Raw genomic sequence first — 141510 nt, 5'->3', positions numbered from 1 at the left:
GCTGAGGATGGGGATTATTTTTTTTTTGGTACGGAATTGGTACTGGGATTGGGCCAAAAGATGAGGAGGATGCTACCGTTGCCAACAACGACGCCAACGCCAATGCAAACGATGGCCCGAAGACCAGAAGACATGACCCAAAACAATGCACACAGCCCAAAGAGATCCCATATACCGGCCCAGAAGCAAAGTCAGCAGCCTCTGGAGAACCAACAAAATACTTTACTCATACTTTATGCCCAAAATGCTGGAGAGCCCGCGGGTTGACCAGATCAATGCAATTGTTTGCCCCTTTTTAGTCAAGTTGTGCGCACTTCATAAGCAAATACAACAAATCCAAACAACAACACACACACACAGCCAAAGAAAAGGGCCAAAAGAGCAAACAATGGAAATAACCTGGCTTTGAGTGCGGTGCTGCGTTTATTTTTGTTGGGTTTTTGGATTGTATATTTGGTAGAAAAGAGGAACGGAAAAGGAGTCAAGTCAAGAAGGTAGTTTGGCACTTTGATTGGAACTACCGAAAAGTGCAGGAGAGAACCACATTCTTGACGGACATCGAAGCCTTTGAATGCCCTACAACATATCAATTTGAAAGATTATATATTTTAGCTTTATTAATTAACTATCGAAACGGTGAAAGGTAAAGTCAAAGAAGTTGGTAGAACGAATTGAAAGATTAACACAATAAATCATACCCAAAGAATGCAGATGCTTTTGCTTTTCACATTTTCAATGCTGATCTGGAATTAAGAGCACAAAGTTATACCTTTATTGCCTTAGCGAAACTTCTTCTGCTAGTTAAACGTAACTCAGTCGCAATTTGACATACTGACGTGTTTATAAACCTGGCAAAAAAAGAAAAAAACAAACAGGGGACAAACTAAACGAAACTGAATCGCAGACAGTAACTAAACTCTTTTTGACCTTGAAGACCAAGCTGGGATGTGTCTTCAAGTATTTTATCATCATTTCCGACGAAGATTCATTCTTAAACGTGCACACAGCGACAAGCCAGCCCAAAAAAAAAGTAAAACTAAAAAACAAAAAACAAAACCAGAGAGGAAACAAGCCAAGATGCAACAATGAAATGCGGCGACAAAAAGCCAGAAGACCTGCCCCCAACTCGCCCCAAACCTGAACATATATCCCTATATCATACCCGCTAGCGGTACCGTTTTGTGCGCATGCGTTGCGAATGGCGGACGCGGCTCAAAGTGGATGCCGCCGCAGAACCTTCCACCGAAGTTGGCAAAATTGGGGGGAGCTTAAAGGGGGCCTTCCAGGGGGCTACTAAAATTTACGCGTGTGCTAAACACGAGACTTCCACGAACCCGAAAAAAAGAGCCCTTTATGTGGCGTGGCCAAAGGCTGAAGTTGTCGTCTGCCTCCTTATTGTTTCTAAAATGAAAAACGAAATTCCTCAAGAAACGAAAAAAAAGGAGTAACATTTCATTGCTTGAAGGATTTCTATTGTTCGTTCGTCAAGAAAGTAAGATGAAATTCTTTTCACTCTCCTCTGGAAGGCCAAACTCAATTTGATTTCATGCACAGTCAAAAAAAGATAGTGTTAGTAAAATAAAAAAAAAAAAGTAGTACATTTTCTTACTTTAATGTGGCTATAAGGATCTTACCTTCATTTATGGTTATTAGCTGTACGAGGTCTAAAATTTCTCTCTGTGCACCCATTTCGGAAAACAAACAAGCGAGTTGAGCTGCAACCGCTCGGACATCAGATCATGATCATTAAAATCCGGCCAAAGACATTCCACATCGCGGTGGGTTTATGGCCAGCGATCGATTACAACGCGAAGGTCGCGCCATCGATCGATCCGTCGCTCATTAGATGCCAAATAAAATGCGGTATAAAAACATCAACCGAATTGGCTGCGAGACATTTGCGTGTGAAGCGGACAGAAAACAGTTTTGTTATCTGCGCCACAAGCTTTTCTATCGAGTGTTGGCACGTTCTATGGCCCACAGCCACTTGACCCAACTGGCGCCACTAACTGAAAAACCTGGAGCTTTTACAGCTGAAAAATAAAGAAAAACTGATGGTTCGGAACACTATAAATCATGGGGCAACCAAAATAAAAGAAGAGAAGAAACTACGAATCTGCTGAAGAGCAGAAGATTTCATGCAGACAAAGACGCAGTCGATTGGTTCAATAAGCAAGAAGCAGCGGAAGATGAAGCTTCGATCGCTTTGAACGCCCCAAGCAAAGGGTACTAAAAGCTAACAGAAATGTATAAAAATGATAAAGTGATCTACCGATAAAATGAAATTCAGTTTGAATGCTACAACGCAGTTCTTAAGAAAATGTATTAATTTTTTAGAAATCAGAACTCTGTTTGAAGTTTGAAAAAGTTGAAGTAAAAAATCAATTTGCACCTCGAATTTATTTCGACCCAGTTTCCCTTTTAGTCAGTGCCCACTGTCCCCTGTATCAGTATCGCCTAATGTCCACCGCCTGTGTGTGTTTATAAATCTTCTTTTAATTTGTGACAAGATCAACAAGTTCAAAGTTGTTTCAATCAATTGACCTCGCGGCTCCCAGGGGCTACAAATATTGTAACAGATCAGCCAAGAAACGAAAACAAAGCCAGTGGAGGCAATAAAGATGGAGAGGAGCATAAAAACCGAGACGACCAGCGGTGATGTAGTAGTAGTATCAAATTCCAGCGAAATTTGCGCAACAATCAGCGAATTGTGCACGTGCAGCGGTCTCGGGCATTTAATTCACTCACATGCCGCAGATCGTTGCAAGTTGACCTGCATTTTGCTGGCAGAGATTTGCAGTCGGCTTATTATTCAATTAAACTGAACGTAGCGCGACACAGAATGTGCGTGCGTTCGAGTGCCGATTGCAGTGAAAGGCCGTTGCGTATACGCCGCGTGTGTCGGCCGCCAGTGCGTCATGCCGTGTAACCTGTCCTCAGCCAAAACAGACCCATTAACCCAGTTACCCAGCCCCCGTTTCCCTGCCGATGATACCGCATACTACTGCCACTACTTTTGCCTTTGTTTGACTCAATTTAAAGTTCAATTTCATTGGCCCTGGTCTCGCGGCTCTCAAATTGATGTGACAACTTTGAAGACGAAACGTGTGGGTCAATGAGCTCAATGCTCTCACTTCTTCATCTTTCTGCGGTCAAATGACGCCAAAGTTATCAGCGAATATTATGGAAAATATGCCTAAAAGGTATTTGATTGCACTGATGATGATCTTCACTTAATACTTCACTTTCTTATTAACCAAAACATCTGAGAAGCCAGCCATTTGTTTCAACTATGCCAGAAAGATGTAGATTCTTTTGATAAGCTATGCAAATTAATAAATTCAGTTGACCTTGAGAAAATAATGTTTTTGCTTTTATAAGAATTACAGCAATTGGACTACATGATTTATGGAACCCCATGAGCAGCCTTGGGTTGGCCTCATTAATCAGGCAACTTCACCAAAAAAGTGCATCACGCAATGGCCACAACGGCATGCTATGCACCACCCACTTTTAGCACCATTTTCCACCCGGCGCCATTTTTCCAGGCAGCTTCAAAATGGCGCCCAAAAGCACACAACAAGAAATATTTTATGCATTCAGGCAGCCTCCTTTCGCCAAACACAGGAAAAACGAGAGAGAGAGAGAGAGAAAGTGAGTGGCGACCATAAAGTTTAATGCATAAAATATTGAATTTTTGCAGACGGATTAACCTTGACTTTCACTTTCGCCGGAGAAAAGCTGCCATAGCTGTAGCAGTAGCTGTTGCTGCTGCACTGCGTCCTGTCAAAGGATATAACTTTGAGTGGCGCGACAGCTCGCAATACAAATGTAACCGCAAATGTAACCAGACCAGAACCAGACCCAGACTCAGACTGAAACTCAGACTCAGGACATTTGTATGCGACACATTCAGAGGGGGCATGGCGGTGCAGAAAGGGGGTCACATGGACGCAAAAGGGGGAAGTCATACACTTACAGCCACATGTGGCAGTAGCATTCTCGCTCTAACTGGCTAAATCGAAAGCACCGCTGGCCTCTTTTGTATGGCGCGCAGCGTTTCAAAATATTCGTCCTTGGCGGCGACGAAAAATTGTTTACCCCCTTTTCTAGATTTTTTTTGTGCTGTTGTTGCTTCTTTTTTGAATAATTCATATCGCCACTCGCTAGCAGGACATTCAAAACACACACGCGATGCGATGCAATCTGAATGCCAAACAAGCCAAGGCGAAGGTGTGTGCTGTTGGGTGGTGTTTTTGGCATGGAAAGTCCCGGATTTTGTATCCTGGCAAAATAGCCAGCCACATGTTGCTCAGTTGTCAAATTGAGACGCATTTGTGGGCAATTAAAAAATGTACAGCGCACTTTGTCTCGACTTTGAAATAGTTGCGTAACTTTATTGATAAAGACAGAAAGGATATAGAGCGCAGTGGGTGGTGCGGAGAGAGGGGCTTTCCCGGCTGGAATTTCCGGTAGCTATTTGGTATGCAGGATGCGTTCCCCACACACAGACACATGGAGACAGAGCAGCCAACGACCTCGTTACGAAACTGGAGCGAGCGAGGCAGCAAAAAAAAAGGATACACGAGAGGGACAATTCAGGACGAAAGAGAGATTTGTATGGGGTACAGTGGAGAGAGAGTGAGCGAGTGAGAGAGAGTCCTCGAGTCCTGTTTTATTTTTCCCCCTTTTTTTATATTGCACTGTCTCGTCCTTGTTTGTTATCCTGTGTAGGTGTTGCGTGTTTGTGCATTTGAGCATATGATTAAACTACATTTCAGACGGGTTTCCAAAAGAAAAAAGGGGTTAACGACACTTGCCACAGATCCTAATGACGCAGGCCGTGAGAGAGACACCTGCATCGTGTTGCACCCATCGAGATATGAATCTCGAGGGTTTCGAACGACAGGTCAAAGGGCACAGCAGGCAACAAGGCACAACAGCACAGCCCGAGAAGCTGAAGTGTCGCTGCGCCTCAAATGGAAATTCTCACGCAGTCAAGTGGGAATGTTTTGCAATACCGTTGCATAATTGCAAGAAAAGTAGGTAACAATAACCTGAATCCTTTACCGTTGCAGGATTGAATAGTAGATAAGTTGGAGTACAGTTATAAGTGTCATTTAATAATGGAAAAACCTGCGCATGATACTCTTGTGAAGCTGGAAAATCAAGGTTTCCCTAGAATTGTTGCTGCTGTAATGAAAAAAGAGTTGATGGGAAACTTATGAATATCTAGAAAAGTATTTTTTATTATCATGTGCAAAATTCCCAGGCTACCTTTTCGGTATCCGTTAGATCGTCAATTAGTTGTGCCCCAATTGGATTTCCACATCCGCCTTTAAAAAGTATCTTCCGACTAAAGGACCCAAGATTCGTTGTAATCTTATTCGGTTTCGGGGCCTCAGTGGATTACCTCATCCCATAAATGGCTTTGTTTTTTTGGCCAACTTGTGACGCACATTCCACTAATCAAAGCTCTATTGCCCCGACCAAACCTCGGACTCGTATCAAATGTTACCCGGTTAGATATATACGCTTAAATCGAACCATAGAGAGCTCTTTTTTTCGGTTGCCTTGCCCATCCCTGATATCATGGACGCTTTGTAATTTATGACATTTTTGTGCGTCTTTTGTGTCGCGCTTGTATTAAATTTACAGCAACAGCTAAGAAAAAAAAAACCCGGACAAGTCCAAGTCCAAGTCCAATACCAAACTCAAAGTCGAAGAGTCTGAGCCACTTTTGCCTGATTTTCACTGCAGAGGGCGAGACGAAATCGAAGACGAACCAAAATTTAAAACGCACGCACAAAAGTCTAAGACCCAGCTGAAAAATTTCGGGAAGAGAAGGGGGTAGCACAGATCATTTTGATTTTTCGGCTTTGGTTTTGGCTTGGGTATCGATTTGGGTTTGGGGCCCTTTGCGAGTGGAAATAATAATAATAATAATAAAAATAATGATAAGGTTGACCTGTTGTTAAAAGGCATTGAATGCCCTTTGGGTAATAATTTATTTGTGGGACACCATCGTGCTTAGATTCGTTTTTAGTTTTTGGGTCTTTTCTTTACCACCAAAATTCAAAACAGAAAAAAAAAACTTGTTTTAAGTTATTGGATTGGGACTAGCTCACTGATATCGCAGAGTGCTTGTGTTCGATTTACCTTCTTGGGGCTGGAGTGAAAGTTTGGAGCATCTTAAGTTAAGACGATATCTGACTGATATATAGCCTGCTTACAGGTTGCCCAATCAGCTGCAAAAGTGTGGGGGTGGGGGTGGGGAGCTAGATCGTAGATCGTGTGACAAAGTCGAGGAATCGATTACCCCATTGATCGAGGGATCGCTTAATTGACGGCTGGCCAGCTCGAGCTAGTTGTACAAATCTCAATGATTAGATGCAATTAGACAAAAGCGTTTAAATCGCAATCAGTTGTGCCACTAGCAAAGCAAACAAACACATATACACAATTAAAAAAAAAAACTAAAATAGAAAAATATCAACAATGGCAAGCTCATAAAAAATGATTTGTTATGAGGCTGGACTGGCTAATTGCAGGTGCAAAACACCGGCAGGTAAAAACAACAACGGCAGCGGCGAAACGTCAAGCGTTTGGACACCGTCTAAGTGGAATTAAGTACGTGACATAAACTGTAATTGGATCTATTAGAGAGACTGTTTACTGGGCTTTCAGTTGATGGAATTTTAAGTGTTTATAGTCGCCAAGGGGTTGGTCTTCTAATTGCGCCCAAAGATAGTAAGGTTGCTATACAAAATTCTTATCTAACTTATAGATTTACTTATTTTTTAACTCTCCAATTATAGCTAATGCATATAGTACAAGTCAGAAAACCAAAAACCCATTAACCTTTTCATCATTTACAAAAACTCAACAAATTGCTACTTTATCTGTACACCAAGTCAAACATTAATTAACCACCAAATAAGCGAAGAACAATTAAAGATTAAATACAATAAGTCACAGCTACAAATCGAAAAAATACATATGTAAATATTAAAAAAAAAGTCGCAAAATAGAGACGGAAAATTTGTCAATCTAAAAGTGAGATAAAACAGTAAAACAACACCCCAAAAATCCATGATAATTATTCACTTGCTCTCGCCGACTCTCGCAGCTCTTGAACCGAGAAATCATTCATTAAACAACAGAAAATACAATTTTTAAAACAAACAAACAAGCAGCAAACATGTGTAGACGCCGTATGGAACGGAACTCAAAAATCAAACAAATACCAAATAAAAAATAAAATATACAAGAGACGCGCGCCACAAATGCTGCGTGTATCGCTTAAATAATTAATATTTTAACACTTTGGCAAAAATTTTAATTTTTCACAAGCTCCAAAAAAAAAAAAAGAACGGCGCAAACAAACGACTGCATTGTATTTTACATTTATTATAATAAATTAACGCAAATAAGGCATAATTGCTTTGAATTGGATTAGGCAGGCAGATGTTGTCGCGCTTGTCGATGGAACGGGCTCTCAAATTGATTGAAATGCTAAACTGTCGGCCACTGTAGTGGCCAGAAAAGATAATCCCAAATATATAGTGTCACAGAGGAGGTTCTTCACACGATTTGAGTAGCTGATTGATCAGGAAGTTCAGCAATGCGAATAGGAATAGACAAAGTGAACTTGGATGGGCAGAGGTCTAGACATAATTTTGAACCTCTTCAACTATATATTTTCAACTATCCGCGGCATATGCATATTTTCGTTTGCCCAACGGAAATGAGCTTCATTACCAAAACAAACAGAGAGCCCCGAGAAGCTGCCTTCCGTCTGTCCAAGAGGCCAAGAGATGACGGACTTTGACTGACTGACTAATGTGTGTAGAATGGGCTGGTTGAAATGGAAATTGAATACCTGTTTGCTTGTTTAATTATTTCGTTTGCGTATTTTTTCCCCTCTTTTTTTGACTGATTGTCATTAATTAATTTTCTGTATAAGCCGCTGCTCCATCTTGGCGGTGGTGTGTGCGTGTGTTTTGAGTGAGTGTTTTTTGGCCAAGCCTAAACTGATTTGCGGTTCATTCATAAATCGCCCGGCCCCGGCAATGGCAAATTGAATTGTTTTTTAAGTGCAATTGGAGGAAGCATTCCTCCATTAAGCCGAGCACGCGCCGAGCCCAAAGCGAGGATCGCAGACATCCGATGATTGCGCAAATTGCACCTACACAGGCGGCAAAAAGTGCGTGGTACTTGCCAACATTCATCACAGATCAGCGAGGTAAGAAGTGCACTGAGCCAAATATATGATAGAATGTCCTACATTTTTACACAAAATTATACCAATTTTCAAGATATTTAAAAGATGTTCTCAAATATTAAGGTACCATAAGGTGTACATAAGACTTTTAACACTTTGGTGTCTAATCTTTGTTTTTTCTCTGATCAAATACTTATCCTTTCTCTTCCTAAGTGTGCAACTGAGACAAGACCAAGACGAATGTGAAAAAGAATCCGGCACAGACAAAAGACAGTCAATTTTTCTGCACCAAACACACACAGGAAAATTAGTTGCTAGGTCCGCTGAGTCTCAGCTCCAGCCGGAGTCTGAGTCTGAGTCTAAGTCTCAGTTTCGGTCTGAGTCTGAGTCTGGATCCCAGTTTCAGTTGGCATCTCGGCTTGGGTTTTGAGCCTTGCCTTGCCTGTGGCATAAATCACTTGACAGGAAGCGTTGCAAGCCTTGTTGCGCCCACAACAACAGCAACCACAAGCCACTTCTCTATGTGGCCATTAAAAGACATTTGTTTGTTTGTTCGTCATCCAGGCAGTCAGTCAGCCAGTCGGTCGGTTGGTCGCTTGGTTTTGGCTTTTTGCATTCCATGTACGATGAAGCGCAGCCATTGCAAATTGAAATCGAAATCAGTTGCCAAAGGAGCCGGGACAGCTCGTCATCGTCATCGGAGCTGGAGGAGCAGCTCCATCATCCGCCACGGCATCCGCATCATGGCTCTGGGGCATGGTTAAAGCCGGCACTGCGTAAGTGCCCTGGTTGACCACCGTGCCACAGCGCAAATATGTTGTGCCGCGGACCACACTGAGATTAAAGTTCGATACCAAAAATTCAATCTCGAAAATTTTGGTTTAAAAAATCATAGCTGTTTTTTCTATTCATATATCACTATTAAAATACAGTTTAAAGTATGGTTAAAATAAAAACTAATCGGCTTTTTATAACATTTTATTTATCACAATTTTTTATCAGTGCACTGATTTTTTTCGGATTTGTATTCTTCCCATCCTGCGACGGTTCGCTTTCTGTCTGCACTTTGACTGGGGTCCTGAAGGGCAAAAACTGGACGAAAGGACCTCGGCAGGGAGGTTCGCGGTCGCCCCCAAGAGACTGGCAGAGAAATGCCGCAGAAATAATTATTTCTGTTTGCCATATCTCTGTACCCAGTTTTGGGTTTGGCATTCGCTGGGATCGGAGTGTAGGAGGCGGTCATATATGTGGGTAGATGTAGGAAGTGAATCAGAGCTTACAAAGTGAAAATCAGAGTGATAAATTACAGGAACAACTTCGAATTATAATGGGAAATCAAGGTCAATGGAAAAACTCTCTTAATGAGTTCAATTAATATGATATAATATAATTGTTGAAGAAGATTAGCTAACAATGAGTGGGAATCGGAGAAAAAAGCCAATCCGACTTTTAGAAAGTGCGGTCGCAATTAATTTAATAAATTACTTGAAATAATTTTCTATTAATAAATGGGAAATACAAAAACAGCAGATGGGGCACTCCTCAATTATATATGTATATAGTCACAGTCCAAGGTAATTCCACATTATGATCAAATATCTATCCAGATTGTAGATCATTGTCAACGATACCCTCCTGGTCGGGGGAAATGAGAAGCTTTGCCCGACCTATCGTCGGGTTTTTCCAGTCAATTAGTCGCTTGATTAATTAGCACAACATTTAGCACTTATAGCCCTATAACTAGTTAGTACCCATATCGGTAAAAATTATATATAGAAAACCAGCTGAACCGCAGAATATTACCGCATGCAAAATGTTAAGTATACGACATGTTTGAACCACAGTTCAGCAGCATCGAAAATCAAGCGGGAAGATAATTTCAAGCGTTTTATACACTTTATGTGACAGCTACAAGATTCGATATCATTAAACTGTTTCGAATCGATTATGGATATTGGAGAATCGGGTGCGCTGCGCACGCGCCTTCGATTACGTGGCAATTCGTTTTTCGCTCCTTCGTTTAAATTGAAAATACCCACGCTGCCGCTTTTTCGACTCACGAGGGGGTGTCGGCAGCATCATTAGGCCAGGCAAATCAAACTTGGCCACAATCAATCAAAGCCAAACAACGGCTGGAGTGGCTCGGAGTTGTTGTGACTGGGTCTGAAACAAATATGCCACTAATTACAGTCAGAGTCGGCGATTGCGGTTAAGAATGCCAAGACATCGTGTGCATTATGTGCATTATGCAACTGCAACCCAACCTATGCGCAATAATTTCGTGGCTGCCATCCACCATTGTTTGCCGTGACTCGCCGCAGCGTCTCTGTGAATCGCCTTTTTATACACAATTACATTATTTATCGTTTAATTAACTCAACCCGCAATTATTTCAATTAAAAATGCTGCTCAGCCGCCCGGTCGGCTGAGTAATGCACACACTGTTCCAACTCAACTCACAGTTGCAATTGCCGCCAAATGGCAACCTGTAGGGTCTCTGATTGTGATTGTGAGATCCATAGCCATATAGCCATATCTCTGTCTGAAAATGGGCGTGGCCCCGCCTCTGAGTCAGCCTCGTCGTCGTCTGGCTGGGCAGCGCGTCAACCTCAATGCCTCGGCACCAGCTGCTTAAGTTTTTCCCACAACAAATTTGATCGGCAATAAAAAATGAGCCGAGCAATAATCAAAATGGAAAAGTTTCTGGTTAACTGGATGGGAGAAGTGGGAATACTCTATGGTAAAATATATCACAAGGTTAAATCCAAAACCCAAGTAATTAATTTTTATCTTAGCAAGAAGAACTCATTACCCAAGCAATTGTTTAAGTGTTTAAAATATTTTTAAAATTATCCACCTGTTCACTTAAGTAGGTGCCAGCCATGTACTTGTTTTGGAAAATCAGAAAGATTAGGACCAAAATTCTTAATAATATCCATAGTGTCCATATACAAGTCACTTGATAGGCCATATGAAACTTACCGGTATAGTAAACGACAATAAAAACTAAAACAAGCGCCAAATTAAAACTCACAAATGCATAGAGGAAGATGGAACCCCGGCAAAGTCGATCAATTCCACCGATAAGCGATCGTGGCTAATCAAAGAGCCGCCACGACACTTGTTACCAAAGGGAGAGCTGTAGATATTTGTTCCGAGCCATCGACGCCTTATCGAGGGTCTGTAATTAAGCCAGCGAAGATGGGGCCAAGCTCCAAAGCGGGCTCAAAACATTTTCAGATCGAAGTCTCTAGCAGCGTGGATTTTAGTTTCAATCTTTTACATGTGGGCTAAGACGGAAATTTATGGCAGATAGCTACCCCGAAGTTTCAGAGTCGGTTGGTCATGGCGTTGATTAGCCCAAAAATGAAAATGAAAAAAAAAAAATACAAAAATGCCGGGGAAAAAATACAAATAAATAAACGGGGAGAAAAAGTCAAGTTAGTCCGGGGCACAAGTGACACAGCATGGCGCAGTCGCAATCGCTGGGAGATGGAACCCAAAAAATAGTCGGAGGCGATGGGGCCTTTGTGTCCAAATACCATTTGCCGCCATTTGGCTGAGACTGAGCTCGGTTTCAGCTTTTCGTTTTGGCCTTTCTGTAAATTTATGTCTCATCGAGTTGACAACCTAAAGAATGGGCTACCTACAACAACGTCGTCGGGCCCAGAAATCTATGCGTTGTTGGATTTCAATAAAAAGGCGTACCGCTAAATTCGAAAGTTACATTTTTGGAAATTGGAAGAGGAGCCGTCAGGTTTCTTTCTCATTAAACTCTGGTCTTCGTTCAGCTGGCCGTTTTTTTTTTAATTTAATACATTTTTGGCTTTACGATGATAGCCGAATGAGATATATATATATTTATATCTGTTTAAATGAACTAGAAGTCAAGTTCTTTTTTGGCGCTCCTCGAAATGTTGCATAAATTTGCAATTCATTAAAGCCAAAATGTTGCCTAATTTTTTCCACCGATTTCGTCGGTCTTGTATTTTTGCTGGCAATCACATAATTTATGCGACAAGTTCTACATTTTATTTACGTGATTGTGATTAAACTTTAATGGGTTCATTGATTGGCTCGATTCGAAATGCTATACACGTGGCCAAGAACCAAAGTCAAGTCGAGAAATTCATCAATGGTGAAGCTTTGCTATATCTTCGGTTTATAGAAGGGTTCATAAAACAAATACCCATGCAGGGTGCTTAATAAATGTGCTTAGCTAATTTTCTTAAATGCAATAAATTTCAATGAAAACGTACTAAAAACAAATCAATGTAAGGCGGGAGGAAAATAGATTGCCCGTGTGATACCCTGCAAAACGAAAGCAAAGAAATTCATTATCAGAATTCGATTTGATTGATACAAGAAATTGCTTACTAAAACCTGCAATATGGTTTCTGATTTCATAAAATGTGCTTGCAGAGTGTTATAAAATTGCAACATTTAATGATGATGCATATTGATTTCATATATCTTAGGTTGTATCCCTAACTTTCTGTAGGGCAGCACATCCGTCGAGCTGCGTTCTGGACGACCACTCCTCACTTGTTTTATATTTTGTTGTTTCCGAACAACATGTGTAGCAATAAAAGCACTGACCAAACAAAAAATTCTACAAAACCAAAACCGAAATATACAGCCGAGCCAATAAAAACCAACACTGTAAGAGGAAAAAAACAACACAACAACACACAAGACAACACACAGCTCGACACAACAAGAGCAAACAGCAAACATCAAACACGATTTGTTCAAATGTACGCAATTATTTATCGGACCCGGACCCGTAACAAACTATCGAAGACCAGGGCACTTGAGATGAGTTTAGTCAGTTCAGTTCAGTTGAGTTCAGTTCAGTTAGGTTGAGTCGAACAGGGCCAAAAAGTCGAAGGAGCTGGGCGAGATTTATGCACTTGGCCAGGACCCTTTTGTCCGGTTGGTGGGGCTCCAGAGACTCAAGCTGCTGCTGCTGCTGCTGCAATTGAGTAGTAAAAAATAATTTCGCCTTATATGAGATTTATGTGGCTTGTTTGCACATTTGATGTACCCAACACCAACACCTCGGAAATGGAGAGGGATTCGCGGCGGAAGATCGAAACGCCGTGGCATATAAATTGCACTCAAATATAGAGTTGGTCGGAAAGGTTTCGAAGGGAGGCAGCTCGGCCACGCCCTACTTTCTATCTCTAAACGGTTTTTTATTTCAAATGAAACGCCAAACTTTCACCCAAAATTGTCATCGATTTTAATTTTAGTGCCCCCCCAGCTGAGCTCATTTACCTATCAGCTTTTTTTTCGAGCGAACTGAGATCTACTTAGAGCGTGTGCCGCTTGGAAAATTAGTATCGACTAATGGATCCATAAAAACTACTAAAAACAATTCGTGCAATTGCACAAATAGCAGTTATAAAACCGAAATCGAGTCGCAACAATGGTAAAATAGAAACTAATAAAAAACGCTTTAATGAGCTATAAAAAGTGGAGCACTGTACAGAGTAAATGCAAATTGTTACTAGGCACTCTCTTATTGTCTATTATATTTCTTGGAAAAAAAACCATTGAAGCCGTGTAGATCAACAAATGAAAGGTGTTAAACCGAAGATTATAATTACGTTGTCCGATCATTAAACAAATTAGTTACAAACTATTTTTAATCGAAATGGTTGAGTAACACATACAAATGTTTATCTAGATTATTATTATTTAAACTACTCTTAATGGTTAGTATCATTATAAGTTAATGTAATAAGTTAAATATAAATATAATTAAGTGAAGGAAACAGTTTTAACCCAGCTGGCGTATTTTGACCAACTTTTGACACCAAAATGTTTCTCATTATCTTTTAAAATATTTCCCAACTAATCCCAGTTTTAACATTTTAACTTTAAATCAAAAACAAACCAACATTAGCCCCTATAAACTGGACATCATATATTTTAATCGATTTTAAAATGTCCGTAAAAATAAAAGCTAAAACTCACACATGGGACCAATATTGTCATGCTGTTTGGTTTCTTGGCAACTGAAATAAAATTTGACTTTTTATGTCGTCGTTGACCTTCGTCTAATAAGAGGAGCAGCAAAAACAACAACAACAAAAGCAGCAGCGGCCAAACAAGAAAACTTAAACTTTAACTAATGAAAGAAAACAAATTTATAGGCATCATAATTATGCGAAATTTCAACGGGCCAAAATGTTATCGAAACCCCAAAAAAAATCGTATAAAATTTAAGTTAATTTTTTTCTCTTTTTTTTCTGGCTAATAAGAGGTACAAAAATCCGTCCATAGATGATTGCCGTTTGGCCAATCAATTTCTGGTTAATAAATTTGGCGCAAAATTGTCAATGGCCAGAAGACAAGGTATTTATGACGATGTGGCTGCTGTTGTTGTAGTGAAATTGTTGTCTCCGCCAAGTTGTTGTTTTTGGTCTTAGCCGTTTAGCTTGTTGTTTGTGTAGTGAGGCGTTTCAGATTTTTGTGGTTTTATTTTGAATTTTTTGTTAACGTTTTTTTGGAGTACGGGTATTTCGAAAACGGCACGTGCGCCTGTGTCAGGTTTTTTACGAGCGGCTAATTTTGTGGCCCGGTAGGTTTTGGTCTTTAACTCTTGGCCAGAAAGACACTCCGACGATCTGGGGACTTAGTTTCCTTTGTAGAAATTAAGTGACTATGACTATTGGGGATATAAGCTTATGGCGGAATCGATAACGTTGCTCAAAGCCAAATCCATAAAAACTAATACAACAGCGAGTCTATAAAGTTTTTTGTGGAGTCTAGTTTGAATTGTTTATGCTAAAATATCTGATGGATTGATTTGTCGAACTTGTGATTGAGTCGTTTGGCCATTGACAAAGGGGAGTTAAGAATGGCCAAACAAAATCGAAGATTGAATTCTCTAGGGAAAAAGTTTCACTAAAATTAATAATCATTCATTGGTAGAACAATTTTGAGAAACTCTATAAATAATAAAATAATATTCTATTAACCTGAGATATTAAAAGTGTTTTTGTTACTTATTAATGTATCCAAATAGCCATTACATACAATATTTTTAAGATCTTCCCCACTCTTAAAATCCTGGACACTTCTCAAGCTGAGATACCCCAACTACTTCAAAAACTATGGAAAAATCGAACACTCCCTCTCGTATTTCAGTTAAATTGCTAGTGCCAAATAATCTGATGGATTGATTTGTCTTCACTACGAATTAACTCGTTTTGTGGCCAGAGCTGATGATGATGTGACTTCCTATTGATTTACAAGCTGACAGAGCCCAGACATAAGCAAACAAACACACTAGCACACGAAGACAGTCCAGTCACTTAGCAAATCCTTTTTTATCTTTATGGCTCTGCGTTCGAATGAGTCGAGTCGTCGTCGTCGTCTGCCGGCAGAGATTCGATTCAGCTTCAGTTTCCAACTGGGCTCCATTCATTCATTCATGCAAACTGGTAGCCAATTGCCTGCTGCCGAAGACCCATAAAATTGGCCAACGATCGCTCCATTAGGCCAGAATGCCCTCCTCTCCAACCCACCCCACCCCTCAACCAGCTCTCATTCGTTGTGTAATTGTCAACTGGCACGATCAGCAGCATCAACAGCTCATCAGGCAGATCCTCCGGCCGCAGCTCCTCGGACAACTCAATAAACGAGGCTTGGGACTTACACCTGACCACAAAAAAAAAAAAATAAATCCCCACTGCCAGGGTCAGTTCCCTCCGCTCCCTTCCCGCAATCCTTGCAAGCCTGTTTGATTTCATTTCATTTCGTTTGCTGCGGCTGTTTTGCATGCTTATTGCCAGTTTTGATTGCAGGCGCTACACAGCCACATCCACATCCACATCCCAGATTCCCAGTTCCCAGTTCGCAACTCAACTCAACACAACACAACTCCGGTGCACTGCCTGCTGGCCTGTTAAGAAGGCGTTAAATGCATGATTTGTGGCCACAGTTGGTTAATGGTAATGAAGCTGATGGTCAGTAAGCCAAATAAGCGACGACCGGCCTACCAAGCGGCCAGCACTTCGGAATCGCCTCTTTTTGTTGATTTTTTTACTTTTTGATTTCAATTAAGCAGCTTTGTGTGAATTGCTGAAATGTTTATGCCTTGGTTAGGGTATGAGTGGTCCGAATCGATAACAGCTCGGTTTCCCATGAATTCTACAAAGTTACTGAAAGGCGCAATGTTTTGAAGTAATATTATTAATTGTTGGTAAGATATTGGATAATACTTTAATGTTTATTTAAAGATTATTATATTTATTATTTATTTTTTGCATTTGCTACCCCTTACTGCTTTTTAAATATTTTAGAACATTTCAAGAGAGAGTATTCAATGAATTGCAGCAAGAGCCAACTGGGTATAAACCAGGCCATTAAAGGGCGTCGTTCATGTATTTATTGTCTTTTTAATGAAGGGCATTTAGAGCTCGCGCTATATCCTTGCTCCATTAATACACTCATTTCTCTGATTTTTACGAGCTCATTTATGCAGCAGACTACTCCTTTTCAACTTGGGTTTATACTATTATTTAGCTGAGCTATCCATCTAGTTGCGAGCTGTGACGTCACCGTTTGTCAAAGGGAAATAAATACATACATATATATATGCAGGGCGGTCAGAAAAGAGGCCAAAATCGGCGATGTAAAGAACGCAAGTCTGCGGTACGCCCAGGGCGCCATAATCACAGACGACGCGGCTTTTTGTAGGTCAAGTCTGGCCGGGCTTATGGCTTACGGCTTATGGCCGCTCTTGCCTGACTTTGGAGTCTTGGAGCCGCGTGTGGGTGTTGGTGTCAGTGGCGCTGCATAAAAGTTTTCGCAGCCGTCAACCTTGTGCAACTTTTCAGACGGCCAAAGAAACTACGAGTACGACTGCAAAATGCAAAAATTTAACTGCGACGGTGGCGCGACAACTACAACAATTGCATTGGCCTGTTGGCTTTTGGGTTTGGGCCTGGTCGAATGGCCAAATGGCCAAATGGCCAACTTAGCTGCCAATGCGACTCGACTCGGCATCATAAAATTTAATTTCCTGCGCTTTAAGTTGGCCCAAATATGTATGTATGTATGCTGACCGCCGCACTCCCTCTTGAATTTCCCCTCAAAAACGCTGGAAGCCCGTTTTAATTGCGCTTTCATTAACGCGACTTTGATTTATGGCTACCGCGTTGGCCAAAGGTTGTTCTTGTTGTTGTTTAACTTTTATACCTATATTTTTGCCTCTTTATTTTACCAGCTTCAGCGATTTCTTTTGCAAATATTTAAGCTTTTATTTTTTCCAATCTTTTCGCTGGCCGGGCTGTTTGTATTGATTTTCAGCCATGCTGAGGGGCTTTTTGTTTAATACTTTTCAGTAGTCAAATTGCCGCCGACACTAACAACATTTGGCCAACAACAAGAGCAACACCACCAGCAACAAAAAGCCAATGCGTTTACGAAACTTAACTTCTTCTTTTTTTTTACTTTGTTTGCCGCTCTTGTTGTTGCCGACGATTGCTGGCTTACAGCTGAATCAAAGCGTTTTTGTTTGGGATTTTTCTGTTGATGATGATCTGTCAGATTTTGAAAGTCTAGACAGGCCGACGACAATACTCATCGCTGGGAGGTATTTTCAGCTTATACGGTTTTATTTTTGTTACCAAAGATTTGCATGTGATCAATGTGTAACGATGGCGGAGCTGCCGGCTATAAGACTTGAATTCTAAATAAGTTAAAAATCAAGTTAATATAATGCAATGCTTATATTCGGCAGAACTGGAACTGCTAACTCCATTTTTATATGGTGCTAGAAGCAGAGTCTTTCTGCAACGTGGTCATTGGGAAATGGCGAAGCGGCGCCTCGGCATTTTCCACCTCTGCCATTTCCACGCCGCCCCGAGCAGCCGATGCGGCGTCTACTCGCGTTGCATTGCAAATGCGAAAAATGCTAGGAAAATTAGAAATGCAAATGCAGTCGATGCTGGCGCTTTGATGAGTCGTCGTCCGTCCGTCTGCTGCTCCGTTGTTTGCCTTTTGATGATGCGCATGCGCAGCGTTGGCCGAGTGCAAAAACGTGCGGCCACGGAAAACGTCGACTGCGTGGCATCGACATCTCTCCTCCTGAAAAAGCATTAAGGCAGGCAGCACGTGCGCGCATGCGCAGCAAATAACTCGCCCATCTTCCACATTTACTCCTCTGCTCGAACTGAAACTCCTACTGCATCATGGTTGCTGAAGCTAAGGTTGGAGCTGCAGTCGGAGTTGGATTCTTCATCCCCCATTGAGCAGGGGGAATGCCAACATGCTCGGCTACTTTGTTTATTAATTCTTTTGCGCATTTTTTCGCGCTTGACTCCCGGGATGTGCTGTTCAGTTCAGTTCAGCTCAGCTCAGCTCGGTTCGCTGTGCAGTTCGCTTCAGTTTGGTTTTGGCCGGCGGCAAAAAGATTATTGCCGGTTTTCATTAAGAGATTTATGGCTCCCAGCGAGCAGACTGCATTGCATCGTTTTGCGGCATCGGCGTCAGCATCAGCTGCTCCCCATGCACTTGACCGCCGCTGGATGCCGATGGCATTCGTTCACGGCCTTTTGCCGGTTTCAAATTCAAATTCTCAAATTCTATACTGCACCTGAGATGCACTGGAAGAAACTACTTGACTCTTTGCACCACAACTTCGAGGGATTTATAAGTATTGTAAGCGCATATGCTTAGCAATTTATTGTGTGAAATTATGTTAGTATCTACTACATTTTCCTGCTATAGTAACCACCAACAGAGAGAGATAACAGCCCCATTTCTCCCAGTGCATGCGCCTCCTATTTGCTTTTAGATAGCTATCTTGAGCGCTGGGCGACCTTGTTGCCGGTTTTGGCCGACAGACGTTTGGCCAAATGTCAAGCAACGTCTGCGACTGTCTGCAAATTGTGTGTGAGAACATAGTTTTTTTCCCATATCGTTTTTATAGTTCGAATTGGATTTGAGACCCGGGCCAGGGTGGCCCAGAGTTTGACTTTATCTGCGCGCCAGCCACCCCACCCATTAGCCTTTTTATTTATACGTTAAAAATGTGCGCAAACAGCAGCGAAAAGAGCAGCAGCATATTGCCAATAACAGCGGCAAAAAAAATAAATAAAAAAATAAACTAAAACACATCGCAAAGTGGTTGGCTTTGACACTGCGCAGCACGATCGCGGGGGTCTTGGTATCGCGGACTCCGGATTGGACTTCTCTTAGCCAACAACTGAACTAGTGGCTAATGCCGCTGCCAATTTGCTTGCCAAATGCCGCCCCGCAGGTGCGGATCGAGGTGTAGCAACGGCAGCAGCTTATAAAGCCATTAATAACCCGCGCATTTTCAACAGTTTTGGCCAACAGTGCGACTGCACACACGAGACGTAAATGGCGATCCGCGGCGACCGCAGATCGGCGACAATGTCATGGTTCAGCCATCAATTGCGTTTGCTTATTAGAGAGATGTTTGTTTGTCTGTTTGTCATCGATGATGACTGCGAGGTTTGACCAAAGAGTTAGCGAAGTTTCAAGGATTCCAAATGCTATGGCTTGAAGTTTCAAGTAGTGCAAACCGTACCAAATAAAATAGCTACTTAACAATGTAAGAACAGAACCGTAAAATACAGTTGGAATTCATTGTACAAAAATGCTTTTCAATTTACACTGTTTGTCTTTAACTTTTATGTACTTTCAACAATTATCACTTAACACTATAGAAACAAGTGGCTACATTTTAGTTGGGCAGCTCTGCTTTGTAGAAAAGTAAATACAAATTAACATATTGAAAATGCTTTTAGAACGTTTCCTTTCACTAGTTAAATATTTTGATAGAGAGCTAACTAATAGATTGCCCAATAAATCTGCCCATTTCTTCCAAGCTTTTCAAACGTCCCCTTGATGCTCCCTGATGCTAACTTATATGAATGTCTATCTATCACTATGATCGTCCATATATAGCCTGCCCGCATTATTTGTCTAGGTGTCTAGCTGATCCAGCGCTGTAGGTGCTCCACAGTCGAAGGTGTCGAATGGCAATTGCTGCCCCCGCACCACAGAACCACCTTCAGCACCACCACCAACCACCGCCACCACCTTCACCTGCCTCATCCCAATTTGTGGCTTGTTTCGCCTGCACTTTACACACAGTCACAGCTTAATTCGCTGGTGGGAGTATCTCCCATTCTACATATACATACATACATACATCTCATTTTTTGTGGGTAGTTAAAAAGAATTTCCAACGCTCTTGACTTACGTTTTCGAGGGCTCCGTTAAGAGGCAATAAATTTTGTAATTAGCGCAAGGTTTTACAATACCAAACGCACTGATTTGGCTCGGAACGAAACAAGAATAGCCAAGTACACCTATATAACTTTATATACGCAGTACGTAGTACTTCCCATCCGGATAGTGCTGTTCATTCGTCTTTTCTTTTGTTTTCCTTAGCACAAATGTCGCACACGAACGCACACGGCCAGAACACTGAAAAAACATAAAAAAAAAAACAGAGGAGCGCGGAAAAAGAAAATGAAAATTCCCAAAGGAAGCATAGATAATGAGCACAGAGTCCCCGACACTCCGAATGGCAGTGGAAAAGTCGCCCAGCCGGAGCCAAAAGCCAAAGTCGCACAGACGGAAAGTGCGGCCCAATCACAGGGCCGGATTTGAGAAGTTTGAAGCTTTGGGGGCTGAAAAGAATCTATTTCAATAGTTTAGAAATGGAATATGTTTTCGAATGTATTACAACATATAAAATCCTGAGGTAAATAAAGCTTACCAGGCTATTATGTATTATTAAGTTATTAAGTAAACAATGTTTGTGGATATACTTTAATATAGTATATAAATTGGCAAGCATACTAATCTAATATAAATTATAGTTGCAGATTTTTAATTGAACATTTTTAAATTGTAAATTGTAATTTAATGTTTGGATGTTGTAATTTCGGTAGTTTTCAAATTTTAAGCCCGAACCAAAACCCCTAGATAATCCGCTCCTGTGGGATGGTCAGTCGGCCAGTTCGTCAGTTCTCGCTTTCGGGTGACGTTGACTAGAGTCAGCCATTTTGCCGGAGTGGCGGCAGTACTGCCACAATGGCAATATGCCCGAGACCATTGTGGCCCGATTCTCCGTTACCAACTTCTGCTGCCGGTTCACCAGCTTCAGTGTCTCTCAGCTGCTGCCGCTGTAGCTTTTGTTTTAGCCATTGTTAGTGGAACGCTGGTGCTTCTGCGTCTGCTGCTGCTGCCGCTGCCGCTTCTGCTGCCTTTGCAACATTTGAATGATTCTCGTTGGTCGTGTCAGTCCCACGGGTAATTATTGACACGGTTGTATGCACGCAGCCCAAAAAGCACACACAGTGAAATGTACAAAAGCAGGCGGCGTGTTGCTTTGCCACGCGAAATAATAAAAAACCAACCAACTCCACTCGAAATAATAATGAAAATGTCGGTATTTTTGCCTCGAGGAGGGGTTTCTCTCTATAGATATGGTCGGGGTATATATATATATATTCGTACGTACATATGGGGGAGGGTGTGTAGGGGGTGTTGCCACCGCTGTCGCACTTTGCACGCACGGCAACATTAAAACCAATGAAAACTACAATTTGCCCTCGTAGATTAGTGGCTTTTCTTTATCATCGAATAATGTGGAATGTGCTTTTCAACTATGGAGTGACTATAAAATGGTAGTATAATTTTCATTAGACAGAGGAGAAAATAAAGATATACGCATATTCAAATAGGCCATTAAGTAGCTCTATAATAAGTCTAAAACTAGTGTTAGATAAGAAGTAAATAAGTAAAGATATCAAATTTATATAATATGTAATAAGTAGCAATATGAAAATACCTCATATTACCTCACATTTAAATACAGCAAATCCATTAGCCATGATTAATCAGTCAGGAATTTCCCCCCAATATCTTTAGGACAATCCTCCGAAAATCCCATAAATTCTTAAAGCGCATTTCAACTAGCACATGACCATTAAAAAACCTGTCCTTTCCGTTTTCCATATAAAAGTTTATATAGCCCGAGGGGCAGGTTTCATCTACACGAGTGGGTGTGTGTGTTTTGTGTGCGTGTGTGTGTGTTCAACTACCCCAAAATGGCAGGTGGCAATAGATAAACGTATAAATAGGCTTGTGGGCAGCCATGTTGTTTCCCCATTAAATTTCATTTCATTTCGCCGTCTATTATTTCTTTTTTTTTTTTTTTGTTAGAAAATAATTAAGAGAGCATAGAGAATAATTATATGGGTGGATAATATAATACTGTCGATATTATATTGTTCAAGTGCATGAAGCGCATCGCGTGGGTGTTTTTGCTTAGTTTGGTGCGGAAAATATAATTTTCATTTTTATTTTCCATTTTCCGTACGCTTTATTGAAACATTATAAACCACGCGCGCCAAGAGTTCAATTTCAACAAAAATAACAACCGATATTTTCGTTTTGTTTAAACGGCATTATTGCCGTCGCATAAATAAAAATCATTGCACTTGCGCTTCTGTACAATATATATTATTGTTATTATTTGTTATTTGTTACTGTTATTGTTTTTGGGCCAGTTGTTGTTTATATATTTAAGCCTAAAACTGGCTTTCAATTATGCGAATTTATTTCGCACACAAAAGCGAGTGAGGAGGGCTCGGGTTATACGAGTATGTATTTTTTGGGCTGATGCAATTTTTATGCAGAATTACTAACCAATATAATTTCGGCACAAAATTGTTAATCAGCATCCAACGAAATATGCATTTAAATTATGAATTAAATGTTAAAAGCGTGCGGTACATTAGATGACAATGAGGTGGCCAGGGGGCAATGTGCAAGTGGAATTTAATGATATTTCATGAATTTGTTTTCCATTTTTTGGAAACAACTTAAATCATTGAAAAATGCTACTAATACCTTGACGAATTGTAAAGTTTTGAATGATTTCTGTAAACGAAAAATACATCCAAACTTATTTCGTAAATTAAATTGACCGCGTAAATCTGGCAAATTGTCACTTTAATCGCCAGTCGATTGACGTCGGTGTTTTTATTTTTTTTTTTTGTTCAACGATTGTGCATTGACCAGGGACAAACAGAGATCCATCAGGTGCTTCCAGCGGCACTTAAGGCCTTATAAAAGGGTAATTTCACGAAATGCCACGCTTTTTAATGGCAACTTTCATTAACGAGCGGTATAACTCGATCTGCGAGGGGTGTTGTTAGTTAATTGCCAATTGCTCGCTCTCTGACGTAGGCAATCACATTATAATATGCTCACTTAATTATTTAATGGCTTTCCGAACACTTTAAGCAAACAAACGAAATTAATAATACACGCAATTATCGCGATTTCATCGATATAAACGCCCTATCGTAACCAGCATCTGCAAAAGGTGGCCGTAAAACTCCTGTAAAACTGTCAAAACCAACGACTCATAAACTTCGCAACCAAAAAGCGGACGAAAGTAAATGCAAATAAATGATGCCGCTAATTAAATAATAATAAAAGGACGGAGCGTTTTTTTTTCGAATAATATTCTTTTTTATTTGTTTTTTAAGAGTTTTTTTTTGCTTTTCAGTTTTTTCTTCTTGGTTTTCCTCGGTGTGGATGTGTGTGTTTTTGTGTGTGTGGGTGGAAATGCACCGCTTTCTTGACTTTGCTGTTGCATATATATGTACGTCTATATAATTTATTATACAGTTGAGGGCATGGCTTAATCTTAAATATTCGGCTTCGCTTCTCTCGCTCTTACAGTATAGTTTTCAACATACCAAAACAAAGTACACTAAACAAAAATTTCGTTAGATTCTATAATATATAAAGTTACACCAAAGGATAAGGTTTGATTTTCATTTTAGTTTTTTGTATAAGAAAATAGAAAAAGTAGACTAAAATGTAAACGTATATCAAAAAACACAAAGAGGATTTTTTTTTACACAATTTTCGTTTATTTTTGTTGTTGAAATAATTTCAAGTTTGTCGTTTAGCATTTAGTTTGCCTTTTGTTTTAATGTACATCAATTAATATATTACAATTTAGCATTTGTGGTATTTGATTATTATTGGTTTGTTTAAATTTTAAGATTTAGCTATATTCTTTTTTGTTTTCCATTCGATTTCCTTTTGCTTATATAGAAAGTACAGTACTAAGTAACTAAACTTCACGTGCCTATTCATTAAAAATTACCGCCTAAAAATTAAAATTTATATTTTGTAAATGTTGTTTATTTTTTTTTCGCTTGTGGTTGTATTTTTAATGATTTTTCGCTTAGGGGGCTTATTAAAAAATCTACAATTGCATTTAAAGCTAAAAAATATGACTTAACTGTAAGTTTTTTATTTACAGATGTTTTGGGGTTTTCTCATATTTTACTTAATCCTTCCTTCATCTCGTATTTTTGTTTACTTCGCCGCGCGTTAAATTCTACGTTTTTCTTTTTCTGTTCGTTTATAGATGTTTTAGAGTACAATCTACTGGCTATATATATATAATATATATAAACACGGCTTTCTTAAGAACCTAAACCCTATCTAGAACCCACCGAGTTCTCCTACCGCTGCCTTCATTTTCATTGAGCCTTCTTTACTTGATCTAAACGGCGACAAAGTGTTGAACGAAAAAGTATTTTGTGGACTTTTGGGCATGGAAACATTTACCTTGCTTATGGAGAGCAGCTGAGGAATTTGTTTTCTTTGCTTGTCTTTTTTGGTTTCTTTAACACTTGGGTCGCACTTTTAACTAGTTTCTCTGTTTTTTTGTTTTCATTTAGTTTAATTTTTTAGCATTTAGTTTTTAGGTTAAAACAACATCACTTGGTTTCACGTTTGATTTGAATTGCGTGTTTCTTTCGCTTTTTTACAAAGGAAATGTTTCGTTTACATTTTAATTTAGTTAATTTGATTTAATTTAAGCAAGTTTTTCAAACTTTAAAACAAACTAAAATGGTGGATGGCAGCCTCCCCATCTTCTCCACCTCCTCCACTCCCTGCTCCTATTTAAGCTGAAGTTTAACACAGATTAATGCACTGGTAAAAAAGATGATTTCTCAACCTCATCGACGGACCTCATCTTATTTCTATTCTTTAAAGATCTGCATACAGTCGAGCTTGTCTAACTTGGAACTCAAAATGGTTCGTATTGTTTAAATATATATGTTTAAAATAATGTTTTTCCGCCTCTATTTAATAACAGATTTTAAGAACACTGTGAAATGCTATTTCGAAATTTTAAAAAACCTCAAAACACCGCAGAAATAAAATATTGAAAAATTTCAAAAATATTCATATGACTTACGAAATATTCTAAAATTTTCACAGCTAGTTAAATTTTATCGAATCAAACCAACTGAGTTCGCGTTAGAGAAGTTCGACTGTACGATTCTAGGGCTGCTCCCGCTTGAAATGCGGCCACCCATTCGACGCCGAATCCTAGGAGGACTCATAGCCGAACCAGGCGGCCGACGAATGCTATTCGCCACCCGCTCCGCCCGCCCCGCCAAAGCTGTTGAAGTGCCGTACCGCTCCCGGTGCCGCCGCCGCTCCAAACTGCAGACTCAGCTCGAAGAGGCGGCGGGCGTGGAGCTGCTGCTGCTGCTGCTGGTGGTGGTGGTGCTGCTGGTGATGGTGGTGCTGATAGTGGTGGTGCTGGTGCAGCGGATTCAGATTGAGATGGCCACCGAGCACCGAGGATGCGGATCCGGCCGGCGAGGCGGAGCTGGGCGGCTGGAGTGGCAGGCCACTGTTGCTGCCGGCACCCGGTGACAATTGGGAATTGCTGCTGGTGCCGCCGACGGTCTGCTGCTGCGAGTGCTGCAACTGATCGCTCGTGTGGAACAGGTGCGGATGGTGGGCGGGATTCAGGTGCGGATGCTGGTGCGGATGCGGATGCGGGTGGTGCGGATGCTGGTAGCGCATGGGATCCATGTACATGGCGGCTGCTGCAGCGGCTGCTATGCTGGATGCCTGCTGTTGTTGCTGTTGCTGCTGGTGGTGTTTAACTTGCTCCTCGTTGTTGTTGTTATTATTATTGTTATTGTTGGTGCTGCTATTGTTGTTGTTATTATTATTATTGTTGTTAGCCTGATTGCCAGCGGAGGAGCTGCCCAGCGGACTCTGCGGCGACATCACCTGGCTGGTCATCGTAGCCGATGATCCCGCACTGGAGGATGGTGTATTCGGTGTGTGCTGCTGCTGATGTTGCTGCTGTTGCTGGTGTTGCTGCTGCTGTTGTTGCTGCTGCTGTTGCTGCTGGCTTAGACTATTGAGGGATGCAGGAGTGGACGCAGCTGCAGCTGAGTTCGACTCCTGGATTTCTGATTGCTAGTGGGCCGCCAACTGATGCGCCGCTACCGCCGAGGATTGCATATTCTGTGGGCTCAGCATGGGCGGACTGTGCGAGTGGGAGTGTGTGCCCATCGGACTGCCGTGCATATCGTGATGCGGATGATAGCCACCATGATGCATATGGCCCGGCGGCATGCCGTCCATCATGTCGCCGCCGAGCGTATTTGGTGGCGTCATGCGCTTCTCCTTCTGCCGCCGATTACAGAACCACACGCGCACCACCTCCTTCTCCAGCTGCAAGGAGTCGGCCAACGAGGTTATCTCCTGGGCGGATGGCTTCGGCTGCTTGTGGAAGTGCTGCTCCAGTGCCCCCTTCACGCTCACCTCGATGCTGGTGCGTTTCTTGCGCTTACGCCCCTGAGCGGCGATCTTGTCAATGGACGTGGGTGAGCCCGTTGTGGAGTCCGCCTCCTCCAGCCACTTCTGCAGCAGCGGCTTCAGCTTGCACATGTTCTTGAAGCTCAGCTGCAGTGCCTCAAATCTGCAGATGGTCGTCTGCGAGAACACATTGCCATAGAGAGTGCCCAGTGCCAGGCCCACATCGGCCTGGGTGAAGCCCAGCTTGATTCGGCGCTGCTTGAACTGCTTGGCAAAGGCCTCCAGATCATCGGACGTGGGAGTGTCCTCCTCGCCGCCGCTTATGGCATCCCGATCACCGCCGCCCATGTGATGGTGTATGTGCAGCTGTGGCGATTCCCCGCGCAGCGTATGATGCAGTGGCGCCACACTCTGATGATGGGCCGCTGCAACCGCATGGGCCGGATGATGGAGCATTCCGTTCATGGCATGATGGTACTGCAACGGTGAGCCGCCCGTGGGCGCATAGTGTCCCGCATGGGGAGCATGCCAGGCGGCATGGGGCGAGGCCATGCCCTGTTGGATGCGCGTCTGCTGCGAGAGATGCGACATCTCCTGCTTGACGGTATCGGCTGCCGAGGCAACGGCAGCGGCGGCGGGCAGATGGTGCGTATGATGGGTTTGCATCCACGGATCCGGATGGAGGGCACTCCATGAGCCCAACCCGGAACCGGAACCCAATCCAAGTCCGCCACCATTGCCCTGGCCATTGGGCGATGGCGACGAGGGCAACTGATGGTGGGCAGCTGCCGCGGCGGCGGCATGATGATGATGATGGTGCTGCATGTACTTCATCTCACCGGCATCCGCCGCCGAGCGCGGCGACGAGGTGTGATATCCACCGCCTCCGAGGGCCATGTCCAGATCACCGCTCGGCGGCGTCATGTACGAAGTCGCGGCCATCCCCACCGCTCTGGGGCTGTTCAGGCCCTCCACGCTGGCGGGGTAGGGCTCCAAGTTGGGGCTCAGTTTAACGACTTTGTACACCGATCGATCGAAAGGAAGACCAGGGTCCCTATGCTCATTCCACTCGAACCGTGAGGCAACCGTCTTGACGTCTTTTACGGGCAACGTGGCAGGCGCAAAAATTCTATTTCGCTTATTTTGTTTTTTCGTTTTTTGTTTTTGGGCTCGACGGTTTTTTCCGTTTGCTTTTTTGGGGGCGTGGCCCTCGAGCGCGTTCAACAAGTTTATTTCAGCTTTGGGTTAAGTTAAAAATCCGACGGCAATTTGCTTGGGGTTTCACGTTTATTTAGCTTGACTAGCGTGTTGGGCTAACTGCGTTTTATTTGGTTATTTATTTAGATTTTTTATTTTCGAATTTCATTTAGCACTTCTAACACTTGGCACTTTTTGTGGCGATTTTTCGCAACGATTTAAATCATCGATAGAACTCAGTGGTCAGAACGCAGAACTCTGATATTCAGATACAGATTGAGATTTCGAATGTGTGTTTCTACTGGGTTGCTTGACCGATTCGATGCCGATTGAGATGTGAGATTGTGTGTTGTGAGATTTGAGCAGTCAAGACAGCCGAGAGCCCAGGGAAAATTCACGTGCAGACTCGTAGAGCTATCGAAGTGAACTAACGTCATGTCTCGCACCGCAGCTCTACGTTGAGCGCTCTCGACGCTCGGCGGTACGTCGCACAGATACGATTACGCACACCGACGAGCGCAGTACGCACACACACCCCGGCGAGCGAAACCAGTTTGTCCGCTGGCCTTCCAGCGTTCCATGGGTGCGAGCAGCACCGCCATTGGTGCGGCAAGCGAGATAGACGCTCAACCGAGCAACTGGAAGGGAGACTTGCGCTCTATTGGGCTCACCGTATTCCAGCGTTACGCCCCCAAAACCAGCAAAAACAAAAAATATATGAGCTGAAAAAATAATACCAGAGCCGGCTCTACGAAGTTCCCTCAATGCATTCCCATGCAGAGTGACATTTTTAATTGCCCAGTGCCCAGTGCGAGCGAGAGAGGGCGAGAGATGATACGAACGGCGACGGCGCATCTCTCGATTTCTTCGAGTGCCAGCTATCGGGAACACAGGGATTACACGTAGTGCCATCTCCCAGTTGGAGCTTTTGCGTCCAGGACTTCTCTCTCCCGTTCGGGGAGCTTTGTTTCAGTTCCTTGCAGCTCCTTGGCCAGACAACTTTTCCCTTAGCTTTGTGAGTGTGTGTGTTTGTTTGGGAAGGGGGGAAATCTGGAGTGGTTGCCATTGCGATTTGGAGAACATATTACTAACGTATCGTAGAAAAGGAATTAAACAAATAAACAGTTCAAATATTTAACTATTTATCGTTGTGCTTTTAACAATACTATTGAAGGCAACCGTTTTTCTCGTTCGTTCAAAAGTGTGAATAGTAATAATACATAATCTTTATAGAACAAATAATATTTGATTATCATAAATCTGCACAATCCAATTTTCGCTGAATTCTGTTGAAAATATTTTTATATAGACTGTTTCCCATTAAATATTTAACCAATGTGTTAATAAGAAACACTTATTTTTATGTTTTTAGTTTCTAATATGTGTGAGTGACGCTTAAATAAATTAAAGAAAGTAAATTCTATCAGTTTATTGATTATTTTGAAATAGTATTTAAAATTTTTGTTTGAAAAAGTAACCATATTATGGTTGAATATTTTATCGTTTCTTTTTCATATGCATATAAGTTTTATTTGGCTGCCTACATAAAATATACCTTTCTTTTGCACCTTGATATCTTTCTTTTGGTCATTGTGTTTTGTGACTGTGTTTTGACTGCTTTACAGTTAAATTATGTTTCACTGACAAAAGATATTGATTCACTTCATCCGTCAGTTTCATTGATTCTATGACCAGTTTGCGAAATTAATGCGAAACTAGCGATCCATTTGCATAGCTAAAGGAATTGCCATTGTTAAAGTTATCATTGGAATACTGACTTTTGTTTCTGGCTGTGCAGTTTTTAAAGTTTTTTGATTTAGTGGAGCGTTAGCAGACAATGGGAAGAATCGAATGAAAAGTATCCGTAAGAGTTTATGTTTCCTAAAACAATGAATGAATGAAACTCTGGACACAATCTCCTTTAAAGCCAATTATAGCTTATTTAACCAAATTTGCCTTTCTAAAATAAAGGAAAATTACTTAATCTTCTCCCACTATTTCCCTTAAATATGTCAACATGTATTCAGAATTTTCCCACTTACAAAAAATATTTAATTAATGCACAAAATGTTCAGAGCTACCCTGTCATATATTTTATCATTTAATAAATCCTGGCACACATAATATGCCCAAGAATCCCATAAACACCCACCACAAGATACTTAGCATAGTTGTAGACGATCCCTTTGAGGCAGGTCAAGAGCTCAATCAAAAAATTATGCAAACTAAGGTCATCCAGCCGAGCAGACGCAAGCCAGACAAGTTCGAGCGTATTTGCATGAAATTTGTTTACGTTTTTTTTCCATGACCATATCCTTTGGCCACGCACTTGGGCATAATTAATAAGCCAAGCGTTTCCAACCCAAAAACCCCAGTGACAAAATAAAGTCACAGTCATTGTTGGTCCTTAGACAAAAATTTACATGATAATTAGGTGGCGGCGCTAAATAACAACAGCGAGTGAGTAAAAAACAAAAAAAACGCTGGTATTTAAATTTCAAATGTCGAAGCGAAGGAAGAAATCCTGTTTCTGCTGGCCATCCTCCCTCCTCGGTGATTCTGTCACTTTTTTCTGCTTTTCGTTTTTTGTCCATATGCTAAATGCGCACGCGCCGCGTTTTTGGTTTTTGTGGCCAGCAAAGGACTTGTTGCATAATTATGCGCCGCATGCGAGTAAATAAAAAACGATACGATGGTAAAAAATGAGCAGGAAAATATACATATATACAACTAAGCGCTGCGTTTATGAATGGAAGATATCTCGTGGCAGCCGCGTCCACGGCGCCGTTGATTTGGATGATAATGAGCTCGATTAGCATTTCGGCTGCATTTTTATATGGCCATCTACCATCTACCCGTCTCCCTCTCCAGTCGGCTGTCTCTATCTCACACCTCGTTTTCGGGCCGCACTTGTTTATAATTATTAGCATAATTTTCTTTCTTATTTTGCATTAATTTGCCATCCCGACCGGCAAACGAGTGCGAGTGCGAGCGAGAGCCGAAAACCTCAATGTCTGCTTTGGTAATTAAAGTGCCATAATTTCCGAATCAAGACATATAAACTGGTCTGCTTTTGATCGCTTTGTTTATCGCGCAATACAATTAATGCACACTCACACATACGATAAGTATGCGAATCTCTATATTTGTGGGGGAAATAAAACACGTCGACTAATTTGTGGCAAATGCAAAGTAATTTTATCGGTTTAAGCTGTATTTAATGCCATTGAACAGGATTTTCGGCATGAAGAGCATTATTTTATTGCATGTGCCACTCCGCTGAGTGGGTGTATATTTTTAAGTGTTAGTCGTAACTCTAATTTAAATAAGGCAAATTAATAAAAAGATATAAACAATTAAAGAAGCTTTAGCTTGGGCACTCGTTAAAGTGTTTTAAAATTAATATGTACAGAAAATCCAAAAGCCATCTAAGCATTAGAAACGTGATTCCCTTTAACCATTAACAGATAATATGATCTCCTTTTTAAGCGTAACCTTTAGAACCCCAGTTGATTTGATAGGTAACCCAAGGAGAATCGATTAAAACTCTCGCATTCAATTAATCCTTACCTTGTCCTACCTACATCATCTTCAATATAAATCTCATGCAAATAATCCCACCATCATCCTCCCAACCCTTTCCATCCTTCAACCTTCACCCCAACCCCATTTCCGGATCTATCTATATTGCTCATTTGCAAACAAACGTTTCATTAGAGAGACACATCGAAGGCATCATCATCAGCTGCAATCCATTTGCGTATAAAGAAGAAGCCTCGGACAACTCGTTACCATATGCCCAGCTCTCGATTATTTTTTGCGCGCCAAAAAAAAAGTGGAGAGACAAGCACTTAAGAAAACAACAGGATGGTGAGGAAGTCCTGAAGACGAGGCCGCCGAAGAAGACAACCCTTGAGCAACCCTTTATTACGCTTTTCGGCAAGGTCAACTATCTATCCGTGTAGGCAAATTGCATATAGGCAAATCCGAATCTCCCGTGGATGCAACCCAACCATTTATCATTTTCTTTCTGTTCTCTTTTTCGTGTGGCCCTCCTGCAATTTCAATTTTTGCAATTTTGCATGCAGCGGCCGTTAAAAAAGTCTCTGGTATGCAATCAGGGCGCTTATCCTTTGGGTCTTCGGCCCGAATCCTTTCACTTTCGCTACCTACGAACCGAGACAAGCTGGCAGGGCAATTCGGAAGTAGAGTTTGCCAAAATTCCAGCACACACACGCACATCCTTGCTGTCATATGCAAATTAGCACAGCCAAAATAGAAAATTTCTGCGTCCCGCCAAAAAACACAGACCAGCAGCAACCAAAAAAATAAAGTAAAAATGCGAACGGAGCACAAAATGGCAATTGTTGTCGAAAAGGGTAGAAGAACGACCCATCGCCCCGTTTTCGGTTTAAATGCATTTTTGGTGCGCCTCATTGGCTTTTGGCATTGAGGCCCGACGCCCAACTGTCAATGAGACCGCGCAAAGGGCAAATATGCAAATTAGTTAGCATTTTTTCCCTTTTATTTATTAACTAATTTATCTCTGCGGCGCTGTGACACGTCCCATAGGCAGAGCGAACCCGTCAGGGTCGTGAATTATTGGCGAATGACATAGAGGAGGTACGAAAAAGCGTTGCAACACCTGGACACAATTTTTTTTACAACTTTTTTTTTGCCTTTATGTGGGGTAAGCGTCGCTTTCAACGCTCGTTAAGTAGTTAAGTAGGTTATGATAAAGCCGATTGTAGAAGAATAGTTCAAAATGTCCTTAAATCTACTGGGGTAAATTTAAGAGCTATGAACATGAACATGTATAAATGTAAACTTAGATAATAATATCCAAAACTCGCTGAAAATTATATAAATAAGTTAGAAACAATTTTACCCATCAGATAAACAATATATGTTTGGAACATAAAATCAGATCAATTTTCGTTTTAAAGGCCAAAACTTGCATCTGCTTAACTCACTTTCGAGATTTGAGTTTAATAGTTTGGATTTTGGTTTCATTATTTGGGAAAACTCCAGATAAAGAGAAAATCTAGAAAAATAAATAATTCATTAAGGCGTTAAATCTCCATAAACTTCACTTTTGTGTGCTGTCCTCTCACTTTCAATCGGCTCGAAATGCAAACCAAAGCACTCAGTCACTGAAAACCCAACCCAAGAATGATGGCTGGAAAATGGAAAATGTATGAAAATTAAAACTCTGTTCACACCCACCGAAGTGGCGACAGGAAATTCAACGAAATACATACAAGCCGGGCGGCAAAGGGAAAAACATATGTCAATAAAAATCTCTTTTCATGGAACATTTGCATAATGCAGTCAAAAGGGCAACGCGTTCTCCGACTCTTCCTTTTCCTGTGCCCAGGTGACTGGGACTTCAAACAGAGCCCAAACTTGCAAACTATGGCACAACTACGGCACGCATGTTGGTTGGTTTCCTTCGAAAAACAGAAAAACTGAAAAAAACGATTGCGTCAAACGATATCCATCGCATTTCGAGGGGTCGTGGCCTTTTAGGCCCAGGGGTGCATATCATTAGCGACAAAAACAGTGGCACACATTTTCCGACTGACACTTTTTTCCTGGCACACCAAATGCCTCCTGGCACATCAAAGGCCAATCAACTCGTCCAATTGTTTTTATGCCCCGAGTTCTTAGTGTTTTCGGTTCTTATAGGAAGCGGAAGTGAACCCTTCTAACCCCTGACTTAGCCTTTCCACGAACCATCTGCCCAAGGGGTGGGTTTTTCGACAGTCCGTGGTGAGTTTTCTCTGACCTTGCCATAAAAATTGCAAATTGGAAAGTTTCGCTTAACCAAATGAAAGATTGTTTAGACTTTATATTTTATTATATTTCAATAATGTATGATTTTGATGAAAAACAACATCAGTTTTACTTTTATATTTTTAGTCTACCAGGTAGGTAGGATTTAAATAATAGAAACATCACAACTTCCTTCATTATTGCATAATTTCTGTTTTTATTTACAAGTCTGGTTAAATGAATTTTAATTGAACCATAAACGCCATTTTTATTGCGTAAGTCGCACGCGCCACGCCGAACCAAATTGCGCAGAAATTGCAAATCGCCCATAAGGCATAAATGAAATTTTTATAATCGAAACGATTGCCGAAAAACGCCCGAAAGTTGCGCATGCGCCGAATTTTGTGTTTTTGCCGCTGCCACTGAAATTGCTTATACTGTTACTGTTATTGTTATTAACTTTAGCTGACAGTGACAGGAGCGAAAAACTCAAAATAAAAAACTTTGTGCCGACAAAGACTTGACGCCCTGACGTGACATGGTCAACTTTAATATTTTTTTTGGTCGGGAGATGTGGTCAGGAGTTCTTTGATCTGCGGGCGGCTGACGGAGGTGGATATAGCACGTGCAGAAAGCCTCAGACGGCGATGGTATCTACTGAACCACTATCCTCCAGAGATGTGGCGAAAATCAAAAGACTTCGGACACAAACGCGTTTTCATTGAAACCGCTTTGAGCGCGATGCTTTACACCTGATAACCGACCAAAAAAGTAAGGCGAAATAAAACGCGAAAAAAATGGAGTAGTCTTTCCATTGAGACCGCCACAGGACTGTGATGTAATCAGACTCTCAACCCCCCGCGCTCCTGCGATTTGCCGTACGTGATATTGTTAAAAGCTTTTAATTGAAGTCATCTTCTTGCTCAAAACAGGTAGCTGCCCCCAAAGAGTTGTCTTCTTCTGCTGCCATCGATGTCGAGCATTTTTATGATTAAACTAATTTTTCTTTCCCCCATATAGCAGGTGATGGTTCCCCGAGCTCTCCCGATATCCCGCCATTCCTGTGCGTCCCTCTAGCCAAGTTATTTTAATAAACTGCGCGACGTGCCGAGCATTCTGAAATGCGATCAGTTTCAATTTTATTATTGCCGCTGCTGCGGTTGCTTCTGCTTTTCAGCATTTCTGCTTTTAGATTATGTAGTTCCAGCACTTGTAAGTGTTGTTAGAAGCCAGCCCCGAAGAGGAGTGCCCCGGACACGGCTGACCAGGCCCAACGTGCTCATTTAACAGTAGCCAGCAAACGTTCACATTTCCCTGTTGTTTGTACCTCTTTGTATAATAATTTAAAGCGGCGTAAAAATATTTTAATGATAAGATATAATGGCCGTTCAGCTGGCGGAGGCGCTTCGCTTTTGGCCAAGTCAAACAAGGCGTTTAGAAGGGCCTTTTAAGTTGAAGACCGGCGCGGGCTAGGAATTTTAACTTTGGTTTGGCTAATAACATAATAAAAACCCTTTGAAACGATGCGATAGATATGATTCGACAATTGTATAACATGATTTGAATTATTCAAATTTCTTGCATACCTCACGGTGCACTAAAGTTATGAAAGTATGTTGCAGTTATTGGCATTCCTACAAATAGATTTTTAGCACGCTTCTCAAAGAATTAAAAATTGGAAAGTTTTATATTTTTGGTTCCTATCATGACTTATTTGTGCTATTTTTCTTGTAAACTTCCTCTTTAGAAACACCATCTATTATGCCCCTTTTTAAAAAATGTTTGCAGTGATTGTAGGCAACCTGTACACGAAGCTTATTTATTTTCCAATCCTTACCCCCTGAAATAATTTATGCGCTGCAATGACACTTGCTCATGACCTTATCGACGTCGTCATCGTCATTGCAGTTGGGCCCGGACTTTGGCAACAACTTTGGCCAGCGGCATACATATTTTTTTGGTTTTTGTTTTTGCTGTGGCCAGACCTAAGCGAAAAACCAATAACAACAATTAAGCACATATACACGACCATGCACAACAACAAAGAGCACAGTTTTGCCATGAATTGTATTGTTGCCATTTTTCTTTATGGTTTTATGCGTTTTGGCATAGAGTTCCAGCCAGAGTCGAAGGATAGTTGGATATTGAGCAAATAAATCAATTTATTTCAATTATAATTATAGGCCCGAGTGCAGGCCGAAGCAGAGAGACTCCACTTCTCACTGCATCCTTCTGCAGTTTTTTATTTTTTCGTTCGCCTGCGGGTAATGTTTTTTTCCCCCCTCTTTTTTACTGGGAGCGCGCGTGGCCAACTGCTCATTACTTTTGTGGCAGCACACGCCCCGTTTTGGTTATTGAGGCGTAGTTTTGGCCAATTGTTGAAAAATGAAATGGTCTGGCACATAGTTATGCCCCGATATCGGATCGGCATCTCCCTCGCTTCTGGCTAGGCATTCGTATGTTACATGGAGATGTAAGAATTCCATTTTTGATTTTAATCAATAGAATCGCCGGTTATTTATACGCCAGCGCTACTTCACAACTTTATTTGAATGCCCCAGGGTTTGCTCTTTGAGCCCTCGATTCGGTGGGTTTTTTCCTTATTCGGCAAGGTTGCAAATTATATGCATTACGCATACGCAGCGGGGAAGTCCTCCTGCTTCCAACTGCAGTGGCTTACGTTTTGTAAATTAACTTATAAGTGAAGCTCAGAAAAACAGGCTGCACCGATGAGTGCGATAAGTAAGCGGAATTACCGATGGATTTAAACAACTTGTTATAAGGTAGGCTCAAAAATGAATAAAAAAGAGTTTATAAACAAATATTTATTGTTTAAAAACTATTTAAGCTATTTAAATAAAACCATATTAATTCAAACATTATTTTATAATCATAATCAATAATCAAATATGTAATTGGGTGACAAATACTTTTCTTAGGTGAACAAATAACTTAAAATCATATATGTATCTAGCCTTTACCTTCTGACATTCAGTAACCTTTAAGAAAAAGTCAAAGGCAATCTGGAATCTTAATCTGGAAACTGTACTGCACCTGCTATCCGCCAGTTGTCAACGCCAGTAGCTCGGGACCCAGTCTTCAGAAATAGTTGTGGCCGTTCCATATCTAAATATACAAACGTACAGATACCGGCTGCGATGCCTTGCCAACCTGTCTCACATTTCAAAATACATAATTAAGTATGCACAGCGAGTTTGTTAGATAAAAATCTTAAAAACCCTTAAAAAGCTTTAAGCGCCTAAGACACACACACTGGAAATTATTCACTTGTATGGGGCGGGCAAAAGAGACAAACCGAGGAGGCAATACTTGATGGATAACTTGATAGGTATCAGAAGAGTTTTTCTCTTTCTGTTGGCGACTTTTTGGTCTTTTTTTCGTATCAGAGCACAAAACAAGCTAGAAATACAACAACTATCACGTATGCGATGTATGATACAAAAACACTTTGGCGACAATCATGGGAACGATTTTTTTTTTTTTGGATTTGTGTGCGTCGCTAGCTGCGACCATTAAAATGACCAAACCCAAAGAAGAGGTCAGACCGATAACGAGCGAAAGCTAAAAAGGCAGTTAAGACGGTCTGGCACCTGATGGTCGTTTTAGCCGATTTGTAACAGAAAGCTTTCACATGTGTCTCCAAAAAAAAACTGAAAACCAAACCCAGCCGATGCCCGGCGACTAATCAACGACTGAAATCGATAAAGTTTCCCAATGCCAGGGAGACACTGAAGAAACTTAATTAAAAGGTCTCTGTTAATGCTGTTAATTTGAAAATATTGTCGAAGGAAACGACCTGACATACCAGCACACAGACACACACACTAGATGAGGCTCTCGAAATCAGACAAAAGATGCTACGTTATAAAATCGTAGAAGAAACGCCATAAAAAACGGCAGCCAACAGCATCAACTAATTTTATGGCCCCCGCATTTTGTGTCTGCGTTGACAGACATCTCGGCGGGATCGTATCCCCTCCGGTTTACCACCTGGTTAATCAGGCCCCAAACGCAGTTGATCAACAATTTCAGCCTGATGACAAACAAGTTCGTTGCCCAACGCATTTGCTCTAAATATTCGGCTAGCAGCAGCACAAACATCAAAAACCTTTTTCAATAACAAGTTCGTTGCCTAAGTCTTTTGTTTTAATTTTTACTCGTGTTCAGTCAAATGAAGCAGAATATTTGTTTTTCTCAACAAATTTTATAACTTGCTAAAGAAATGCTACGTTGCTTTTTATAATAAACAATTTCAAAGAAATGTATTAATAATATAGTTTTGGGACATTTTTTTGCATAATTTCTTGGTAAGTACTTAAAAGACAAAATTTATTTAAATTACATAGTAAATAGCTACCCGTCAAATGTGAGTAGCTCATGTTTTTTCCTTTCCCACTTCAATTAAAGCCTAAATATATGAGAGCGACCACCGCTCTGCAAATGCAACCATCGCATACAAATGACGCCCATTTGGCCTTAACCAAAACGAAAATTTCACTGAATTTTCAATGCGACAACCGATTTCCTCAATCAAAACGAAGGCATTGAAAATTAAGTCCCCCGCCCACGACCGCCTCCCCTCAATAATGTTAATAATCAGGCATATAGACGAAGTTAAAGAGTTGCACCAGCAACGAACAACAACGAAAATGCACCGTGATGCAGGTGGTTTTGGGGCGGGTGAACGGATGGGTGTAAGTGGATGGGGCCAATTGCGATTGCTGCGTGGCCTCCGTTTCATTTTTATATATATGTGTATGCATAAATATATGTGTGTATACAATTTTTGTTGGTACGCCCGAATGGCGTTGCACGCACACATGAAGAGATGGATACACACGCACTAGCAATGTAACTTCAACCTTCAATTGTTGTTGGCGGTTGTCACGAAACGTTATTCGTGCGGCGGCCATGCGAGTTCACTGCCTCCCCGCACTGCGCGTGTGTGAGTAGCTTTTGGTGCTTTTCACATACAGTGAAGCCTCGGAAGGGAAACCAATAGATTGGATGTTAGCTACGTTAGCTCAGAAACTTATAGTTTACACAACGATTAAAATGTAGTTTACATTTAATTGTTCTACAACTATTTTGGAACCTAATTTGGAAGCATACAAGCTCCCACTAGTCAGAAATTTAATGTTATAAGGCTTCCTAATTTGTCCACATAAACGTCTAAATAAAAAGTTCCTTCTTCTTCGCATTGACTGTACATACACACATTGTATAATGTTGTTGGCCATTTGCCGTTCGCTTTGTTTTTATTGCTCTTCGCCGCATTCGTGGCTATAACAAATAACAACAGCAACAATCACAGTGGGCTCCTCACCATGGCGGCCATATTAACATGGCTTAGAGTACAGTTTGCACCTGCAGCTAAGGCGGGACGGACTGAAAAAAACAAAATATCGTTAACTGCTCAAAAGTTTTACGACAGAGAATCTATTGTTGAGTACTGCACGTGATTGAATCGAATCGGAGAAGGAAAACCACAAACAAAAACACTAGAAAAATTGCGTTGGTTTTTTCGGGGGCAAATTAGAAAACCCGCTCACGATCAAAGCCAACTACAAGAACACATCCAGCAACAAGCTAACAAGCACAACTGGGCGAATCGCAGAATTGTAGTAAAAATTTCCAAGCCTCGGGCCTGCTAATTGGCCAAGTCAATAATAACAATAAATGTATTGATTTTTCTTTATTTTTTTGGCAATTTGTCGGCTGTCAACACTCAATCATATCAGCAAATATTTATGGTCGGCTCTTCTTATATCGCAACTTTTGAACAATAAATACTTTGCATTCCTTTTAATTTGTTCAACTTCTTGTAATGCTTGCCAACTTAAAATATAGTAATTAACAGGAGGTAAACTAAAAAAAGAGAGAAGCTTCCATTGCTGTTTAATTGCCAAGGCACATGCAAGTGTAGGAGGAGGGGGAGTGGACTCATCACGGTGAGAAAACCCATCAACTTGGCTAGCTGACATGCAATTATAATTTCTTTATATATATTTTTGTGTTTGTGTGGATTAATCCAAAACAATGCGGGGCTCACACAATAAATTCATTAGTTATTGTCTAATTGGCGCATATAACGAAGGCAATTTCGAATGCTCAATGGGCACAGGGGGAATTACATTTGGGGTGTCTGCTGTTATATACAAAAAGCAGGTTGAAGGAACTTTCGTTAACAGATTAAGGCACTTTTTTCCTTTACTCTAGTATATTTTACTTGATTTTGTGAATGTTACCCACATAATTGATTCATTACTTCCTTTAGTGATCCGTTTTTTGTTGGTTTGATTTCATGACAATAACCCACACACGGCAATTAATTTGGGGAGAGCTTGTTGCCATTTTACGATCGTCATTAAACCCAGAGAGGCTTCCTCTATAAGTCGCTGTATTCCCGCCCTAATCCAACAACAAAATTTAACGACTGCCATCAAACTCCCAACATTTGACGCTGATTCTGTGATTATACCCAAATCAGGAAATTAACATCAGGCTGATAAAGAATTAAGTCGGTGGTTAGTCGGCAGTCGAATGGCTTATCGCAGAAGATTGCACTTAGATAAGATTTAACTGCCAGCCCCATTTTCCGCTCTTTTAAAGTGTTAATGTCCTGCCTAATGTGCGAAAAGAGTGAAAACATTGTACGTTGAAATTTAGCGAAATTCATTTGTACAGCGGCTTAATGATTGCCCTCCCACCGATAAATATTCATGAACTTATGTGTTGTTTTCATGAACAAATCTCGCGTTTGGTTGAAAAGAGTTCTTATGATCATCTTCCTCCTGCGGCGTTGGCATTGGGCGTGACTCGCTTAGAAGTCAATTAAAAAGCGGAAGTTTTTGTGTTTCATTTGAGATAGCAAATGTCCACGCCCTTGACAGACATTCCAGCTGCATAAATCAGAGCTCCGCGATCCAAGCTGGCTAATAACAGCAATTGTTGTCAATTTGCCACAAAAGCAGGCGCGAAAAATGCAGACATAATTCCGTTGTTGCTGTCGTTAAGCTTCGAACACACCCTGACAATTGGCTGAATTTAAATTGTTTATAAAAATAGAATATGTCCCAAAACACGCGTCACATACTCACACTCGCGCGCACAGCCGAAAAATGCAGCTCACCCTGGCTGGCTGGCTGGCAAGTTCGTGCCTTAAGTCTTTCGTTTTGGCCACGGTGACAATGAAAGCCTAGGATAGCCGCCTGCATTTTCTGTTCCGTCGCTGTCTCGCCCCGAGCATGCAAAATGCCATTAACAATTTGCGCACATAATGCCAAGGCAGCCACACAACAACAAAAATCTGTTCCACGCACAACTCAAAAGACCAAAAATAAAGCCGCAAAAAAAACTGTCTACAAGAGTTTTGAATTTATTTATGTCAGCAATTATTTTATTTATATTGTCATTGCACACATGCACACACTGTCGCTTTACATTGTCCGCTTCGCCATTCTGATTTCGCAGTCAAAATATGTTTGCAACTCATGATGTGCTACCAGTTTTCAGCGTTTCTGCCGCTTCTGCTGTTGCGGTTGCCTGTGGGGCTACTGGTTTTCTGGCGGCTGCCGTTGCAGATGGGCAGATGCAGAAACGCACGTTTTCTTTCAGATCTAGATATTAAAACCAAATACTTTTATTATAATACTTAGTAAAGTCTAATTCCGACATTAAATAATTGAAACTTTTGTTGACGCCTCCAAAGAACTTATTGAAAAAAAACTCAGAGACGTCAGCGAAGACGACGCCACACCAAATAATACCAATTCTCCACCGTCACCTCTTTTGGCAGCCTCAATTCCTGGGACCAAAGCAAACAGCAGTAGCCCCCAGTACACGGCAGTCCGTCAATTGTTGGCGACAAATAAATTTTTGAAGCGAAACACCAAAATATAAAAATAAACACACAAGACCAAACTAAAACGCAACCACAAAAATCGCATTTCAAATTCAAAACGCGATTTTTGCCGAGGTTAAACTATTTTATCATTGTCACAAACGGAATTTTTCACCAGCGATCGGATCGTTTTGGACGCCTGTTCCTCGCCCTTGCTGCCACGCCCACCGACGACCCTCTTTCACCGCAGCCCCCATTTCAGCCAGTGCGTGCGAAAACGCAGCTAAAAAATTGAGCAACAAAAAAACACACACTGATTGTACGTTTTAGGGCGTTTTCTGGCCACGGTTTTCATTCTTTTCTTGGCCCTCTTTTATTTTCCTTATGGCCTCCTCATAAGTTTTGCGTACGCATCAGGACGGCCGCGGGGGGCTGAACTTGGTTTATATCTCTTCATTTGAGCGGACCGGCCAGTTATTTATTGTATTTTATGTGCTTGCTGTTGTTGCTGTTTAATTGAAGGCCAAGAGCTGCCGCATTGCTGCATGCATGGCAAACATGTCCTGGTTGCTGCTTTTGCTGCGGTTGCTACTGCAGTTGCTGCTGCTGCGATTGCTGCTGTTGCTGCTGCGTTGCTGTTGTCGCCCCTCCGCAGCTGATGGCCACTGGCCAGACATGCCCTCCAGTGCATAAATTATATATGCCAACAGCACAAATTTTTCGCTAAATACCCTTGATATTTGGTTACGGCTGGCTGCATTGTTTGTTTCCAAGATCGATTTTGAGCTCTGAATAAGTTTTCAAATGTGTAAAAAATTGATTTCCGTTTGTGCCATATTTAAATAAATATCTAAATTCTAGAATTCCGAAACTGTAACTCCCAAAATGAATGCTTTTACGGAAGCGGATAAGTCAGATTTTTACATATTGCCCTTCAAAACTGAATTGAATTCTCATACTACCTGCAAAGGATTGTATGTTTAATAAATGCGATCTTTATTCAGCGAATCTGTTTCACTGGCAGCAAAATCAAAATCGACGACAAGGGCATTCCTTCTTCGGTACCTTGATGGAAACCTTCTCCCACCGCCGACAACGCAACTCGATTTTCATTTTGGCATTGGCTGTTTTTGATTTGGGACTGACTGACTGACAGTTTCTGTTGTTTTCTGATGTATGTAAGCGCGGTACAGAAACAATTTGGTTTCTACATATTTTATATATATATGTATACACGAGTGCTCCTCAACGGGGAAAAGGAGGACTTGCGCAACTTGGGGCGAACCACTTAGAATATTGTAGCAATTGTATTTGACATCCATAAAACATGCGATCGATTGGCCTCTTTAGGCGGGTAGCTCGCAGATCATGCAAATCGCTTGGGTCGAGATCAATTATAAATGCAACAGCCGCCGTTGATAAACATAACTCGGACGCGGCGGTGCCAAATACAGTGGAGATCCCCAAAGACAGACAGACACCGGAGCGGGTATAGTCGATAAGAATCTTGGGTCTGGCCCAGAGCGTTTATATAAGCAGCCAGCCAGCATCCGTAGAACGCGATCGAAGTGACAGACATCGATCAACGAGGCGACCAGCGACATTAACGCTGCATAAATTGCCATAAATTACATCAAACAGACTGTGCGAGTTGAGATAGAAACCGAAACCGAAACCAAAACCAAAAATGAAACCCCAACCCAATCCCGCTCTCAGATCCAATCCCAAATCCCAGGACCGAAACTCCACGCATTGTGTGGGTATGATCGTAACAGAGATATGCGCTCTGCTGTTTTGTAATGCGATAAAACCCGAAAAAGTCAGCATTTAAACCAAAAATAGGTTTTTTTCGCCACTCCGGCTGATGGAACACCCCAAAGACAGATCCAACACATCGGGCACATCCCAGAGCGCTAACCAGATACGCATCATCGTTTGGCTAAATGCCTACCCAGTTTGGGCTTATCCCAATCCCCTCCAAGTACCCCTTTTCTCTACCCAGAAAAAAACGTAGATCGATATGTTAAAAATCGCGATTAAATGCGTCGAGCTGAGACATTGTGAAAAAAAAACTTTGATTGACACGGCCTTTGTGCTCCAATTGGATTGTAGAAGAGACACGCCGAGTGACAAAGGTACTGGTGGGAGTTCTCAAATGGCTATTGTTAGGGGAACGATCCTTAAGGATGATGGCAGGATACGATGGAATGTTACTTGGGTTAATGAACTTACCACCTGCAAAGGAGCAAAAGATTTCGATATCATCACATCCTTCAATGTTATAATGTATCGCCAAAAAACCCCAATGTTTGCCTTGACCATTGAATTTGTTTCTATAACCAAATCTTAGCATAGCCCAAAATGGAATAATCGCATCATAAACGCTTCATAAACATGTGCAGATATTTGAATTGTAATGCAAATGACACAAGGCACAGCTCGCTGCGCGGAAAATCAAAATCAAGTCGAGAAACAAAAGCGGACTTGGCAGGCAACAGGCATAAAAGTCGTGATACTAACAAATTTCATTAATGTACAACAGCGGCAACAAGTTGCGGCAGGCAGGCAGGCAAACTCGCTCGATGATCCGATCCTCAACCGAATTGGAAGCCCCATCTTCATCCGCATCCACGGCCACATCCCCGAACTGCGAAATCTGCAGGCGATTCCATCCATTCATAAAACGAAGCGCACTCAGCTCCGCAGACAGACAACAAACACTAAGCGCATTGCATGATTTTGCATAATTTTATGCAAATTTACGCTGCGAGACGATCGGCGGTGCGCAGGCCCCCCCTCCCCATCCATTTTTTTTCAGTTTTTTAACATTTTGAGCGGGCGTTGGGGCGTGGCAATCGCCATGTCTACGACAACATGATATATGCCACATGATGTGGCCCACGATGCGGCGAACAGTAGCAATTGCTTTTGTTGTACAAGGACACGATTATGGAACGTCCAGGATACGAATTCAGTGGGCTTTTATATTCTTTAAAAAGCTACGATCTTCACACAATTTATGCAAAGTGCAAAACGTGGCAGCCAAAAGTAGATTTCTGCATTTTTCTTTTGTCTTCCTTCAGTGTTTTGTTTTCTTTTTATAAACATTTTTTTGGCCAAAAAGCATGGACAAAATCACTGACCGTTCCGTTTCAAGGCAAGTTGAATCTTAGAGTTGACAATGAAATTCAATTTATGGCTTTAAAAATATTGTTTAAAGCATAACCACTAACGGAAGTGTACTTTTTCTGAGGCAGCAGTAGGTTTTAAGTTCTCGGTAAAAGAAGCCAGCAACCCCCACACAAAAATTTTAGCCAAGTGCACAGTGGAGCTATAGTTAATGTAATAATACATCTAATGCTCTATTAATGTTGTTAAATAATCAAATCCATTTCTAATAGAGGTTTAGTTTCTAAAAGACATAGCAAATAAATGCTGATATCACGAAATAAAATTTAATATTGAGTTGAGATATTTATTCCATAAAGCACCACTGTACATAATGGAGGATCCCTCGTTGTCTGTTCCTGCGAATTGGGCCTCCGGTGGCTCGGTGGTGCCATGGTGGTGCTGTGGTGGTGCAGTGGTTGTGTGGAGGCCGCCCGTCATCCAACGTCAAGTTGGAGCGATGGACGGACGAGGACGAAGAGGGAGGACGAGCTGACTTCTGGCTCTAATCAGATTCAGATGTCGTCGAAAAATGCGCGACGCGCTGGCCATTTTAGCCAGCATCGCGTAACACGGTAGTTGGGCCAACTTAGGGCTCCTCGGCTGCCCTCCGTTTCTGTTTCAGTTTCTGATTCTGATTCCAGTGGCATGCAGCTGAAGCTGAAACTTGAGCTGAAGAAGAATGACGAAGTCATAGCCGAGATGCGTCAATTTTAGATTCAACAAAAATGATTGCAATGCATGTTGGGCCCGGATTCCGTCCTGGATGGATTCAGGATTGAGGAGACGAGCTGAGACGAGACGAGCAACCAGTTTGGTGGCACAGACCGACCGTCTGTCAGGGGCAACTTGTGAAATGCCAATTTATTCGTTAGCAAATATTGCATCTGATAGAACGGACCCCGAATGAAGGCTGGCTGGCTTTGGCTCTGGTTGTGGTTCTGGGTCTGGGTCTGGGTCTTACTGGGTCTTTTCGGGCCTGAACCCGAACTCCAGGCCTCTGATTTCGATTTCGAGTGGCAGTGCAACATATGCAGACATGACTGCCAGGATCTCGGGACTCTCGGGTCTTCTTGGCTACTGAATCATGTGTAAAAATCTTAAGTGCAAACAATTGTACGCGTTTATCGTGTCTCTGGGGCGACGACCACCATTGAAGCTCCATCGGAATCGAAGGTAGCCCCATCGGAAAACACAGGAGTCGAACAGAAAGGGCAGTGGAGTTGGTCTTTTTTTGGCGGACAGCGGAAGAGCCCAGGAAGAGATTCCGTTTAATTAAGCTTGCTGATTCTTTAGGCGGTTTTTGTTCTCTCGTCGTTTTATTTTTATATATTTTTTTTTTAAGTAAAAATTGGTTTAAGCATTTTTTGGAAAGCCCTTAAGGTGGTACATCGATCCGATCGATCGGCTCAGTTTTGCCAAAAATATCCATCAAATTGATCAATGCTCATAAATCAAATGCGGATGCCATGGCGAGTATTATAAAAGTTTGACTCGCTTTTACTGGAAATTGCCCGCAAGAGGGCCTGGCTGTCTGAAATTAGTTTTGCCCTTGCCTTTTTTCGTTTGCCTGATGCGTCCGTTATGACGACGCACGCTGACCCAATAATTACGACCCCCTCCTCAATCTACACCTAACCAGCCATCCAGCGAACCATCGGTCCATTTCGGCATCCATCCATCCGACCATCATCCATCCATCCATCCTCCAGAGAAATTGAGAGTGAAACTCAAGCGCAGACATTCTATGCGATACATTTATGTTGGTATTTTCGGAAAGCCCGCGGCGAGTTGAACATTTTTGCTTATCAGTTAGATACAGCCTTAGGTTTTCCATGTTACCGGATACTCTGCAAACAGCTTTGGGGGATTTGCATTTTATCGAGATATATAACATAAAAATTTAAATAAAAATGTATTTTATTCTACAAATCAGTTCATAAAGCTAAGGAAAATATCTAAGTGACTTTATTATTAAATATGTTATGATCATTAGAAATAAATCCATATATTTGTGTCAATAAAATGCAATCATTAAACAAATAAATCACAGTTTGTGTACTATATTATCTCTTTCTAAGAGTATCAAACAAATACTTTTTTACCTTTTACTCTTAACTAATGTTCCAAATGACTGGCTAAAATATAATTTTGTGATTGCTGGCTATATAGCACGCGTCACACACGCAGCTAAAATTATAAAGCCGCTTAAAGTGGTTGCGTTAGTTATATTGGAAGATTTTGGGAGAAGTTTGGACCGCGGGCGAATGTCACACCACGCGATAAGCAGGGGGTTTCGTAGAGTCTAGACGTCTTCTAGAGGCTGGGATTAGAGATTGGTATTAGGAATTTGGTGTTTTGGCGTTTTGGATTTTTCGATTTCTGATTTCGGTTTCAGCCTGACTGGGCTAATCAATTTTAAATGTGTTTTTGCGTGTCAATCGCTTGTTTGCGTGCGCGACTTTTATTGATATGCTTTTTGGTCTTTTGATTGTTGCCAAGGCATTTTGGTTAATAATTATTGCCTGACTTGACTTGGCTTGCCTTGAAGTCACTCCTCTATCTCCTCGCTGATAGTTTCTCGGTTTCTCGATTGTTTTTCTGAGTGAAATTCATTTGATTTATTGCACAAATTATGGAGACAGCGAGCTGGCTAGCTGGCCAGGTCTATTGGCCATTATGCAAGACAACAACCTGAAGCGGTGGCAAGCGACAACTATAACTATGTATAACCACGATGAGCTGGAGCTGCCTTTACACTTGTCTCTGTCTCTTTGGCGCATTTTTACAAATTTGGCACGCCTGCCCATAAAAATTGGTTCGAATAAAAAAGTGTGAAACTGCAAATGGCGTCGCCTTGGTTAGACGAGTTCTTGACTCGATTTGGCATACCAACGATTAGCATAGTTTGCTGTCCAGCCAGATAGATATAAGTATATACACTCTATACAGCTACTACATTGTATCTAACGATAGATATATCAACTGCAATTCGGGGCGGCCAGGGGGGCGTGGCCCAGCCGCACGCGTTGCAACGGAAGTCCAGCTCATTTGGCCAGCGAAAGAAATCGAAAAACGCGGCGCGAGCGGAAGGGATTTCTTTTTTAAACGCATCCTGGACACACGTTCGAGGACAACTTCATTGATATATGGTTTGTTTTTCCTCCTTTTTTTAGACCCATCCAAACTTCCTGTGTGCAGCCTTTTGTTTGCCAGCAAACGGCCACCGAAAAAGTGTAATAAATATTCTCGAATTTTATTCCGGCAAATGGTGGGGTTTCGTTTTATGAACTCGTCCAACCATTTTCGAGCACGCCCAGCTACCAGCCATTAAAAATATATAAGAAGTATTTTCAATAATTAAAAACGAGTTGCTTTTTATCGACTTACAACCCCCCAAACAAATAATAAATAAGACCAATAAAACCCTACAAGGAACTACGAAAAGCTGTTAAATATTATGAATCAGGTCTGATTCGTTGAGAGCCCCACGCAGCGCCACCCATGAAAAGCAAAGAAAAAAGTCTGTAAAATTCCATTGATTGGTTAATTTCTTTCATAGTTTTCTCGATTTTTATGAGCCCACAAAATGTCTTTTGTGGAATATGCTCCTTCAATGGCGAAGCGAATATGTTGACAATAAACAATAGATTGCCAGTGAAGTGGATGACTGTTGAAAGTTTGATGAGGTGAGATCGCATAGCCCGATATTGGAATAGTATTGCTCATAAGACGAGAGGGGTGAGCCATTAAATACCAATTTGTAGGCAATCGTAAAGTCATAAGAGGATAAATCACAAGAGTGGAGGTTGAAAAGCTGGCGAATAGCAAGAAATTTTTCTATGAATATGGGATTTGATGATGATTGGCTTAGAAACTTCCGGCTGTTGTAAGAAATTGGGCTGTAAAAGTTAAATAAAATTATAAATAAGTTACAGAACTATTTATTGTGATTAACCATATCAATCAATCTTAATCTAAAATAAAAAAACAACACCTCCGTTAAACCTTTGTAACTGTAAAAGTGCTCCTTCTGGCTTAAAGTGTTGAACCCTTTAGAATTTTCTTAACCCGCTACGTGACCAAATTTCCGAGTCCCGGTCACGCGCATCCTTAACACTTGTTCCCGATAAAGTCGCAACAGGAAGAGCGATTTCCACACCTTACGGATCGCTTCCAGGGAAAACGGAAGTCATCCTCCAATTGCCTTGTAGTGTGGCCACAACAGATTATCCTCAGCTAATAAAGATCTTCGGATTTTTAACAGGATGTCAGGATTTCCAGGTGTCCTTGGAAATTTTCTGGCTAATTGAGTTATGAGGCAAAACAAGCCAGCACCCAAAAGATCGATTACGATCGACGCCCAAAAACAATGTTGTTTACAATTTTTCTAGGTAAAATCGGAGAGTTTTGCACGTGTGTAACAGGTAAATTCCGTTGAAATCTGTCTGGAAAGTGAAGAGAAAGGAGAGTGAAAGTGTGCCCAGCAGGAAGATCTTTATCCTGCAACCTTATCCTTATCATATTGTTATTATCCTTGAAACGGGAGAAGGCTGATACAGGTGGCGCCTAACGGTTGTTCGAGTCATAACATCCCTATTTTATTTATGTGTGTGTGAAAAGGTGAAACTTTTATCGCAAGCAGAGATAAAGCAAACTACCAGGTGAACAAATTTTACTTTAAAATCCTATTTTAACTGCTTTGTATTTTAAATTCTTGATTCTAACGCTTCTAATCACCAGACTCTAATCATCTGCATATTTATTGCCCAAAGTGGGAATCACAACCCTGTCAGAGCAACTTCACAGCATGTAATTGAAAAATTGCGGCTTTTGCAACTGCATTTCATTTTCCAACTGACAGACAAACAAAAAATCTCAGCTGCAGCCAATGAAGTTTGTTATTTTTTTTGCCTTTTCCCGTTGGAAAGGGTAAGAAACTATTCCTCGCTCGAGAGGGCGACTCAATTATGAGGAATGGTTCTTGGTTTCGGGCTCCTAAGCCCGAGCCCTGCCGCAAACATTCGCATCAATTATGCATACGCCAACGCACACAAAGGACTCGGACTCGGCGCAGCTCCCGAAATCCTTGCTGCCCCCAGGATTTGAAACTTGCCTCAGTTCAGTTCAGCTTACCGCATGGCAAATTCGACGAATTTCCTGCGGTTTTCAAGCATTTCACTTGGCCTGAAAACGTAGGGCCAAGCCTCCTCCTCCTCCTTCTCGACCGCAAACAGCATTGGTCGAATTCAATTTATTGTAAATGTGCAAAAGGATTTGTTGCGGATCGGGCAGCCCGAGAATGCGAACCCCAAATGCAGCTGTACTCGAGGCGAAAAATGGGGGAACAGTTGTCCTTCTCGTTAACATGGCACATCCGCATGTCAAAAATGTCGCACAAAAATCAATCGGACGGCCATTCTGGGGTCCACTGGGGGTCCAAAAGGGAGGGTCAAGCGTACCAGGAACCCTGGTTGAAAAAAGAAAAAAAAAAAAAACAAAATACAACAAAAATTTAAACAGAAATAAAAACAAAAAGCAGGCAAAAGGCAAACCCAAGCCAACTGAAAAGCAAATTAGCAATTCCGATGCGACCATTTATATTGTTCATTCTCATTGTTGTTGACGATCGTCTGATCGCGTTTTTATTTTTATTTCATTTTCTATTTCCCCCTTAAGTGTGTATCAGTGTGTAAGGTAACAAAAAGAAGCTCGCTCGGTTTTTTTTTTAAATTATTCCGCCGTGTAGTTGAAAGCGATCGGTTGGAAGCAAACGGATTTAGCTGTTATCAAGTCGCCAGCGAAAATGCAAATCAGACGCACAAAAGTCAACCGAATGGCGAAATGTTAGGGGCGGCAATGTCTAATGTCTGACTAAAACTAACTAAAACCAACAAAAACGACATTTTCACTTACCTCGCACATTTGTCAGGCGAAGAACGACGAGGAAGTTAAAGAGCCATTTATGCTCCAAATGTCAGCAATCAATAATACTTGGAAATATTTCAGTCATGCAAGCTTGTATCCCCGAAAAAGCTACAAAAATGTTTGCGTGTTTTGCATTTCATATATATGGGGCTTGTCATTAAGAGAAAAATGGTTATATTTATTTTAATTTGGCTGAGTTTGTTTATCGGTTAAGGTTTGGAGAGGGCCACCATGTAGATTATCGACAGAAATATTACCTAGCAATTTAAGACAGTCCTATACCCATGATTTACTTTCTTTAACTCCTTCATATATGGCATGCAATTAATCATCAATCAGTTTTGTTTTAACGTTACTACAAGTACTCTGTATTTGATTTATTTATAAATTTTATTACCATAATCCAGTTTTATTTACATATGCACGATAAATCATATTAATAAAAAAATAATATTTAATAAAGCAGTAATCAATTAAATTTAAAAAAACTCGCTTTATTTGATATATTTACAGTCGAATAATTAGCATATTTTTACTTTATTGTTAAGATCTAGTTTTCCTTAATTTGTTTGAAATGACTAATGTGGTGAATCTAGGCCACTCAATATTTTCCAGATTACGCTTACATTTATTTTCACAGATTTACCCATAACTATTTTATGATCCTGTTGGCGCCACAGTCGCACATAAATAACTCATAAAAAAGTGCCCACAACAGCAGCCCGCAGATAATTCAACAATTGTGTCTGCCGAATGTTTTTTACGATCCGCAACCGTTAGGAACCCAAAGATCACTTTCCCCTCGACAAGCGGTAATAAATTAATCAAATCTCGAGCTGGACGTAATTTTTCCTGGGAAAATTGCAGCTCACACCTACACAGTAAAATGGATAGTATCTTGAGGAATATCGAGGATCCGCTGTAAATGATTTGTTTGACAAGAAGCCAACAAACTCAGTGGGATGCATTTACCCGGTGACTTCGCAGAATCCGCACCGTATCTGAGCAAATGATCGGGAAATTGCTGGACAAGATCTCAGTCGCCAGTTGTCGCCTGTGTGGCCATCATTAACCTTTGACCTCACTAAATGGCCAGAGGACCACAGCGAATGTCAAACGTCATGGCCACTTATCGAGTGCGGACTGTTGTCCCTGTGATCTTATTAGGCATTTTCGGGGTTTTCAAGGGGTTCGCTTCGGACGCAATTATCACCCCCGCATAAAGCGAAACGTCATCGTTGACAGCCACGTCATTGTTGTCCTGTCCGAAGACCAAAGTCCTTCGAACTATTTGTTAATGAAAAGGCAACACTATACAAAAGATTCTGTGTAACTCGAACAGAAAAACTGGGGTTAATTCAAATGACAAACGTTCGATAGTCCGAGATATGATATGCCTTGAAAACCTAATTAAATGACACGTTCCAGGGAAATTCGATTCAGGCGTGGCTACATCGAAACGTTTTAACTGATTGCAAGCGATTTAACTTCTGCAGTGATAAATTGTTTGGAAAATTCAAAGTCATTCTAATTTTAAGGAATTAGTGAGATTTTTTGATGTCTTCAAATAGACCAAAAATGTAATTTATCCACAAACTTACCACTAATCGATAATAACAATTGTGAAATAAATTTGTTTATATACTTTTTTCTTTGTTTCTGTAATCTATTTAATAAAAGCCAAAAAATGTAAAACACTGAAAGCGTTACAAACTGCTTGCAATTCAAGTTTGTGTTTACTGCTTGCTGAGAAAGTAAGACAAAGTATACAAATGTAGAATGTAAATTTTACTGTAAAAAATAATATTGACATTGCTTGTGTAGAATGTAATGTATAAAATTTATTTATTTTGCTTAAGACTTGTAAAATGTGTTAACCCCTTTAACCATTAATGAATAATTTTAAAAATAGTGAAATTGAGATAATACAAAATAAATCATAAATAATTATTTTTTTGCAATCCTGCTTAAATTGAACGATGCGCTTAAAGTGTCATTTAAAAATCTATCTAAGAATCTAAATCCTGAACAGCAGCTGCATCTGCAGAATGCATGTGATGTAGTTAGAATAATAATTGAGGGATAATAATATGAATATATTGGTAATTGGTCAAGTCCAGCTAAAAGCTAATAAAGCTCCTTAGAGAAAGTTTCTTTGCATTAGTTGCTCCTTGCTAGGGAGATATAAAAATAGATTACTCATACTGAAAGATAGTTAGTAGTGAATAATATATGGGAAAGTGTAGTGACCGTTCTCTAAGCGAAAGTTGGAAGAAAAAATTGCAGGAAATATTCAAATCTGAATGTCTCGATAGACTTTCAACCCAAAAAACGTACAAAATCTATCGAGTGTTTATACGAATGAACTGCATTGCCAAAAACCCATCCCCACACAGCAACAGTTTAACAATGCCGACTTTCAATTTCCATGACAACTGAGGAAATTCCGCCGTCGTTGTTTATTTTGGATACAAATTTTAGATAACACTACAATAAATCTAAATACTTAAAATATAGAAATAAAAACATAAAACAAAGAACTCCTGTGAATATGTGTCATCTAAATAAATCAATTTTGTACACATAAATTTGGCAACGGTAGACCTTAACCCGATATATATTCTAATTTTCTATAAACCTCAAAAACGCAACATAGCAATAGTTAGCAATGCCGACGATCCCGAAAAGGGAATACAAGCCCAATGGTGGTGGTAAAAGTTCAGGAATGGATTTTCTCAGTTCCGGCATTAAGGGAACCGAGGTCACCGAGATGCAGCTCAAATGGCACGAGAATCCTTGTCCAGCGCCACCATGCAAACAGGCATTTTGGTGGGCCAGCCATCCGAAGCCGATCAAAATCAAAGGTTGCCCCAAGTGAGTATCAAACAGAAACCACCCAAAGAATTTCCCATGCTTACCCTGTAACTTAAGTCAGACAAGTAGGGTATATTGTATACCTCACTCTTTGGAAAAGTTAGTAACTTTAATAGAATAATCTATATTGATTTAATTTATGTAAACTAACTTTCATAGATAAGAAGTTAAGAAATCAACTCTATATATAAGTATGTTTTAAGTCATGTATGTAGGTACACCTAAGGCATGTATGTAGGTACACCTAATCTAATGAGTATCTTATAGTTGCAAAACCATTGCCTTTTGTAACGCCTTGGATGGGAATTTTCTACATGTCTACCCACTGGGGTCAATGGAACCCAAGACCAAAAACGAAAGTCATAAATTGCGTAAATAAATTATTAAACGCTGGCCGTGTTCGGCTGATGGTCAATACAATGGCCCGACTAAAGGACACGCAAACTCGGTACGATTTTGAATAGAAACATTCGTGTCCTGAAGGGAAACAATAGAAGGAGGAAATTATTAGGAGTGTGGAAGTCGTTGAGTGCTTAAAACTAGAAATTGACGCACTACTATCATAAAAATATACAAATATATCTGACTACCGATAATGACGGGGGCTGGACTTGGGTCGGATTAAGGTCAACCAGGGAATAAGGATGATCCCAAAATATGATAAAAACACAATAAACTATAGTGTATCTATATCCGGTTGTAGTAAAGTGCAGTGTGGTATATCTTAAATGTTATCATATTTTGGATATATTAGTACGTAAATTCTGGATGGGATATGTTCAAATTAGGATAAGAATACAGTGTTTTAATGTCTTCCCGTAAAGTTGTAAGGTCAACCAACGAATTTAATCATATATAAAGTATGATTGAGTGAAAGAAAACAACCTTTCTTAACCACAGGCTTTTGGACTTCTGATACATTCTTGGCAATTCCAGTTACAATAATCTTTCATCTATTCACTGACCTTTCTTCGTTGCCAGTAAAAAAGAGTGACTCCTTGGAGTGCCCAGAAATCTACTTAATTATGCTTAGTTCCCTGTTGAATTCCGCTTATCAGGCAGTCCAAGCAATTGACCTTGGCCATTGACATTAGCTGGGAGGTGTTCCAAGTAATAGAGAGCCACCCACCTCCGATTTCAATGTCAGGCAGGGAAATGCGTGAAGTCATCTCCAACAATGTGACAGGAAATGTGGACACCATCGAAACAAATTCAAGGTCCTCCGCCGGGCAAAACCTTTAATTCGAGACCCCAACGAAACTACTTGGGTAGAAAAAAAGTTCTTATGCAAAGTAGAATTCCTGGGAACGTGGATTTGGCCATGCCAATGCCACCGACTGTTAACAGTTCGCATTATTATTGCAACACCTGCCCATCAAGTGCCTCAAACTGCGACGCAAGCCTCGCGATACACTCAGGAAAACTTGAAAAATATATTGTTACTTAAACTTATGAAACAGCAACATAAATATTTTAAAAATGCAATATTCTATATAAACCAATTGCATGACTTTAAGGCACATTTTTACTAAAAATGTCCTTTGAAGTAACAGCTCAATTCTTCGAAAGCTTTACGAAACCAAGTCGTCGGGGGCAGTTGGAAACTATATGTTCGACATATTTTTCCAACTGCACGACGACTGCTGACCACGGGCCGAATCCAAAGTCGAAACCGGGTCCGAGCGCGAGTCCCACGAGTCCTGCGAGTCCTTTGGTCATTTGGCGTTTGCCATTCGAGCCGTGCGGTACGTGTTCCGCGACGAAATCAAGCAATCAACCATCGAACGCAACACCTGAGCGGCGGACAAAAGGGAAAAATATAGGAAAAGTATTGATTAAGTTTTTCGGTGCGGCGGGTGAGAGAACCGTGTGGTGGCTATTTATAATGAACGAGGTGACCGGCGGCCGGGAGCAGGGATAACCGAGACGGTAGCGGAGACCATGCCAGAGACGGAGCAGCAGCAGCACCCAGCACACTCACATCCTGAACTTAAGCCAGATCCACAGCCAGTGCCAGAACTGGAGCACTTCACCGACAATAGACCGAATCGCGTGCAGAACTTCTCCTTCGCCAGCAGCTATCCCTACGCACCAGGACGCGTCTCGTCCAGCTCCAATTCCAACACGAACTACAGCTCCTCCAACTACAACGCCGGCGGCTTCAACGTCCAGCGCTATCAAAGTCCCTACAATTTCCAGCACGTGGTGACCAACGCATTCTCGGTGCTGCGCCACCAGCCCTCCGAGGAGCCCGAGTTCGATTCCTATCCAACGCGACCCCAACAGGCCATCGTGCGTCCTATTAGACGTGAGGCGGGCATAGCGGATAACCGGGACAACCATGTAGCCGAGCCAGCTGGGAATCCTCCACAGCGATCGCACTTCTCGCGCAGCAACCAGGAGGTGCGCAGCTTCGCCGATGAGCTGAGCCAGAAGCTGCGCTTCCTGGCGCCGGAGGAGCAGAACTACGGCGGTCGCCAGAGCGCCAATTCCGGCGCCTGGATGGATCCAGCGATGTCGCAGCGACCACGATTCGAGACCACAGTGCCGCAGGGCATCTTCCTGCCGCCACCGCATGAGGTCCAGATGATACCGGCCACCATGCTGAGGAGGCATGTCTACGCCTACTCCTCATATCCCATGATCCTCCAAGGGTATCTCACCAAGGAACCCGGCACTGAGAGCAAGGAGCAGAAGGTGACCGCCACCCGGCTGAACGGAGTGCGTGCCACGGCGGCAGTGGCAGCGGCCACAGCTGCGGCCTCCAAATCCTCGCGTAACGATTCGCAATCCCTCGCCGGTGGACTCCACATCACCAAGGCTCAGTTCCAACAACAACTGCAACAGCGTCGCTCCACCAGCAACAACAACAACAGCAGCGACAAGAGGTAATAAAAAGACCAACCCCCAAAATGGTATGGGTGCTAAACTTGGAAGTAAAAAAAAAAGGTGGGAAGTGGAAAAGGTCCGACAACTGACCAAGGCAAAGTGGGCCAAAATATATTACCATAAATTCAAATGAGTAATACGTACGTACCTTCACTGCCATTCCGCAATGGAACCAGAACTCAGCTCCCCACTTCGGTTCCTACTGCCTTTATCGATTGACATCCATCCAAACAATTCAATTACAAATAGGTTTTGTGGTTTAAAGAGGCGAATTGAATCCTTTAAGGATCTAGGTGTTATCTAAACTGATATAGATTCAAGTTGATACCTTATTGATCTTTTTTAAACTTTACTAGGACACGCAAATAGAATGGAAGGCTCTTGATCAGCCAAGTTACACAATTAACTCTTTAACAATTCAATTAGAAATGCTATTTCAATAACATTCGGACATTGTAAATTCCCTGAACGGTTTGATTAATTTATTTAGCGCATTCTCGAATGGGAAAACTCGTTTGGCTTGCATAAAAGAACATGCGAGCAAATGGACAAACGGACAAAGGGACAAAGGACCCTCGAATGTGTCGTGCCAGCGGAGAGTATCCCATATTCCCAGCTCGGTGCTTAAATAATTTAAATCAAGATTTCGTAAACAACAACAATATGCACCCATTGTACCACAGCACAAATGGAGGGATATTAAGTTCAATTACCACACCAGAGAGGAAGGACACCTATGGCACAATAGAAAACCAAAAAACGGGTCCTGCCGGTCGTTTTTTACCCAAATGGGATGTTGTTCGGCCAAATGGGCTATATTTTTTATGGGTTACGGAATATGAAATATCACACTCAACGTTTAAATAAAGGAGCTATTAGGGAGATAACTAAGCGGTTCTCACTATTTTATAACTAAAAAAGGATACACTTCACTTAGATTTTCGTTCAGGCCATATATCCCTTATAAGGACATCGCACCAAGGGTTCCCCCGTTCCATTTGCTGATGACTGTGGTCTGTGCAGACCCAGACCCAGAGAAATGTTGTTAGACATTCGCCAGCAACTTCAATGTGACTTCCTGTTTGTGGGCCAAAAGTAGCTGCGAATTTGCATAGGTCACGAGTTCAGGTGCCAAGTTCTCCTAGTGCAATGTCTGACTACGTTATATACTACTTGTAGTTAGTATGTGTGTATCAGCCATAGGTAAAAATGTAAGAAATGTTTGTTTCCCCATTTACTTGCCGGTGCAATACATATAAATTAGCAAGTCATAAATTACTCAGCCACCGCGGACTGGACTCGAGCCACTTTAAGGTGGCTTTAAACTCTGACCCAAAAGTGTACTGAACTTTGGCGAAATTGATTCGAATCGGAGATGACCTGACAAGCGGCCTGCGAGGGCGTTGGGAAATGCACAAATTTGATGTTTATCGCCTTGATAGTGCAACAGATTTGGGTCTTGGCAAATGCAGCAAAGTGCACTGAAAATGCAGCAAATCAAAGCTAAATAAACGAAATATTTAAACTTTAATAGGAATAAATTAATAAATCTATAGATAAATCTTTCTCTTACACTTTTAATTTGATTTTCTAGCAGCAATTACAATATTTTACCCATCAACTTAAAACATAGGTATCATATTTATTAGATAACTTAAAACATAAATATCATATTTATTAGAGAACTTAAAACATAAATATCATATTTATTAGAGAACTTAAAACATAGATATAATATTTACTAGAGAACTTAACCATTTATGCAGTAATCCTTTTAAGTTGCACATTTAAGAACCTTTCAAAAAGTGTGCAGCTTTTTTTTTGCTGCATGAGCAGTTTGTTGAACTGGGTCGAGGCTTACTAATTGGTGGCTCCCACCTGGGCAACTCCATGTTCGCTCCTCCTCTTTGCTCCTCTTTCAGACCCGTCGTCCCGCCGCCGGAACCATATAAGAACGTCATGTACGACCGTCGCGTCATAAAGGGCAGCAACTTCGGTAACGCCTCACTGGTGGTAAGTCCCATCAGCTCAGCCCAGCTCAGCTCAGTGCCCTGGCAGCCCTGACCTGCGACTAATCCACTTTTTGTTTCCTATCCAGACGGATGTGGATCCCTTCGACAAGGCCGCCGAATTGAGGCGCCGCAATATGTTGCGCAAACGAACGATGCAGTGCCGCAATCAGAGAAATGTCCTGGGCACTCCGCCGCCGGTCAAGGGTCGGAAGCACGAAACCATACAGACGGAGAAGTATCTGGAGAAGTTGGTGCAGCGTCCGCCGGAGTTCACCATCGACACGCAGACGGACCTGTTCCTCGAGAAGCCGCCGACGCCTCCGTTCATACCGGCCAAGGTGGGCGTGGATGTGAGCACCGAGATCGGTGAGGGCGAACTCTTCCACTTCGATGCCGAGGCGCAGCCGATCATCGATGTCCTGGTGGACGCCTGCATCGAACAGAGCATGCTGGAGGTGGCCCACGAGATGGAACTGACCAGTCTGCGACGCAAACAGGAAGAGTACGTATAAATCTATGTTAAGTAATCTTCAGATTGCTATAATGGCGTATTGTGTTACCCACAGATTCCTGGCCCAGAGGGAGGCGGAACTGGCCGAGCTGCGCCGCTTGGAGGCTGAGGAGCTGCGCTTGCAGGCGGAGAAGGAGCGTCGCCTGCGCCAGGATGCGATTGCCAAGGAGCTGGACGCTGAGATGCAGAAGAGCGTGACGGCGGCCAAGTTGCTCCAGGGACACATTGCCAGTCTGGTGCCGGAGGTACTGGAGAACATTGAGCCGGCCAGCGATGCCGTCAAGAAGGAGCAGCTCATGAAGAGCGTCTGTCCGTGGTTGTCCGCCGAGGTGGCCGAGGAAGTGGGCCATATTGTGGACTCGCGCGAGATCCTTACCGCCATCATTCAGGAGATTATCAAGCAGCGTGCCGAGATCTATGCCGGCTACAAGGAACCTGAATCGGAACCATCCGGACCGGATGCGGGAATTTGTGAGGAGGAGGGCTGTGCCATCGATGAGATGGAGGCGTGTCCCTGCGAGTCGGAAACGGAAATGGAGGAGTGCCCCGAACCGCCGCCACCGCCTCCTCATCTCTAAGTGATTGCGTTCGAGTTTTAGTTCATACACAAACTCACTCACATGTAACACTAACACACACACCTGCTATTAAATCAAGGTTGGCTGCAACTTTGTTGTTGTGTCTGGTGAAGAACAAAATTCGCCGCAGGATTCGAATCGAGCCTGGGCGCCAAACACAATTGCATAGCGGCGGCGGCGAAATGGCATCGAAAAAATGGAATGGCTAATTGTAAACTGGATAATTGTTAAAGGTTTTTGTGTTACCGGAAATTCAACCAATAAAGCTCAACAAAATAAGACGAACAAAATATGTTAAATGTTTGTTAAATTAAATTAAAACATTAATAGAGCCAACCAATTTGAAATTTCAGTGTTACCCTTCTGCTGTGGCTTGGTATTTAAGGGGTCTGCAAGTACGGTCACACTGCACGTGACGTCACATTGTTTTTTCCCTGCTAAATTAATGAATCACCACTAAACGAATTTCCTTGTTTTCACAACTAAATCGGCAGCCCAGGGTGAAGTGAAAATGTTTTCCAGCGGCCCCAACTACAATAAACTGAAGACCAATCTTCGATTGGCTCTCAATCGCCTGAAATTGCTGGAGAAGAAGAAGGCGGAGCTGACGCAAAAGTCCAGGAAGGAAATAGCCGACTATTTGGCCACGGGAAAAACGGAGAGAGCGAGGATTCGCGTGGAGCACATTATCAGGTGGGTGCAAGAATATATGAGCCATTGATATCCCTCCATATATCGTATATATCTTACATCATAGGGAGGACTACTTGGTGGAGGCGATGGAAATGGTGGAGATGTACTGCGACCTGTTGCTCGCCAGATTTGGCCTGATCACCCAGATGAAGGAGCTGGACACAGGGATCGCCGAGCCGGTGGCCAGCTTGGTTTGGGTGTGTCCCCGCCTACAGAGCGATATAGCCGAGCTGAAGATCATATCGGACATATTTGTGACCAAATACGGTCCACAGTTCGCCGAGCAATCGAGAACCGCCACTGGGGAGCACTATGTGTCCGAGAAACTCATGCACAAGCTGACGCTGCAGGCACCACCCAAGCTTTTGGTGGAGAATTACCTAATTGCCATTGCCAAGAACTACAACATCGAGTACGAACCGGATCCACAGGTTATGCAGGAGGATCAGCCACAGCAGCCGCATCTGATTGACCTCTCCGATCGGAACAACTTGAGCGGAGGCGGAGGTGCTGGCGGCGGTGGTGCTGCGCCGCCACAAATGGGCTTCATTGGCTATCCGGCCATGCCAGCACTGCCCGACATGCCGATGCCACCGAGCGCAAAGCCCTTCAATTACCCACCCTTCGGTGGAGGTAGTGGTGGCGGCGGCGGAGGAGGAGGTGGAGCTCCAGCCGGGGCATATGCTCTACCCCATCCCGTGCAGGCACCGCCGCCGTTCGCCTACAACATACCGCCCAATCAGCCGCCACCGCATGCAATCCTGCCAGCCAAATGTGCCGAGGAGAAGGATCTGAACACCAACTTTATCGATGTAAGTATACTTGTCTAATTGTCTTATTGCAACACAGATGGAAAGGGGATATTTATAGTTTATGCAGTTGCAATCACATTAGTTATAAATTAGTTTGAAACGCTGTATTAGTAAATATTCGAGTATAAGCTAGTTATTGCTCCACCATATAAATCGCTTTAAAGACAGTTTTAACTAACATCTTAATCTATTGGCCTCATTAAGTGACACTTTCGATTGCAACTGCAGTAAAGGTATACATATATCCTTTATGAAAACTAGTTAATAGTTAAGCTTTGGCATGTTTTGCATGAATCTTGGGCTGTTGCAGCGTGAAGCGAACAACACGGATGGCTCGGGCAGTCCGGATGAGAATATTTTGGTAGGTTATCTCTGTGTAGAATGCTGGTAAAGCCAACAACTAACTCGCTTATCGTTCTGCTATCGTCACTAAACAAACGAAAAACGCTTCCGTGGGCTCTCCTCTACCGCTCTTGTCTATTCTCTGTGTAAGTCCAGTCATCCAAGTGATTCATAGTTTGCTGTCCACTGTTATCATTTTGCTCGTCTCGATGTTCCCTATTGATTTGTTATGCCAGTGTTTTTATTTTTTATTTGCCTTATATTTTCTTTAATTTTGCCTAACAGCGCCCCAAACCCGAAAATGATCCGCCGCCGCGTTACACCTCCATTAATCCCGTAAATCTCCAGGTCAGGACATTGGATTTGATCAAAACCAAGCACTTACTTTATTATTACTTTTAAAGTATCAAACCTAAGTTTTCTGAACATTTTCAAAAATTGAAATTGAAATATGATTTGGGAAAACTATTGTAAGAAACCCCAATTAACACAAAATCTTGCAATTTAAATTTTATTTACTTAATTAATTTCAAATGGCTATCAAGCATCAGAAAATTAGGTTTCTTTAAGTTTTTAAATATCAATAAATTTATTAATTTGCTTACTTACTTCAACCTTCGCAGAACGCCAACAAACCGAAACCACAACCCCGATCCAAGCTGCCACCGGGTAATCCCACGCTACCAAGTGCTCCTCCGGCGTTGGACTTCACCTCGCTACCCAACGTTCCTAACGATCTGCCTGATATTCCGGGCGCAGGTGCCGAGAAGAAGGACGACGAGGATGAGATTGATTTCGATGACCTGTCACGTCGCTTCGAAAACCTCAAGAAGCGAAAGTGAAGCTGGGCAGCAGATAACCTTTTTAAGTCTAAAGTATATTTGTTATAATCTCTGTCCTGTTCTACATTAATAATCACGTATATGTATAAGGAACTATTGATCATTTGGTTTTTTGGATTAAGTAGTTGGCCAGTTGAAACTCTCAACCTTGGTTCTCATAATCGCAATCTTGATTCTTTTAAAAACAGCCTTAAGATTAAAATAAAAACAGATATAATTCCGTGTACTATCAGCTTTATGTTTCACATAAATATCAAGAAGATTACAAAGAAAAACAGAAGATTTGAAAGGGATTCTATTGCCTAGAAGAGTTCCTCGCTCTCCACAACTTCCTTCAGCTCGAGCAGCTCCAGCAGTCCCTTGCCCTTCGTTTCGTTCCTCACCAGCTCATCGATGACACGATATTGGCCAGGATCTATGAGCAAGGTTAAGTGCAAGGTGGCCTCGTCCCATTCCTCGTGTTCCACTGCGTTGGCCAACTTGACCACCGATTCCTTGAGCTTGCCGCCCCCCTCCTTTCCAGCAAAGCTAACACGCAGCTTCATGCGCGACCTCTCGATGGGCATATGGTCCTTGAGAATCTTGATGGCCTCCAGTGTGTTTTGCTTGGTGTTCCTGTTCATCTTAACGGAGAAGTGGGCATCCTTCAAGGATTTCTCGATGATGGAGGCGGGATATGGACGACGCGTCTCTGGATTTACACACAAGGCAGCCACGGAGTTAACTATACTATTTAGCTGCGTGTCCAGACAACTTTGGCGCTCCTTTTCCGACACCTGCAGTTCTCCTTTGCTCAGGATCTCCTTGCAAATCTCAGTCTCGTCTGTTTTATTAAAGGCCTTTTGCAGCTCGTCCTTTTTGGCCGCCTGTCCTTTTGAGACATTGGTGAACACGGTATGGGTTTGCAGGACCTCATCGATATCCTTTTCGCTAAACATATACAATAAAGCAATTAGATATAGGTAAAGCGTATTTCACAATGTGCACGTGTTGCATTTAGCGACTGTTACCTGTTGCTCCTCCACGAAAGGACCTTATTTTTATAGCAGGCTATCTCAAATCGCTTGCCTCCTTTTTTTAGCCTCACAATGGCGACATTTGTGAGGCGTATTTGATTTGTGGGCGTGAATATTTTGGACATTGTTGTTAATATAAAAGCTGCGGAATTAGCGATGTGCAACGAAACCAAAACACTTTCGATCGAACAATGCGATAAATGGCAAAAAACCAAACATTTATATATCACGTAGTTGTGAAATCATTGAAATTTCCTTAGAGTTACAATTTTATGCAAGTTTTTGTCACAAACAAAACGGCATAATACCTTTCTATTACAAATATACTTACAATGAATATACTTAGATAGATTTTATTTATTTTTATATATTTCATTTGTTGAAATTTTTTTCACTGCCACCCACAATTTTCCTAGCTATCGAGTTTTTCTGCCTATCGACGATTTGCCATCACAACAACGGTGTTGTTGTTCCCTCGCCTCTCTTCTTCTTCTTCTTCCTCACCCAATTCGCCAGAGCGCGCAGCAAACAACAAAACACATAGTGCTCAAAACCGCGATATCAACGGTCGCTAAAAATCGTTATCAATCGCGTTTCGCTAAATAACAGCAAAATGTGGATCAAAATCATGGAAATCACCGAAACAGCGCGTTCAGTGCGAAAAACTAAAGATTTTAAGAAAACTCCAGTGGCCCGACCGTTTAGTGGTCCCTTTAAACTAGCTACATGCCAAACAGAGGTACCTCTAAACATTAGGCGAAGAGGACGGCACAAGGCAGACATCGATAAATCAGCGGCCCAAAGCAACTCTGCAAAATGTTTATAAACAGCTGATGAGGCCGCCAGGTGGCGCTCGCGTTCCGGCATTGCCAGATGGAATAAATACCAAATGCTGCCTTTAATGGTGAACGCCATTTTTATTGCAAGAAAGAAAGCCACGGGTTTCGAGCAAAAACGCGAAAAATTAACTTGTGTTTATTGTAAAAAGACGGCGCGATTATGATCTAATCAAAGAACAACTGTATCGAGCCGAGGGCACAGCGATTGGCTCCAAAAAGTTGCCATTCTCGTAAGATTAACGGAGGTGTGTAGGTTGAGAATGCCAACAAAAAAAAATGAGGCTCAAAAAATTACCAGTAATTGTATAATAAATGGACCTTAAAAAAGTTAAATATATTGCAAAATTGCCAAGGAATTAGTTTATTCAATAGGTCAACCGCATATTATTCAAGTTTCTGCTCGCAAAACGATATAAATCGCATTTTTCAACTGCGATTTTGTGTGTGTGTTCTTGAGGGCTGTGTAAAAAAGTCTCAAAAATGCAACGCCTGCAAAAGAGCAGAAATTCGTATATTTGCATGTTTAAATGCCACAAAAGTAACAAGACTTGTTTGCACTTTTATTTAATTTTGTACTTTATCACTTATATTTCTTATCGACGTTCTATTGGAATAAATGTAAAGGAATTTGCCAAGTCCTCATACTGAGACGCAAAAATATAACCTTAAAGAGTACACAAAATGTTTAAGTATCTTAATTATGCTACATACGGTGCAAAGTTTAACAAGTTAACGTTTACTTTATCTCAGGCATAGGTGCATTGTTGTTGAAATGTAATTTAATTACAATATTCAATACGACTTGTAAAAAATTGCACATAATAAAAAAAAAAATAGCCCAAAAAGAACTAAAGAAAATTGTATTAAAAATATGATCATATTAATTAAACTTTAAAAGTCTTTCCAGCTGCCTTGAAATGGAGCAGTATATTGTGCCCCTGGAGGAGCCCGTCTACTCCGATTTGCAGGTAGTGCAGGTGCCCCAAGATGAGGTGGGGGTGAGTAGTATCCTAAGCCCTCGGTGAACAGCAAGCTAATTCTCTGTTCCTTTCAGTCGCTGGTCCTACAGGATGACCAGCAGCTGGTGTTCAATGACCAGCAGCAAGTTGTCTACCAAACGACTGCTCCAGCACAATATCAACAGCCCCAGCAGTCTGCGGCGCCCACATACCACATAATCGGTGGCGATGATCTTGCCCATCAGCAGCAACAGCACCAACAGCAGCAGCAGCAGCAACAACAGCAGCAGCAGCAACAACAACAACCGCAGCAGCAGCACCAGCAACAACAAGTTGTAATGCATCATCAGCAGCATCAGGTGCAGCAAGTGCAGCAGGTTCACTATCAGCAGCAGCAACAGGAGCCCCAGCAGCAGCAGCAACAACTGCACATGGAGCAACAGCAGCAGCAGCAGCAATATGTGCAGCATCAGCCGCAGCAACCCGCCATCCAGCATACGCAGCAGATTTACTACACTTCCGAGCAAGTCCTGCAACCAAATGCCATAGTGCAGCATATGCAGCAGCAGAAGAAGCAGCAGCAAGTGCTGCAGCAACAACAGCAGCAGCAGCAACAACAACAGTATCAGCAACACGCACCCGCCTACCAAGTGCAGTCGTCTCCCCAAGGGCAAGCCCAATTACTTCAGAGTTCCCAGCAGCAGCATCAGCAAGCGCAGCAGCCACAAACGTTGCAGCTGCAGACGTCGCCACCCCAACAGCAACCGCAGCAGCACCAGCAGATCGTCTACCGCATGACCACCACACAGCAGCAACAAAGGCCCTTAGGGGTAAGTTAGGTGTTCCACATAGCCCTATACTTATCTGTCACTTCAAACATAATATTGATATACTTTTCAAATCCTAGATGCTCAACAACACGCACGTTATTGTCCAGCAGCAACCAGTATTGATCCAGGGTCCGCAACATCAGGAGCTGATTATGCGACAGGCCATACATCCGTACAACAATCGTGTAGTTTATGCCACTTCACCGCAACAGCAGCAGCAGCAACAACACGTCATCCAGCAGCACGTACAGCAGCAGCAGGTGCAGCAGCATCAGCAAGTCCAGCAGCAACAACAGATGCAACTGCAGCCCACGACTCAAACAGCCCATTTGGTGCAGGCTCGTGTGGTGCCACAGCAGACCCAAAATGTTGTCTACCAGCAGTTGCAGGTGCAAAAGGTGCAGCCGCAGCAACAGCAGCAGGCGCCACAGCAGCAGCAGCAGCAACCGCAGTTGGTGGCTCAGCAGCAGCCGCAGCTTGTAGCCACCTCTGCTGCCGGTGGCACTCAACTAGTACGCGCCTCGTTCAGGAAATCCCCCCGAGGTGGAGCTGTGCTGGCCAGGCCAGGCACACTAATTACCACCAGGCCTACACTGACGCCCACAACAATTGTGCGGCAAGTTCGACCGCGAGGAGGAGCAGTTCCCGGCGGACTGGTTAGGAATATGCGACCTGCGGGCGTACGACCCACTCGAGCTCAGTTGGTGGTGCAGACTAGCGCCAGCGGCGAGGGTCAGACCATGCTAGTGACTCAGGGCCAAATGAAGCACATTACCATCAGCACGAATCTCGGCCAGCCGCAACAACAGCAGCAGCAGCAGGCACAGCAGATGCAGCAGCAGCCGCGCCACATCTACCGCACTCACATGGTAACCGATGGAAATCCTCAGCAGCAGACGCCGCAACAGCAGCCGCAGCAGCACCAGCAAATGCTAATGATGCGCCATAGTCCTGTTCGTTACAGAGCTCCGGTGAGCTCAGCTGTCGCAGCGCCAGTTCAAGCGCCTGCTCCTGCGGCTGCAGGTGGTGGGGTCCAAACTAGTAATATAGGCATGGATTTGGAAGAGCGCATCCAGGCGGCAGTGCTGAAGAAGGAGCAGCAGAAGCCCCAGCCACAGGCTCAGCCGGTGGCCCCCAATCAACTACAGCCCATGCAGATAGGAACGGGGACTACACTGACCACTTTCTATCCAGCAGGAGCTGCCTCGCAAGAAGAGGAGCAACAGCAGCAACAACAGCAGCAGCAGCAGCAACAACAGCAGCAAGTGGTGCAGAATCAGGCACAGGGAATACGACCACCCAGTGGAGCAAGCATGACTTTGGCGGAGTACAAGAAGAGGCAAACCCTGTCGGCATCACCGGCTCCAGTTCCGCCTCCAAGTCCAGGACTTGCGGCAATGAGAGCCACTGCACCTGGAACCATGGTTCGCCCAACGGCTAAAATAACACCCACGCAACATGCTGGCGCCTTGCCCCCTGGCACTAGGATCATGCAGCCACAGAGGCAAGTACCAGCCGCAGTGGCGGCTCCACTTCCAGCGCCAGCGGCGGTTCCGCAAGGATCATCCGTGATGAAGACATCGCACAATAACTACGAGATTCACTCACAGCATGTTCTGAATAACCGAGCCGGTCAGGAAATCGCCGAGCGCGATAAGAATAGTGCCAAGATGCTGGTGATCCTGGCCAGCGGAGAGCAACGTCTGATTACCTTTACGCTTCCACGGGAGTCCTGCACCGTGCAGGATCTCCTTGAGCAGGTCGGCGTGCCCTTTGACCACAACACCACCATCCAGTGCGTCGAGCATCGCGGTGCCAATGTGGACTTTGTGGTCACCGTCGGATTTACGGTGCACGAGTCGGCCAGCGAACTGATTTCACGGGCGGAGGAGAGTCTGCAAATGAACCGTTCGCAGGAGAATCAAGCTGCCGCCGCCGGAGCAGCAGCAGCAGCCAATCCCAATCCTGCCACAACGAGTGCCTCGCCTGCCTATGCCCAAGCGAATGCCGCTGCCGAGCAGGCGAAACGCGAGGCGGCCAGTTCGGCTAGTGGGAACACAGCTGTTGGGGCAGTTTCCTCCGCCGGTTCCGCTGGAGCCACTCCGTCAGAGGGCAGGAAGCTGATCGACGGTTTTCTGGCCGTCTGCCAGCTGTGTGGATTCACTGGCGTGGATCACGCCCGCTGCGAACGGTGCAAACGCGTCTTCCCGGAGCCGCCAAAACGCAAATCCTACATGCCCAAGAACAGTGCTGCATCCTCGCCAGCCTCGTCGTCCTCCAGCGAACCCGTGTCTGCTGCCCCAACGGCTGCGGACAAGAAACGAGAGTTGGCGGCAGCTAGATTCAACAATAAAATGGCTGGAGCTAACTACGCAGTCGGAGTTGGAGCTCGCGGACGCGGATCCATGGCCATGCGAGGTGGCAGAGCCAGGGGAGGCAGACGGGTGCCCGAAGTGGATCCCGTGGTGCTGCTGAGCAGCGAGGATGAGGCCGACGGAGGCGAGGGCACCTCGGACTCGAGCAATGTAAGTCACTCCTGTCAATTGCTTTCTATGACTTGCATTTATTTATTATTTCGTTATCCCTTGCAGCAAGCAACAAGCAACTCCAAGCTGAACTCCAATGGAAATCTCCACGAACTTTCCGCCGCCTTTCCCTGCGAGCCAAATCTGCCAGAGATCGATGAGGAGCCCTTGTACAAAGGTAGGATCTAATTATACCATTCAAAAATCATATTCGAATCCCCAAAGTGTATAAATCAAACCAGAACTTGGTTTAATGCTTTTTATTTTCTGAAAATCTATCAATTTCCTTAGATAGATAGTTCACATATGAAAATGCGTTACAATATTCATACAAATTTTAATTTATGAGATACAAGACTAATGTAGTCAGGTATAATGTATCTTCTAAATCTGATAATTACATTTCTGAGATACATTTTTGACTAAGAAAAGAAAACATACAAAGAATCTCTAAGATACGAAAACCTCTTAAGATCGATATACATTTTATTAGGATTTCAGATACAAATAGTGTTACAGTATGCCCGTATATTAAATTATTTTAAAGATAATTGAAATTTATTTTCAAATCATATTGAAGTGTCAGAAATTTGAGAAATTTTAATAGTTTACCAAAAATGCACATAAAACATTTAGCTATTTTTTGCAAATCTATTTATTTTTGAGCTAGATCTAGCCGTTTCTTAGCTAGTAGCACCACTAATGTATAGCAATGTTGTGTGTGCAGTTATTTTGTGTTGGCAATGCCGCAGGCCAAGAGTTACCACGTTTTCCCCGCCAGGTGGAGCTCCGACCAGCAAGAGCACGCCATTTTTACGCTCGCCGAAGAAGAAGCAGACAAGCAAAGCGAATGCGTGAAAACACATCGTTTTCCTCATTCTTTTGCAATTTTCTCAGAGTAGCTAGGTTTTTAGTACTCTATATTTAATTACTTAACGACACAGAGTAGACGAAGCATTCTACCGCAATGAACGATGAAGGTAAATGTTGGGCGAAATCGAAAACTCGCGGGTGAATGAAAAATGTGACTAGTGGCCACGAGGAAAATGGTACAATTAAATAACTACTACGAAAATTTTCCAACCATTGCAGATTTCTCCCGTGGCGATGTTAGGGACTTGTCGGATGTACCCGAAGCGGAGCAGTTTTCCGCCTCCTTGAAATGCAGCTGCGTGCGTCTGGTGCCCTACAGATTCGAGATTACCGAGCCGGTAAGTATTCAGTCACCCCCTCTACCAGCACCCCTGCCCTTGAAATGTGTATAATACAATGGACGACTAATTGTTTATTTGTAATCCCACAGGTATGCTTCACCACGAAGGGCGTTCGCATCGCTGGCATCCTGAAGGACAAGGACGAGAAGTTCGAGCTGAACATCCACAAGCAGGAGGTGATCAAGGTGATAGCCCACTTCGGCAACGTTGAGCCCGCCCAGCCACTGGTCACTTTATATCTCCTCAAGACGTGCGCCGAATACGTAAAGAACCAGCTCAAGCTGCCCGACGATCAGCATCACGAGCGTGAGTTTCCGTCCATTAACAAGCACCCAATACTACATTGTTTCATTCATCGATTTGCTCACCAGTACGGTACTTAACTAATCAATGGTAATTAATTCTTGCAATTGTAGAAACCGGCTTCAAGACGCACACCTATCACACTCGCCGTCTGATCCTGTTGTTCGACAGCATATCCGTGTCCGCCCGTGGTAATATCAAGTCGATGTTCAGCTGTGTGGACGAGATATCCTCGACAGATGCCGCCGAAATTCTCGAGAGGATCGCTGACTACGATCGCAAGACGCAGGACAAGAGCTCGCAGCCACCGCCGCGCCAACTGAGAGCAGACGAGCAGGTTAGCCTGCTGATGTATCCGCCGAAAGGAACGGGAGGCCTGTGCATACGCATGGAGGACTTCGTGTGCCTCACAAAGGAGTCCTACCTCAACGACATCATCATTGACTTCTATCTGCTCTGGCTGAGGAACACGCTGATTCCGGAGCCTCAACGCGAGAGGACGCATATCTTCAGTACATTCTTCTACAAGAGACTCACAACGCTAACGCGACCCGCGGACATGAAGCAGACGGCAGCACAGAAACGTCACGCCAGGGTGCAGAAGTGGACCAAGGGAGTGGACATCTTCGATAAGGATTTCATTATAGTGCCCATCAACGAGCAGTCGCATTGGTTCCTCGCCATCATTTGCTACCCGAACTTAAAAGGACCCGTCACGTTCGATACGAACCAGCCTGTGGAGCCGCAGCAGTTGAAGCGCCCCCGAGGCAAAAAGGTGGCCCTGCAGATTGGCAACACCACCATAACCCCGCTGACGAAAAGGGCAGAGGGAGGGCAGCTTCCAGCAGCTCTGACAGCGGAAAACGTGTGCCGGATAGCAGACGATGAGAGCGAACGGGATGAGGCCGAAGGCGATGAGAGCGACATGGCCTCGGAAGACAGTGAAAACTCGAACTCGGCCAAGGAACCAGCGTCCACGCCCACCTCCACGACAGCCAGCACGCCCAGTCTACCCAGTTCGCAGCCCACAGCCACCGGACCAGCGAGGAATATTGCATCCGATGATGTGCCCGCCGTAAAGCAACCTCTGATCCTAATCTTTGATTCCCTGGCGGGCGCATCGCGTAGCCGCGTGGTGGCCACACTGCGAGATTATCTCACATGCGAGTACCGGGTAAAGAAGCCGGATGCGCAGGCGCACGTCTTCAACAAGGACAATATGCCGGGCCACTGCGTCAAGGTGCCGCAGCAGAACAACTTCACCGATTGCGGCCTGTATCTGCTGCAGTATGTGGAGCAATTCTTCGCCGAGCCAATCAGAGACTACAGACTGCCCATCAAGCAGCTGACCAACTGGTTTGACTTCCTCACAGTAACGAAAAAGCGCGAGGACATTGCCAATCTCATACAGCAGCTGATGGACGAGGGCAATCAGCAGCAACGCCTCATTCTGCCAGTGATCGAGTTTCCCACGCTGAATGGCCAGTTGGTGGAGTATCCAGAGGACACGGAGAGTGCCGAGTTCGAGGAGGAGGAGGGTCACGACGACGAGGATCCAGCTAGTGAATTGGTAAGTCCCTAAAAGATTTATAGCTGCCGCATCACGATCGCTAACTATAATATTTCCCTCAGCACGATGAAAACAATGCCGGCACCGACATGGAAGTGGACCCCGTGAACGAGGAGCCAGCGCTGGCAGGGAAAGCCGCCGCAGTAGCACCTGCGCCCACGACTGCGGCAACGCCCACGGGTAAAAGATTCGTGCTGAAGCGGCGCCTGCACAACGGAGCCATCTCAACTCCGAGCAATGGAAACGGCGAGGCTAGCAGTAATGGCGGTACACTAATACCCCAACTGGTGAGCACGGCGACGGCGACGACGACGGGCGTTTCCTCCGGAGTTACTCATTTGGCGCCGCGTGGGCCCAGCGGTGGACTGAAGATCCGAAAGATAGAGCCGTAGCACCAAACAATTCTCGCCCTGCGAGCTCGCGATCCGGATGCGCATATGCCCCACCTGCCTGCGCTGCTCCAGCTGCCACAGCTGCGGCACCACCTGTAAATACGCCATTAAATTACATCGGTTATTCAATTCTATGTATCTAAAAATTTGCCTCTTAAACTACACTAAACTAAAACTATAAATAAAGACTAAAATACTATGTATGAAATACAAGAAACTGGTATTTGAGCTTTTTAAGCGACAAGTATTGATGGGAATGTCATTGGGACTGAAAATTAATTCTATGTTAATTCACATTAATTTGGATTAATTTCTGAAATTTCAATGAATTTACAATTTCAATTAACTTTGAATAACTTATTAATTTCGAAAAGCTATATTTAAATGTATAAAAAATAAGGGTTTCAATATATTACAGTAGTGCGTTACTTGTTTGTTGTTGGGGAGGCTTTCCAGCACCACTATATTTTACAACAAATTTCGTGGTCGCCCTTGCCCAAACCAGTTTCGCATGCCTCGCCATGTAGGCTAGAATCGCCATGTAGATGGCACCTACATGGTGGGACTCCCCGAGGCACGTTTATGAACAAAATGCAATTTCGGCAGAAATGCGCTTAAATTAGCTGCAGACTTTTGCAAACATTGAATTGCGCGCTCAACTAGAATTGCAGCTTTAGATGGTTTTGCATAATTTTGGTTAATCTTTAATTGATAGCCCCCCACCCGCGATTTATGCCATGTAGTTACTTTAGAACATACATGACGACCTACATGGTGACTGGCACGCACACATCCGCACTCGTGCGTGTGAAGCAACAACACACACTAGCACGCCGCCATGTAGTTAACGGGCCGAAAAGTTAGGTTAGACTCACAGCTGCTCACGCGAAGGAGGGGTGGGAAGGCAGGAAAAAAAGATTGTTGGGGGAGGGGTGCGGGAGGCGAATGGCAAGCGAAAAGCGACCGGAAGAAAGAAATCGATCTATCGATAGAATCGCGGAATGTTGTAAATGCATACAAACTTCTCATGTAAACAAAAACAATAATTTAAAAAAGTTTAATATCTGCAGAATTGTGTGTATGTGGAAAAGCAAGCGTATTAAAAATAAAAATGTATTAGTCTGATTTTCATAAAGTTTCATTTTAAATATGTTCTAAAATCCTTATTTTTGAAAAAAAAATCATTTACCAGTCATTAATCTTAAAGTTACTAGGAATCGTTCAGCTCCTTTAGAACTTAACCTAATGCGTAGCTTTAAAGATAATATTATGGATATTGTTCCTTATGTACCGTGGATATATTAAGCTATCTTACGTGTTAGGAGTTCATGGGTATTCTCTTCAGACGTCGGAGGGAAATAGGGTCGACAAGATCATTCGCCAACGTGTTCGGGTATGTCGCCATATCGGCTGCTGTGGAAGTTTATTTCGTTTAAAAACTTTATATGTAAGACAAAAATACACAACTGAAAAATATTAAATCTTAAAATGAAAGGTAAACCATTGTGATGAATTAAAGTCGATTTACCAATTTAAATCCAAGATGTTCATTTTAACTATCGTTTAGAGCTACTTTGCCCCGAGTGACGCATCTCTTGTGAGCCATCGATGGCTGGCGTGTTGACGAATTTCAAACCACCACTAGTTATCGAAAGCCACGATAATTTCTTCGCCGCGTTTGCTGCTCGCTGAAGAAAAATAAAATTAACCAGGAGCGCAAAAAACGCGAATCGCGTATTGTCTGCGCAGCTAGCCAGATTAACGGAATCGAAACGGGTAGGCATGCTGTTCAATCAATCGATCGCAGCGAACGGTTTAGTGCGTGCTGCTATTGTTGTGAAATAATTAATAATATTTTATGGCAGATGGAGCCCCTCTGCGTACGACTATGTTGTGTGTGTGTGCCCTGGCATCCGAGTGTGTGCGTGCGTGTGTGTGAAAAAAGAAATTGAGGGGGAAAAAGCAGAAAGAAAGGATCGCTGGGAAATGGGCGTCTCAAAAGTTAAATGACATTTTCACACGTAACTGAAAAATATATATACGTGTATTAATAAAAATAAATACACACTGGCCAGCAGGCAAAAAACGGAGGCGGAGAAAAGCCGTCGGTCGTCAGCCGCCGCGCGCATGCTCCACAAAATTGGAAGTTAAATAAACTGCTATGTACGCCAACTTAATCTGCGCACCATAACCTTTCATCGCGTGCGATTTGCGGTGAAAAGCGGAAAAAATCCAACTGCCCAAGAGCCGTGTAAATTGCACATTATAATTGCAAAATAATCGAGTGCAGTGTAGTCAAAATAGTAGTGCCCATTCGCGGGAGCAGGACGGCAGGCAAACGTGAAAAAGTGAGCGGTTCGGCTATTGGCTCAATGCACTGGTGCCGTCCCGCTTAGACGCACGCCTTGGCCGCTTGTCGGCTGTCTGTTTTGATTTTCTCTTCGTGAAAATAAGCGCGCGTACTTTCTTTTGACCTACCACCCACTCGACCCTTCCCACTCCATCCCCATCCCCTGCGCTGCCCAAACCCTTGCGTGCATCGGAATGTTTGATAAGTGATAAAGCCAGATGTTTGTGTATATATTGCCGCCAAGTGTCCGAACTCACACACACACACACACACATGTTGCACACATTTTTTTGTCTGAATTCTGTGCTCGCTCTTTTTGCCGCCTTTTGACTTTCGGCCGTGTAATTTGAGCCTAATTCGTTACCGCCTGACCACGTTATATATACATATATATTATATACGCAGCCCGACTTCCACACCAGAGAGCTACCAAAGAGGCCCAGGAATTGTTCTTACATCTCTAAAATCCCGCAGAGGAGCAACGTTTCCAATAAGCAAGCATACATAAATGGTTTCTACTTTCATTGGACTATTAGGTGAGCAATAATTCTGCTTAAAGAGTTCCCATTTAACAAAATCAATATAAAACTAAAATCCAATTTCCACTTATAAAAAGTTTTCTTAAATAGTGGAAAACTTTAAATTAAATACGGTTTCCCAACCCACTTTTCTATTCTTGTTTATGTATGTAATATACAACACAAGTCGCAAGTTACCTACAAATTAGCTAAATCATTTTTTTTCTTTTCGCAGACATTCAATCATGGTGGGAGATACCGTGTATTTCGCATTTCTGTTCATTGTTTAGTTCCGCCTTTGATCTGCCCGACATCGACATCGAGGTGAGTATCTGATAAAAACCTTCTATCAAGCATCAATCTTTAAAAACGCACTGCATCCACAGGACCTCGAATCGGCGCTGCTCTCCGATGGTACCAGCGATGAGGATCAGGTCGCCCTAGTGCCCGAGTTAATTGTGCGCCTGCTTAAGGGCTGCGATGCGCTACAGACGGTAGCCAAGGAAATCACACACAGCAACTATCAGATGTTCTTGCGTCGCTTCCTGCGCCAACAGTGTCGCCTGCACCAGACCGAGAACCACTTCGACACGGACATTGACTTCCAGTCGCTGCCCGTGCGCAAGCGCCTGCACATCCTGCACGATCTGTGCCACTTTCGCCTGGACTCCGTCGATGTGCAGGTCATCCTCAGCAATCTAGAGGCGGACAGTCTGCGCGTGGAGCCTCTGGGCTACGACGCCAAGAATTCCGGCTACTGGTACTTCTACGGCACGCGTCTATATCGGGAGGACAAAGCCACCGGTGGAGCGGCCTCCTCCAGTTCGGGTTCGGGATCAGGTGGCGCCGGAGCCTCAACTGGCGGAGCATCCAACAGCAAGGGCATCGGCAGCAACGGCACAGTTTGGCAAGTCATCTGCTTCACGGAAGAGGACTGGCAAAACTTGGCTGCCAAGTTTAAGACCTCGACGAACGCCAAGGAGCGCGAACTCTTTAACATACTCGATGACAACTTTCTGCCCAAGCTGCCGCAGCTTTTCCGCGAGCGTGAGCGTTTGAGGCGTAGGAAGTGAGTGAAATACCTTAGATTTCTCCAAAAGATACATATCTTATAAATCAACATTGCTAATGAAATACTATTTTACTTACCCAGACTTTTGCAAGTGCGCAACTCTAGTCGCATTCGCAACATCGCGGAGTTGAAGGCGCGCCAGGAAGAGGAGCGCCAGCGTCGTGAGCGGGAGAATCTCTACCAGGACCGGCAAAACGCACACTGGTTGGCACCGCCGCAGCAACAGCAACAACAGCAGCAGCAGCAACAACAACAACAGCAGCAGCAACAATCGCAGCAGCGCACACGCAGACGGTTAGCACGCCAATGTTCCTAGGAAGGCTGGCGGAAATCCTACTCACAGAGCGGGAACCAGACACAAAACAGATACATTGAACTCACTTGCATACCAAAAGCATCTTTGATTTATGTTTTCAATTGATCTTTTGAGTTGCCGTAATTTTATAATTTGTTGAGCCAAAATACTCTTCGCTTACAATTTGTGTTGCTGCAGTTGAAAAGCCAAATCGCCATCATCAACATCGTCGATAAACCCTGGATCAGCATAGACGGAACAAGGATCAGAACTTAATTTCAGTTTTGCCCATCATTTAATTTTGTATATGGAAGAATTGGTTGGATTTCGTTTTCAAAAACAATCTGTAAGCATGCTTTTTGATCTATTTCTATTCGATATATGCATTGTCTTATGCTTTAAGTTTATTTTAAAGTCAACATCTCAGTTTCATCCCATTCAAGAGACACAGACATTGACATCCGATTCTCAAATCGTAAAAACGCGTATTCAATTTTAACTTATTTGAATTCATCAAAAATTAACATTAATTCATCAAAATTAATATGTCACGTTGGCTTCCAATTAAAACAATATAATAATGTTGAAATGCATTGAATACAATTTTAGTAATACATTCACATATCTTAAAATCCATTTGTACTACGAAATTTAACTGCATTATTACAAAATCATATGGATAGTTAATTAATTACATTTTTGTGTTTTTCTTAAATGCTTGTATTTTAGATCCCAGTCTACGTCGACAGCTAGTGGTATTTCAACCTACGCAAGCTCCCTGAGACGTACAACCACAACTAATTCGAGCGAATTTCTGTGCCACAGGGAAACCTTCTGCCTCTCGCCAGAAAACGACGAAGACGACGACGACGACGAGGCCCTCGACACGGAGCAGCAGTCCGATCAGCCAGAGCAGCAGCGGCGGCAACAAGAAGAGCAGCCGCCAGAAGAGGAGCAGCGGCAGGAACCAGAGGAACTATTAGCAGTCTCAGCAACTGACGACGATTTTCGCTCTCCAGAAGCCCCGAAATCGCAAACGCCGGCGGAATTGAAGAGCAAGAGTAGTCACCACCACCATCATCATCACCACAAGAAGAAAAAGTCGGGCAAGAAGCAGAAGAAGCGACATCATCGTGATAAAGATCGTGAGCGGGACCGCGAGCATCATCATCATCATCGGCGGCGACACAAGCATGCTTCAGAGGCAGACGAAGGCGAGGACGACAACAATAACCACAACAGCAACAGCAATAGCAACAGCAACACCAATAGCACCAGCAGCAACAATAGTATCCAGCCAAAGCGAAGACGTAGTGGTCAGCAGCAACATCAGCAGCAGGCAGAGACTGCCGAGCCCAGCACTTCTCTAAGTCCCGAGGACAAAGAGAACTTTTGCAGGCAGCTACAACTTCTGGACACCAATTCGGCGGCCATTGCAGTAGCCACAAGTATTGCCGATCTCAGTCTGCCCTCGCCGGTGGCACATGAGAGCGAAACCGAGCAGGACGAGCAGGTCGATCAGCCGGCAGTAGTGGAAGCACAGCAACCAGCAGTAACTTCTGCAATGGCGCCAGCGGCGAATGTCAAGTTGCCTGGCAGGCAGACAAACAATTCGCTGAGTTCGCTGACTGGAAACATTTTCATACCGTCGGGAAGTGTCCAACAGCAGCAGCAGCAATCCCAGGAGCCGCCGAGCAGCAGTAGCAGCAGCCAGAGTGGCACCACCACGACAGCCAGCACTGTGCGCTCCAAGAAGCAGAAGGCCGTGCTCAACAGCAGCGGGAGCAGCAGCACCAGCAAAGTGGCTGACAAGGCGGATCGCAACTTGAGCAAGACGGAGACGACGGGCAAGTCCAAGAAGTCGGCCGCGGGCTCATCGGCGTCATCGACCTCCAGCAAGGCGGAGCGCATCAGCGGTGCCTACTCGGACAAGAGTGGCGATGAGTAAGTGAGGGTGGACAGTTTCGATCCCCAGACACAACACAATCGTACTATCCATTTGCTCTTGGCATATTCTTTAATCATACCTTATGCTTCTGCTTGCTGTTGGATGTGTGGGCATCATAGATTTCCATCTTGATGAAGCTTCAATTAAATCGCCATCTTTTACTCTAAAAGCTACGCATATCATTTAATTTATTTAATTATTTTGTGGAGAAAGTGAAGACTAAATCAAGATATAATTTAATATATATGTTGCATAAGCATTCATGATGCTCCACTCTGGTATTGTTGTTGATTTTGATTATTGAGTTTGGGCCCTGTGCTGCGGTCTTGGTTTCTTTTCTGTAACATTTTCTCCTACCTTGATTGAACATTTTCATAATCCTTTCTTGAGTTCCCTTCTAATCTATAAGGCATAGCATGTTGTCGGCTCATTTCATCCGATCACCCATCAAATTGTATATAATATGATCAATTGATTAACATATTTATCATTGTTATTGTAAACTTTTGTACCCACCCGCAAAAAAACAAACGATAAAAAACATTCCGACTGTTGATCATCACAAAACCCGAAAACCCCGATAAAATGTAGCCATGTAAATAGTAGCAACCGTAGCACCACCAACAACAACAGCAGCCTTAACAACAACAACCATAAGCACGCGTCGCACCACAGTCACAACAACAACAACAGCCATTCAACGACGACATCGGCTACAACAACAGCAACAACGACAACGTCGCAGGGATATCATTATAATTCGAATCATAATCATAATCAGAACAACCAAAACTCCCACTCACACCACACCCACCACCTCCATCATCATCACCACCATACCACTAATAATCACAGTAACAAACATAAAACCAAATCGCACCACTCCCTTGCCCACAACAACAACAACAACAATAATCACACAACAAACCCAACAAGCACATCACTACTCCACCCAGTAACCACAAACAACAATTCAACGTACAACTCCTCCAATCATGCGAATATTCTTAGCTTCACCGAAACGGAGGAGGTCCTGCAAATCGGGATGCACAAGGTGCTCGTCTACGTGAAGAACCATCGCGATGCCTGGCCATTTGTGGATCCCGTGGAGGAGGATATAGCGCCGCGCTATTACTCCATCATCAGGAGGTGCGTACACTTAGCCAAATCCGACTGCCCTATGTAATCTCTAAAACCGCTTTCCAGACCCATGGACCTGCTGAAAATGGAGGACAAACTGGACAGCGGGGAATACCACAAGTTCAGCGAATTCCGCAACGACTTCCGCTTGATTGTCAACAACTGCAGATTGTACAATGGGCACAATAATGGTACTCATCCACTTTAATGTAAATATTGAATAACTATTGAAATATACTTATATTCTTTTGCAGAATACACCGAGATGGTTAACAATCTGCAGGATGCTTTCGAGAAGGCCACCAAAAAGTACTTTGATAATCTCTCCGATGACGAAGATGATGATCCCAATCTGAGCTATCCCGCCGCCGACTCCAAGATGAACGTGTTCCGCGAGAAGTATTTCAGCAAGAAGGCGAAGGAGGAGACGGAGAAGGATGCGCCAGGTCGGCCGGCGAGCAGCGCCGAGGAGGATCTCAGCGAGATCGAAGCGGAGGCACCTCAAAAAGCACAAAAACGCAAGCGTAAGGAGAAAGACAAAAGACGTAAAAAGAAAATCAAGAGTAAGGTGGATGTGGAAACGGATGATGAAGATATGGAGGCCGAAAGGGAACCAACGCCACCACCTCCACCGCCAACAAGCAAGAAGAGCAAAACGAGCAAGACAGGAAAGGAAAAGGAAAAAGATAAGGAGAAGGAAAAAGACAAAGAGAAGGACAAGGAAACTTCTTCATTCAAGAAAGGACGAAAAACTAAGAGCGATAAAGCCGCGTCCAAATCCAGCAAAAAGACCAAAAAGGGGGCCAAGAAGTCTTCGGCCGATTCGGATCCTGAGTCCGATCCGAGCGACAGTCGCGAGAGCGAGGATTACAGTGATGATGACCACATTTCGTTGGCCAAAACTAAATCCCTGGCTAAACCCACAGCTCGCACGATAGCGGCCCAAAAGAAGAAATCTGTTCCCGCTGAATCCAAAGTTAAGATGCCTACTCCAGTCAAGCGACAGGTGAAAGGCAAAGGCAAGGGCGGGCGCAAGGCCAAGGACGACTCCTTGGATAGCGACCAGTCCGATGTGAATGTTAAGAAGCAGCTGCCACCAACGGCAGCTGCCGCTCTTGCCGAATCCGCCGCCGAGCTGGAAGAAGATCCGGATGATCCGCCGCATGATGAAGACGAAGATGAGGATAGCTCGCGGTCGCGAAGCATGTCACCCTTCAAGGTTGATCTCCACAAGAAATACTCAAAAAGTGCCCTTAACGATGATCTCTCCGAGCTGCTGACCACCGTGAAAAAGGTTCCCACCGCGGAAACCACAAAGCTGAGTGCCCGGCACCAGGATGAAGCGGATGAGGAGCGATCTTCCCGAGAGTCTGACGGGGACTTTAAATCCTTAAGCAACAGCAGGGCCACCTCCGAAGAGCGTCCGCCGGTGGCAAAGAAAGCAAAGAAGGCAGAAAGCTCGAAAAAGGAGAAAGAAAAGAAAGGCAGGGATAAGGATCGAGATAGGGACAAGGAGAAAGACAAAGATAAGGACAAGTCCCGAAGCGCAAAGGATAAGAAGACTAAAGACGAATCCCCCGTTCCAGCGGCCGCTGCTGATGTAGCAGCAGTAGTGCAGGCCGAACTGGATATGCTGTTGCCTTTCATGGACAAGTACGATGTGATCAAGTATCGACGTAGTCGTGCCGCCTTCAGCAGTTCCAGTGCATCTAATTCGTTGGCTCCCTCCGAAGATTCCAAGTCAGCCAGCACGAAAAGCAATAGGGAGAATAAAAAAGCTTCTGCGAAGCGAGAAAAGTCACCTGAAGCTGTGGAAAACAAGCGCGGGCGGAAGAGCAAAGACCAAAAGCGATCAAAGGAGTCGGATAAAGCGGAAAAATCTGATAAAGCTTCGAAGGCCGACGCCGAGAAACACTCGGAAAAGTCGAAGAAAAAGGAGGAGCCACAAAAAGTAGTGGATAAGGCGCCAAGAGAAAAATCTCCGGCGCCGGTATCAGCTTTAGAAACTATAAAGGAACCTCCTGCTCCAGCTCCAATAGCCACATCAGCGTCCGGCAAGGTGAAAGAAGCACCAGCTAAAAAGGAACCTAAGAAAAGACCCGACAAACAAATGCCGCCTCCTCCGAAACCGGCCGATAAATCGAGTGAAAAAGGATCAGGTAAGAAGACTTCGAGCAAAAAGGCTGCCCAAAAAGCGGGACAACCGCAGACCAACAATAACACAAATCTCGAAGCATTGGATGTGGAAACGGAACAGACCCTCAAGGACATTAATCGCTGGTTGGAACACACGCCCCGCTTCACAGAGTTCAGTTCGGCCAGTAATTCACCATCCCGATACAATCTTTTGGATGATTTCGACTCGGGAATCGGTAGTAAACTGGATGCGGCCGATTTTCGACGACCAGTAGCATTGGCTGCTCCAAAAGCGGAATTGGTACCAACCAAATTGGCTGAGGCACTCAACGAACTGGTGAGCGAGCCAAAAGAGACAGTTAGCAAATCGGAATCCGAGTCAGTGGCTCCAACGCCGAGCAGTGTGAGCAGCAGCTGTGGTACTCCTCCGCATTCGATGCACTCAGGGAATTCCATTGGAAGCACATCCGCCACTGCTGCTTCCAGTTCAAATTGCTCCAATAACTCGATGCCCACGCCCCAACCCGTGGCGGTAACTCCCACGCCAACGCCCGCGCCTCCGCCACTTCTTTCGATTCCGAAGCCAAAAGAGCCCAGCACTACGCAACTGATCCTCAATCCACCACCGCCGCCTCACATTAAACAGCAGCTGGCGAAGGAGGCCAAACGCAAGTCCCTGAAAGAAAAGCAGGCGGCTCAAGCTGCACAGGCTCAGCAGGTGAAAGCCAAGGCAAATGTTATGAGAACCATCGATAGGCTTCAGCCAGGCAAAGCGAAGGGCAATCTTTTGCAGAATGTAGTCGCCGGAAAATCAACGGAGGAAGGCGGAGATTCTCATGCAGGTGTAAATCCAGTTACCACCAAAGTTAAGGAGCTGAAGAACGCTCTTATCACGGAAACATGCGAGGGAGCACCCAAACTGAGCTTGGGCACGGTTCTAAAGACACAGGACTTTTCGTTGGGCAAATCACTTGAGGAAATGTCCGGAAAAAAGGACGCAAATGAAGATGACCTTCCAAATAAGGAGACCAAACCGGAGAATGTTTCAACACCGACAACACCGAGCACAGAGGCTCCAAAGCCATTTGAGGCTCTTCACGAACTGAGTAAAAAAGGCAAATCCTCAGAGTCATCGAAATCGGAGGCTAGTCAAAAGGAGAAGCCCAATCTCAGCGCCTGGATAAAAGCGTTTGGTGGCCCAAAGGTTAGCAAGAAGTCCGAGGACGAGGAAAAGCAGCAGACGGCTGTGCAAGATCTTCAAGGTGATTCCAAGGTTGCTCCGCCAGCTCACTCGCCGGCTGGGGATAACTTCTCCCTACCAACAGTAATGCGCCAAAGGAAACCAAGCACTGGCAGCACAAACTCAGAGCGAAGTTCCTTTAGCCAGGATCCGGATTCACCAAGAATTGCCATCGATGAGCGTTATGGATCTTATGCGGCTGGTTCTTATACCTCTCCGATCGGGGCGTCACCCATTGGCGCATCCCCCATTATGGTTTCTCCTAAGCCCAATGACGATATGGGTAAACCAGCCTCGCCATATCCTCTAAATGGTGCTATCAAGGTGGGCTTCTACCAGGACACCACGACCAAAAGCAGTCCGGACAAGAGCTGCAGTCCCAGAGAGATGAACTCTCCGTATCCCCAGTACTCCCAGCATATTTACTCCTCCGCCTCGTCGCCTAATGTGTCCACTCCGGATATGAGTGGAACGTCCCCTTATGGAGGAGGAAACAGCTACAATCCTTCGGGCTCTGAGGCTTCTAAGACTCCAGCGTATTCTTCCACATCCCCGCTTCCGATCTATGATCAATACAAGCAGCCGCGCTCCCAGGAATCGGACTACAACTCTTCCATGAGTCCGAGCACACCGAACCCACATTCGCCTTATCAACAGCCCCAAAGTTCTCCGTACACCACCCCGCAGCAGTCGCAACACCCGTCACCGTACCATGGCCAGTCGCCGTACCACCAGCAGCAGCACTCACCATATCATCCACCCGCGGCTCAGCAGCAACAGCAATCCTCACAGCCTTCACATAGTCCGGCAGCCCATCAGCAGGCTCTCAGTCCTATGCACAGTGTGGAATCGCCTGCGTCCTCGGCAGCAACGCAACCGCCCACACCGTTGGCTCAGTCGCCGGCGGAGCAGCAGCACTCGCCGTATCAGCAGCCCGTGCTGTCACCTTATCAGCAACCGCAACAACAGGTGCAGCCGCCGGTGGTACCGCCAGTTCAACCATCCGCTCAGGCAACAACAGGTAAGAATTGATTTTATTTAACAATTCAAACCATGTTCTAATACATCTCTTTGTTTCAGCTCTGGGCAACAATGGTTATGCGCCCACGCACGATAGCTACCAGCAGCTTCAGCAACAACAGCGTTCCTTGTATAACCCCGCCACTTTGATTAATCCTCTGTCGACCGCTGCGTCCTCAACTGCTTCCATAACCAAGCCTAACAATGACTGGAGTCTAAATCGCAGCTTGCTGCCGCCAAGTATTACGAATACTGTGAATCAGGCAGCACAGCAGCAGCAACAACAGCAGCAGCAGCAGCAAGCTGGACAGTTGCAACAGCAGCCACAAATGCAAGCTGCGCAACAGCAGTTACAGTCAACACCCCAGCAGCAACAGCAGCCACTACAGGCCACGCCTCAGCAGCAGCAGTTGCAAGGATCCCAGCAGCAGCAGCAACAACAGCAGCAGCAGCAGCAACAGTTGCAGACTTCTCAGCAACAGCAGCAACAGGTGCTGGGCCATCAGCAGCAACACAAACCGAAATATCCAACCTATGCGCAATATCAGTCTACTAATGCCGCAGCAAATGCTGCTGCCGCAGCAGACGCCGTGGATAATTTGCAGCAACAGCAGCAGCAGAAAATCGCGCCACCAACTTATGGCAGCGATATGGCCACATTTATGCAGCATCAAATGCAGCAGCCGCCCAAAACTGATACACTAATAAATCCTCTTAAGCGACCTGGAGAGGAAATCGGTATGGATTACAGTGGAAATGCGGCCAATAAAATGCAGAAAAGAGAAGAGACTCCGGCGCAGCAGCAACAACAGCAGCAGCAGCAGCAGCCAACCCAAAACCAGACGCAATCCCTGCTTAACAAGCAGCAGCAAATGTTTAACAGTTTCCTGGGCTCCATGGCATTCGGCAAACCTATTGGCAACATAGCACCGGACAAAGCATTTGAGATGTATAACCGGGCGGCGGCCATGGGTTTCCCCAAGGACTTCGCAAAGGACAATAGTTGTCAGCTGCAGCAGCAGCAACAGCAACAGCAGTCGCCCCAGGTGACAACAAACAAGCAACAGGCGAACCAACAAACGCAGCAACAACCGCAGCAGCAGCAGTCCCAGCAATCGCAGCCACATCTCACTCAGCTTCAGACGGCACTCAGTCAAAACTACCAGCAACAGCAGCAGCAGCAAACGCAGGCGCAAAAATTGCCGCAGCAACAACAACAGCAACCGCCGCAACAACTAAACTACCAGCAACAGCAGGCACAACTTAACCATAACTATACCGCCCAGCAACAGGCAACTGCAGTGCCGGACAAACCTCCTGCAGCGCAGTCGACGGTTGCTGCTGCGGTAAGTGAATCGAGCACCAACATGATGAACCTGCCCTCTACGGCGCACCAGCATCATCTAAGCCAGACGCATCACCTGGCCGCCTACAACAAGCCAACGCCACCGCCTCCGCAAACCTACAGCAATCCTCTGATGCAATCGATGTTGGGCTATGCCGGAAACTATTTCGACAAGGCCATGCCGCCGGCAGCCCATATGTACAGCGCTTCGAGCTCAGCGGCTTCGGCTTATGGGAATCCGGCGCAGCAACTGCCGGGTAATTATGTTCCCGGCAACAACAATCCCGCTCACCAGCAACAGCAGCAGCCACAACAACAGCAGCAGCAGCAAGCTCCTGTCGTTCCGCCGGCAGAAGTCAAAGCTCCAGCGAAAAGGGGACGGAAAAAGAAGGCAGCAACAATTGCAGCAGAAGCTGCGGCTGCAGCTGCCAAGCAGCAGCAACAACAACAGCAGCAGCAGCAACAACAGGCGCAACAGCAGCAACAGGTGGCCGCTCAGCAGCAGCATCAGCAGCAACAAGTCTCTGCCCAGCAGCAGCAGCAACAACATCAACAGGTGGCCGCCCAACAGCAGCAGCACCAAGCCATGCCGCAGTACAATATGCCGCAATCAATGGCTTCCGCGGCCGCAGCCACCAATAATCAGCTTCAGGCGCATGCGCAGGCGCTGCAGCAAGGCTTCCAATTGTATGCGGGCCTGAAATCAGGAGGTGTATCCTCGCCCGTGGGCGGTTCAGCAGCAACGCCGGTGAACAGTGGTTCCACCACCAATCAGACAGCGGCCGATGCGGCAGCCATTTCCCTGAAAACATCGACAGGTGGAATGGTGCCCGGAAGTGCCTTCAACTTTGCGCCAACTCCAGGAACGCTGGGCTTGTACGGAGACCAGGCCGCAGCAGCTAGTAGCTATTTGGATCAATTCAGAGATGCACCCAATCACTACTACATGCCTCCGGCGCCGGCACACAGTGGGGCAGCTGCGAATCCGACTGGAAATGCCGCGGACAAAGGTCAAAACCCATTGAACACGGCAGCCGGATCGTATCCCTTCCTGGCGGCGGCACATCCATCCTCGCGAGCTGCGGCTGCTGCAGCTGCTTATCCCTTTGCGGATCCCAACTCGCAGTTGTACCAGCAGTATCTAAGGCGCGATGACTTCCACACGCGGATGATCTTCAACCAGAGTCTGCTGGGCGGACCAGCAGCGGCGGCGGCAGCAGCCGGATATGGTCAACCGCCGCCGCCTCCATCCGCCTATCAACGCGCTGCACTGGGCATGCCCAAGCCGTATGACATTAACCGACAGTCATGGTTTTAGCAGTACGCCAGTGCCGCCAACGTGGACCTCCAAGGAGACGACCTGACGGGGGCGGCAACTGGAACAGCATCGGGACCAGCAGCAGCTTCATCTTCGACAGCAGCTACACAGCGATGAGATCGGAAGAGTGGGCAGGTTTAGAACGGTTTCAAATCCACATGCAAATTGGTTCCAAAAAGGTTAACGTTTCATTTTTGATCTTATATATATGCAGGAGTTTCAGTAGGTGTTTAATTTTTTTAAATTGGCTTTTTATCTTGTATATTTTTTATTCATGCTAAGAAGAAAATCATACAAATCGTTTAGTAACTATATATATATATTTATTTTCGTGAACGAAAAAGATAACCATCTTGAATTTCTGCAAGAAGCAAAGTTTGCGTTGTGTGTAAAAGTGAAGTTAAATATTTGAGGCGTCATTGTTTTGTACTGCTATTTGATATTCATTTGCGAGACTCGAATTCCACTGCCCGCATCCTCAGACTCATTTTTGTAATCAATGACCATTTTCATTTGTGCAATGTTTCCTTTTGACTGCAGTTGCGCCCTGGACTTTGGCCACGCCTAAATGGCAAGTTTGTTGGTCTTTAGTTTGTAAACTTTCAGTAGTCTGTAGGTTTCAAGCCTTTTGTTAATGACAATTAATTTTAATAGCTTTAGCTAATTAGGCCTCTAATCTAATTTAATTGAACTTAATTTGTTTTAAATGCTTAACAAAAGAAACTAAGCAGAAAAGCGAAAGAGAAATAATGCAAAAAATTCAAAGAATTACTCTCAAGCCCCCCTGACTATAATTAGATTTTAGTTTTTTCCAGAACCTAACTCGTAACTATAGAACTCGTGTAAATTAACTACGATTATTAGTTTTATTACTATTGATTATGTACTACGACTATTATAACTATTATCGATTCGTGCTGCGGGCGATTTGTTGAAATATTTATTAATTCAAGTAAACAAAGAGATTCGCAACACACAACTAAAGCTAGATACAAAATCTAAGTGAGGGAAACCCTTTTAGTTCGTAGACCGCCAAGAAGATGTATAAATTTTTGTTAAATATGCTAAGTAAGCGTGCGGTTTAAGCAGTAAGCCTCCCTTCAATTCAAATAAAACCATTGTAAACCCACACACAGCTCACATATGTGCAACATTCCGCCTCAGATCCTCATCCCCTCCCAACTTTCATTAAGGAAATCCATTTGGTGTACATACAAGAGGGAAAACAGACAAGTAAAAACTTTGCTCGTTTTTACGCATCTCAAATTGTAGCTTTAAAGTTTGAACCATGTAAAAATCGATCTAGATTTGACGAAAAGCAAAACAATTGAAATTTATGAAATATGAATGAAAAAGTGTCTTAGTCGCTATTGAAGGCGAACGGAGCCGATGAATCGAGAAAGAAACGCATTAACCGAGCGCCCATAATATTATTAATGGCAAAAAAAAGATATATATATTAAATAGTGAAAACAATAAACACGAGAAACCGTATTTAATTAAGTTGTTAAAGCTTTCGTTTTGCAAACGTAAATTTTAATTAATTTCACTACGATAACATAGTTGATAGAACACAAATGAGAAAAGAGAAGCGATGCGAAATTGCGAAGAGACGGTACCTAGAGCATAAATGAGCAGCAACAAACATATTTAAAGAACCACAAGCTAAATATTATATTAATAATGAATATATATACATAAATTATATATATATATACAAACATATATATTATATGCAGTAAGTGCAGCCAGTGCACATTATACATAAATCTGTATGTATAGGCAACAGCAGCAACAAGAGTAAATTACAATAAAGAATTCTATGGCATATTGTACGACAACAAAAATGAACATAAAAATCCAAAAGAACCCATGTTTCGAATCAAGGTGATAATTTCGCCGAGCAATTATTATGCAATTTGAGCCTCTCGACACGGCACGCGTTCATTTGCATACAATTGCAGTCCGGATTGCGACTACGGCTGCCCTTCACCAGCTGGTGTGTTCTGCCGTTCTGGTGTTCCCAGTTTCCAATTCCCAGCCAGCAATTGCAGACAGCTGTGCCAGCTGGATCGTTGATCGCCGATCGAGCGGCTATATGCTATATGCTATAGGCACCAGCAGCTCCATCGATCATCATGGCTCTCCCAGAGCGGCACGAAGTCGGGAAGCGTGTTGCTAATGCGCCTCCGGACAACGAAAAACTTTCGAATGGAATTGCTGAGAGCAAGTGATCAGATGTAATTATCAGCGCCAAAGCGATTACAGCATTATCTTTGAGTGAAGTGCACTGAATGGAATTGGAGTGACATGTGGCGCAGGTTATGTCTGGAATCTTGACTTCTCGAGAGGGCAGACATTCCGTTCCCTGGGTGAGAGGTCAAAATTCCGGCGATGACGTGTTGCAAAGCAGGTTAAGGAAAAACACCCAATTACCCCGAACATGCTGCTAATTAAATATATATATAGTATATATAAAAATCTTAACCCAAGCGCGGTGCGTGACTAACGCTGCCTGATCCAATGCCCTCTTCTGGTCCGCCTGGGTTTATCCGGCAATTAGCGGACTTACATTGGTTTTCAACACCCATTAGAGGACGTCGTAATCTATATCGCAGATAGCCTTTGAGTCACGTTTCTATATATAAATTCTATAACGTTCTTGTGATTAATGATCTGCACCACTTGTTGGTTTTTGCCGGTGGTAGGCGAAATTTTCATCCGGTTGGAACCAGTTGCTTTTGATTATAACTTATAATAATTGGTGTGCATGTTAATTGGTTTATTCACCAGCAATCGAAGCGGTTTGAAAATGTATGAAAATGTATTGAAATATTCAAGTCAAACCGGCGCGCTCAAACATTTAAAAATATAATGAAATGCAAGCGTGCATAATAAATTCGAGAATATTTAAATTGCAATTTGGTTATTAAATGCCGGCAGTTGCGTAACGATTGTTATAAATTTGTGCGCGAAATTCTTTCGATGTTATTGACACGCAATCCACTTGGCTCTGCCTTCGCCGATTAACCTGAGAATTTCAGATATTCTCGGGCGATTTGAGGAGTATTCTAATTGGTCGAAAATAGGCGTGGCAATCTGTACTGCAATCCGTACATGGGGCCGTCATTGTGGTTTAGTCACGCAGCGATTTTCACCTGCCGGCAAGTGGAGGCATTCTAAAATAGCCTCCGGCTCGAGATTTATGTGATGCTGTATTGCATAATTTAAGAGCTCGGCGCTGAAGTTGAAAACTAAACAATTAATACATAATAATCATGTTGGAAGAGTGCAATAAAAAAAAATACAACATTATTAATACAATATTGTGCGTCGTCGTTACGTTGCTGACCAAAAAGGTCATTCATTCAATTCGTATTTATGCAGTCTGGTAACTGGTAATTGTTGCTATGGAAGTTAAGCCACCTTATTCCATTCTATAAGTTGGGTATATAGTTCTCAGCTCAGTGGTGACTAATTGGGTATATTAGCTGGTCGAAGGAGGTTGAGGAATTTATATAAAAATTTACAATTGAAAATATATCTTTGCCTATTTTTAATTCCTTAGTCAATTTAAATATAAATTCGCAAAATATTGCTTTTATCGCCTAGCTAATTACAAATAATTAGGATATTGTGAATATCAATCACGAGTGATTGTATAATATGATTTTCTATTTTTCTTCTTTTTCCGAGCATTACGTTTTGGAGAATACAGCCAATCAAAATATAATTAAATAACATTTCACGATCGCCTCTTTAGGGCATTGTATAATCACCGTCACAAATGGTTCTTGGCTATATGTAATTATTACATTACACTTGTAATGGGTACGTTAAAATTGACTTTTATTGATTTCGTGTGCAGTTGGCGGCGGTGTAAATCAAGGAAAATGTGCAAATAACATGCAATCAGTTTGGCGAGTCGTCGCTTAGTCAGCCCAGTGTATTCAGTAAATAGTGTTCGGCATTTGCTTATCCCGCCACATAAAGCGCCTTTTACTTTCTAAATTTAAATTACAAGCCTTGCTGTGATTATTATCCACCAAGAAGCTCCTTGGTCGGTTAGTCAGTGCAATCCGATCGGGGACTTCCGTTTGTGAATCAACTGGGAGAAAGATATCCGCCCAATTAATGCGAACAAATCAAATTAAATCGAACTTAAAAATAGCGTTCCCTTGGACGCCGTTCATTGAACCTGTGCTTCTGGATTTTTTCTCTTTTTTTCGGAGCCGCCGGCCTTAGTTGTCAATACGGATTGTGGTTTGCCATTAAGACAATGCTTTATAGAGGGTGCGGTTTGAACTTGGCCTTTGTATGGTCGATTAGACAAATGGTTTGTGTATTTGCCTATGCTATATAGTCGATAGTTAGTTGCTAATGTAATTCAGATCTTGCCCCGTCATTGCTGATATTAGATAATCGCTGATCGGATCACAACATTGTTTGGCCACACTTTGTTGATTAATGGGTCATTAGAAGAGGATTATGTCGTTGTTGCTCCGGAGATCACGTAGTCACTGGCATTTACATTGCCGTTTACAAGATAATGCCAGCGGCGCACATTAACTCATATTTAAGCGTTTCCGACATAATCAAAAGACTTAAGCGACGAACGCGACTTCCTGCACAGGTGGAAACCAAAAACCAACGCCAAATTCAAAAACCAACCACCAACCAGCCCAGCATTCAAGTTCAATGGAATTTTCGTGCACGCGCCGTGCAAATGAAGCGAGAAATTTAAATTTAAATTTAGAATGCAATGGCAGCTGATTAAATATTGCATTACATAAAATGCAAAGCAAACGAATGAGCTCACCCCGCCGGCGACTCATGACACTTGAAGCTAATTAGTCGCCACTTTTCACCCTCGTTTAAGCATTAAAAGTATCTAAGTGTCTTGGGTGCAAAAACATCATCGCAGCTGGTCTAATGAAATTGTTACCAGTTGTTTTTCCGCAGGCAGCTGCTCGATTGAATCCGTAATTTATGTTAATATACAGGAGCCCACTAACTAACACCTCCGATTGCGATACAAAAAGGTCTTAGAAAGTGCATAGCCTTCAAGCAATTGGCTTAAATTTTCGTATTGTTGGCCTTGACAACTTGGCGCAAGAATTTTGTGGCCGACTTCAAACGGTAGCTAAACAAAACTGGGCCTTAAGTGGAACATATTTGGCGAATTATGCTAAACAGAACATTGGGCGAAAACCGGTTCAATGGCGTGAAACCCATCCGCAACAAAAGTTGTCAAATCATTCGATTAGCGATTGCTTACCATTGTGAAAACACTCGTAAATAGAACGTTTCCTAGGAAATAACCCGGCGAAGAATTATGCAAATCCCCCAGAAAACCCAGATCAAAAGATGATATCTCTTCCTTGCTAGATCGACCGCAGCATTTCCGATGTAGCATTTAGCACAAAAAAGTGCCAGAACCAAAACAGAATACTGATCTCGAGCAAAAAACCCATTGTAACTGGGAAAAATAACCACCTTTCGAAAGTATCAACTGACACTCATGACCATGACTCAGATAGCCGTAGTATAAACAGCAGCAGCAGCCACATTCGGTCTTGACGCAAGTGCGTTGGGGAAGACCAAGTCGAGTCAGCTAACTGGATTTTGTGGCACAGACAGAGCCATCAATTAGCATGTGACTCCTTTTCGGCTTAATTGCCGCACCTGGCATCTGAGGGAATCCACCTCTTTAAACAGAACTTTGTGTGATTTACATATGTGCAAGCGAATCAGGCGAATCAAAACCAGAGACAGGCACTTGTGAAATGAAAAGGCTGTGGAGGTGGGCTTCCGATTTCGGTTTTTGTTCGAGTCTCAACTGTCATCAACAGGTGTCTATTGATTTTTGAGCCGATCCACCCCCTTGGCTAAGCGGGTCAAGAGTGTTTGGCTGATGGGAGAAGAAAAAACAACATTTTCAAGTGGCCAAAAGGGCTTGTCATTGGCACCATTTCATCGGCACCACCATACATGGTTATATATATTAAATTAAATTCCTATATATCCATGAGTAAACGAGTGCAAAATCTTCCGTGCTCCTTTGGCTTTAATTTTAACTTTCTTTGTGTGGTATAGTTGACAAGGTGCAACAAACTGGTTTAGTTTGAACACAGCGCTTTGTTCAACTTTAGCCGAATTTTTTACGACAATGTGATAATAATGAAAATATACTCGTACATACCTGAGAAAAGCTACTTTTTACCGATTATTTTTGGGGGCTCGTTCCGATACACATGGTGATTAAGTTGGTGTTTATTTCTGCTCCACTGCGTGAACACGCCTTGGAAATGTTTTGGAACACATTCACGGTTAAGTAAGGCAAAGTCGTTAAAATCAACGGCGATAAGCTAAATATAAAGCTGTGATTGGCAGCAGGGAACACGAGCTGCAGTCCTGGCCAGAATTCGTAACTTCCCTCGACCATTCGAGAGGCCTTCTCTCGCACTCGTCCGGAAAACAGAATTCATCATCAATTTGCAGTACTGCTAAATGACTTATTTAATTTAATGAGTAGTTTAGCATTCCAGACTCATCGAGATAATTTTGTAAAGCGCACTCAATCTGCCATAATAATTTGTAAAAATTCCCATTCACCTGTATAGTTTCCATTCCCGCGAATTCTACAATCAGTATCAATTATCAGAGCAATTTGTTTACTGGCACACTCATCAGCATATCCTTTCAAAAACAAAATCCCCCCAACTTAAGTTGCGTTATGCTGCATTGACTCTGGGATTTTTTTGAGCATGTTTTTGGTTTGCCGCACGTGACGCAAAATAAACTGAAAAACAAACAAAAAAACTGGCATAAAACAAACCAAAACAAACAAAATACGAAATGCGAACGAGGCGCGCGGCTATTTTGCATATTCAACAATTTTACTGCTAAATGCGGGCAATAAAAACACAGCATCAGTTAGCCGGCGTCATCTTTGGCCCAAAGTGTGATTCAGCCCCAAACGAGTTGATCTTAGAAAGCGGAGGAGCGGAGATTCCCCCGCCGGCGATCTTCGGTTTCCACAGCACGTGATTGATATATTATCGCCAAGTGGTGGATGTGGACTCCCCCTTTCGACAGCTCATCGCCGTGGAATAATACTAGCCGACTTCGATTTGGGAAAGCAAAACCTCAATATTATACAATAATTAGCAACAAAAATGATTGCCATTCGTAATTAATGCACATAATTGCCGCGCCAGATTGCTGCCGTAGAATGTAGCTCGCTAGAATGGAGTAAAAAATACAACAACAAAAAATAAATAAAAACAGAATTGAGAATTTTCGAAATGGACTCTTAATTGTATTTATTAATTGCGCTTAATTGAATTATGAATAATATTTATTTGCCCCCCTAGGAAGTGCCGGGTACAGTCCTACCACAGATTCGTATTCTCGGAAGTCCCCAGCAAGGGCATCCGACGAGGGCTGGGAAATTGCCAGTTCCAAGTGGATCGACCAAGGCTGCAAGATCGTGCGATCCGATCCGATTCGATACGATATGATCCGATCCGGAGAAGGGGAAGTGAAGTGATCCAGAGCGGAAGGTTGGGAAAAACTAAGCTATTGGCTTCTGGTTTCTACTTGGATTTTTACAAATACATTTATTTAGTTTTTATTCCCATCTTTCCCTTAATATTTATTATAATGTCATATCAAATATAAAATCATATCAAATATAAAACTATATATGTGGTATATATCTGTCAAAAACTTTTTATAAGTAAATTTGTAAAGTATTTTGTTATTTATGTAAAATATGGCTTAAGTATTGTTAAAAAAATAGTATAAATAATTAAAGCATATTGATTTTTTTTTTGTTGTTTTTAAGTTTTTGTTCAAGTTTCAGTAAACAAACTTTTGGTTAAAATAAATCCCCCTGTTTACCAAATTTTAACTACTTTATGTTTTATTCAAAAAATCACTATAAAACTATCTAATTAACATAACTACAATGGGAATGTTTTTTGCTTTCTATTCTTGTTCTCAACTTCAAACAAATGGCCAACAGGAACTGCTTTCCCCGGATTTTTGAAAATTTTTTAGCATTTCATGCTGCCATTAATGATTGATGGCATGGATACAAAAAGAAACTGTACTTCGATATTCCCATTTTGGGCAAAAAAGTGGACTACGTGACCGAGGCAAACATAAACACATTATTTTTCTTTTTTTTTAATAGAACAATGAATTTGTGTGGCACAGTAAAAACCCAATAAAGTCCGAAAAGGTCGTTTCCAGCAATTGCCGCCTGTGAAATTTTTAATTATAGAATCTAATTTGTTTGAACGCTCTTTTATCTTGATGATTGATCATTAGGTCTAAGAAAAAAATCAAATATACATAAAACAAACGCAAAGAAAAAAGTAAATCCGTCTTATGTAACAAAACTAAAAAATTGCAAAAGCCAAAATCATCGACCTTCAATCGCGAGCCAAACTCAGTTCTCAAAGGAGCCATTTCGAAAATGTTTTGTGGCAAACAATTAAACATTGTTTAATGGCAGGGAGATAGAAACGCCCGTGTAGAGTGTTTTTAACTGATTATGGCTTGATCATGAGACTTCAATAAAACAAGCAGTCCGGTTGACCCATAAAGGGGTCGGGCATGGAGGGAAGCTTTAGATGGGGAGATCGCTTAGGAGCTAGTCAACCGTTAAAAGGTTCACGGCCAAGGACAAGGAAATCCCAGTGAACGGCTACCGCCTCCATGAATCACGACTTGAAGCTCACACTCCGTGTATCTGAAACAATTTTGTGACTTCTGGAACCTTGGGCATGTATATTCGTTTTGCATATTGTTCGCCGTCTCATATCTAATACCTTTAGAATACGCTTGTATGCGGCGTGCACAATTATATTTAAATATTTTAATACAACAAGTAGGAGAATTAAACAGCGAAAATAGAGGCTGTGCCTTAATCATGCAGCCCGGCTCATAGAACAATAGTAGAAATCTTAAGTCGGAAGAAAAGTTTTGACCCAGCCGTGAAGGCATTTGAACATGTGAGAGGTTGAGATATATATATGTATATATATGCTGGCTTTAATCTGTAGGCACTTAAACCATAACAACATTTAGCTGAAATTATAATTTGATTGACTTCCAAAAATATTGCACGAAAATCGGAAGTAAATGTTTAGCCGAATGTGAATGGTATTAAGGCTAATGTGGGAACTTTTTTGCAAGTGACTAATGGGTAATATAGTACGCAGTTTATTGCGAGTACTATTTTATTTTTTAAATAATTTACGTTATTCTCAGTAAGTGCTTATATTTACTTATAATTTTCCTCAATATTCTAAGTAAAAAGCATTTCGATGTTGTCAAATGTACTTCCTAGCTCCCACGAACTTATTAATTCAGCAATCCCACTCTATCGATCCAATTTGTATAATGGATCTATCAGATCGATAATTATGTTTTTGCTACTCCAGATGCTTTAATAACTTAATGCGGATCGAAGCAAATAGACGTATATGTGATGTGTTAGCTCATTATCGGGCTCGTTAGCTCAATCAAACGATTCGATCTACTAATTTGAACGGTCCGCACTAACATCGGCATTAGTTAGTTAGTTAGTTGCTAGATGCAGGCTGCAAGGATGACCGGATTGTTGGCAAGTACAAGTGCACATATGTAGATCAATGGCAAATTGCGCCGATCTCGAGATCGCCGCTAACTGAATTTGGTTAAAAGCTAACACGATCGAAAATATCGCTGCCACTGCCACTGCCACTGAAAATGTCATTCGAATTGGCGGCCCGCGTCCAATTTGAGAAGCGGCGGCAGCCTTGCCAGCGTTATCAGCTTACAGGACAGGAATATATATATATAATTATTTATATAGATTGCTATATGGTCTCGTAATCCGTCAGCTGCCATATGCAAATCCCAGTCGCCAGATGTTTTGACGGGGCTTTCAATTATGCCATAGATATTGTAATGTGCCTGTACTTATCGCCCGGGCTTAGTTTAATGTGCTACATTTACGCATGCAAATTAGTTGTTAAATGTGCTTTTAAAATTTAATCGATATGGCTGGGTGCCACCTACTTACATCTCGGGCACGCACGCAGCCATGTGATCCGTACTTCCTGTTTACCATTACTTTGTTTTCCAGCTCACTTTCACTTGGTCCCTATTCGATCCGCTTCTGCATCCGCTCTAGTTCTGACGCGATTCGATTGAGTCATTCAGGATCTAATGGGAATTGCTGGGTTCTAAAACTGACAGAGATATTTGATCTGATGTTGTTACACCTAGAAAAATAGAACGTATCATAAATACATTCTTAAAAACTTGAAAATAGTAAACTAAAATTGTTCAATATAAACTTGATATTTTTTAAAATCATTCTTGTGGTTAAAAATATTTCCTTCAACTAACTTACAGAGTAAGCATATCATATTTTCATTATTTTGCTCCGTGCACACACGGCGTATGCTTAATATTTGGCATGGACTAGCTTCGCTTTGTTTGGATTTGTTTTGGTTTTTTCTGTATGACCTGTTGAGGCTTTTCAAATGACTCCCGTTCGACCGACAGAATGCTTTTGGGGTATTCTACCACCATTCCGATTGACGCGCACGCGCTAATGGTTAACCCCGCTTTTTAGCCAAGCTACAAGAGCAACAAAAACATGGCCAATGCGACGTTCTAGCCTGTTGCCGCACTTGAACTTGGTCGACCAAGTTGAGTCGAGTCAGGCCCCGCGATTCTCGACCCACTCAGCTGGCTGGCTAGCTGGTTAGCTGGCTGGTGAGAGGAAACCCCACGGCATCGGCATCTTGGCTTTAACCCAGCTCCAGCTGGGCAACTACGTCACAGTCGCGTCATGCGAAAACCAGTCATCGTCGTTTGGTGAAGCAAACAATCGTCGGCAATCGGCCGAAACGTTCGTTAACTTGGCCGTCGGAATCGGAATCTGGGGGTATTTAAGCGGCGGCAACTCGACATGAAGCATGCATTGATTCGCTATCATTCGCCCTAAAGACTTGTGCCCAGCCTCAAGTAGTTTGCTGACTCTGTTTGTTGTAATACAATTTAGCTGACAAGGATAATATACATCACCACATCAGTTTCGAGTTCGCGAAAGGATCCAGCTAAAGTTCAACCGATCAACCATCTATATATCCCGCCGTGAATTCGAGAGTCGAGAGTTCTTGTCCAGCTCAATTCTAGACGCAAACAGTTCAGTACCAGGAGCGATTTTCTTGAAAAACAAAACCACCCAGCCAGATCGCCAATAAGCAGTGAAAGTGTCAACACATTTCGAGTGCTTATTGCAAATCAAACAAGAAAAGCGTAACCAAGCATATAAGCAAATAGTATTCTAAGTGTTTTTGCCAACACTTTGCGTAAATTTTTGTTGTTCACCCCAAACGAAAACAACCCAAACACACAAAACAAAATGATGGCCGTTGCAGCAGCCCAAAAGAACCGCGAGATGTTCGCCATCAAGAAATCCTACAGTATTGAGGTGAGTCGAAAATCCAGCAAAACATACAATTTCCAAATCGAATTTAAAAAAAAAAAACAAGCAAATTAGTGACTAGATATGGTCTACGTGACTATCTAAAGGTTTTGTGTTTTCAAAAAAACCAGTTAACCGGCCAGTAGTCGAGCCCATTTTTGTGATCCCGCATTTCTTTTTCGCCAATTCAATTTGACCAAACGCAATCCTCGGTTGGCCATTAAGTCACACCTCTAAGAACAGGCGGCCCAAATCGAAAGGCCCAAATCGCCAACGGACACAACGGGTTGTGTGTTAAGTTATTATTTAACAAATAAGTGAAAGTGGCTGCCTTTTGGGCCCCATGCACTTAGCCTGGCCGAAACAGTCGCGCCTCATTGTTGTTGACTCGTCTCTGTTTATGTTTATGCTGCGTCCGAGCAAAACAAAAAATATGAAATCAATATAAATGATTCAATGAGTTGGGCATCTTTCATCAGCCAAAAGCGGTGGCCCAAAAAAACCGAAGAAAACAAACAAAAAAACGAGCTGACAGTGAAAACTGCAAGTGATGGAAACCTTTTTCCCCCATCAAGAAAAAGAAAGAAAAAAAACCTTTAACGATCGCCAGTTGCATTTTTTCCCCGCCAGAATCGCATGGGGATTTTCGATTTCTCAGTCACATATCATTTATCTTCGCACCTGCCCGTTCGCAGCGGTGACATCGCATTAAATTACCATTCGTGGCTTTGAATCACAATCAATACAGTTCCATGAATAGCCAGCTCTATTCAAAAGAAAAGATCTGAAGACGGCTTTCACACACCTTTTTATATAATATTTTTTGAAAATTGCGCAATACTCTGCTCAAAGTCACCACCCAAGCGTGGAGCCGAAGAAAGCCACCCTGGCTTGAAGGTCAAGGCAATCGTCTAATTTCCGCTCCGCATCCTGCCAGTGTCACTAACACGAACTTCAATCTCTTCGCTTTCGTTTCCAGAATGGCTATCCATCCCGCCGTCGCAGCCTGGTGGATGATGCCCGTTTCGAGACCCTGGTGGTCAAGCAGACCAAACAAACCGTCCTCGAGGAGGCCCGCAGCAAGGCAAATGGTAAGTGGATAGAGTCCAACAAGTGGGTCACTAAAATAGCTCCAAAGGGGGTTTCAATTTGGGATGAAAACGGAAGATAGGTCTTTACCTGTTGATTAAAAACTTAAAAAGTTGCAATTTTTATTTCATTTTATTCGCTTTAACTTAGATTTGCGTTTATTATTTATTTCCACCCTTTATTTATTATTTGCCTTCGTTCTTATTTTTATGATTTTAAAGACGATTCTCTGGAGGATTGCATTGTGCAGGCTCAGGAGCACATTCCCTCCGAGCAAGATGTGGAGCTCCAGGACGAGCATGCCAATCTGGAGAACCTGCCCTTGGAGGAATATGTTCCAGGTTAATATCCATTTCCATTTCGATTCCCATGCCACTTTTTCCTCTTTCTGAGCCTATTATCTTTGATTTGATTTTGATTATGATTTTCATGGGCTTTATTTTTATTTTTATTTCATTCGCTTTTAGTTGAGGAGGATGTTGAGTTTGAGAGCGTTGAACAGGAGCAGTCGCAGTCGCAGTCGCAGGAGCCAGAAGGCAACCAACAGCCGACCAAGAACGGTGAGCAGGGGGTTCTAGAATCCAGCAGCCAACCATAAGTAGTACTTAACTTCTGAGGGGCTTTTGAAAAGCGTGCGACATTGATTTAAGTGCTTAATATGATAAAGTGCCAGGGCAGAGGAAAAGCACTCAGCCACACGGACAATTGTGTGTGGGCGCGCTCGCTCGCTCTTCTCTCTCTCTGTGGAAATGTCGCATTTCCCTTTTTCATTTGTTACGCTCGACTTAATACAAGTACGAAATGCGTTTGCCTGGCAACCATCTCACTGCCACGTAGCTCGCTTATCGTTTACGTGACCCTAAGCCTGGGAAGATTGCATCCTTAACCATCATATAATCCCCGCTTCTTTTGGCCCTTTTGCAGATTACGGTCTCACCGAGGACGAGATTTTGCTGGCCAATGCCGCCTCCGAATCCTCGGAAGCCGAGGCTGCCATGCAGAGTGCCGCTTTGGTGGTCCGCCTCAAGGAGGGCATCTCCTCCTTGGGTCGCATCCTCAAGGCCATCGAGACCTTCCACGGCACCGTCCAGCATGTGGAGTCCCGCCAGTCGCGCATGGAGGGCGTGGACCACGATGTCCTCATCAAGTTGGACATGACCCGTGGCAATCTGCTGCAGCTGATCCGTTCCCTCAGGCAGTCGGGCTCCTTCAGCAGCATGAATCTGATGGCCGACAACAACCTGAATGTCAAGGCTCCGTGGTTCCCCAAGCACGCCTCCGAGTTGGACAACTGCAACCATCTGATGACCAAGTACGAGCCCGATTTGGACATGAACCACCCCGGATTCGCCGACAAGGTTTACCGCCAGCGTCGCAAGGAGATCGCCGAGATCGCCTTCGCCTACAAGTACGGAGACCCGATCCCATTCATCGACTACTCCGATGTGGAGGTCAAGACCTGGCGCTCGGTCTTCAAGACCGTTCAGGATCTGGCTCCCAAGCACGCCTGTGCCGAGTACCGGGCCGCCTTCCAGAAGCTCCAGGATGAGCAGATCTTCGTGGAGACCCGTCTGCCCCAGTTGCAGGAAATGTCCGACTTTCTGCGCAAGAACACCGGATTCTCTCTGCGTCCTGCCGCCGGTCTTTTGACTGCCCGGGACTTCCTCGCCTCCTTGGCCTTCCGCATCTTCCAGAGCACCCAGTATGTGCGCCACGTCAACTCACCATACCACACCCCCGAGCCGTAAGTATCTATCATCCTATTTTACCAGGGGGTTAAAATCACTTCAAAAAGGGGAGAAAAAGGCTTTTTGTCCTAGCCTAATTGCATTTGCCTGCCGCCTGCCTCTGTGTGTGTGTGGGTGGCTGGTTTTCCTTTTCCGCTTTTCCCAAGCAACTTTTGTCGCCTGGAACACAGGCAAATTGGCTACAGGAACTGCGGCAGGCTGCCCAGCTCATTTAACCAGGCTAATTGCCTTATGCCAGCACATTTTCCACACTTTTAACAAGCATTATTCTCTGCCATTACAGCGACTCCATTCACGAGCTGCTGGGTCACATGCCCCTGCTGGCCGATCCCAGCTTCGCCCAGTTCTCGCAGGAGATTGGACTGGCCTCGCTGGGTGCCTCCGACGAAGAAATCGAGAAGCTGTCCACGGTGAGTGGATTTTCTAATTGAGTTGCAACGTAACGACCTTAGACTCAAGTGCAGCTATGACGCAGCTGGTTTTTTTTCGCAACCAAGATCATTGTTTAGTCACTGTCAAAGTCGAACGGGAAAAGTGAACTTCAATGCCTGAATATTTTTTTCTTTTTGTTCATATAGTTTAAAGATAAAATTTTATGCATTTCAAACCACTTAATACTGTTTTAAAATTTAAAATAATTTTTTAAGCTTAGAAAACCTTGATCTTAAAAGTTTTTAACTTCCTGCCTTATTTGCCCTTGCTTTTATTTTCTTTATTATTTACTCATTGGTTCCTTGTCCATCCATTTCTCCAGGTATACTGGTTCACTGTTGAGTTCGGTCTCTGCAAGGAACACGGTCAGATCAAGGCCTACGGTGCTGGACTCCTGAGCTCCTACGGTGAGCTGCTCCATGCCATCAGCGACAAGTGCGAGCACCGCGCCTTCGAGCCCGCCTCCACCGCCGTGCAGCCGTACCAGGATCAGGAGTACCAGCCCATCTACTATGTGGCCGAGAGCTTCGAGGATGCCAAGGACAAGTTCCGTCGCTGGGTGAGCACCATGTCGCGTCCATTCGAGGTGCGTTTCAACCCGCACACCGAGCGCGTCGAGGTGCTGGACTCCGTGGACAAGCTGGAGACTTTGGTGCACCAGATGAACACGGAGATTTTGCATCTGACCAACGCCATCTCCAAGTTGCGACGCCCGTTCTAAGTGGATGGGGGGAGATATATGTATGATATATAGAAGCACCCAAAACACCGCCCAAAAAACACCAGCCACCCCCACCACCCCAAACATACACATACAGGTGCAACGGTCTCATTTATACAAATTAATTTTAAATTGACATACCGCACAATCCCTCGTACACGTAATCCTTAAACCAAAATTAAGGCATCGCGCATTATTTTTATTTTTTGTTTATTGTTTTTTGTTTAATTTTTATTTAATTGTCATCGAAAAGTTGTAATTGTCGAATCGCGCACATGGTAAAAACACAAAAATCAAGCATATTTATTTGTTGATCACCCGATACACCACCCAACCTGCATATTTATCACCGCAACTATTATTGGACCAAAAAATCTTTAGACGTTTAAGTGATGTGAAAACAAAGCCAAGCCAAGCCAAGCAAAGCAAAGCGAATTAAGTGAAGTGAAAAGCTGGGAAAGCAAAGTTCAGATACATCCGCACTTAGTAGGCAAAGTACCACACAAAACCGATTGTATACTCAGACAAAAATTGTTTTTGTATTATTATTATCTTCATTTTGCCTCTCACAATATTTACCTAGACTATATAGACACGCGATATAGTATTCCCGGTATAGGAAGCTTCATTTAAAGAGAGTATTTCTAAACAAAAATGATATAGATACAACAATCGAGCAAGGAACAAATGGAAAACAAACAAAAAAACGGAAAAGATCAAAATGAAATGGACAACAAAATAGAATTTTCTTACATTGTACAATAACTGTAAACGACAATATTACTATTGTGTACTATTATTATTATTATCTATTATTATGCTTATGACTATTACGTATTGTATTGTAGGTATGTAGAGTTTAAACATTATTATTTTATTTAAGTTTTGTGTATTAATAAAATTAAAAATGCAATTGAAAAATAATTACTCTTTGGTTTCTTCATTTGATTATCTTCTTTGGCAATTCGAAACTCTAAAGTCTGAATCTGTTTAGGGAACATTTTATGACATACATAAAAGTGGAATATTTATTTAAAATTAATGCATAGAAATGAAGAATATGATGAATATATTTATGGGTGAGAAGAAGTGAATCACATGTGAACAGAAATCGAGCTATATAGAAAGTAATTCACAAATTTGATGAAATTATATAAAATATTCAAAAACCTTGGACCAATACATATATATTATTATAAAGTAATTAAAATCAAAATATTTCAAAGTAAACAAAGTAAGCATTGGGATCAAGAATATTACATATTAAAAGTTAATGTAGCATGGAATTTTATTGTTATTGTTCGATGTAGTTGCAATTGGATCGAAAGCCAACCAAGTGTTAACATTTCTGCAAGCAATTAGCCAAACTAATTACTAATTATATTCGCAAATAAATCTATATATATATAATCAAGTTAGAGCGCAGTTGGTCCCCAAGCCAGGCTTCGTTGTTTCTGAAAAATCCAATAAAAGTATATGTATGAATGAAGCACAAAACGTGCAGATATCGTAAATATATATATATATTCTCTATATGTACATTTAATCGCTATTATATGAATAAAGTTGAAATCGTTTAAACTTGAAAACGAACTAAAATTCTGGGAGGGGCTGGGGCACTTCAAAAACGCCCCCAGCAATTTACAATGGTTTTTTATTTTTTATTTGCACACCTTGACTTGAGAGATCCTGAAGTCATGATTAACAATTGGAAAGGGGCCTGCGATGGAAATATTTTATTCTATTCTCAACCTGTGCCAATTTATTTTAATTAGCAGGCTCCACTAATTAGTCTTAATTGCACACGAACATGCTGTAATTACAGCAGTGGAGCTTTCCTACCCAAACTATTTTTCATCTGCCCAATTTTCGGTGATCAAGATGTTGATTTATATTTATCAAGCATGTATTTTAATATTTTTTTTACCGATTATCAAAAGCGACAGCTGTTTTAGAAACATGACCTACCTCAGCATATTAATTGTGGTAAGGAAAAAAATCTGATAAATAAATAACACCTGAGCGGATTTATCATATGCCAATTATAATACGTGAACGAGTACGGGTTTATTGTGATATAATAATTGGCTGTGTGAATTGAAACTGAATGTGCTAATAGTCTCGAGTAGCAACGGCGATCGGATGTAGGCGATATGGAGTGGACTCGTGGGAACGCCCACGTTGTCGTCCAATTATAATGATATTAATATCAAATCAGAACGATAAGGGACAGATGTATCGAATCTGAAATGCCCTCGCAGGTGTGCCGATCATCAAAAGGGTTGTTGCTGGGCATAAAAACCAGGGGTTTTCCAATAACTGAATTGCTTAAGGTAGTAATACCTATAATCTTTCGCAGGTGTGCTTCTCAGACTGAAGAAATGCTGTTATTCTTATTTCGAGATAGAAGAATCGTTTGTATTAATTAATTGATACATATCAATCTCAATGCTTCATTAGTCCCTCATTTCACACTTGGCTTAAGCTAATTTATAAAGCAAGTCTTGGGAATTCCCATGGGCTAATATCATCAAGTTAATGTGGGATATATGGGCTAATATATAATTCAAATGACAATGAACAAATACGGCAACAGGTGCTCGAAATTGAAGGTCACTTTACAAGTTTATAAGAACACAATTTGGTTATGGTTTTACGAATTAAACTTGATTTAAGATTTTATGTACCAACATTCCCATAAGCTGGGCGTGTTCTACAATTAACTCTCAGTTTATTAGGTTAAGTGAGTAAAATTGATTAGAACCTTAAAAAATAGCATGTATTGCCAAATGAACGGCTGCTTCGATATACCCATTTAGCACTTGGTATTTAATAGTTAATGACAATTGCTGATATATCTCCATTATGGCATTACATGATAATAAAAATATGAATTGGCGGGGAAGTTCAGCTGGAGCTAAGGCTGGGCATTTATCAACTTAGTTGGCCACAATCGGTTAATTGTCCGACTGATTTGGGTCAGGTTTAAAAGGCTGGCTCTGGCTCTGGCTAAATACTGAGCGCACATTCAGTTTGGTATGGGCAAACATTTGCACTTGATTCGATTGCCAAGACGAAGTCCGGCGGACTACGTGCCGCTTGGTCAGTTGGAGCTGGTGGGACTGTTTAGTATATGTATGTATGCATGCCCAGTGGCATAAGGTTCTTATGGTGCTATCGTGTTATGGTCTTCTGTCAAGGCCACTGAGCAAATGGGTTAGGGTTGCAGGAAACGCGAGGCTGGCACGGGTTTGTTGAACCGACAACGGCGAGCTAATTGCCGGAAGCCCAATGCACTTTGCAATTAAACACTTTTCATTAATTGTTTAGGTTTTTGTTTTTACACTGCCCCAACTGGCAAAAAGAAAATAAAATTCAAAACAAGAATAAAGGCAGTGGCGTTGGCAGTAGCAGTCGGACGAGCTCCAAGCGAAACACGTCTCATTTACAGCCGCCGCCAACATTTCGAATTTGGCTAATTAAAAGCGCATAAAAACCACGACGAAAAAACCCGAAAAATACAAAAGCCAAGGTTAGCTGGAGTTTGGCTTTGACAGTAGAAGTAGCCAAAGGAATTAACTAGAACATGTCTACGGCTCTTATTGCTATTACCAGTATTTTGGTATTTGGTTTTGGTCTATGATATTTGGCTTTGGCCAACTTCGAATATCAAAGTCAATGACTTACAGCTGGCATGGCCAAATTCTGCATTTGGCTTTGGCATTCTGGCCGCCATTTCGTGCCAATTAATTGCAGTCGAAACGCGAGTCTTGAACTTTTCAGAGATACTAAATCTAGTCGCATACTTAGCTGCTACCTCGATTTTATAATATATATATATATATGTACCTGCTGGAGGTGTGAATATCTGCAGCCAAACCGTTAGCCACTTCACTACCAACTGCACGGGGCTTTGGCCCGAGGCGCACCTGTTGGCCGGTTCTAATTTAAATGATCGAGCATTTATTATCGCAATAGCTCTCGGGCTAATTAGAGTATGAACAGGTTTCCATCCCGCCAATCTCGAGGGGATGTGGTGGCTCCAGGGGTTGGGCTATGGAGTGGGTCGTAGAACCCCTCATTTGCATTTGGATGCTGGAACAGCTGGTCTTATGAATATTGAGGAACGTGAGAGATGGATCCATAAAATACTCAGATATTTATAGATAACATATTCGTAGTGTTAAATAAATTTTCCCAGGCTGGGATTTATTATAATACAGGGAGGATCCCGACATACTGATATTCTATTTATAGGTTTTTAGGTGGTGATTCATCTAACTAATCCTTATAATTAAGACTGGTAACTATTATCGAATATTCCTGTTTTGTTGCATTTTTTTTTGTAAATATTTTAAAGGCACTACTAAACTACATTCCACTATGTTTCTCTGGGCCATGCTAAGTAGTGTCACGCGGTCCATAATTATAAACTATTACAGCACCAATTGGCTAGACAATTACATCCACGTTGACCAGCTGCGCGATCACTAAATAGTTCAGACCACTCCGGAATACGGAATACGACACCTGGCCCAGATAAGTACTGCCGCCGGTAGCTAAGGGCCCAGATACCAAGACCACTTTCGATCATAAATTAAAATTAGAATTTTAAATGCAAAGCTAATTAAGCAAAACTGCAAACGGCCAAAGGCAGAGATAATAAGTTTTAGAGGTAAGTGGAGAAAACCTGTGAGAGTTCATGCCAGAAGCCGTCAATGTTGTTAAATAATTGCAAGAAAATCGTGCATAAAATTTCCCATTAGCAGTTGCCAAGCAGCAGCCACCCTGTCTGGCTTGTGAGCCAGGTGGACGACGGGGCGTATGAGCGATAATGGATGCACACACTAGACATTGGCACGCGATTGAATCAATGGATTGACTTGGCTTGGGCCTGATTCTGCGCATCAGTGCTCCCATTGACGGGTCGGTCAATATTATGGTTTTAGCTGGTCAAACAAAGCGGGTAACAGTCCGGTACGCAGAAAGAGAGCTGACGCAATGTCAACAATTGGACAAAGTGATCTGTTTGTCATCGCCGATCACCGTCCCATCTTCGAGAGCGTGAGCTGGAGCTGCATGTATAGAGTCTGGAGCCGAAAGTCTTAAGTGGGCTTACACGCTTCACTGGGCCACTTGTTGACTCTGGCTAATTAAAAGTCGTGCACACGCGCTCTCAAAGCGGAAGTTTGCCTAGAGTTGGGGAAGAATCCAAAGGTTGGCAGTGGGTTAGGGAATTTACCTGTTAAGTGATTGAATACTTAATTCTTTAATAATGGGTTTGAAGTTGTTAAATTACGGCTAAAGGCACAGTATGCATATTTGACAATAAAATGCTAACAGCTGTAAGTTTTTTCCTTTGTTAATATTGAATGAAAATATTCAGAATGCCTAATCGATCGACAATTGGGATAAAACATATTAACTTGGTGCTAATAGATACGCCCCCTCGAGCCTCTAATACAAAGTGTATCATCAGTTTCGTCCTTGAAGCATAAAAACACTATATGTATGTGAAGTGATCTCTCCCATCATTAAGCACAAGGAACTAAACATCCTTTTGTTCTTCCTTAAGTTATAAAACTGGCTTAAAACAAATAATATTTGCCAAAACTGAAAATCAGGGCCAGTTTTGTATTTTACAATTATTTTACAACTTGATTTTACCACAAGTATACAAGTGGCGCCACCAATTTAATTCAAAAGCTGCTAAAAAAGCTTTCGTGTTGCTGAAGTCTCTCGTAAGCTGAAAGTTGCGAAACTCATTTCCGTGAAGAGAGTAAATAATAATAACAATGTTCGAATTATACATTTTAATTTTATATGTATCTATTAGATACGCATGAGATATTTTTTGTAATTACTAAGTTATAATATACTTCGCATAATATAATAATATAATCGCATAACAATGATAGGATAAAGAAAAACTCGAATTGTTCCGTTTGATTTATAGAAAAATGTACATTTATTTACATAAAAATCCCATCACCGCTATCAGTCTTTTGGCAAATTGCTGTCGCTCTTCCCTCGGCTGTAGGGTCGTGCTCCGCCGAGCATCCTTTCCAGCAGACTCTGCTTGGACTTGCGCTTAGAGGCCAGCACCTCCTTGCACAGCTCGTTGAAAACCTCGGCCACCTGGTCGACGTGGTCGGCGGCGGAGACCTCGCTGAACTTGCACTCAAAGTCCTTGGCCAGGATTTCGCCCTCGTCGCGGCTCACCTGGCGCAGGTGCACCATGTCCACTTTATTGGCACAAAGTTGGACGGGTGTATCGGACTGAAGATCGGATTTGGCACGGCGTATATAGTTGAAACTCTTGCGATCTGTTATCGAGTAGACCAGCAGTAGGCCATCGGCCCACTGAACGAGCTCAGCTGCATTGGGGTATTCGTCTTCAGCCTGGAAATATGCGAAATTAATCTATAATCTATATTATTTTTATTAGATTCTCATAACCCACCTTGGGACATGTGTCTAGTATTTCGAAGAGCACCGGTTCGCCATCCACCATTGCCTCGTGCTTGTAGCGATTTTCAGTCTGATGATCGTACTCCCCGATGTAACGCTTTGTCAAGAAACGCACAATTAGGGCTGCAATCAAATTAAATAACCAAAACCATTTACGTAACATGAATTTAATTTATTGTCGTCTGCGCTATCAGCGGGATCAGGTGTAAACCAGGGTAACGCCCTCTAAAACCCAACAACCCTCATTTCGGATATGGGTCAGGACTTAAGCGAGCGTAAAGTATGAGTAGTTCCATAGTCCTGCCAAAATGAATTGCAGGGACCAATGCAGAAGAAACTGCCACCGGGGCAGGTGGATATTGTGAAAAGTGTGTCTTGTGGGGTTAATAAACCCGATTCGGCTGCCCGGCAACAAAACGCTGAGCCCTAAAGTTGCGTGTCTCGGGCCAACAAACGTCGTCCTTCGTAGGCCTCGTGTCCTGCCGAGGGGGTGAAGTTCGTCCTGGCCTGCTACCTGGTCATTTCCTATGCAAGTCCTTTGAACTCACGTCTAAGCAAAGTGAGACAACAACAATAGTAACACTGGGAACTGAAACCTCAGGCGCCACTTCAAGCGAGGATGACAACTTCTAGGAAGCAGTGAAGCTTCAAGTTGTGCGAATTTTACTTTATATGATCCATTTCCCTAGGTAAACAAGCAAATTTGTTATATTTGTTTACTATCCAAAAAATTATTTTTTGTGGTTTATGTGGTTACGCGTTTTTATATTTGACAATGGACTAACTAAAATGTATTAATATATATTTTTAATATAATTGTAGTGAATACCAACTGTATTTAAGGCTTTTTGCGCTCGCGTGTGTGCGTTTTTTGTGTGGCTAGTGGTTGCCTTGGTTGCCTCGCGACTTTTTAATGACATTTTCATCATTTATTTTCCCAACACCGCATACATAAGACCAGTGCTTTTCCCTCAAAATTTATGTTATCCGAATTTTCTTTTATACTTTCCGCGAGGTCAACGTTTAAATTCTTCGACGCGCGACGCCGGAATGGCAATGGGGATGGCGCTTCTCCGCCCGCTGGGCACTGATCTCGTCTAGGCCCATATGTCTATATGGCTATATGTCTATGTGGCCAAGTGCGTGTGTGCACGGTGAATTTTTCCGGCGAGCGGTGGGCGGTGGGCGTGGAGGTGGATGTGGGCGATTTAATTGCTCCACCGCATCCACAGACATAGACACACAGTTGAATTAAATATTTTCCCGGTTTTTGGTCGCTGATGGTGGCGGAGTGACAATAAAATATGTGGCAATAAATTTATTAAACATATATAATATGTTGCTTTTGGGATAGGAATTCCATTTGCTTAAGGGTGTTTTGTTTTTGTGAACCAGAAGAGTGTATGAATTTTTACCATTTAGCTAGTTTTAAGTTAAGTTAAGATCCCTACTAGTATTATAATTATAATAAATTTTTCTGTGTGACTACTTCAATTAAATATTTTACAATCCACTGACTCTATTACTTCATTCTCGCCATAAAATGAGAAGGCGTAGCTTATTCTCTGTCACAAATGCCACACCCAGTCGTATACTGCCTGCCATTCCATTTATTTTCTTGGTTTTTCATTCACATTATATTTATTAGTGGCACATATTTTCTAGTCATATTTCATATGGCTCCACTGTCCACGATCTTCTGCCGGTCCCGGCAGTTTTTCTTTTCTATTTACACCCAAAATTAGTTGTGACCGGGACATATTGTGCGCAGGTGTAAGCCAAAGTTGACATCTCATGACTGGGGGCCTCACACAATTTCGGGATTTCTACATTAGTTTTAAAGTCACACAAGATTTAATTCGTTAAATGGTCAAATATAAGATTACTTTTCAAAAGAGAAAAGGTCAAGTGAAGCTGTTGCTTTATTCCTTAAAACTTTGGGGTAGCAGGAAAGTATTTTCAGCTTATACTGATCAAGAAATAATATAAAACTGGGGTAAAATGTGACACTGGGAACATTTATAACGCAGGGGTAAACTTAAGTTGACAGAGGCGGGAATAAATTTCCCGGCCAAAGCCATCATCATCATTAGTATCGTCCTATGGATGGGGGTTCCCAACAAAGTGTTACAAATTAAATATATTTCGGGGATGCCCGGCATACGTGATGGCTGACAGGGAACATCAATTTATGCTAAGTCGTTCGCATCGAAGAAATATGCAACGTCTCAGCTGACAATGATCTGTGATCTCGTGAGCAGCTAACTATATATACGAGCTGAACCCGTGCACTCAAAGAAATATTTTTAAAATGTTAAATAAAAGTTGTTGAACCAACAAATATTTCAACTGTTGTGATAGGAATAGTAAGTATATTGCTTTAACTTGTGTGCTTCTCTATTTGGGATTGATAGAATGTACTTCCACTAATATTTTCTTCAGTGCAGTATGCGATGTGCTCATGGGTCGTCGTAAATTAGAGCATGGCCTGGTCTTTTGGCCAGAGCCGCTTGTCAAATCAAACGGTGGAAAGCGATTAAGGCGGCAGGCAATGCCAAAGTGCCAGCAGCCGCCACACTCACACACCCAGACACGGAGAGGCACAGATACTCCCAGTTGCAAGAGTGTGTTGGTGTGTGTATTGGGGGGATATCTGCAATCGTATATGTATGCTGCCACTTTATAAACAAAACAAACAAAAGTCTAAATATACACGAATCGGCGATTGCTCAACTAATTTGCTGTTGTTGCTCGGCATCCATGCTACAATGCTGCCCAAGTATCTATTGGATACGTCTGCTATTGCTCGGATTGTTTTCGAGTTGTTATTGCGGAGGCACTTGGCATCGCGGTATTTCGAATCTTACCGCTTTTGCCAACACTGGGCGCTCCGATCACGGCGATTTTCAACTCCGTCAATGTGGACTTCTTGCGCCGAATTCCACGCGTGGTCATCTTATCGCAATCCCTGAGTTCTCCAAGCTCCTTGATTTAGTTAGATAGATTTGTTTTTGTAACTTAAATTTTTGTTTTCACGGCAGGTGTATATCCGTTGGCGTGGGTTTTCTCCGTTTCAATTATCCGATTGTTATTGTTGTTTCATTTCAATGTCAAAACAAGCGCAAGAAATGCGTTTAAAATTACAGCCGCACACCGAATTTCGCATCCGTGAGATACGTTCATTTGTTTGATTTTTTGTTTTGGGTGAAATTTGGAAAATTAATGAGTTTTTTGCTGCCGCTGGCTGCAGGTTATATTCGAAATATTTTTTCGGATTTTTGTCTTATGCTTTTGGGCATTATTATTGTGGATACTGATACAGAAATCGCGCACTGCACTTTCGACGCGCACCGAAAACTCATTTATTTATTTATTTAAACCATCAATTTTGCGTATATCTCAGTCCGCCACGATTCGATCTGATTTGGAGTATGTCTTTTCCACCTTTTCTCTTTCTCTCTGACTGATCTCTGCTTATTTTCCTTTTTTTTTTTTTGTTGGGATTGTATCTCTTGGATTTTAGCCCGCCCGCATCCGTGCGATTTGCGCGGCCAACTGATTTCTACTGAAAAGAAAGAGCGGCGGAATCTGTGCTACGCCGGAGTGTAAGTGTAGATCGGGGATCTTCCGATCGACCCGATGTCTATAGCTTTTCGCGAGTGTGCGAGCGAGCATCAACCAAAAATAGACAGTACGAGGAGCGGAGCGGAGCAATTCCAATCCCCCATTCCGATCCCCAATTCCCAGACACGCGCCCTGCAAAGGGTTAAAGTTAAAAGTTGCTCAGTCGGCCAATAGGCTAATCGGTGCCATCGAAAATAGCCCCATCGATGTGCCACATCCGATCGCTATATCTGCGGCTATTTAGGATCGTTTCGAGGGAGCCAACCGCCATCATCATCATCGTTCTTGTGGGCCAAGACAAATGCAACTGCGAGCGGCGAACGGCAAATGTCGCCTTAAATTAAATTTAATTGACACTCTGGGTCTGGGAGAAGCAGCTGTGGGGTGACAACTGTTTCTGGATGTGTGGTTATCCTACTTCTATTATCGAAAAGCCCCTTAAATTGCAGCTGTTATGACGGGCGGTTAAAGTTTGTTTGGTTATTCAAAGTAATTGCACCTGGCGTAGGAATTAATTATTAAGCGTTTGGGGGAGGTTAGTTCAGGGAAGTAAGGATTATGAATATACAGGTACATATTATGCTTTCCAACTATAAAATATTGATTAAATTAGAAAGTAAGAAGTTTTAAGCAAAACCAAATGTTTTCTCCTTTTGGGAAAATATAAGTATCAAATAACTATCAGATAGTAAAAGTCAATTAAAATCCACCAAATGCAAACATAAACATAATATTATTATTTATTTAGCGTTTCCGCCCCATGTTGACAACGAATTAAGGACCTTTTAGTTATGCATATTAGGTCAATATTTTCTAGTTCATTAAGGAAATGGTCTGTAGCCATGTCCCATATGCATATCAGCCAGACTAAAACACCCTCAGCAACAATGCACGTGTGTCTATCCGCATTGTGCCGCCGAGGATTTCCCATTGCGGGGGTGTTTCCGTGCGAATGTGAGCAGCCCTAAGGGTTGAAAATTCCAGACGGCCGAAAAAAGCGGAAAGCATTTCGTTAGACGGGAAAATCTTGGCAAGAGCCAAACAGAAATCGTAACACAAATATAGGGGTAATCATTGGCGCCGACCGCTGAAAAGTATGCAACGCTATTTTTCCAACGACTCTTAAGCCACAGTCGCATCCCCGCACATTGGGAAATTGGGAAGGGTAGCCGAAACAGCTGGCTGCGAATGTTTTCCGGTTTTTTGCCGCTGTTGCCCGTTTAGTTTTCTTTCGAACGGCGAGGCGTTTGGACGCGCACGCGGATTACCAGTTGGGAAAATATATCGAAACGGTGTCTCGAAACTCACCCACGCCGGGAGCTTCTTTGACTTCTGGCAGCTGCCGCCAAAATACAAAAAATACATATCGAATAAAAACAAAGTAGTTTTTATTCGAGGCAACCGCGCGACGCGCACTTTTCGGTGTGTTTTCCTCTATTAGCTACTTATACATAACATAATAGTGTGTTTCCATCTGCTTCTTTGGCTTATTCGAAAAACTTATTTTCGTAGTCTCGACTCGTTTTTAGAAATCGCTGCGCGTTTAGCTTGGCAGTGTCGCCTGTTATTCTTGTGCCAGCCAGTGTTGAATTTGAAATATTTTCATTTAATTTGAAAATAAGAAGAAAGAAAGCGAAATAAAAAATACAATCAAATACGATTTCGTATATTCCCTGACGACAAGTGCTCGGTGTTGTTACTCTACTTGTGCGATTGACAGTGTGTGCTTTTGGTTAATGGAGAATACATAAATAGCAAATAATGAACCCATAACAAACAAGAAGCTACGAATTGGCCATTGACTGAATAATTAGCCTAAGCAATTGCCATAAGAACGGAAACATTATTGAGCGATTTTCGGCTACCGTTTATGGCGGACAGGCAAATAAAATAAAAATTATTATATATTCATATGAATTTTGCCATGGAATTACTGACAATTATAAGTGAATTTGCATGTAAATAATTTTCTTAAATTGGAAAAGCGGGTTTTGTCCGCAAAACGTTACAGCAACTTTTAGACTTTTATAAAAATTAAAATTTATAATCTTTTTTATTTCGTTGTGAGACTTTACATTTTTTGTAGTAAAATCTGCGCAGCCCTTATATACTTTTTTTTTTTTTATTTAAAAGTCTTTATTTTTAAACCATGTTTTGGATAACATGTTTATAATTATCCTTCCCAAGTCCTCTGTGAAACCTTCTTTAAAGCTTACTCATCAATCATTTCGCACAAAAAACACACTGACACACAATCAAACCCACTCACAAAATTGTGATGTCATCTGGCTTGTCGGCTTCTGCGGTCACCGTTGGCAGCCAAAAGACGAAATTAAAAGCGAAAATGATGTGACTTACTAACCACAAATGGAGGACGACTTCGCTGCCAGCAAGGACTTCGCTTGCCATCGGTCACGTGTTGCATTTGGCTCGAAGGATTCTCGTGATTCCCGTTTGTTTTAGGGTCTGCGAATGAAATCATCAGCTCGCAGAAGAGAAAATCAATGAAATTGTAGGGACAAACTTTTATTCGTTCACGCACTGAAAAATGCAATTTTCGCGGCGACTCACTGACGCTGAGACAGCCTGGCGACATGGCCATGGCATATACATATATATGGCACATATAAAAAGGACAATTGCTTAATGCACTATGCAATCCCCTATTCCATTGTCCTTTTGTTCGTAGCGCACACTGTGCACTCGGGTAATTTAATCAGTCAGGCGCTCAATTGACGCCAGGACCCTAGGAATAGAATGGGATGGAGTAGTAAACTTGGCAACTACAATAAAAGGGCCCACAAAGGACTCTGCGTGTGACCACTTGCCGCCCCCTAATGACAGCGGATTGCGGGGTGGTTGGGTGCGGGGTTCCTAGCAATTTGCCGTAATTTTTATTGACATTTTTATTTTCCACCCATGACGTCGGCATCGTTTCCACTTACAGTGTTGCATCTGTTGCATTTCCTTTTTAGCGAGTCGCAATTGCACTTTTTTTTCTTCAGCCCATTTATGAAGTTTCCAGTGGCAGACGGGCCCCTTTCGGGTTTTCCTTTTCAAGCGAATGACCTAATAGTTGCTAAATAGGTTTATGAGTTCAGCGACCAAAGCAGTGGAAAGGTATTTCCCTGAATGGTCTTAAAAAAAGGCAATTACTTAATTTAGTCTCTAATTTAATTAACTCGTGTCGTTTGGTTAATAAATGGTTAATCTTTTATTGTATTTTGAGTACTACAAAATTACAGTACACACATTTACGCAGTATGAAGTTCGCATATCAAATTTCAAAATGAAATCTCTCGATTTACTTAAAAAATAAAATATTAGCGGTACGATGGTTTCTTGATTTTTTTATGTATGGAAATTTTCTCTATATCTTTGACCCAGATCCTTGGAAATAATTCATGATCTATCAATAAATTGAGCAATTTATCATCACCCCAAGTAACCCTAAAGTAGCCCAAAAGTAGCAAAGTTATGCGTGTGGGATTTGGTAAAAAATACCGATAGGGTGGAACAAATGCCGGTAGGCAAAACGTAAATAATAACAACCACCCCTTGCAATTAAAGAAGGAAATAGGCATTAAAACACGCCAGGCGTTGCCGTCAATCAAGCCAAAAATGAAATCTACGCCAAAAAGGGGGCCAAGAAGCGTCGTTAGAAGAGGCAGGAAACCACCCCGAAAAGGTAGAATTTGCCGGGAACCACCCTTAGAATAGGTTAGACAACAACCCTAGGAAATCGTAGAAACTTCAAGATATCTCCACCTTGCTTTATTTTTTTTGACTCTCTTATGCGTGTAAGCTACCGCTGTTTTCGATATGTACAAAAGAAATAACGAAAACATACACCCGCATCGCTTTTGGCTTGAACTTGAATTTTGCAGAAAGTAACGCGTCGATCTTTGCAGACAACAAAAAAAAACCCGACAAACAACTTCGGGGCTTAAAACCGGCAGACAAGACATTCTAATGGCAAACAATGGGGCTATAAACCAACACAAAAAGCTCATTTGTGGGCCAGAGGTGCCGGGAATAAAGGCATATAAACTATATATGTATATGTATTTATATATATATATAGGCGGTACCTACATTTATTGGTATGTGTTTAATTTGAAACACAAAACCCAAAACAAGCTTTAGATATAAGGCATTCGAGTGTGTCCGCCGCATATGACATCATTTTGCCGTCATCAGCGATAACCTCATCATGATCTTTTTCAAAGATCGCTCTGCTGGCCAGTCGGTTAATTTGCTCTCGTATCGAAATTATGTTAGCTAAACTCATTCTGTGCTGATTTTTCCAGAATTTGAAATTACACATGTGTGTATATGTTGTGGGATGTACTGTCGACATTTTGAGCTCATCCATTCGCACATCTGGTGAGGATACTTTCAGTGGGTTATGCTTTTCTATATAAAAGACATGTGCGCAAATAAACACGATCCCATGGCGACCGAAATAATCTCGAAAGCATAAATAAAAAATAATGAAAATAAAAGAGGGGAAAAAAAGGAAGTAAACATTTAAATTTCGATTGTGTTTGCTTTGGATCATTAATTGTTTGCGTTGGAGAAGATGGTTTATTTACACGGCCTTATGTCACAGAACTGGAACAAATAAATATTTAAAATTTACAGTGGCCTTGAAAGAGCAAGTTATATAAATAGTTTCCCCTTCTTTGAGTAAATATATATAAAGTTCACAAAATGGTTCACAAAACTTGACCATAGTGGTAGAACTTTTCCTAATTGTTCGTCCATCTAGCTTTCACTGTATTTGGTTTGTCTTGTAAATCTATATAGTGCCCAAACATTTTTCATTATGTGTGTCACAGCTTTTGCAAGTTGTGGATGACTCAGAGGCGACGACGCCTCCTTCAGGCTGTCTCAAAGATATATACCTAAAGATATATATATATTTGCAGAGAGCAAGATACTTTCGGGCTATTTCGGCAACTGTCATGGACCCCCAAGCATTTACAGTAGCTGCTCGGTTCTGTTTGTTTTCATTTATGACGCACCACTATTTTGGCGGACCAACGAAACTAGGGCAAACTTTTGTTGGTTCTGTTTTGATTTTTGGCGACCAGGACAGCAAACATTACTCTACTAAATAAGGCAGTTAAATTGCCAGCGAATTTCAATGTCAGACGGCGCCATTGTCAAGCAAGTCGCCAACTGCCCACGCTACATAAAAAGGGATTTGCTAAGACTTTTGTATTTTTTTTCATTTTGGTGTTCCGTTGTCGAGGGACAGACAAAGGAAATGTTGTGAACCAATCGAGAACATGTTCAAGTTAATGCTGCATTCGAGGAAATGTTTTCCTGTTTACGAGTATCAGAGTATCTGCCGCTTGAATGACAGGCCAACGTCAAAGCCAACTTGTAGCTACAAATGTATCTATGTATCTCCTTTTGCGGACCTCGTGCTGGCGCTCTTGGGGGCCGGTTTCCAGAATTGCATTTGCTGCCATTGAATTGGAAATCAAGTTTTGAGGAAATGTCTGCAATGCGTGACTTGGTTGGACAAAGATCCTCGTCGACACGACTCTGGGTCGCGTCAGCGCCACTGGGCACCCCTGACTTTGGTTCCCAGCTCCAAAAATGGTCAGCTCGCAGGTTAACATACGTTTTTGGAGGCCCCACATTGCGTCTGCGCAACTGATGTCTCAATTGTCGGCGGCGTCACTTTAATTCTCTTTTCGGATAACGGCAATTGGCACTAAATAATTAATTGATAGCCAAATTGAAGCTAGTGCAATTACAATTCAATTAAGCTCGAATTCCATGTCGCAATCGAAAAAAAAACTTGCAAAACTATTTCAAAAAGGTTCGAAAGTTGGAAACGCGGGGTGGCGGCAGGCAGAAATATTTTCACGCTGCACTGGCGCGTTCCAAATGCATAGGAAAATACAAGGTTAAATGCAAATATCTCATACATTGAGTCAGCAATCTATGGAGCATGATATCATAATTTGCCTAACGGTGGAAAATTGATTTAGAAAACTGAATCTGGGTCCATAAGTAAACTTATCAAAACTTTTGCGGTATGATCTCATTTTTATGGTGTCAATCGGTTTTGTTAAGTGAAAAATTAATTTTAAAAATAGTAAATGTTCAATGAGGCGTACAAAAATTTGTCACTCGGTTTTTTTTGCGGTCTTATGTAGAAAAATAAAATATTTTTCTTTTGTTATAGCTTGGAAAGCCCTAGGCTCGCACGTTCTTTTTGATAAGTAAATTAATACAGTATAACCTACGATGAGTGAATCAAATATAGCTCTTAGATGGCATCCCCTCTCCCTTTCTCATTCACCGAGTGCTAAAAAGTTTTTTAAATATAGATCGCACCGAAAAATATTTCGTCAAAACGAGAAGATGATGTCATCGAGGCATTGCTCCAAATATCTCTAGAGAAACGTAGACGCGAGATCATTTTATTTCGTTGTCTCTGGGGTCACGACACCTACAAATTGAAGCTGACAAAAGTTTTGGACAGTTTAATGGGGCTTGCTTCACCGCCACTTGGAGCAGAATTAAATGAGCAATTCTTTTTTTATTTTGCAAACCATCCAAACACCCACCTCTGCTGACTAGTTTGGCCGACAGCTGACTGGGAAATCAGTCAAGAAACAAGTGCTGTAAACAAAAATGCATGAGGAGGCAACAAGTTGCAAGCTGCTGCCGGCCGGCCCATTTGCATTCAAGTGATGGCTGCCCCCCAGCGATCACCACAAAATCTAAACAAGAAATTGATTTTCCAATGGGTTTACCTGAAAAACTACATATGCCTTGGATTCCCCACATTGTGTGGCCCAAAAATAAACAATAAAAATGTCTGGAAGAGGTAGACTTTGATGTTTGTATTTTTATCTTGCGTATAATAACTACAAATTTCAAATTTTCGAAAAACAATTGTGAGAAATTCAGCAAGATATTTGATATTGATGAAATTTTTATCAGAATTAAGTTTTATTTCGGCAACCTGTTGTGATTGCTTATTTTTGCCATAAAATTGAGGTTTGTGGTCCATATTGAAACTAGATGCTAAATACAAATATAAACAACAATAAATTCATGCTAGGCTGAAATATTTATGAAATTCGTTTTTTTTCTGCCCGCCGAGCAAAGAAAGATTTTCTATTTTTGTGTCTCGCACTAATTGAGAGAATTTTCGCCATAAACTATGTGGAAATTATTTCTCCACTGGATTTGTTCATCTGCATAGCTTAACCTCCGCTCCCTCGCCAGAATTTTGGAACTTGTCTAGTTTTTCCCCAGTTTTTCCCCCGTTGGCCCCTGGGAAATGTGACTTGCGTGTGGCTGCTCTATAAATTGCTCAATCATGGGCTCCACTGGCTTTACATTTGCGCATAAATTCTTGTTTGGCCTCTAGGAAATTTTACGAATTTTCCGGAAAACATGAAGATCTTGAAGGGTCGGGTCACTATGCCCACCCATTCGTTCCCCCCCAATGCACTTGCCTGTGTTTTGACCCAATTTCCGTAGCTTAATTAATTAGACGACGCGGAGCACGGGCCATGTATATATATATGTATATATGGTGCACCAAGGGAAAGGGATCGGATGGGATTGTATAGTTTAGATTGCGTGTATCACCCTGTTGGGGGCGTGACCGAGTAGCCAAATGGCTCCTCAGGGGAGCCTTGTTATTCCGTTAATGAAAATGCGTTTTTAAGTGCATTTCAGGCGGTTGAGAGATGCTAAGTAGATTGTAAGTTCCTCAAAGACAAGTGGGCGGAATGACTATAAATAGGTTTGATGTATCTATGGATTGAAATGCATCTAACACTGGACTGCAAGCGCTTTTTAATAGTTTTGTTTACAGCACTTTAAGAACGGAAGATTTCTTTATATAACTACTTGTTTAATTCTAAAGCCCTAATTAAAATGACTAAATTATTTTGAATAGATTCAAGACTTTTATATTAGTGATATCTTTGGTAGTGGCGTGTAAAAGTTGAAGGCAGCATTCCAGGCAAGTTGTCAACACACGATTGTGAGTCAGGAAAATGTCTTTACGGCATTTCCATAATCATAAAGCACGGCTCACTGGGAATGGCAATGCCAATGCAATTCTCGCATTCACAAAGACCTCACACGAAAACAATGAATTATTGCACAATATCATTAGTGGAAAGCCCTAACGGAAGTGTGCCTTATAAACTATGACCAAGGTTTGTCCCGCATTCGTGTGTGAAGTGTTGTATAGCCTCACCTCAAAAACTCCCCCCACGATGCATTCATCAATAAGTCACTCTACACTCCATACTCTATAAATTGCCCAATTGATTAGATGTACGTTCATTCAACTATGGATTTTCGAATGTGTGGGTCTACGAGTGTAGGTCGTTCCGATGCAATAGTAATTCTGAAAATAAACCAGAACCTCGCTACGTGACTGCAATGTAAACAAATGGAAGAGACCCAATTAAATGCACAATAAAACGAGGAAATCGAAGAAAAATGCCAAATCGAAATAGCGTAGAAAATCGATAAATATGTGTGAGTGGCGACTTAAACTGGCTACCGAAACTGATTTGCGTATTGGGAAATTTATGCTGGCTAAATGTCAAAAGGCAAGTGTGTGTGAAAATGTGCAAAACTACCATTTGAAACGAACGCTCGATTGAAACTGAAATGAAAACTTGGGAAAGCGTTAATGTAGCGTTTACTGGCGATGCAGGGCATTTGAAGTGCATTGACTGGCCCAAAAATCTGGCTTAGTGCCATGGAAAGGCTATGAAAGATGGCCAATAAATTTAGCTTACTTTCATTTGGACCTTTTCGAGCGTCTAGACCTTCAATGACGCTGCACTTGCAGTGGCAATCGCGGTCAACCCACACGTTAGCTCTCGCCGCCCATGTTCGGAGCCAAATTGTTGACACAGTTCGAATGGTCGCACAATTTATGCATTTTAAATGTTAATTAAAGCCGGCAAAGTCCCCACATGCATCCATTCATAAATTTAACTAAATGCAAGCGGCCTTTGTTGCGGCTTTTCTAGTTTTTCCATTTTCTGTAGTCGCGTTACGCATAATTAAGCGGGCGGCGCGCTGTCTGAACACAGGCGTACAAAACCGAAAAAAAATGACAAAATCTATATAAAAACCAATTGACCCACAATGTCTGCTGAGATATGCAATGGATAGGCGCAACTTTGTGGCCAAATATTGCGCTCAAGAAAAAATATTAGACAGCGTCAGAAACTTAAGTTTCCAGCTGTCCGTTGAGGTGTTAAAAATCGTTGGGTAAACAATGCGAAAAATACAAACAAATAAGCAAATGCAAACCAACCAATTTGCATAAGGCATGTGCAAATATATTACCTCATTGTCTTTTGATTTTTGGTCGCTGGCTTTGGCCTTATCACTAATTGACATTTACGAAGTGATTTACTTGACAACTGATAAAACAGCAGCGACATTATTAGAGGGTCATGCTGATTGTTGTACCTTGTAATTAAATTTCTATTTTCGGAGGCCCACAAACGCGCACATTCGTACATAATTACCGAACCACTGGCGACGCCATCAAGTTGCCCCAACAGAAAGTAACAAAAAAACAACATGCACGCAGAGTTCTCACAGTTGGTTTTCATTTGGCAGCTGAAAAACAACAAAAAAAGGCAGAGGCGCCACCCAAGCGGAAAAGTTGCAAGCGGGCGTGTGGCGAAAAGCGAAAAGAAAACTCGGATAATTTGCTCAGGCGGCAAAGCCGTCGATTAGGTAACCAGATATGGGATGTACCAGTCTAGGGAGTTTTAAAAAGATTTGAAAATATTATCCTCTTAAGCGTGAAGAGCTTTTGCTTTAAATTATTTATTTATGTTAAGGAATGATATTGTACGTACAAGACTTTTAAAGATGATCACAACACTGTAATATTTTCACTATTTTTATAAAAAAAAAACAAAAAAAATCAAAAATTTGAAATTTTCAATTTGTGAGATGATATTATCACTCCGTGAAAATGTGCGGGCGTCAAGGGCAGTACAGTCTGGTAGATACTAAAATGGATTTATGAAAGCTTATGTATGATTTATTTATTACACATGACATAAAAGTCACAATGTGTAGAAATGGTATACATGTTGTTTGTGGCCTCTACAGAAGGTAATACGTATAGGCACCGTGCTATATACAGTCCGGTTAATTGTCAAATGCCCAACGAATAGGTTCCTTGGACTGGCACCTCTTCCTCCGATCTCAAACTATCCAAACACGCAATTGAAAATGGGCAACCATTTTTGTTTTTGGTTTCTGCTTACTTTTTGTCGAATTTCTGGGCTAGCGCCGGGCAAAGTTTACCAAAGGTCATAAATAAGCGCACTATGTCATACGTAGTGCCCATGTGGGGCAATCACTGGTAGTCCAGGTTGTGGAGCCCCGATTCGGATGGTTTTGTTTGGGGGGTTTTCGGTTTTCTTCTCTCTGCTTTCAATTTTGGGTGTGTGCGTGCGGGGCGTTTTGTCATTAAGTTGAAACTGAAGCTTCGTGTTTTTTTGTTTGATTTTTGCTGCTGGTCGTTGGCTTACTAATTTGAATTTCGGTCTCAAACCCAACGACAGTTTTTATAGCTGCTCTCGTATTGTTTCTGTTACTATTTGGCTTACGTCATGCATTGCTAGTTTGTCGGCTTTTGTTTAGCGAGTTGACCTTTTTTCGTACCTCCGGTATAATTCAATGCTGATGCTGAGATAATCTGGTAATGCTTACTATATTATTTGCTGTAAAACCAATTTGTTGCAGTCATAAAAACTGATAACGCACTGATTGGAGCTCATCTATTTTTAAAAGATTACAGAGTGTTTCTATATGAGTCATTGTGTTTACTTATCAATTTGTTTGCATTTGGCTTGATCTTTGGCAAGGCTATCGTATATTTTACATTATTAATTGACCTAGCGGCGTTGTGGTATTAAAAGTCTAAAAGTTTATAAACTTTATGTAAATCAGACCTTGGAGTCTATGTAATTTGTTCAATTAGCTGGTGGTTTTTGTGAGATTTTGCAGATGGTAGATTGATCTGCCCATCTGCTCGACCTTCTTCTGTTTGGGTTGGGTAATTGTGGATTTGTATCTTTTGGGGGGCGTAGATCTCACGCAGAGTCAGTCAAATGCTTCGCTTATTTTGCTCGGGGTGATGTAATTTGCCTAGACGACAAGCCAAACAACCGGTTTTGCCACAAACTACTTAAATCTTGTTTCTTGCCATCCAAGTTCTTGCTGGGAGCTGCGCAATGGGAAATTATGACGATAACCGTCTGGCACTTTCCTTTTCCTTTTCTTACACACTCCCATTGTCAATGTTGAGGAACAGAGCTCACTTTAAGTATCATCTTGCAAATTGCAATTCAGACGGCAAAAGAGTGGCATTCTTGCTCGACACATGCGTTTTACGTTTTATCAAGCAATTTACTTGTCAAGGGGGTTTAACGCACTGTCTAGTGGTTGCATTAAGCACACAGAACGGGTCAATAAAATGGCATAACTATGATCTTAAAATGTAAAAAAGACAAAATCTTTTTAAAAATTCCTACTTCTCCTTTATTTTTTAGCTTAATAGCATCTAAATTAAAAATGTAATATCCAAGATATACCAAAAGTTATATTTTAATGACTGCATCTGTTTCCACGTATCATAATCTCAAGCAAACAGTTTGCTGATGATTAAAGCTATGTGCCAATGAAAATTTTGTTGACAGTTAATTTAAATTTATGTCTAGGGCAGGCACAATAAATATTTCATTACCGTTTTGCTGTTGTCGATGTGTTCAATTACTCGGTTATGTTAGTTATGTTGCTGCTGTGCAACAGTGCGTATGTGCGTTATGAATGTCGACGGTGGCCTATTGCCGGGATCGGGACAGAGATCTGGACAGCGGACATAGTCTGTCCCGGTTTCTGTCTTGTTTATTTTTGACACCCCATTGTGACACGTATATATTTATATTTATATTTTTAATAGGGAGCTCTTCGAATCATTTTCAACATGTTGTGCTTGTCCACCGATTACCATCGATGGGTGGCCTTTAATTGCTTGATTACTTTTTGATATGCCCACAATTGGGCAGAGCATCATCATGTGTAATATTCGACCGGGTGCATAAATAGTTTTCCAGCCTCCGATATCTTATTCTTTATGTGGTTACAGTTGGTGTTATTTACACATCGGCTTGTGCGTGTGTGTGACTTTTGTGGTTGTGGTGGCTCTAGCATTTCAATGTCTTTGTATATTTTGTTGTCTTCCCTTTTTGTCTCGGAAAATGTAACTTTGTTTCTTTTTTCTATTTTTTTTCAGAACCCATAGAGTCTAACATGAGCAACTGAGTCCCAACGAAACTAAGAGAAAATCGACGAGGAAGAACGAAACCCCCGGAAGGTGGCTTAATTACTGAGATTTTATATAGATAGTTTATAGTAACCGAAATCGAGAAAATGGGTTTTATTGCGGAGCGAAAGCCGCGTGTCAACAAGACGTTGATCTCGCTCAAGTTTGTTGTGTTCTTCGTAATAACCGGTGAGTACTGCAGCACTTTTAAAATCTTATAAATATTCTTTAGTTAGTATTTAATTACTAACAAATATTTATTTTATCCTACAGGTCTTACAGCTTTGCATGTTTTGCATGCCACCAAGCCACTGTTGCTGGGTCTGAACTTCTCGGAATACCGGACCATTACTATTTTGGCGCCCTTCGTCTCCATTTTGGGTCCTTTGATCGCTGGTCCCTGGGCTGATCGGTTGGCAGCCAAGAACCCCAATACTTTTGGAAAGACTCTACGAGTGCTAACTGCCGTCTTCTTGCTGATCTCGGCCTTCATATATGCCTTTCTGTTTGCCGTTCCGGAAGTTACCCGAAGGGGAGAGATACGAGAGCCGCTGGTCAGCTTTGGCTGCGATGAAACTGGAGGATTCTTGTTCCAGGAGCGCTGTGGCTCGAACGCCACTTGCAGCAGGTGGGATCAGAAGGAGGGCAAAATCAACCTGACACGTTGCACCTACAGCTGCCAGAATCCCAAGCTCTATGAGCCCCTCTATGTGGCTTGGTTGGCTGAGGTTCCCACGGTGGCTCCTTCAACCGAGCAGAGTTCGGAGTTCGATTACGAAGATGAGGGCAGTACTGCGGTGACCGAAAGTTTGCGCACCAGGAGGGACGTGGACAACTCGGATTCGGCAGATAGTGCTGGTGTGGAGGCCATTAGTGGTGAGGTTCCTCTTCACCGGTCCATCAGACAGGTCAAGAAACCCCCCACCAAAGTGTACGTCCAGCCGCCTCATGTCTGTCTAACCGAAAGAAACCAGAACGGCGAGGATGTCGTGAAGCACTGCCACGCCTACACTGAGGACACCACTAGTGTGGTGATGGATGCCCTCATGGGCTCAGCGATCAGTCAGGAGGAGCACTACGATGACTACGAAGGATGGTGCCAGTACCCACTTGGTTAGTAGATAATTAAAATAAATATTTTTGATTTTATTTTTGTATATTTTTATAGAGGGTTTCCAGTGCCACATTCCCGAGGAGCAGGTGAATTACATGAAGGACTTCAAGCACTACAAGCAGAATGACAGCAACTGCAAGCCTATGATCGAGTGCCAAGTGGTGAATCCCTATCATGAAAAGAGTGTGCTTTCGGACAGCGAGTGTACTAATGTGAGTATAACTATTATTCAAATAAAATGCATATTTGATAATATTTTTATTTATCCTTAGACCACCGGTAGTGTCCAGGATACCCTCGTGGGCTATACGACTATTCGCCTGATTGGAGACATTTTCCCCATGGCTGCACTGACTCTTTTGAACACGGCAATCGTGATCGCAGTTCGTGAGACCTCCGAGGGAAGAGGCGAGGTGTGCCGCCAGTATGTTTGGGGCGCCATTGGCTATGTAGTGCTCTTCTCGCCGCTGGATCTGTTCTTCTTCCAGAACGAACCAAACCATGATGCTGCCCTAGTTGCTCTTATTATATTTATTGTAAGCTTTGTTTTGGGTGCTGTGGTGCTGCTCTGTGCCACACAAATGCCACTGAGTCCGCCGGAGTGGTGGTGGCACACAAAGACCGGAATGCTGGTGGTTCCCATGTCTGCCATCCGTCGCTATACTCCCGAGATTTTGGTGCTCACACTGGTGTCCATTCTTTTTGGCACCTTCTGGAGCAGCATTCATAGCTACTTGCGGTGGACTTTCACTGATGTCAATGCCGTTTGCTATTCTGGCTTGATCCTTATCCTGGTTCTTTTCTTCAATGTGGACAAGTTTATTGAGTACTGTGGGCACTCGAATATCTTCATCGGTGGATTGGCCATCTTTGTCATTAGGTTTACGGCTTTGAGTGATGCCCAAACCCAGTGGTTGACTGTCATCATGGAGACCATCGAGCCGGCTGTAATTGGTCTGATTTGGATTACTATTATCCTATATATGCGTCATGCCATGCCAAGGAAATTGACTGCAACTGGACAGGCCATTGCTGTTTTGGCCTTCTTTGGATTGGGTAAGTGTTGGGCAAGATATTCTACGTCAATCTTTTTTTTATAATATTTATACTTTTTATGTATCTTTCAGGCAAAGGCTTTGGTGCTCTGATTGGATTGGCTCGCGATGAGCGGGATCCGAAACTGGAGTTCTGGTCCTGCAGCTACCAATGGCTGGCCATTGTGGCCTGCGTTGTGGCTTTGGTCTATTTTGGAATCTATAATCTGATCCTGGCCCCACGATGCACCGCCAAGCCACAGCACTCTGAGGAGTTGATTTCTGGATCCGCATCGCAGAACTTTGGTAATACCGGAACCGGAATCGGTGCTGGGAACGGAACCGGAAATGGAAATGGAAATGGCGCTGGAGCGTCACTAAATGGAAACGGAAACGGGAGCTACTCGCCACTAAGGGTTTACCACAACGAGAGGGGGAAGAAGGGACAGTTTAGATACTAAGATAATGTGGGAAGTCCAGAGATTAATGAATCTTTTACTCTTTGCATGGATCACTAATGCTCCGCCTCTCTCAAATCGAGGGCGAATGATATTCTTAGTTTTTAAATGTGTAAACCACGCCTCGTCCTCATCCACCTACCGCCCCCCGCCCGCTTGAGGGCAACACTGCTAATAGTTTGTAATGCGTATTTTTGCTAAGTGTATACACCAGGAGGATGAAAGCAAAGGAGTGGAGACGATTAAAACAAAAAAATGAACTTTTTTTATAAATCGCATGTAGAACTTATTTTATTTGTTATTTAATGCCAACTAAGCGAGTTTATAATTTTAATTAAATCGCAACGCGGAAGATGACAAAGGCAAAAAATATCACCCAACCAAATCATCAACTGCCCGAATCTAATTGCAAACAATAGCCATGGATACAGCAAAAGCAATAACGACTTCCCCAAACAGCACGTCGTTCTCTTTACAACGTTACAAAAATGAAGGCATCAATTTTTAATGAAACATTTGCGTGATTTTACTAAGCATAATATATGATGCACTATGAGCATATAAATGTAACAATAAAACAGAAAATGTAATTATACAAAAATATAATTAATGGTAATTAAATGTTTCCAAATTAAGCATAATAACTGGCGAAGAGGTTTTTGTTATGGGTTAAAACGGGAAGTGGAAATGTCATGCGAAAAATATAATGAAGGTAAATGAGGAAGTAATTTGGCCAATAATCCACGTTATAATCTCATGAAGAAATCTACCTAAGTTCCATTTTCGCCGTCTATGATGCAGCGCCATCTACATTTGGCTTTTTCTGCGGGATAAGTTCAAGTTTTCTTAGACAACGACCTTTGCATGGGAACTTAGCCGTTTGTAAAAGCTGAATAAGAATTGCTATGGAGCTTTTATCTGGAAGCTTATCTTTTATCAAAAGCTATTGTCTTTAAATCCCACTTCTTGGTTAATTATTTTCGTTATTTTCCACCGCGATTTGCAATTTATGAGTCCAATGAATTGCATTTACTCAGTCAATGACGCAGCGTAAATATTTTGCCAGCACTTGGTCTGCCAATGTACGAGTCCTTGTGTGGAAAGACGGAGACAACGCCACAGGATGACGGACTCTTGACCCCGAAGGATGCTGGCTGTTAATAGCCCAAAAACTTAAGAGCAGAAGGGCAGTCTCACTGCTAGAGATTGTAATATTTTCAAAGGATATGTTAATTTATAATAATATTGTTTTCGCAAAGAGCTGACCATACTAAGTACTTAAAATTACTAAAAATAAATATTGGCCTTTAAAAAAAATTTATGGAAGTACATATTTTTCTTTAAAATAATATTTTAATATATTTTATTCGGATTTACATTCGGAAGTAAAAATAGGGAAATAAAAAAAGTATAAACAAAAATTAAAGTGCTGTTTGAAAGTGATCCCAATTTGTCGCGGTGCACTTAGCTCCGACAAGAAAGCCAGTGACAGTGTCCACTTAACCGAAAGTATGTAAACACACACTGGCGAACAATCACACACACTCGCACCCCCTTGGCTATTTACTTGTGTGTACATATTTAGTTGCATAAAAGGAGTAATAAGTGCGGATTTTATGATGCGACGCGACGCAGACACACACACACACTCACAGGCTCAGCGTGACTCGATTGCCTTCCCCTTGAGCTCTCGCCATGCGTCTGCCCTTTGACATTACACACACACACATGCAGCTAGTCCTTACGCTCGTGTGTGTGTGTGTGGGTGTCAAAGTGACAATAAGCCACTTAAGGCAGCGCGCACTTCATTAGTTTTCTTTATTGATATTTTCACAGCAAGCCAAACAGTTATGAGTAGTTGCGAGCTAGCAATTTAAGCGTTCGACTTGTTCAGTGCCTGATTTTGATGATTCAATAAAAATAACGCACAAGTTGTTGCTTTAATTTAATGTCTGCTGCATTTAGTGGGGCTTCAGCGGTCTACTTTATTTTTAGAAATTAATAGGGAAACATAAACATAAGTAGCTTATTGGTGGCTTTCATGGGTTAGTAATGGCTTAGATGTGCAGAAAGTTTAGAAACTAAGACTTTCATATTTTATGCTAATGATGCCAATTTATGATAACTACAGTACAATTAACTTCAAAGCTTTTTTCTGGCCAACACTGCGTATGTGGAATAAGCTGCAGGAGTTTCGTTTGGCGGTTTTGAAGATACATTTTTTAGCCCTGCACTCCATTTAAATACTTTGTTGCTGCACCACAGCGCGTATGGGTAATAAACTGAGGCAACTGCGCTTTGGGTGTTTTTAAAATGCCGAATTAAAGCCCTTTTGCTTGGGGTGATGGCGTAGGGGGTTCTTCTTTCGGTCTACCAAGCAGCAGAAAATCTTGGCAATTAGGCAGTGACAGCAAAACAAAAGCCCCGACTGGGGGTTAGCGTGTGTGTGGGTCTGGCTTGTCTCTTCGCCTGGCAGGGAAAGACAAAATTATTGTCACTTGGCACCTCGCAAAAGACAACAGCAGCGGAAACAACGTGGCGGGCGTGGGATTGTGATGGCGAAACACGAGATCTAGGGGGAGTTTTGCAAGCGCTTTGCCCTATGAAAAATTGCTGTCATTTGCACAGCATAAAAATAGGAAAATTCTGGCGAGAATGGGAAACTGCAGGATGGGGATGAGGCCAGGATGCGCACATACAGAGAGACCCTGCTAACCATAAGTTAACGGAAATCCACAGAACCACATGGCCACATCCACATGCAGGCGACATGGGCGGGCTGCAAAGCACTTGTGAAAAATAACTTTGCACATCGTTGAATTTGGTGTGCAATTTACCCACCACCAAGCGCCATCTCCTTGTTCGCTCTTCGCTCTTCGTTCTTCGTCCTTTTACTTTTAATTTTGTTTGTAAAGAAAACTCATTTTCATCATTCTGGAGTTGCAACTGCGCTTGTCTTTTGTGCGCGGCAGGAGCGGTAAAAAAAGTGCGCTTCATGTAATTATTTTGATCATTTGCATTTGAGCGGGAGAATCCGCAGAGCAGACATTGAAAGGGAGACTCGGTCTAAGGCCCTTTAAGGATTTAACTGTGATCCCACCCAGTCAACCCCTTAACCATCATCATCATCATCATCAGCATGGTTGTGGCAATTTATGAGCTTGCCTTTTTCAGTTTGCACGTGTGAAAATTGTCTTGCCCGAGTTGGTTTTTGTCTTGCCATGGAAACGCAGCCGCACAACATTCAGTGAAACCCAGGACCACTCATTGTCTGCACCAACATTTATTACTTTCGCATATTGTGTCACAATTTCAGCGTACAAATCTGCACGAATGCACAATTTAATTTTTATGAAATTCTCTCCCTTTTTGGTTTCATGCATAAACATTCGCACTGATTTGTGATGTCCATCTACAGATCCTGTCCTCTGACGCGTGACCCATGGACTCAAGCTAAGGCGATAAAAACCTGCCAATGGTATGAAAAATTCGCATCCATTTCAATGCTAATTTGTTATATTGTGGAATTTTGTTTTTTTCATTTGGCTTTGTGGGCGTAAATAAATGAATTTCATTGCATACATTTGAGGGGAAGAGCCAAGCATTTTATTCTTTGCGATTTATTCATTCCAAAAGTTGGCGCTTCCAAGCGAAACGGTGAAAGTGAGTCGGCCTTATATAATTGAAATATGGCCAGAGGTGTCGCCTCTCTGAATGAGTAATACCTTTCAAGCGGTGCACTGGAAAAAATAGCTTGGAATTTAACTTTTTTACCATACTACATAAAAAACTGGAACGCGAGTTTATTATTCAAAATATATTAAAAATATTTATATATTTAAAAATTAATTTTGTTGACATTTATATCTTTCTTAGTAATTGGAATTTAACTAGACATCATATTTTTCTTTGCGTGTTTGCAATAAATTTGTTCTTTCTCACCAGCAATCAGTTTGACTGAGTGGCTCTTGAAAATATTGCTCAAGTCTGGAGTGGATGTGATTATCGCCAACCGAAAACACATGGCTGCTCATATCAAAGTTATGCAAATTTATCCCCTCATCTAGCCCACAATGTCCTTTGAAATAAATTGGATTAAGCCCAGGCTCAAATTGTATGGGTCCCACTATATTCAGGCTATCATTTACTCGCACTTGGTGGGGCCTATGGCTTTTCATTAGATCCGGCCGCCTGACAGGCGCCCATAAAAAAGCCGGATGTCCTTTTGTTTTTAGGCGCAAAACTTTGCTAATTACTGTGAAAATTTTCGCAGCATGCGACTTTTTTGTTTTCTTCGAAGGTGGGGACATTCCGACCCATGGCCTCAAGCCATTAAATGTGTGAGTTCAATTCAAGGTGTTGACTTTTTAATTGTATGTGAGGTGAGGATGACAGGATGGGGAAGGGAGAGAAAGAGCCTAAAGTCACAATGGACGGAGAAGGCTTTAATTTTCCTCTGTTAGTGCAGTTAATGAGACGGACCCTTCTTTTGTCCTGGCCGCTTGCAATTAACGCTTTCATAAATTACAAAATTCAGTTTGAACACCGCCACGGACTACGTCTTTTGTGGGCCCATCCTTGATATGTTCGAAAAACTTAACATTTTTAATTGGCCATCCACATGGGAACCTGGCGTTGAGTTTATTGTCTGCCATGAGCTGCTGTCTGCATAATTAATCTTGTAAAACTTTTTGCCAACCAGATGCGGAAAAAATTACATAACCGAAATTCGTTCTCATATTACACTTACGGATTTCTCGTTTACTTCAGTTAGGAAGAAACTGCCTTTAATATTAGAAATATTATGGTAAAATTCTATACTTATATTTTTGAATACTTGAAAATTGAGCTGATAAGAATAACCACAAAGCAGTGATTAAAGTCTTGAACTATAAAGTAGAATTTACGCTCTAGGACTAAGCACTTCAGTAAACAACAATTTGTCTGAGATATTTGGAAAATATTTGCCAAATTATTAAGATTTGTAAATATTGGAAGTTTGCAGTAAATGTTTCCATATACATAAATACACAAAAAATGCAATGAATGGTATATGCTCATGCTGTGAGCTTCGCAACTTTAAAAGAGTTGCGCCAATTTGAAGTAGAGGCTATAATAGCTTAACGAAATTTAAAACATTTCAATTGTGCCCGGTCAGCAGAGCCTCACGCACACACGTTCAAAAGGGGGCGTGTCAGCCGCCTCTTTATTAGCCACCGTCTTGAGCGCCCAAAGTTTTTCGCTTGCCAGCGCAGTTTTCATCATCAAAGGATAAGCGTCCCCGTTGGAAAAGGGGGCGGAAATCGGAAAGTGGCAGTGGGGGGCGTGGACAGTACGTCGCTTGCATTCAAAAGCGCACAAATCGCATTTTCTTGAGAGAAAATGTTGCTTCATTTGTGCAGCACGCGGCGGTTTGTATAGAAAAATGTTTGAAAGGATTTCTCTCTTTCGCAGCTGCGTAGGTAGAGCATAGCAGCCAAGATTCAGTTAGGGGAAAAAGGACGAGCGAGGAACGACTAAGGGAGTCCCAATTGCATGTGAAAAATTAAATAAAAGCGCAAAGCCATAAATGCAATTTAGCTGCAACGGCAACTGCATTGATAAAATATATATCAATTGATTTTTAGCTATTATTTAGATGGCATACGCTGATTCAGCAGTAGAAGCATCGAGATGAGATCCCTCGGGCTAAGCTTAAGTACGATAGAAATGGTGAATTTCTTTTGTCGTCGAATTAATGTCCACCTTTATAACCTCTTGGCGGGAATTTATGGGCAGAAATCCGGAGAAAACAATTAAATAAAATTACCCCTTAGGCCAGAAGGGGAAGTATTAAAAATCCATTAACATTGCATTGCCATTAGGCACAAATTGTATGAGTTAAGTTATTTTTATTTGTCGTTCCGATCCGTTGGCTTTTGCTTAATTCCTATGCCGCCCCAAACTCGACTGCGGCAATAAAAGATAGAAACTTATTTTATGGCGCTATTTATTTTGCCTGATTACAGTTTTTACGAGGCGACGGCGACAAAGCGAAAGCCGGCAAAATGCTGCATACCTTTTGGCGCAGCAACCGAAAACCTAACTCAATATTCAAAGCCACCAAAAAAGATAGAAAAACGAGGTAAAATCAAGAAGGGTAAACCAAAAAGCAGCGCAGCCAGAGCAATAAAAATGCATTTTTATGAGCAAAACTACCAACAAGCATAAATCTCTATCGAAAGCTGCTTTGCATTGCCATCGTGTGGAGCATTCCACCTGAATTTTCCCGGACTGACAATGCGGCTGCTATGGATGTATGGAAGTAGTAGCAGTAGTTGCAGTAGTAGTAGTAGTACTGGTAGTACATATGTAGCATCAGATATACCCGTAAGATAATGCGGCGACTTCACTAAGACTCCAGCGACACGGGAAGCCCGGGCAAACACAGTCGGAGAACAATAACAAATGCATGGGAAAACAAATTACAATTCGTTTGTCGATGGCTGGAGGGAGAGTAAGTGAGGCAGAGAGAGAACGAGGGAGAGGGAGGGAGATAGGGAGTCGAGAAAATAATCCCATTTGTAAAAATTGATTGCACTTTATCGATAAAAAACGTTGCAGCAGAAAACTGGCAGTGGGAAGTGCTGCAACCGGAGACGACGGGCAGAGAAAGATGAAACACGTTTGTTAAGTGGAACGTTGAGACCAGCAGACGTTGACCAGGCCAAAAGGAGGCACACATCCTGGCTGGCTAGATGACTGCCTGGTTGCAGTTCATCCATAGGCCATCCGCTGGGTACATGTGTAAAGCACAGATCATTAGTGTGGCCCGACATTAGGACGTGATTAATGGACGGATGACGACAGTGACTCCAGACTGGACAATCAGCTCCGTTCCTGGTCAATTACCCAGTCGGTGTTCGGCTCGGCATTCTTCTCCATTTATTAGTGTACACTTTTTTTTATCCTTTTTCTCCCCTACATCTTTCTGGCTTGCAAATTGGTCATAGGATTCGCTTGAGTTGCGGTTTTTGCGCAGAGGCACCAACTTTTTGCTTACCTTATAGCCAAAAAATCGCTCTAAACGGGGGAAGTGGCCTGCATTCCATGAAATTGTGGGAAAAGTTTTCGTATTTTTTGCACCGATTTTTGTAGTTTTCTTTCCCATTTTTTTTTTTTTTGGTTTTGTGCCCAAGGGCTACAAATGTTGCCAAGCCATGGCGCTGCACTTGCGGCCGGAAATCTAAATTTACAGCATTACAACTTCCGGTAAGCTGCTTATTGGCATAGAAACTCCACCGCTCAACGGTCGTCCAACTGCGAATAAAATCCGACAATAAAATGATTTATAAATAAACGTTTGCCTTGCCATGTAGGTTTACATAGCCGGGAATGTTGGCCATTGTAGGAGGGCTGAGAAAGCAGCGATGACTGCTCGATTTTTGCGATTTCAATTGGCCAGCATTTGTTGCAGTTGGCCGCTTGGCGTTATCGGTATAACATTATTATTAGCTTTTGTGTGCAATTACACATGAGTGGCGGCCATTTTGCGGTAGTTTCAAGTGCCCGGCAATCAGTTAACAAAAATTTACCTACTGCCAATCTCAAATGGAGTGCAGTTCAAGTGTCCGTGCCAAAGGAGTTATTAATGTTTCGGCCGGAAAATGGCCCTTGAAAAGTATATTATTAATTTGCCCACGAGAAATGCAAATTAATGCATAGTTCAGGCGAAAACGTTAATTGAAATGTATTTGCAGTTCCTGTAACTTTTGGTTTGGGATTTGGTGGACTAAAGACATTGAATGAACATTATTCAACACCATAAATATACCTTCCATTCTATTTTCGAATTCCCCGAACTTACCACTTTAACTCTAGAGATTCTGACAATGTCTCAATGAGCCCCATAGGTATGTACGCACATTTCCCCCCACCGTTGTCAATCAACTTGGATGAAAGACCTTTGCGAAACATTTCTGGGAATTAGTTGGCTGCTCCTCGACTGTGAATAGAGCTCTGCTTGGTTACCTGCAGAAGCTAAGTCCAAAACCAAAACTTTGGCACGACTTTTGCACTTTGTTCGGTTAACTTAGCTCACTAACCAACTGGCGGGGACCGTCGTAGTTGGCCAAAACTTACGGTTCATTCTCATTCCGGAACTGCTTTGTGTATAGGCGACTGTCAATCATTTCCATCAAATAGCTGGGCCACTTAAAGCGGCGAAAAACCGCTGGCCTGGTCAGTGGATGTAACTTTTTAGCAAACACTTCATGCAGAATGCTGGGCAAGTTCTCGGCGTTCTCATCTCGTCTTGGTGAATCGTGGAACCTTGAAACAATGTCAAAAGAAAGTTGCTACAAAGGGCAACTTGTCACAAATTGCGCATACGCCGCGTTGTCAACAACTCGGCAACAAACTCCGACCATAAAACCAAAGTCAAGTTCTACTTGCTGTGGTAAATTTGTGCCATTGTTTCGCTTTCGACACATTTGATGATGCCACTTTTTTTCCCTGGGCGGCTCGTGAAATTGAAAACTTTACAAATTCAGGTTTGGGTCACACTCAATACTTACTTATTGCAAATGCAAAATGGTTTCCACTCCACGCAAAACAATAAAAGAAGCCGAACTGAAGCCAAGCGGAGTGGAGTGGAGTGAAGTGAAGTGGAGTGAAGGCATAAAGTTAAATTGAACATAATTTAATTTGGCTGTGAACCGCAAAAGTTTTGCGTTTTTAATTAAACAAACAGCAACAGTGAAGGAATCAAAGAGCAAAAACTGCGGCAAGACCCTTCAATGCTTCTACCCCAGAGCCCATCCCTTCGGTTTTCCAACCTACTAGCCCGGTTAACACCCAGAACCCATTCCATTTCAGGCCAAGGATCCAACATAAATCATGCTCGGCGCTGAAATTTTGAAAAATATTTTTGCAGCGATAACTTTGCATTGTGCTGCGTTGTTGTTGTTGTTGTACTTGCTGTGTGTTTGTGTTGTCATTGCGATAATTAATCAACATGGCGGCATAGTCCTAGGCACTGGCATTATCAATTACCCGATGATAAATTGTACGGCAAAGAGTTCTTTCTTTAATAAAATTTATGATGCAATTGTTAAGAATCGGATAAATAATTTCAATGGATTCCCCACGGACAGTGTTTGCCCGCAAAAAAGAGTATTAAAACGTCATTAATAAGGCGCGCAGTATTATTTATTTTGCACATGAGAGCTGCGCCTGTGTATGTGTGTGCATTATGGTCTCTCAAAGTTCAATGACTCCGCCAATTATCAATTAGTGAGTGCTGTCAATCGCTGAACTCTGTATGCTTTTTATCCCAAAGAAATCCAATTTATTATGACAAAACCCCTTAATCTGTTATTATACCGCGAATCGCAATTATTTGCTCATGTAATGCTATGAAATTGTTTCCCATAAAAATAACAATTGAGAAATTAGTTCGGCCCAAGGAGAACGAAGAAGTGCGGATGAAAACCAACTTGATATCAAACAACATGCCTTTTGTTTTGCAGTCGAACTTAATTGCAATGGCAGGGGCGATGATGAGGGCAAGGGTGGGGCTAGCCAGGACATTGGCCAGAACCTGTACAGGTCCTGGATTCAGGCTCAGGAGCTGCGACAGCAAGAGCAGAAAATATAAATTGCATGCGAGCAAGGGCGGCTATTACCTGATGCCACAGATACATCTGCGCATTCACAACCACTCCTGCAAAACGAAAAGAAGGATGTGTGTCCGTGTGGCAGGCTAACATGCAGCTCACCTCCATCTGTGAGTGTGTATGTGTGTGTGTGTTGTCTTTTGTGTGTAATTAAACAGTGCTGTTGGCATGAAATAAAATATAAGCACTGGCAGAGAACAACAAGAATCCTGCGAGGGCAGCCGGGTCGAAGTGGGCACGCTGGGCATCGGAGGGTTAAGGTGCAGCGAGGAGCAGGAGGCGTGGCGGAAACGTACAAAGCATAGCATGAAATTTTCTTGTCTTGGCATCCTGTCGCCGGATATGTTGCCTCAATATGGCCGCCGGATGAATGATGCGTGCACATACAGATACAGATATGCGGATACATCTATAGCTGCACACACTGATTCACATGGAGAACGACTCGCACAAAGGACACAGATACATCCTACAGCTGAGCACCAGGACAATGGATATTTTATTGAATTGCGCCTTTCGAAATGCGCTCCGTACTCAGTGTGTACGCTTCTATATTGTTTAAAATTTTAGCTATAAAGTATTTCTTAGGCCATTAGTTTGACACTTGAAAATTTAGTGCGCAACAAGGTTCGAATTCGATTGACCATCCGCCCCACCCTCTTCACTCCTTTTGCAGTTGATTATGGGGCATTGGCATTCTTTGGGTGCAGTTTATTTTCTGTCCGGGATTGGCATTCAACTGAAGCCAAATGTATTGGAAATAAAATTGACAAAATGGTAAGCAATAAGCCAAAGCTTTATATAGGAGTTAAATTAAATGGTAACTCACATGGTATTTGTTGCATTACGTTCTGAGCTATACTGTAAAATACTAAGATATTTAGAAGAATTCAGTTCTGGATTTACTATATTTCTTCTAAGCAAAAGGCCTCTATACATGTATTTGCTTTTAAAAATGGTTTAAAGGGAATTTAATAATCCTCATTTAGTTCCTCTTATAATCTTTAGTAAATCTTAAAATAAAAGCAGTGTTATAGAGACTGTTCTATCTGGCACAGACAACACGGCACAAAGATATTTCTTAGTTAAATTAATGGTGGTGTTTCATGAAATCGTAATTACAAGGCGCATGTTAACCGCAGCCAAACAACAACATCTAGTCGCTCATTAACACGGGATGCAATTCAACGGCAGTTAAACGAAAGCTAAGCGAAATTTGAAAGCGCCCAAAGCCAAGGACCGTAACAGCAAGGACCTTCTACCATTTGCCCCGTTATATGTGTATATGTATATGTGTGGTATTTAATTACCTGCGGTCGGGGGCTATAACTTATGCCGTCCACCAAATGTGTTGCAATATTTTGCACCTTTTGTTGCCGCTGCTCGCAAGTCGTGGAAAAGCGGATTTGCCGGCGCCATGGAAAGTGCATGCTATTTTCTGCAGCTTGTGCGAAAATTGATAATAATATTAAAGTTTGTGCGCTTGAGGAAAAGTGCTAGTAACAGCCCGAAGAACATGCCGTGTTATGTAGCAAAGGCAAAAGCAATTGCTGCATGGAGCGAAAATACTCTACTAAGTAACTTTCCACAACAAAGTTAGGACAATTTTGTAAATTATTTAATTGATAACTCCTAACTGGCTTACGATTTTTGTTTGATTTTCAAGGGTCCTTAATGGATCTTAAGCACCCATCACAAACTCATTAAGTTAACCAAAGTGCCCACACCGCAGTCGAGAGTGTGAAATCCTTTTTGTTCTTGTGCCTCGCACTGGAAAATTGCTAGAAAACTTTTATTATTCTCGCATGTCGGCTGGCTGGCGGGGCAAAGAGGTCGCCTGATTGCAAAATAAATGCAAAGGCAAATGCATTTAAAAACTTTTGCAAAAGAAAATTTTCCCAGCAATGGTAGTAGCAGAAAGATTTTCCAAAATCGCTTCACGCATTTCCGAGAAATGTCAAACAAAAACCAATCAACTCGCTTCGAGTTGCATATCAAACTAAATTTTGTTTCGCTGTCAGCTAGTGTATGGTAAAAGTGTAATAAAATGGAATACTCAAACATTGACATCAATAACGCAGGCGAAAAACACATTAAAATAAAACTATTTTTACGCTTACCCACTATTTGAGTTTTATGCGTGTTTGCTGCCAAAAATTTCAGCAGCACACTGCTATTGCTGATTGTTATTGCTATTCGAGCTATTTTGTTTTAGTTGGCAATTAAAAGCGATTTCTGAAATTCGCCAGCAGCTGAATCGCCCGATTTTCCCCACCAACCGTTCACCTTCGACTGTCGTAAAAGTCACGCGCCATAAAACTGACAGCTGTTAAAATGTTGTATGATTCGGGGTAAAGTGTGAAGTGCTGTAGGTGGCGAACAGTCTGGTGGGGGAAAATTCTGTTGGGGGAAAATCCGGTGTGGAAAACTGCGGTTGCTTTGATGAGTTAATGTGCCATTAAGCGTGCAACCTCTTAAATTCCGCCATTGTCTGAAGAGCACTTGAAGAGAAACTACATCTGAATAAGTAATCGAACTCGATGGTTCTATTTAGCTAAATTGCGGCATAAACTTGACTTCTAAATACCCATCAATTTGGGCTGGTAATTGGGATATCTATAGCTGCAGGGTATATTTGCTTGGATCTGCATCAATATGCGTCATATTTGTGATATTTTAACAATGGCTTCAATCATTCCACGCCACGTCACATATGCAGCTAAAATCCGTTCAATATCCGGACAAGAGATTGGAAACCAGAATTTTAGTCATTATATATGGCCATTTCCGCATCATTTTCATTTGATTTTAGTGTTTCATGGAGGCCGGGTACAGAAATTTTAAATGTGCATCGGGCTTGCATATTTGATGTGGCATCATTTTGAATTTCGGCATTCCATAATTTCGGGCATCGTGGTGAATGGCGACGCAGCTGGTTGGACCCATTGTAAATGCTTTCAGCAAATAGCTGTAAAAAGGCAATTAAAGCGAACAATTTTAGTCCAAAATCAAGCGGGACCACGGGGCGTATGGGTGATGCACCGGAAAAGCTGTTGAGAAGTTTGTCGTCTATTCGGTGCTGTCGTAAGGCCAGGAAAGAAAAGTAAGACTAATTTATTAGGGCCACGTGTAATACTGGCAATTATTGAAAGCGTGAGACAAATAAAAATATATGGCAAAATCTATAGGGAAGACAAATGTGAGCGTATATATATATATAGTGTATGGCGTGGAATATGTGTGTTTGGGCCAGCAAATTGCAGTTGCCCGGCACGTTCGTGGCCAACAAATCACAAGCAATTATAGAAATTTAAGAAGAAATAGCCTGTCCCAATGCCAGTTTTCCGAGGACTTAGGTCCAAGGACCAAGGACCAACAGCTGCCGCTGACACAGGACACGAACGTAAAACTTGAGACGAGGGCAGGAGTATTTGTTTAGTCGCCGCGGCGACTAAATCGAAATTGTTTCGCAGATAAACGTTAAATATAATGTGACACTGAATGGCGCACGGAAATTGTATCTGCGATTAGCGAGCCTGGATGTCAGGATGTCAGGGGTTACACTCGTAAGCACTTTATTGTTAAATGTACAAGAGCGATTATCGCCCTGTTCTACATATTTGTGTTCATTACAAGAGATTAGTGCCCGGCAATCGGTCTGTAATCCATATGAACCATGCTATATACCTATGTATTTGCGTGTATATGTATGTATATGTATGTCGGGTGATTGGTGTCGCGCCCTATAAACTCCATTCATTTGCATAATTGCACTCAAGCATGTTTAATTTGTATTTATTGCGTTATTACGCATATCAACGGACCGCAAATTCAACGACAACCGCCGAAATGCAGCCTGCACACAGCTGCAAATGCAGTTGAGAAATGCATCCAGATGATGCATCCGCCAAATGATGATGATAACGATAATGATGCTGGTGTGATGGTGATGAGCTGGCTAACCAGCGGTCGATACTTCCTAACTATGCAGAGCAAATGGCGAATTCCTTTTATGATGGCCTATATTATAATGGATTGCTGTGTTTTACCATAGGTAAACCTTATCTAGCCAATTTAGGAGACCAAAAATGGTTCTATACGGTGATGTTATAAATAAATTTCGAATTTGGGAGTTCGTATATATTTTGATAAAGTAAATCTCATGCTAACCATCAGATTTATTCACAACACAAGTATTTTTTGCGGCAAAAAGAATCTTTATAAATACAACGATGGTTTGCTGGAGTTATAAACTTTCTGCTCACGAAATTATCTTATATTTATGTTATTGTACCTAAATCATTGCTTTTGTCTTAATTTCGACTTACATGATACCTGTGAATACAGAGGGGTTAGTTTAATCACAGAATCTTAAATGTGTTGGTATTTCTCCCTTATCGGTTGGCAAAACTGAACTCAAAACTAATCAAGGCTCAACAATACACTACATACAGCATACGTCCCTTTTCAATTTCCATCTTTGTAATAATTAATTAAGCCATAATCAGTCCGAACAGTTTCAATCTCAGCATTTTATCTTATTGTTTGCTACCTTTACCACACAATGTGTGGGTATTTATTTACGGCCAACGGCCAACGGCCATCGGAGTTGGCTCCTCTATTCTATTCCGGGCAACAAGTGGGCGATATAGATGCATACACAATTTCTGTTAATTATTTAATTAAAACTTTTATCTGGCCATGCACACGCACACGCAGACCGGATTTCCACCCTTTGGGTTCGAGAAGCTGGGAAGTTTTTGTTCCGAATCTGTTTGAGTTTAGTTCGGCCAGAGTTTCCATGCAAATAGTTTTCTTCGCAAAGTTTTTATCAAGTTGCTGCAATGGAAATTGCAATTGTTGTGTGTATTTAGATTTCGCCCGCTCTTTACCAGGTTTTCCTTTTCGC

General features: G+C 42.5%; 9 protein-coding genes and 2 long non-coding RNA genes across 29 annotated transcripts in view; 8 read left to right on the top strand and 3 right to left on the bottom strand.

Moving 5' to 3' along the window:
• Nucleotides 1-736, top strand: part of LOC120284772 — a 1839-nt gene extending 1103 nt beyond the window's left edge. The window contains exon 3 of the long non-coding RNA XR_005544007.2: nt 1-736. This exon is cut by the window's left edge and continues 286 nt beyond it. This is a non-coding gene — a long non-coding RNA (uncharacterized LOC120284772).
• Nucleotides 737-26531: 25795 nt separating this feature from the next.
• LOC27206284 (POU domain protein CF1A) lies at nt 26532-28600 on the bottom strand. The gene has a single exon (XM_016170968.3). The coding sequence runs from the start codon at nt 27824-27826 to the stop codon at nt 26543-26545; it is 1284 nt and encodes a 427-aa protein (XP_016030676.2). The 5' UTR covers nt 27827-28600; the 3' UTR covers nt 26532-26542.
• Nucleotides 28601-28823: 223 nt separating this feature from the next.
• Nucleotides 28824-38000, top strand: LOC120284709. The gene is made up of 2 exons (XR_006541705.1): nt 28824-29096; nt 31799-38000. It is a non-coding gene; the product is annotated as an uncharacterized LOC120284709 (long non-coding RNA).
• A 15364-nt stretch (nt 38001-53364) lies between these two features.
• On the top strand, nt 53365-59965 carry LOC6737045 (radial spoke head protein 3 homolog B). Of its 2 annotated transcripts, none has more exons than XM_016170095.3 (4): nt 53365-53690; nt 58502-58592; nt 58678-59093; nt 59158-59965. In XM_016170095.3, exons 1-4 carry the CDS (start codon nt 53485-53487, stop codon nt 59678-59680), a joined length of 1236 nt encoding a protein of 411 aa, XP_016030675.1. In that variant the 5' UTR covers nt 53365-53484; the 3' UTR covers nt 59681-59965. The 2 variants fall into 2 exon arrangements, with proteins under 2 accessions (XP_016030675.1, XP_016030674.1); XM_016170094.3 differs by lacking the exon at nt 53365-53690 and adding an exon at nt 55424-56578.
• Nucleotides 59966-60071: 106 nt separating this feature from the next.
• Nucleotides 60072-62595, top strand: LOC6737044 (IST1 homolog). Of its 8 annotated transcripts, none has more exons than XM_039294317.2 (5): nt 60072-60373; nt 60438-61185; nt 61496-61546; nt 61813-61875; nt 62151-62595. In XM_039294317.2, exons 1-5 carry the CDS (start codon nt 60192-60194, stop codon nt 62367-62369), a joined length of 1263 nt encoding a protein of 420 aa, XP_039150251.1. In that variant the 5' UTR covers nt 60072-60191; the 3' UTR covers nt 62370-62595. The 8 variants fall into 8 exon arrangements, 5 of the variants coding, with proteins under 5 accessions (XP_039150251.1, XP_039150252.1, XP_039150254.1 ...); XR_005544091.2 differs by having other exon boundaries at nt 61684-61875; nt 62151-62237; XR_006541808.1 differs by having other exon boundaries at nt 61679-61875; nt 62151-62237.
• Nucleotides 62587-63703, bottom strand: LOC27208893 (ribosome maturation protein SBDS). The gene is made up of 2 exons (XM_016184438.3): nt 63380-63703; nt 62587-63299 (listed from the first exon to the last, which is right to left on the bottom strand). Exons 1-2 carry the CDS (start codon nt 63508-63510, stop codon nt 62672-62674), a joined length of 759 nt encoding a protein of 252 aa, XP_016030672.1. The 5' UTR covers nt 63511-63703; the 3' UTR covers nt 62587-62671.
• Nucleotides 63704-63835: 132 nt separating this feature from the next.
• Nucleotides 63836-72230, top strand: LOC6737043. Of its 3 annotated transcripts, none has more exons than XM_039294314.2 (9): nt 63836-64469; nt 65132-65222; nt 65279-66013; nt 66091-68538; nt 68605-68716; nt 69631-69749; nt 69842-70058; nt 70169-71625; nt 71688-72230. In XM_039294314.2, the coding sequence occupies exons 2-9, from the start codon at nt 65142-65144 to the stop codon at nt 72015-72017; spliced, it is 5499 nt and encodes a 1832-aa protein (XP_039150248.1). In that variant the 5' UTR covers nt 63836-64469; nt 65132-65141; the 3' UTR covers nt 72018-72230. The 3 variants fall into 3 exon arrangements, with proteins under 3 accessions (XP_039150248.1, XP_039150249.1, XP_039150250.1); XM_039294315.2 differs by having other exon boundaries at nt 65123-65222; XM_039294316.2 differs by lacking the exons at nt 63836-64469; nt 65132-65222; nt 65279-66013; nt 66091-68538; nt 68605-68716 and adding an exon at nt 69343-69518.
• Nucleotides 72231-73628: 1398 nt separating this feature from the next.
• LOC6737042 (PHD finger protein rhinoceros) lies at nt 73629-87528 on the top strand. 7 transcript variants are annotated; one of them, XM_039294341.2, is made up of 10 exons: nt 73630-73793; nt 74773-74903; nt 75121-75209; nt 75272-75954; nt 76039-76251; nt 76982-78196; nt 78792-79349; nt 79407-79531; nt 79595-83737; nt 83797-87528. In XM_039294341.2, exons 2-10 carry the CDS (start codon nt 74876-74878, stop codon nt 86397-86399), a joined length of 9657 nt encoding a protein of 3218 aa, XP_039150275.1. In that variant the 5' UTR covers nt 73630-73793; nt 74773-74875; the 3' UTR covers nt 86400-87528. The 7 variants fall into 7 exon arrangements, 5 of the variants coding, with proteins under 5 accessions (XP_039150275.1, XP_039150278.1, XP_039150277.1 ...); XM_039294344.2 differs by having other exon boundaries at nt 79595-83685; nt 83797-84532; XM_039294343.2 differs by having other exon boundaries at nt 73631-73793; nt 79212-79349.
• A 9819-nt stretch (nt 87529-97347) lies between these two features.
• On the top strand, nt 97348-102807 carry LOC6737040 (tyrosine 3-monooxygenase). Of its 2 annotated transcripts, XM_002083851.4 has the most exons (7): nt 97348-97899; nt 98873-98984; nt 99204-99323; nt 99450-99542; nt 99907-100726; nt 101014-101140; nt 101485-102807. In XM_002083851.4, the coding sequence occupies exons 1-7, from the start codon at nt 97831-97833 to the stop codon at nt 101881-101883; spliced, it is 1740 nt and encodes a 579-aa protein (XP_002083887.2). In that variant the 5' UTR covers nt 97348-97830; the 3' UTR covers nt 101884-102807. The 2 variants fall into 2 exon arrangements, with proteins under 2 accessions (XP_002083887.2, XP_039149255.1); XM_039293321.2 differs by lacking the exons at nt 99204-99323; nt 99450-99542.
• A 5015-nt stretch (nt 102808-107822) lies between these two features.
• On the bottom strand, nt 107823-111956 carry LOC6737039 (ras-related and estrogen-regulated growth inhibitor). 2 transcript variants are annotated; one of them, XM_016170967.2, is made up of 3 exons: nt 111222-111956; nt 108347-108477; nt 107823-108285 (listed from the first exon to the last, which is right to left on the bottom strand). In XM_016170967.2, exons 1-3 carry the CDS (start codon nt 111307-111309, stop codon nt 107881-107883), a joined length of 624 nt encoding a protein of 207 aa, XP_016030670.1. In that variant the 5' UTR covers nt 111310-111956; the 3' UTR covers nt 107823-107880. The 2 variants fall into 2 exon arrangements, with proteins under 2 accessions (XP_016030670.1, XP_039149429.1); XM_039293495.2 differs by lacking the exon at nt 111222-111956 and adding an exon at nt 109188-109642.
• Nucleotides 111957-113176: 1220 nt separating this feature from the next.
• On the top strand, nt 113177-127234 carry LOC6737038. Its single transcript, XM_016170098.3, has 6 exons — nt 113177-113400; nt 124310-124528; nt 124613-125452; nt 125508-125665; nt 125726-126509; nt 126581-127234. The coding sequence occupies exons 2-6, from the start codon at nt 124447-124449 to the stop codon at nt 126946-126948; spliced, it is 2232 nt and encodes a 743-aa protein (XP_016030669.1). The 5' UTR covers nt 113177-113400; nt 124310-124446; the 3' UTR covers nt 126949-127234.
• The last annotated feature ends 14276 nt before the right edge of the window (nt 127235-141510 follow it).

The sequence above is a fragment of the Drosophila simulans genome, chromosome 3L (assembly GCF_016746395.2).
Source record: "Drosophila simulans strain w501 chromosome 3L, Prin_Dsim_3.1, whole genome shotgun sequence".
In the NCBI taxonomy this organism is placed as follows: Eukaryota; Metazoa; Arthropoda; class Insecta; order Diptera; family Drosophilidae; genus Drosophila; species Drosophila simulans.
Note: the sequence above shows the minus strand (reverse complement) of the source record. Positions and strands in the feature narration are given on the sequence as shown.

What these genes read in the sequence shown, in the direction of transcription:
- LOC27206284 (XM_016170968.3), bottom strand. Translation starts at nt 27,826, where the DNA reads ATGGCCGCGACTTCGTACATGACGCCGCCGAGCGGTGATCTGGACATG.
- LOC6737045 (XM_016170094.3), top strand. Translation starts at nt 55,632, where the DNA reads ATGCCAGAGACGGAGCAGCAGCAGCACCCAGCACACTCACATCCTGAA. An exon ending in AACAACAGCAGCGACAAGAG is followed by an intron (nt 56,579 to 58,501) that starts GTAATAAAAAGA and finishes CTCCTCTTTCAG; the next exon opens with ACCCGTCGTCCCGCCGCCGG. An exon ending in TCGGTAACGCCTCACTGGTG is followed by an intron (nt 58,593 to 58,677) that starts GTAAGTCCCATC and finishes TTTCCTATCCAG; the next exon opens with ACGGATGTGGATCCCTTCGA.
- LOC6737044 (XM_039294317.2), top strand. Translation starts at nt 60,192, where the DNA reads ATGTTTTCCAGCGGCCCCAACTACAATAAACTGAAGACCAATCTTCGA. An exon ending in GTCCGGATGAGAATATTTTG is followed by an intron (nt 61,547 to 61,812) that starts GTAGGTTATCTC and finishes TTTGCCTAACAG; the next exon opens with CGCCCCAAACCCGAAAATGA. An exon ending in TTAATCCCGTAAATCTCCAG is followed by an intron (nt 61,876 to 62,150) that starts GTCAGGACATTG and finishes CAACCTTCGCAG; the next exon opens with AACGCCAACAAACCGAAACC.
- LOC27208893 (XM_016184438.3), bottom strand. Translation starts at nt 63,510, where the DNA reads ATGTCCAAAATATTCACGCCCACAAATCAAATACGCCTCACAAATGTC. An exon ending in CTTTCGTGGAGGAGCAACAG is followed by an intron (nt 63,300 to 63,379) that starts GTAACAGTCGCT and finishes GTATATGTTTAG; the next exon opens with CGAAAAGGATATCGATGAGG.
- LOC6737043 (XM_039294314.2), top strand. Translation starts at nt 65,142, where the DNA reads ATGGAGCAGTATATTGTGCCCCTGGAGGAGCCCGTCTACTCCGATTTG. An exon ending in AGCAACAAAGGCCCTTAGGG is followed by an intron (nt 66,014 to 66,090) that starts GTAAGTTAGGTG and finishes TTCAAATCCTAG; the next exon opens with ATGCTCAACAACACGCACGT. An exon ending in GCACCTCGGACTCGAGCAAT is followed by an intron (nt 68,539 to 68,604) that starts GTAAGTCACTCC and finishes TATCCCTTGCAG; the next exon opens with CAAGCAACAAGCAACTCCAA.
- LOC6737042 (XM_039294341.2), top strand. Translation starts at nt 74,876, where the DNA reads ATGGTTTCTACTTTCATTGGACTATTAG. An exon ending in TACTTTCATTGGACTATTAG is followed by an intron (nt 74,904 to 75,120) that starts GTGAGCAATAAT and finishes TTCTTTTCGCAG; the next exon opens with ACATTCAATCATGGTGGGAG. An exon ending in GAGCGTTTGAGGCGTAGGAA is followed by an intron (nt 75,955 to 76,038) that starts GTGAGTGAAATA and finishes TTACTTACCCAG; the next exon opens with ACTTTTGCAAGTGCGCAACT.
- LOC6737040 (XM_002083851.4), top strand. Translation starts at nt 97,831, where the DNA reads ATGATGGCCGTTGCAGCAGCCCAAAAGAACCGCGAGATGTTCGCCATC. An exon ending in AGAAATCCTACAGTATTGAG is followed by an intron (nt 97,900 to 98,872) that starts GTGAGTCGAAAA and finishes TTTCGTTTCCAG; the next exon opens with AATGGCTATCCATCCCGCCG. An exon ending in CCAACAGCCGACCAAGAACG is followed by an intron (nt 99,543 to 99,906) that starts GTGAGCAGGGGG and finishes GCCCTTTTGCAG; the next exon opens with ATTACGGTCTCACCGAGGAC.
- LOC6737039 (XM_016170967.2), bottom strand. Translation starts at nt 111,309, where the DNA reads ATGACCACGCGTGGAATTCGGCGCAAGAAGTCCACATTGACGGAGTTG. An exon ending in GCCCAGTGTTGGCAAAAGCG is followed by an intron (nt 108,478 to 111,221) that starts GTAAGATTCGAA and finishes ATTTGATTGCAG; the next exon opens with CCCTAATTGTGCGTTTCTTG. An exon ending in TACTAGACACATGTCCCAAG is followed by an intron (nt 108,286 to 108,346) that starts GTGGGTTATGAG and finishes GCATATTTCCAG; the next exon opens with GCTGAAGACGAATACCCCAA.
- LOC6737038 (XM_016170098.3), top strand. Translation starts at nt 124,447, where the DNA reads ATGGGTTTTATTGCGGAGCGAAAGCCGCGTGTCAACAAGACGTTGATC. An exon ending in ATGGTGCCAGTACCCACTTG is followed by an intron (nt 125,453 to 125,507) that starts GTTAGTAGATAA and finishes ATATTTTTATAG; the next exon opens with AGGGTTTCCAGTGCCACATT. An exon ending in CGGACAGCGAGTGTACTAAT is followed by an intron (nt 125,666 to 125,725) that starts GTGAGTATAACT and finishes ATTTATCCTTAG; the next exon opens with ACCACCGGTAGTGTCCAGGA.